A 108,963-nucleotide genomic window follows, 5' to 3' on the forward strand; every position below is an offset into this window, starting at 1 on the left:
TTATCTGGATCAGGTGTGTTCAGCCAATCAGAAACTGGAAGAGAAGAGATAGGTGGAAAACCAGCAGGACAGTGGGCCTTGAGGACCAGGGTTGGTGACACCTGGTTTAGTGCACCTGCAGCACCCCTGAATTATAGTTAAGAGTTTTCATCTACTATATGTGTCACAGCCCTGATCCTGCCACCGCAGAGCAGTCACAGAAAACTTCAGTGAAATTAAAGTTAGCTCCAAAGATAGTACTGATTAAATTGTGCAGAAGTAAAAAATAAATGCAATACATACCAGAGGATTTTCTCTGGTTGCATTTTTAGTTTGTAGAGATACATCACATTCCATGTATTTAGGCTGCACTGTATGATGTCAGTGCAGTTCACTGAGTGTGCAGCAGAAGGCACAGGACACCTTTACAGAAAACAGCTGCATCCGAAACACACACAGAGCAACTGACTGCTCTCCACTGTTTGCATAGCATTGCACGACAGCATCTGCTGTTACATCAGACTGTGAGATGAATTCTGGCAACTCATTGTCTTTTAAAACATTCTTACTTTACAGTTTTGTGTCAATGCACTACACTGATGGTGGATTTAAAAATAATAAAACACGTACCAAAATATGATAAACACTGAAGGGGAGTTGAGCACTCAGTAGGGATTACAGTTGGTATTGTAGTAAACACGTTAGAGGAAATAGAAAAGAACACACTGTGACAGCATTCATGAATGTGCCCTACCCTCCTTCTGAGAAGTGGTATTACAGTAACATACTATGCTGCAATATCTAGGAAGATTTAATTAAGATGTTGCTGTTATGATCTAGTGTCAGACCTCCTCCCCTGGACCTTTATTTTTGTTCACAGACTTCCTGTCTGGCTGGCATGCTGCTAAATGGCTTGGGGCTCATTTGTGTAACTGACCACTTCACCTGAACCGATTGGACTCTATCCCAGACTCTACTTGTACCAGCCCCTTTCCTTTGTTTGCGGCCGGAATGTATTTTGCCACTTACTTGAGTTTGTTCCATTGTTGTCAAGTCCCTGCTACTAAGCCTTGTCCTGCGCTTGAATCCTGCTCTCCCTGCTCTCTTCTTCGCCCACACATAACAGTTGTATTAAATCCTGTGACTGTGGAATGATAACAGGTATTGTAGCAGACATTTTTCAGTGTTCCACACTTAAAGCAATATAAGAAATATTGTATGGTTGCTATACATAAAAACATTAACTTATCACTAAGACTTTATGTTGTGCAAACTTGCCAGCATTACGTGGTAAAGCATACAGGTGCTCAAAAAAATAATGTTGTGTGTCAGTATCACACAGCTGTTAAATACAAACCATGTGCACCTGCCAGGGCTGTTTATTGTGATTATTGGGGCACTAGGCAAAATTATTCTTCCTAAAACACACACACACTCCAACCTGCCACCACCAACAAATGTGCACACACAAAAATACTCCATGAATGCAAACAAAAAAATCTGTTGTAAAAATAAAGTTGTACTGGGCTTATGTTTTCTTTGGTAAGAAGGAGATAGGCAGCAGTTAGTAGGGGAGTTTTCACCTTGATATTATATAATGAATAATGTTGTGAAAAATGTTTTTACACAGACATGCACACTCAAAGGTTAAATTCTCCTTTTTCAAGGTGCTTAAATTGTTTTGTGTAAGATATAATTGTCCATCCTTCTGTAGCCATACAATAATTTGCAAAGGGAAGCAAATAGTTTCACTGGTGAGACTTAGAGCAGTGTGTGTAACTTAGGGAACAACTTGTACTTGGCAGAAAATCTTCCTACTGGTTAGGTTGCAAGCAGAAGTTGTGCAATAGTATCAACTTTTGGCCATTTGCACCATCCTCCCACTTCCTCTTTCATGTGCATCACTAAAATACTGCTATCTCAAACACTGCAATTAGTTCCTCTTTGCTCTAATATCAAATATTTTTCGGAGCTGAGCTCAAGATATTCAGAGCTGAATGATTATGTCTAATGATGCCCCTGGTGTACAGTATGCCAACAGATTTATTTAGAAAGAAAATACACGCAAGGCATGTCCTGCAGATATTAAAGCTCATTAAAACATATATTGAAAAAGTTTTCTTTTGGTGCTGCTCCAGTTGGTGGCACCATTTGACTTTTTATTATGGGGTATAAAACTTTGTGTCTGTGGCCGGAATAGATAACCATTCAATAACTTAGGTTTTGGGCAACACAGACACTCTGGGATGGTAACTTGTCTAAGCACCTTGGCACACAGTCCTTATCACTGTGTATGTGTTTGCTGTGTCCCAGATGTAGGCAGAAATTGTAATCCAAAACAAATGTAACACTGTGCATACACTAGAGACAGACGTGACTATGAATGAAGGCTGGTAAACTGACTGAACACCCTGTAACAGCACAGACAAACTGGCAAATGACAAATGAATGGGTACCTCCTGATTAACTGAACTAGACTAACTAGATGCACAAGGATCATTGATTCACAAGAAGTAACTTGAGAAGATGTAAAACACACCACATGATATCAAAACAAAACAGGAAGTCAGACTGATCTACTTGGGCTTTTATAACAACTTATAAGCACAGTAGCACCAGGCTCCTAAAGATGGTTAGTGACTGTTGGATTGTTTTCTGATTATATGCAGTCAGTATCAGACTCCTAATTGTGACCATATGGATCGTACCCAGATATAAGGTGAGAGGGGGAATGAGTGCTTAAACTTTATAAGAGGACACACACAAGAAATGACAAGAAGGCGCTTTGAAATCAAACTTTACCAGAAAATACACCCGGTTATTGCCGAATACATAGAATATTATTACATATTTGTACAGTGAACAAACACAATAATTAATAATATGCAGGGGTCTTATATTTGAGTGCCACACATTTTGTCCAAAATGCCTTTTTGGCCCGTCTCTTTAGCCTCGCCCCCAGCAGGGTATAGATATGAAATACGAAATAACCGCTAATCACTCAACCGGAAGTGCTTGTTCTGTAAATTGTTGTAGCTTTGTAGCGACGACTAAAAAAAAAGGCGAGCCCTCGAGCTGCTGGCACGTTTTTTTTTTTTACCGTAGTCATTTGTACTTTTCCGTCAGTGTAGGTGCGACGGATACATACAGGTGTTAATCAATATCCCAATCAATCACTTTCTGGACGATTGGGACCTTACACGTGCTTGGTTTTACCGGGAAACAATGAATATATAACGTGAGTTAGAGACCGACGCAACAAGGTGAGTCTGTCGCATTCCTGCATGTCGTTAGCTAACTTAGCACTCATGTTGAGCGGGGCACAGCCATATGCTATTGAGGATGGTGTGTTTTGTTGATAATGTGTTATTTCCGCCCACGTTTGTTTGCTTCACTGTGGACTGGCTGATGAAACAGGACAGCTCAGGTTCTCCTCTGTCAGTCAGACTAGCATCAACGTTACTTACGTGGGGGCCTCAACATGAAGTGAGGTTTGTAAGTGTAGTGAAACTATAGTGTTTTAGTGGTTTTAGCGTCACACCACAGTTGATATTTATTCATGTTTGGTGCTTTCTCTGCTGCTTAAAGAAACAGCTGTTCTTTAGCTGTCTCTGTTATGGTCACACACGTGTATTCATCTATGCTTAGCTGTGTCCTCGGTAAACATACACTAATATATTACCCAGTTTCCATTGTGTGTACATGCACAGTATATGTTTCTGCCAGTCATGTTTTTATGTAGTTAAATTGTGAGGGTGAACCATATCTGTTGTCTGTGACCCCAGTTATACAGAGCTGAGTGAGTCCATCCATATAAGTTTGACTCCATACAGACCTACATGTGTTTGGGCATACATGTACATATGCTCATATATACTCAGATAGATTGAACTTTTTAGTTAATGTACTTTAGTCTTACACTGCCCCTGCCACACGGTGAGCACATGGTTCATTTGACTCATTTTGGATTACAGTAAGGAGCAGTCATCTCCTGTGACTCAATACTGAAACAGGCACACTTCCTTGGGTTTTACTGACACTGTTTTTAAGGGCTAATAGGAAATGCAAGAAAGAGTTTATATTTGGTAACAAAAATACTAGAATGGCCTACGGTAGTAGTTTCCCAGCTTAAGTCTGTAGGTTTTGATATGGTCTCATGGATGTGTCTCTAACTCAGGCTGTGTCTGTGTGTAGCTGTAGATAATTTATTGTATATCATTGTTCTTTTCTCTGTTTGTGTTGTTCCCCTGGAAGCTCCCAGCAAAGAAGGCTTTTAAGACAGCTTGATGTCTGTTAGTGGAAAATACCGGAGCGATGTTGTAATCTTACGTAGGTGGAGGTTTGGAGACACGTGTAGTATTTATTTCCTACATGAAGAGACAAACACAAATATCCTGTGTGGCTGAGATCAGGGCATGTCATTTTCAGCCTTGTGACATAGCAGCTGTTTGTCCTCTACATCTCCCGCCAAAATGCGTACCTAGAAAACCCTCAACTGAAACAACCACAGGCTGCTTCAAGTCTTACACTGAAGTCTTACACCTACTGATTGTGCTCACAGCGCCCACAGCAACATGTGTGTGAAGAGCTGCTGCTGCATTTAAAGCAAAGCAACGTGGCCTGAATCTGAAGAGTAATGTTTGTGCACAAATGGTGGTTTAAAAGCCCACCTTGGAGCTCATTCACAACGTCAAAGTGTTGGGAGGTGTCTTTTTCTTGAAACAGTGGCCCCACTCACTCTGTCTGCCAGGAAATAAAGATGGAGAAAGGACTAGAATGTTAATAGCCCCCCCCCCTTCACTTGAAAATGTGTTTTTCTTATTGTTTCTTGACTTGAATATTTAAGAGTCAGTAGCATGGCAGAGTTGGCAGTTTTTACATGGATCTACTAACGTGGGAAAGGGTTTAGTGACATGAGAGCTGGTTTAATATGTGTAAAATACACTTGATTGAGGTAGGAAACATCTTGCCAAGCTTGTAACAAAGCAGGCTTTGGAAACCATGGCTAATCATGTAGGATCCTGCCCCACTGAGGGGGAGACCAGCCGTGTTGCCATCCATCTCCCCAGCGAGCAAACAGGCTTTCATTTTAGCTTAGCTAGCTCATAGCTGGTAACAGCTGTTACAACTGTGGTGCATGGGAAAAGCGTGTTGACTGAAGTGACTTGCATGATTTTGCAGTATGTGTTGTGTTACAGCCTCTGACTGATGCAGCAGGTTGTGTGTCTAGTTACTTATGTGCGATGGCTGTTTGCAGAGAGAGGTGTCGATTAGCAAGTTTAAGAAAGTAGGATAACGGTGAAACACTAATAAACTAACAGCAGCTGAGTCAGCAGAGAAGAATAACTGGTCAGCATGTTATGAGCTGTATTTGAGGAACTTTTGCATAATCCTAAAGCAGGATATGTGAGTGTAACAAAACACACACACAGCAGCCTCACACTTTTTTTTTTTTTTTTTTTTTTTTTTGTCAGTGGCAATGCTGCAAGTCACTCCTGCTTCACTCCTGTTGGTGATTGTGTGGATGTGGCATTGCAGTGCCTGTGTGTACACAGTGATCTAATATGTATAATAGGCACAAATCAGATAGGGTTTTCTCTGGGTACTGGTTTCATTGCCACAGCCTTCACAGAAAATTACTTGCAACTGATTGCATCTTGTTCCTGCACAGATTACACTACAAGTTCTATGATAATGTCCTAATGCTCATAGGTTTATATAAATAGGAATGAGGGTTCATCTCCGAACAGATCAAATGTAACATTACGGAAATGACTTCAGGTCCAGTACTTCAGTTAGACCATTAGCTTCTACAGAGTGTGATGTATCCAGTTTTCCACTTCTTAATGTCTCCTGCCCCTGGATTAGGCAAAGCTCTCTCTAAACCTGTAAAGAGTTGAAGCGGATCTCACAGGTTTACTTGACATACCAAGAGTCAAAGTAAGGGGGTCATTTTATTTGGTCAGCCCCTCACAGTTTCTTGCCAGAATGTAAATGGATTCCTGCATCTCTAAGCAGCCGAACCTCAGCAGAGGAGTGTTCAGTAAGCAAACTACACTCTTTTGAAACTTTTAAAAATGTGGCTGACATTTCTTCTTTCCTGTTGCCCTGGTTTCACCAGAATCTCCTACATCAGTATGCAGGGCCGGACAGATGTTCCTCGGGACCGGTGAGTTGAAATCTTATAGCAACAAGAAACTCTCACTTCCCACTTTTAGCTTTTGACCATAGTTTCACTAAAATCATTTGCTGTGGACTACAGTTTCATTTTATATGTGAAGTGTTCCTAACAGAAGGTTTAACAGCTTTAAAGCCTTTCATTAATTTCAAACTGATGTAGGCTGTGTATATGTAACCTGTAATGCTAACATTTTGACTGCAAAGCACTTCATGTTGCATACTGTAATTGCTGTGTTTAAGTACAGTAACACTTTTCTCCATTGGCAGTGGCTGCTTGGTGGGGATATGTTTCTTCATTTTGGGACTGGGAACACTTTTACCATGGAACTTCTTCATGACAGCATTACTGGTAAAATCACACAGCGACTTGATTCCTCTAAGACAGTATATCTGACACATTACCTGTGCCATAAAACCCAATAAGTATCCCATAATTTTCCCACTCAGATCTCCCTAAAGGCTTTTCTCTAACATGATAGTGAACAAATCACTGGTCAAGTTCACTACTTAAAGAATTTCATGCTGGGTAAACAGTGATGCTATTTATATAAATAAGGAAAATGTGAAGAAAAACAGCCATATGTCATGTGAGTGTGCGTAATGGATTAAATTAGTTAAATTGGTGATTTTACTGACATCTTACATGTTATGCAGTCTGGGTGGCATGATCCACAAATCCACATCATATGACTCTGCATAACCATGTAGATGACTGCACATGTCCACGTAGGCTCATGGTGTGAGGAGAAGCCTTATTTCACACGTTACAGCGTCTTTAGTGCCTTGAACTTTTCTTTTAAGGGTTGATTTTTTTCAAGTCAGCTACTTTCAGCTGCTTACCAATGAAAACTGAATCTGTAAAAGTCAAGCAATAATCTAGATGAGAACAGCAATATTGAAATGTATAATCCTTATTAGACTTGTCTGGATCTCTGCTATAGTCAGCCAGCCGGATATTATGAAATGTGGCTTCATGTTGACAAAGGGTCCAGTAATTAACAGTTTCTATGCAGTTAATGGAGAAAGACATCCCATAGATTCCAAGGACATTATTGCCCTTTCCCCTTTGCTCTTTCCTCATCTCCTTTATCTCCTTTGTAGATACATACAACAGCATTACTGGACTATTTTAATATTGCCAAAGCTAGATGGTTAGATTGTGCTTTATTAATCTCCCAGAAGTAACAGTTTTACCAGTCACTTCACATATTCTTAGAAATAACAAGTATGTAAAGAAGTTTTAGAGTTTTTTTTTAATGTAGTAAAAATGTTAAAATAAACATTTAAATTAAAAAAAAAAAAAACTCATTGTACAGGGTGACGCCAGTTGGCAAGACAGACGTCCTGTTGTGTTGTTAATCAGAGTTGAGATGAGGAAGTTTCTGACCGAAAGTGCTCCACACTTAGGCCTGTAGGCTGTTGAGGGGATAGATGATGCTCCATGATGGTCAGTCTTACTGTATGTGAAGCTTTGTTCTCTCCAGCCAGCTCCAGAGGAGCCTTCCCAAATCCAGATCATTTTGCTGGTGTCACTGGCTCTGATGCTGCAGCCTCAGCAGATTGCAGCAGTGAATATTACACTGGCCACAACAGACTGGTTAAAGATTTGTAACATCTTGTTACACACATTAAACTTTCTTTAAGAAGTATTGCATTTCCTGTCCAGTCTGCTGTCAAGGTGGACTTCAACTTATCTTTTGTTTTCTCACTTTGCTGAGCAGGATTCAGTATGTGAAAGTTTCTCTAAAGATGTGAACTGGTTTCTAAAGTGTAAAATAACTACAGACTTTGAAAGAGAATGGAAGTTAGAGTGAGTAAATGACTTCTTAAACAGAGCTGGTCAGTGTATGGTGTGTTTGTTTATATATGCTTGGATGTAAACTCACTTTATTTGTCTTTACTGTATATGAGATTTAAAGGTGCAGGATAATTGGACAGTGATAATCTAATGTATTTTTGTTCCTCTGGGTTTGCAGTATTTTCAAAACCGCCTAAATACAACACAATGGAGCAATGGTACAATGGTTGTCCACAAAGAATACCACTTCAACAACTGGATGACTTTGCTGTCCCAGCTGCCCCTGCTGCTGTTCACCCTGCTCAACTCAGTCCTCTACCAGAGGTCAGGGACAGGGTCTGAAGTTAGTTCAGTGTCACAGGATTTTGTTATGGTTACTGGTCAATATGCAAAATAGTTTGTTCATGCACAGAAGGATATCTCATCTTTCTTAATGTCCATTAAAACCAATGAGTCTAATTGTTTTTCCCATACAGTATTAGACTGACAGTATTTGGTAATGAACAATAGCCTGGATCACCATCTTCTGTACTAAATATTCCTTTATGGTGTATTTCTTATCCAGTTTGATGTAGAACTCTGTGTTCTCACTTAAAGCACTAATGTTGGTATTCATTGGTTGTGTTGCAGGATATCTGAGGCAATGCGCATTGCTGGTAGCCTCATCTTTATCCTGCTGTTCTTCGTCCTCACAGCAGTGCTGGTCAAAGTGCCCATGGAGGAAGACCGCTTCTTCTCTATTACCATGGCTACAATTTGGTTCATCAACTGTAAGTCAGTGTGACTGAGTGAGTGTCTGAAAAAGGCAGAGTACTGAATGTGTTGAATGAAATGACTGTTCCTCTCCCCAGCATTTGGAGCTGTGCTGCAGGGCAGTCTGTTTGGCCTGGTGGGTCTACTGCCACAGAAGTACAGCACCATCTTTATGAGTGGCCAGGGTCTTGCCGGCACCTTCGCTGCCATCGCCATGCTGTTGGCCATAGCTAGTAAGCCACTCACATAAACACGCAACGCCACTGGGTGCCTAATCCCCGGTTGCCTAGGAAAAGAGCACATTCAAATTAAATGTAGAGCTAGTGAAATCAGCATCACACTTTGTGCTACAAAGGAAATCTCTCATTTTATTCCCAACAATGCTTGATTTTTCTGATCTTGCTCTCTCCCAGAATTTTTTGCTAACTTTTGTTTAATACTCAGGTGATACAGACCCTGAGTTGGCAGCACTGGGTTACTTCATCACACCATGTGTGGGGACACTAGTCGCACTCTCTTGCTACCTGCTCCTGCCCCGCCTGGTCAGTCCCAGCTCTGCATGATTACATTACCCACAATCACTGACAATTAGTTTGCACATTATTTGGACATTGATTATAGACAGCTCTCAGGAAATACAAAACCTTATCTCCCCATCAGTTTATTTTCCTTAGATATAGACTTTTGATCTGGAAAAAGCAAACAGTAAGGTCTAAAGCTATAGCCAGAGACTGTAGTAATTAATAACCTGTGAAAGTGGCACCTCTTGGTGGCATTTGTGGCTGCCTCATTTGACTGAGAGAGCAGAGAGCTGAATTAAATTTTAATGAAATGTGGATTAAATTGTCCATGGCTCTCAGAATTGGTCATAAAAATGGCATGATCAATATGTTTATGTATTTATTGTTTTTATTCTCACTGTAAGGTCTAATTTGTGTTGTCTGGTGTTACCATGCAGGATTTTGCTCAGTATTATCTAAACAAAAGCAGCAAGTATGAAGAGGGTACAACAGAAGAGCTGCTGAAAGGTGAGGCATTGGCTTCAACAAACTTTTGAGCCCCCCCCCCAGTTTGTCATTTGGCTCTGCAACAATACTGTGAACTCATGATGTGTCCTGATTTTCACATGTACACTCCTGAACGTTACTAGAATTAAGATCATAAATCATTTGTCCAACATCTGTTTGCTTTTCCAGAGTCCACAGTTCTGTCATTGTCTGTTTTGAATCAAAGCACTTCAGTGGAGTATTATCTCATTAACTCAGTTAACCCTCTATTTGTCCAACTACTCTCAAGAGTGCCCAGACAATAAGGACTCACAGTACACTCAGTGTTTCCATGAATGCTAAAAAGTGCAGAGTGGTCCACCGACTCATAAGCTAACCACATGCCATATTTGAAAATTTGTATTTGACTTTATGTTGACAATTACATTTTTTACTGCCTAATTGGAATTTTGGAAATAATGTTTATATTTGTTTGCAGAGATCAGCACAGTGGAGAACGAGAAGCTGAACGGCCATGCCAATGGCTCACTGGCCAGCAGAGCTATGGGCAGCGATCCAGCTGAGGATGAGGTAACTTCCAGTTCAGACGGGACCAAGCAGGTGGAGGAGGTCGAGAAGCGACAGGACAAGGCCTCGGTTACACAGGTCTTCAAAAAGGTAAACTCACTGCTTTATCACAACTATAAAAAGATCAAATGTTCTATGACAAGATGTTATTGAATGTCATTATGTAATTTAGGACAGTGTATAACTTTTTTTTTTTTTTCTTTTTTTTTAGATCTGGGTGATGGCGTTCTGTGTGACATTTGTATTCACAGTCACTCTGTCTGTCTTCCCTGCTGTCACTGTGGATGTCAAAACATCATTCCCAGGAAAATGGGGTATGATCAGGTCTTGACTTTCACTTACTAAATATCTGTATATAGAGTGTATATATTTCTTGTCTAATCTGTGTTCACGTGTTTATCAGAACGCTTCTTCATCTCCGTGTGCTGCTTCTTGATGTTCAACATCAATGACTGGTTTGGGCGGACCATCACCACACTGATACGCTGGGTGAGAGTCTGAGGAGAGGAATGTTTCTACTGCGCCCAATGTTCTGCCGCTAATGCCATTTTTGAGTTTGTTGACTTTTTTTTTTTTTTTTAATTCATGTAAATGACTTACCTTTCTAATATTCTAAGACTTCACTCAAAGATTCGTCTTGACCCATGTATGCATTACACTGCATTAAATTACTGCCTACACCCACATATAGCAATTGTCTGCTTTGCACTTCCTTACTATCAGCATGCCATTAAATTGCACTTCCCCTGCTTTCCCTGAGGCTGACTATATGCAAATCCATCAACCAACAGTCGATAGATAATATATCCAGACTGCGATGTCTGTCAACATTGCTAATCCTGCCTGCCTTAAGAAAAAGCATGGGGCAAAGTCTCTAATAAATGCAATATACTAATATACTGCTAGCATCATACTGACCATTGTTTATGTATACAGGACCATTCATCCTTCACTGAACAAAAGCAGTAACAGGCTGATTGGATTCTCTCCTGGACAGTTACTGTCAGGCCCTGGTTCCACATTGTTGCTGCTTTCACAGTGCCAGATGGTCCTGTCTCTCCCACACAACTCTGTTTTCTCGTCTCCCACACTCCCATGCACGAAACCCCCTGCTGTGGCTATCAACAGTATCAGGGTTGCTATTCCTGTCTGGTTTCTATCACTTCCCAACATGGTGCTAAATTCCAACATTTCCCTTGTACCTGCAGGAATGTTTGGTTTTGTGACAAATTTAAACCTAATGTGTTCCCCTGTAAAGGACCTTTTGACTCTTCCTCTTCCTCATTAGTTGTTCTGTTCTCACTATAACCCTTTACTATAGAAACATGTCTTTCCTGTTTCCTCTGCAGCCTCGTAAAGAGTCTCGTCTGTTCCCGGTGCTGGTTGTCTCCAGGGTGGTGTTCATCCCTCTGCTGATGCTCTGTAACGTCCAGAGCCGCTCATTCCTTCCCGTCTACTTCCATCATGATGGAATTTTCGCTGCCATCATGGCTTTCTTCTCTCTGTCCAGTGGCTACTTCGTCTGCCTGTCCATGTCCTATGCACCACAGTGAGTACAACAGGTTCATCACTGGTGATGTCAGCTGCTTATGTGTAATTTTCTTTTCTTTAGGATGGAAATTCATTGGTTCATTCAATTTGGCAATGACCTACATGTTACTGAAGTGAACCTCTTATATTGTACCAGACTGCATTCATAAGATACCTGGATCAACATAACATAGCACAGGGGACAGAAAACTGCAGGTGGCTAAATGTTCACTTAGATAAGTCAGTGGTGTTATGCAGGTAGAAAGTCTCAGAAAGCTGATTTCATATGACTGACAGCTATAAAGATTTATTGTATGCTTTGGGAAAAGGTCATAAGAAGTATGGGATTTGTAGTTAAGGCGTCAGTTTAAAATGGTCCTTGAATAACTGTGCTGTGGCTGATTTTATGTTCCTACCTTCTCTCTCATCAGATTAGTGGAGCCCAAAGATGCAGAGACTGCAGGGGCCCTGATGACCTTCTTCTTGGCCTTAGGTCTGTCCTTAGGAGCAGCCGTGTCCTTCGGCCTCAGAGCTCTGGTCTAGTCGCGCACACATACGCACACATACGCACACACACACGCACACACAGAGAGTACAGAATAGACACTGTAGGGTACTCTCTGCAAGACAAGCTTCTCTTTATTTTATTTTATATTTTTTTAAATTATTCATCTGTTGCACCGTGGTGACCTTTACAGCCAGGGGACTTGGGTGAAGCTGTAAAAACAGACTGTAATGAATTGTTAATAAATGCCACCCAAGGAATAAGGGAAATACTGTATGTTACTCCAAATAACTCCATGTTACTTTCTGATAACCTGAAGAAAAAGGTTAGATGATATTTGCCCTTTGCAGGGTTGTTGTAGGACAGATTTTGAGTGATTTGTTATTTTGTTTTAGGTTCACACCATTTGTTTCATTCAAGTATATTTTGAGTAGTGTTTTGGGGGGGGGGTATTATCCTCAGCTGACTGTAGATAAAGGGAAATTCATTCATTTCATATGATGCAATCAACAAAACTTAGAAATACTTACTGCCACACTTTAATTATACTCAACTTGGCTTTTCACAATGACTTTTCACGCTTTTTGGACTGGACAACTTTAGGGATTATAGTGAATCTACTTTTTGTTAGATTAACATTGGGAATTTTTGATATTAGGATTATTTAATATTTTTTTATGAAACAGCACCATGTTACAGAAGTAGAGTGAGTCATGTTTGTAATATTGTACTGTATGAAACCAGTTGAAATTTAGTGACATGTTTCATGAGCATGAAGCACAGCCTCAGTAGGGCCCGGACTAGAGCCTCTGGAGTTAGTGTTAACATTACCGATGAGGTTTGGGGTCTTGCTGCTATGTAGCAGAATTGGGGAATCCTTAACATGCCTGTGTCCAGGAATTGATTGTTTCAATATGCCACTGCTGATTGGGCATTTTGCCAGTACATGTTTTCTCCACCGACTTTCAGCACTGGTGGTCTCTGCAGCATCAGGGTTACTGCTACCATCTACTGGTCAAAAGATCGAAGTTGCAGAGATTTGTTTCCTTCACTTAAAAACCTACAAGATAAATATGACTGTCAGAAAATACTTCACAACACCTGCTGATACTTTGTTGTATTTTTGGGGACATGTCAGGGTTTTAAGTTTGAGTGGCAGCACTTCTGTTTTGATATGCCGATCTGGCACAGAGTCTAAAGCTGTAAAGAAACTCGCACTTCAATACAAGTTGTGGGATTACTTCTGTTTTTCTATTTATTTATTGTTTATTTAATTTTTTTTTAGCAGTAAGTTTGGTTGTTAGATGTACCAGTAGTGACACTGTTCCAACTGAAGTTTTAAAAAATAGATTTAGTGTTGGGGGGAAAAAAATAAATAAATGGCACTGCAAATGTAATAGCAGTAATTTTTTTTTTTTTTTTTTTTTTTGTTTCATATGGTATAGATCAGGAGTGTCAAACTTGCGGCAGATCTGGCCCGCAAACAGGTTTAATCCGGCCCGCGAGATGATTTCAAGTTTAAATTAGCTGCAATTTTTCACTGAAAGAAACTGCTGTTCTAAATGTGTCCACTGGGTGTCGCAATAGCAATTAATTAAGCAGGCAAACTGTTTATACCAGGGCTGAGCAAGTAGGCTTATACCTGTCAGCTGGCCCGGAGCTAGCTGCCTTGTCGGTCCGGTCCGGCCCACTTGGGAATAGATTTTCCTCCATATGGCCCCTGACCTAAAATGAGTTTGACACCCCTGGTATAGATAGTGAATATTTATGCAACTTTTATCAAATGGTTTTTGTTTTGTTTTTGTAGACCTTGTCACCAGTGTGCCAATCTCAAATTCAGTGGCCTCCAACCCTGGTCTTCGAGAGCTACTGTCCTGCTTGTTTTCCAGATATCCCTGCCCTACCCACCCCTAACTACCTGGATCAGAAGCTATAAGGGGAGGGATAGTTGGAAAACCTGCAGGACAGTAGCACTCCAGGACCAGGGTGGAGACCCCTGCTCTAAGTTATCTAATGAATAACTTAAATGAAATTGTTTTGTTGGAATTGTACTGGGGAAACATCTCCATGTATGGAAAAGTAACTTATTGATCCAGACTAGATTTGTCTGTTTCAGCCCTGTGGTCAGTATCACTATGTAAATTGAAAATTTTCCTCTCTTTCTTAAGTGTTCAGTAATTTTTATGCTTCTGTTTATGTTTTGTTTTACTGACTGTAGATGTACTCTACATTGAGGTGTCAGGTATATGTGAGTGACAATGAACTAATGGGAGCAATATTAATAGGATTGTTTTTTAATGTGACTTGATTGATGCTGCATTCAGTGCAATGCAGTGAACACCATCTTGGATTGGTTGTAAATACAAGTGCTGCCTACTTGTAATTAGCCTGTGCTTGTGACTAATTGCAGATGTGTCAACATGAAGCAGCAGGAAATCCTCCAACACTAGCACTCCATGTAACCCCATCAACACAACAGTTTTGTATCAGCACATTCAAAGTAGCATGTTGTGTCACCGTGATCTTTTCTCGGATACACTGCTGGCACCACATTACATCACAATACTTAATGTGATTGATTCAAACGAAACACAGGAACTTTCTGATTAAACTTCCAAACTATTCTTCATGAGTTAAAGGGAATTTATAATGTATGTATAAAGATTTGACTGAATAAATTATTAGTTTCAACCATCTGTGTCTAGTTGTAATTAATAGTCCCTTTACCAGGACCCTGTTTTCAATTGTGATCTGGGCTTTAGCTCAAAATAAGAGCAAACTGCAACAGGATAAAGTCTTAAGGTTTTAAAAAAAAAAAAAATCATCCAACTGCATTCAAAAATGTAGCTAGATGAGAATCAGCAGGATCACAGTAAGTGGCTGAGATGCTGGTCTGGATTATTTGTCTTGTCATTAATGAACATGAGCAAGTTAGATTATTGATATCATTGCTGAGGATGTGATGCCAAGTTCATTTACTGTTGTCATAGCAACCAGTCCTTATACCCAAACCTGAGACAGTGCATCTTATTGAACTGGACTAAGACATATTTTGTCTTTAATCCCACATTGTATGATGGTTAAAGCTGGATTCAAGAGTTTGGGCTTGTGTCACATTTCAGTGTTTGAGTTCTCCGCAGAAACAAAAGATCACAGAACATCCTGATGGTTTTAATCCCTGTATTATTTATTGAAAACCCAGCAGTTGTCATTAATACCTGTTGTCTGTACAGGCAGGGGAGTAAGGAGAGGTGGTAAACCAAACTAGCTGTCATATCTCATTGTCAAGAAAATAAAAGGAGAAGGACAAAAATACTAAAAAAAAAACAAAAAAAAAAACGCTCCGATATGCTACAGAATCACACCATCTGATTTTTCTCATTTTACTTTAAACACTTGTCTTCAAAATATTACACAGATGCAGAGAAAAATAAGCATTGAGGAAGAAGGACAGTATGACAGCAGTTCAGAGGGAGATAGGAAAAAAAATGTCAAATAAAAGACAGGCGTGGCTGTGTCTTTTAAAATACTTATGTTCGTCTTTTCTCCTCTGCCAAGTGTTGCTTTTACTTGTTTTCTTGTACTTGTGAAAAGCCATCACGAGACATTTCTCATTCTGTGTGTCTTCCTTTGCGCTTCTTCATCGTTTCTTTGGAGGTTGGGCTGTGCGGGGAGGAGTAACAGGCCGACCAGCGTTCATCCCTCCGTACTGATACTTTGCTTTCTTCTCAGATGGCTTCAGGATCTAGGGAGCAGTATGGAAGCATCAGCAGGACAGCCTGTTCTGTGTGCACAGCTTCTGTTTGCAATGCTCCTGTGTTCTGTGCTGTTTGTGTTCATTTTGTCTATATACCGGATTTCAGTATAAGGTCAGTAGTGTGTCATGACTTCATACCTGGAAAGAGCACATTAGGGTTTCATCCACACTCATCATGCCGCCGGCGTTGTCGAACTCGCCGCAGTAGTTGGGAGCTGAGAACAGAGTCACCAGCTGCCGCTTGGCAAAGAACTCATAACCATCCTCTACCACCTGGGGGTGTCACACACACAGAAACTGTACTTGCAGACCTGATACGCAGCATTTGCTTAGACGACATCTGATACAGAGGTCCTTCAGCAGTAAAATTATGATCAATCAAGATTTTTTTTTATCATATTTTTTTTATGAACAATCATGAAAATGTGTCATCTTTCAAGATATTCTGATGACTGGTTGTATTAGGCTGTAGCCTGAAGGATGTTTCTAGGGAGCCTGATAAATGAGTCCAGTCCTGGTTAGTGATTAGATAGCGAGTGTGAGTGTGTTACCTGGTGGGCTCTGCAAATCAGGTCCAGGTCATGGCGGTTCAGGAACTTGCTGACCACATCGGCTCCAAAAGTGAAGGAAACGCCGCGGTCGTTCTCCCCCCAGCCCTGGACGTCCTTGTCTGGGTCTGACCACAGCAGATCACACAGCAGGCCTGGAAGAAAAGGTGCACAGTTTGAGCACTACACGCTGAATCTGTCTGAGGAGGACAGCATTCCTGGGAAATAAAACATGCTTCATCTCAACGTTTGATCTGGGTCACAGGATGAAATAATGTGTGTGTGTTACAGACTTTCTCAGACTACTTGATGTCCCATTTGCTACCCTACAGGCAATACACACACACACACACAGTTCATGTTCAGAGTTTCCCTGAAAGACCATAAGAGGATCTGAGAGACAGTGGCTGCCAGGGTCTGAACACTGGCTGCCTTATATGGACATAATAACCAGCTTTAATGACGAGGGGGCAAAGACCCAGGCTGAGAGGCTTCATGTCCACTGGTTTTACAACAGACTTCAAAAGGAGGAAACAAAAAGCACCACAGCAGGATACATACAACCTAATCTAGTTTTTATGGGAAGAAGGAGACATGTTGACAGCTGACAGCCTGCACTAACTCATTTCTCATGTCCTCACCTAAGCTACTGTGACTGTTGTGAATTAATGTGTGCACGAGTAATCAAGTGTGATTCATGGCTGCAGAAAGTGTTGGCTGTTGCTGATCAAAATCACTCCCCGACTCTGTAAGACTGAGGACATGGTGGTGAGAGTAGGTGCAGCTGTCTTTCGCACCACGTGCTGTCAAACATTTCTCCTCCCACGGCATGTCTCTGCCTAAACACAATCTCCTGGCTCTCCTAAACATCAGCAGACACAGGAGTCATTTCTTCAGTAAAGAAAGTTCAAAGTTCAGGGGTGGAAAAAAAAATTCTCAGGCTCCTGGTGCTAAAAGTAGGACCACATCTGCATGAATGAGGGCAGATTTTCACTCTGCAGGCAATGTCTCACTTTCCTTCCTTTTAGCCTCCATTCTGAGTTTTAGTTCTACATCAAACAGCTGAAGTTTCCTCCAAAACCCACCGAGAACATCGATGTGTTGTCGCAGGAGTGTTTGGAGGGCTTTCTATACCTACAAGATGTTTAAGCAGCAGCACTTCAGGGATGGATTTCACCTGAAAATTGTTGTGTTTGTTAATTTTGTTCCCTGCTCTGGTCCTGATCAGTGTAATGGAACAGGTATGTCCGGTGAAAACAAATGGAACGGAAACATTGGAAACAAAAGAATGTAAGAAAGCAAATGTCTGTCTTCACATCAACCTGTGTCAGGCACATCTGTGGGTCTCATGATGCGTCTGATTTGCTCCATAGACTGCAGGTCAGGGGACAGACCTATGGGCGACACAAAGAGACACTGGGTTCAAAACACTCCAAAAACACTCAAAGTTTGGAATGAACTCAAGATCACACATCATGGAAGCACTGACAGGAGCGCTATGTTCTCCAAATATCAAAATGGGGCTGAATTTGGCTGTGAATACCTCCGTGACAGCAGAAGATCTTTTCGTCCACTATGGCAGCGATGGGCAGGCAGTTGAAGCAGTCAGTGAAAGTCTTCCAGAGCTTGATGTTGAATCTGCGTTTACCTGGGGTGGGGAAAAAAAAAAAATCATGACAACAATGTGAGTAACACAGCAACATCAACTTCTGCAAATGTTAGCTAACATTAGCCACCAGTGAAGTCTGTTGGACTCACACTCGTCATAGAAGCCGTAGATGCGGTTGATGGAGGCACACTCGTGGTTGCCCCTGAGCAGGAAGAAGTTCTCGGGGTATTTGATCTTGTACGCCAGCAGCAGGCAGATGGTCTCCAGAGACTGCTTCCCTCTGTCCACATAGTCGCCCAGGAACAGGTAGTTGGCTTCTGGAGGGAAGCCGCCATACTCAAAGAGCCTCAGCAGGTCTGTGTACTGTCCGTGGATGTCACCTGGATGGAGGGTGGAGAGAGGCAGCAGTGATGGAGCGAGGACAAAGGCAATGACAGGACAGACTTTGGGGCTGAACGGGAGCTTACTGACCACAGATTTTGAGCGGCGCCTCCAGTTCCAGAAGGATTGGCTGGCTGAGGAATATCTCCCGGGACTTGATGCAGAGACCACGCACCTCAGCCTCCGTCATCTGGACAATCTTCCCTGGACGACATCCTCGCACTGGGGGAGAGAACAGAGAGAAGCTTGAGGAGTTTTGAATGCACACAATGTTCTCAGTAGCTTTCTCAGGTGTGTCACCTCCCACATGGTGAGCTCTCAAATGAACTTGAAACTAAATACAGGAGGCAGGGTTTAGTAAACACAGAGGACAGAAATAGCCTCTGTGGGCTTTGTTGATGCAGGGACTGTTTGTGGACACACTTCCTGTTGTGGAAAAACAGAAGAGAGGAGTCACTGTGGTCACATGACAAGGTACTCTAGGAGCACTCTAACATGCACTTTGGCATGACACAGTACCAATGCTTAAAAAATATATATAATACATACTAGTTGCATGGTTTTAAAACTAATCCTTCTGTGTCTTACACTGTTAAAACTACTACATATAAAGTCAAACTAAAACCCTAATCTCTCCTCCAGTATCCCAGGGTTACATGGCTGTGGGACAGAAGCCACTGTACACTCCCTCACGTCTGGAAACATAAGGGGTGCACAGAAGGTTGCATTCTGCAATCTCACCACTAGATGCTGCTTAATTGTTCACATTTTACACACTGCACCTTTAAATACCTTACTTTACGTCAAAGTGGCAGATGACAGTTACCGTTGCAATTCCTCCTGCAGTATTTCCATTTTTTTGTCACTGACCTATATATTTACTTGTTTTTCCTCCCACTTGCTAAACCACAGAACTAGGCCAGAGCTGACTAAGACTGCTGCTGTCAGATGACACCGCTGCAACATGAAGGAAATCCTAGCAGGCGCCCAACAGAACTAAATAGGTAAATCACAGAGGCATGATTGGTCGATTGGTGAGAGGACCCTGCAGCTCAACAGGCAGAGGAGTTTGTTCTAAAAAAAAAAAGTGGCAAAACTAAGCACAGAAAAGAGTTTCCCCTCTGCATGGGCTAGTTTATGGAAGGTGGCTATGTGTGTCAGATTCCTGTAGGTAATGCCCCCCATAGCCCACCATCCTCTGAAGGGATTCTATATTCAGTTTGAAACTGTCTGCATTAGTGTGTGTGTGTGTACATGTGCAACATGACCCTGCCATTTCTGCCTGTAGGACTTAGGTGATAAGCACTGTTTCTCCTGCTACCACCAAGCACAACCAGCAATCTCTCTCACACTCACATTCACATTCACACCTCACCTGAAGGGGAAGGCTGGGGTTGTATTTAAAGTGTTGTAAAGGAAGAAATGCAGAGGTAAACACAACACACACACATATACAGCATGAGACAAATCATCTGCTGAATTTGTCAGTTCTGCAAAACTCAGGGTCATAGCACCCTTAGGATCTTGTAGTTTAGAAATACAAACCTGTGGTTTTATGGCTGTTTATGCACAACATATCCTTCACTGAGCACAATACACAAGTGGGGAGTGTCAATGTCCACTGAATGTGTGAGAGAGAGAGAGAGAGAGAGAGAGTGTGTGTGTGTGTGTGTGTTGAATGTCAAGAGAGTGATTTCACACCTCTCCCTCTGTGATGATGTGTTTGTTGGTCTGTGCTGGCTCAGCTGACAGGGAAGGGGGTTTGATATAGGACACACACACACAAATACAAACACATGCAACCAGCCGCAACCAGCACCGCTAGTGTCATTTGCCTGGGAGGATCCCCTTTCATCATATGGCTAAGTTAAGGCAGAGCTGGGAACACACAAAGACACACACAGACACACAGACACACAGACACACAGACACACAGACACACACACACACACACACACACACACACACACACACACACACACACCCTCACACACACACACACACACACACAGTGATCCAGTGACCTTGACTTCAGACTGTACCACTGCTGGCTTGTGGGGAAGTATCCCAGCATCCCTCACTCTATCATCACTGCACTGCAGCTTCCCCAACAAAGAGGAAGAAAGGAAACAAGCAATACACAGAGAGAGAGAGAGAGAGACAGACAAGAGAATGGGAGGTGGTACCCACATTTGATCACCATGGCAACCCAGCAAGACCAATTTCCAGCCTGCAAGGTGCTGCTGTATGCAGACAAAGTGGCATCTCCTACAACCCACGCCCTGCATACTAACATGTACTGCATCTGAGAGCAGTGAAGGAAACCCAACAAGAGACCAGCACATTGAGGATACAAGACCTGTTAATCAGAAGTAAAACAGCTGTAGGTCTTCTTTAGCCCTGGGGGAGTGTCATCAAGTCTGCTGATATCACTGTGACATCATCAGGTTTATCTTGGCTTGGGAGACTACAACAATAGAAAGTTACATACTGGGGGAGTGGAGTTGAGTAATGTGTGTCTAAACACACAACAATGAGGTCCCTGCTCAAACAGCTGTGCAGCTTCATTTCATGATGTCTTTGTCTGAGCTGGGTGGGTGATGTCCCACCTGTTCTTCCCAGCTGGTTCTTAAGATCAGAGCACACTCACTTTCCTCACTCTGTGTTCCAATACATCTCACCTAATTTGGTCAGATGCCTGTCTCTGTCCTCTTAAGCTTTTCAGTTTGGGTCTGGTCATGCTCTGACCCCTTTCAACTCACTGCAGTCCCCCTTTCCTCCTGCTTCACCTCCTCCTTCCCCTAATTATTTATCTATTTATCTTGAAGTTGTATTCTTAGCTGAGGCTGGACTCTTGGGTCAGCGTCCTCCTCTGCCTTGCCAGTGAACTGTGCTGACGTCAGAGGTCTTCTTTGAATTCCAGACAGCTTGTAGCTCCAGCTGTACCAGGTTTCAGTACAGCCTGTGTACTGGTCAAAACCTAAGAGTGGTTAAAATATTCCTGCAGCTGAAATCAACATTAGAAGACTTTTTTTCTTTGAAGGGGGTTCTGGAGAAAACTGGGACCATGACTAAGACGATACCTCACTAGGAAAGCATGCATAAATTGCAACTGCAATACTTTGGGCTGCATTTAATTTGACCTCTCAGGCTGAGAATGTAGGTGAGGTGCCATACTACTGCAGCCTGTACTTGAAACACTGGGGAAAGGGAATGAGGACTGTACTTTATGATTAATCAACACAACTAACACGGTCACTCAAATGTTAACTGATATAGTTTGTTTAAAAAACTCCCCTGCTGAGAGAGCCTGTTATTGTAGTCTGCAGTACCGCCCAGCACTGCACACAAGCCTTTGTTATTGTAGTTGATCTCTCAAGGTACAAATGAACCAGTGTTCCCTGAATTAGAGTCCAGCTGCCAGGCACTTGGCAACTTAATTCACTAAATATTTGGGAGAATCTTGGTTGCTGCCCAACCCACTATTGTGTTGCATGCTGAACCACACCAGAGGGATGTTTCGACATATTGCATTGCGTGGCCTGACGCACTATGTGGGAACGCTGCTAAACAATGACTGAGTTAGCTACAAGACAAACCCAGTGTACAGCAGGGCCCAACGTGTTTTGGAAACAGAGCAGGAGTTTGAGTCTCTGGAGTTCCTCCTGTGTTAGCTGGACATTAACCAAATTCAACGCATTAACAAACAAGGAAAATATTGCAAAGCTTTTAAATGTGTATCCTACAACTGAAGGCAAAAATGTGGTTTTATAACTGTAGTTTGCTTTTCAGTCATATCGTCTGCTTCACTGGTTACAAACTACTTGCTCAGCTTCAAGGAGCTCGACTTTTCCGTTCATTTAAAACAGCAGAGGCCACTTGAGCAGTGTGGGTTAGAGATAAGTGAATTACAGACAGACCCCTTCTTCAAGGCATTACCATATATGGGCGGCAGTGTATGGAGGATGTGGGCTCATCAGGGAGGCCAAAGAGGGAGGACTGGATCTAGGGCTCTGTTGTTATGTGTGGTGGCGAGAAAACGGGGCGGACCAGGCACGGGCCCGAGCTCTGGCGCTGCCCGAGGCCCCACAACAATACGACAGCTGTGAGCTACACTGGCAGAGAGCTGCATGAGCCCATTCACATCAACAGGAAAACACACACTGACGACAGCACAATATCATGAGCTTAAAAATAGGTCTGAACCATAGAAGTCAATTACTGCATTGTTAGGACACTTTTAGTCTATTCATTGCTTTAGCTGCAATAAAACAGCTCTACAGTGGGACCTTTACAATAGTTTTTTGTTAATATTGTGCCTTCCAACTATATTATCTATAGTATATTATTTTTCCTGGCTGCATCCTTTTCAGTATTTGCACCAAAATGCCAGAAAGATAACTAATAAAAATGTTTTCAATAGAAATGTGTATTTTTTTAAACTCAAACTTGAAGAAAGTTAACTTTCCGTAAAAAGAAAAACAAATCAATCTAAAAGCTTTAACACATCCGTTTGAATGTGACATTGGACCTTCTGTAAAGAACAGGTCAGACAGACCCACGAATGTGAACCAGGTATGACAGTGCATGTTTCAGTCATTGCTGCAGCTCACAGCAAAACTAAAGATGCCCTGTCAGACCTTTTATAGTTCTCCACCTCCCATCTCTTTCCAACTGGGCATGAAGCCAGCTGCTCCCCTCCACTGCTCCATCTAACCCTCTCCCACACAGGGGAGATGGAAAACAGTGACCCCTCAATGGACAAGGAACACAGAGTAATTCTGGCAGGGGGAGTGGGAGTGAATCTTAAAGCAGAAATCCTGACTGCCATGGCATTTCTGTGCGGGTTCTGCATTTTCAGAGGACATTTTGTTCGCCTTCAAGTGCCAAGGGTGAATGGCGTCTTTGTGGGGCAAAGAAAGAATGAAACTGAGGAGATACTCGGGGAGAACTGGACAGGAGGCATGTCCAGACACACAAAATGTGGGAGAGATGGGAAGGAGAAGAAAAACAGGGAGAAAGTGAAACTTGAGCAGGGGGGTACAGAGGGTGAGGGTGTGAACAGGCAGAGAAGGGAGCGGGGTTTATTGAGAAGTCTAACTGGACAGCTGAAAGGCCAGGGCGAGCTTTGCGCCATGTTTGGTGCCAGGGGGTGAATGCTCCCTGCCACACAGGCACCACCATTGTTGCTCACACAACGGAGTGCCACGCCAGCACCCTGAACGCCACGCACCGTGGCAACAGTCCCCCCCCCCCCCCCCCCCCGACATAAACAAATCAGGTTAAAAAACTCAAAAGAGCGAGACAGACATCTAAAAACTGCTGTGTTAGAAATCCTTCCAGAGTTAAACAAAAATGTTTTACTGGAGCCTTTTTTTACTTCAGTATGTCCACTTACTTCATGACCTTTCTTCATATGTTCCACTTTGTTTCAGCATCATCATCCTGTGATTACCACTTATGGCTGCAGTAGTCATTGTTTGGCAACTGTACTTGCTGAAATAAACTGATCTAAGAAAATCCGTAAAAACCATCACCACTGCTGGATGCACGCCCAGGACCACAGACAGCTCTCAACACTTTGAAAGGAGGGTGAGTATGAGCATCAATGTTGCATCGTACTGTACTGCTGGCTCTAATGGTCAATTTAATCCCATTCTAAATATAACACACTTATCTTAATGGAGATGTTTTCATTGATTGATGAGAAGATGCAGGATGTAGTCTTTTGTGTTGTGTAATGACAGAACATTACTGATAAACTTTTTTTTTTCCTTCTGCTGGGTATTACGTACGTATGGACAGCCTTCGTTGCCCATAAACAAAAATCACAAAATGGCTTTAAAATGCAACTTTGCAGGCCACCTGGGCCCTCTCACTGGCTGATGTACAGGACCATGGAGCTGACTGTGCCACATGAAGCCTACGGGCCACCTGTGCTGGCAGCCCAGACAGAGGGCCCGTTGTCGTTAAAGCCCAGGTCAGCGTGGGCTTAGCATGGGCACATTGGGAAAGCTGGGGCCTGTAATAGCTGCTTTGCTGATCACAGTACACAGACCCAGTGCTGCAGCAGTAAAAACTAATGAGGAGTGGGAGGGGCAGGCAGGGAAAGTGTCCACAAACAGGGGAGCAGGGAAACATGACTGCTGTGGTGAAGCCTGAGATGTCAGCTGAAGCAGACTGAAACACACCACAGCGATTCTACTGTGAAGCCTGAACTTGTTACTGACAGTTTTACTAAAACAACAGATGACTGACAGACAGACATATAAATACCGTTTTATTCCCACAGACTGTGTACCTACACAGCAGCACTGTGTTGTTTCCTTGTTAACTCTGACCCACAACACAGCAGAGGAGAATCACTGTACACACACTGACTAATGAAACCAGAGAAGCCAGAAACCTGCAAGCTGAGGCCAGTGACAAGGCTCCAATGATCGTCAGTCAATCAGGTTTAGCCTGTCAACCCGCCCACCAAACAAGTGCTGAAGGACACGTGCACAGTGTGTCTGATATCCTCTTCATCTAAAGTTTGTCTAGACAGAGCCTAAAAACTAGAATCCACAAATACTGCTCATTTTCAAAAAGAATCAACGGTCCTATACATACATTTGAGTACTTATAAAAGTAGTGATGCCAAAATAGGTTCACTATCAACAATTAAGTAAGATGTAATATGTTCTCACAACTTTTCTGGTGGAAATGATATGAGCTCAGAGCAAGTGTAACCTGATGAATATCTTCCCAGTGAGAACCATGTAAAATAGGTGGAAGAAAGGACTCTGCGCTGGTTGGTTCTGTGTCATCCAATACAATCAAAAAAACATGTCAGGCAATACATCCCTCATGCTGTGTGTCATCATTTTTAGTTACTTCCAATGGTAAGTTAACTTTTAACACAGCAACACAGCATGTAGCCACTGGCTTCACTTTCCTGCTTGTGCTGCTACTGATTTAAGACTAAGTTTAGATAACATTCCCCACAAACCCAGTTGTTGCTAGGACAGTTTTCAAAATGCCTACAGTAAAACCAATCAGAGAGAAATAAAGAGGAATATGAATATTCTGTTACACGAATTTTCCAGCAAGATATTACAGGAGTGGCACAATGAAGAACTCAGCTCAAAGTCTACTGTATTACAGTACTGCCCTTTTAACTCAGTGCGTATGTGTTGCCACAAGGGTAGGATAATTTCTACCAGGGACAGCTGTGCCTGCTGACATTTAATAAGAGATCACAGAGCTCTGCATATGTGCGTCTGTGTGTATGAATATCTGGCTTCCTGGCTGGCAGCAGAGCTCACTGAAAAAGAGTTAAGGAATGGACCTCCTGCTGGAGTGGGTGAGGAAATCCCTTCCTACCTTACGGAAAAAGCCTCTGTTTTTCTGCAGCAATGAAGAAAGGAGTCTCTAATATTGTCAAAGTGAAAACATACTGAGCTCCTTGTATTTAATGTCAGGATAGAGCCACTGACAGGCCACTTAGTAGACAGCTAAACAAAAGTGGGCTGTAGATGTAATCTGGTTAAGTAAACTAAGATGAAGGGTACTGAGGCTTCAGCGGTCAAGAAAAGCCTGTGAGAGGGCTTTGTGTTGCTGAAAGGACAGGTCTTAAAATAAAATGCAGCCCTTCCAAAGACAAACTGATGTAGGGACATGTGAGCGTTTGTATTTCTGCCTGTGTCTCTAGGTGTCAGACTAACATCTCTTTATTGTTCTTATATTTAAACACTGGTTGGTCAGCTCTGAAACCCTGATGAGATGGATGCAATAAGGTTTCACCACATTTTGTTGTTTGCAGGAGTGATCAGGGCTACAAAGGCAGGGCTATGTCAGCTAATGCATTAATTAAGAAAACATATTCACTGACAACTTAAAGAATCATTAAGTTTTTTGATGTCCAACTAAATGTTTCTAAAATCTGCAGTTCCAGGACAACTTAGCAAACAGCTAATGACGACTGCTTGCAATTAACACTGAGCAGTCATCACTTCATTTTTGACACTGAAACGCTTTTTACATTTTCATCCAGACCAGAAAACCACTAGTGCTTGCACCTGCCTCTCACTAAGTGTTTACACTCTGAAAATGAGCCAGTCAGATACAAACAAGCTGTAGATGGAAATAAAAATTTGCTGAAAGGGGATGGATGGTTGCATATATTCACAGATCACATCTGGAAGCCTTTAGGGCCAGATCCCTCCCATTTCCTCCACTGAGGTTTCCCAGTTGTTGCATTAAAAAAAAACAACAAAAAAACAAAGCAGTTAAATATGAAGCCAACTAGCTTGCTACAGTATAACCCTGCCCAGCTGGCACACACACACACACAATGAGCAAATAAGCACGATTACATAACCAATCCCGATCAATCCAGACTCCAGATCAGTAGTTATACTGATATACAGACTTGCAGCCTGCTCTCTGGTTAGCACACACCAACAGACATTGTTTCTGAGTGTGTTGGTGCAATTTTAAACACTTGACGTATGTATGAGTGTAGCAACTGGTATGGGTGTTTTTTCACCACTGCCTGGGCTGTCTACATGGTTACTGAAGACACAGGAAAACAGTGTCTCAGGAAGGTTAGAGAGGGGCAGACGGATCAGCTCACCTATGTCAGGATCCCCTGTTTGGAAAACTCATCCACTGCTGCCCACACATAAAGATGTTGCAGGAGTCACAACACTTTCTTCAGTAATAGGGAGACTTTGTGCAGTATTGTCAGACTCACTACACATTCTAGTATATGTTATATTATAGGCACCTTTTAAACTGGGAACGCTTGATTTCATTATGATAAAGACCAGCACAACACCATAAAAACATTTGTATAGTATAATGTAGTATAATGTACTGCTCTTTTTGAAATACTGTGTGGGGTGTGTTTACCAAACGTTTCTTCATTCAAACGCAGTTCCAGGGTGCACACTTTGCAGGTTTATTTAAAGAGTAATACCTTCTGGCCTGAGTAAATAGGCTATTACCATTCAGCAACACTGGCATATAAACACTGCGACGTGACTTCTCAGCTAAGAAATCCTTACGCCAAATCCAATTTGAAGATTTGCCATTTTACTCGAAAACTGTAGGCAAACGATGTAAAACATACTTAAAAGTTTTTCATTTTATTCTGAGCTCATGTGATTGTGTTAAAAATGATCGGCATACTTGATTCAGCAAACATCACTTTGTTTTAAAAGAAATGTCAAGTTTTGGGACTGCTATGCACCGCAAGCTACCGCCCACCTTGGAGTAGTTTGTTGTGAAAAGCTTGTGGGAATATAAAGAGGCTTTTGATAGTGGCGTTTAGGCAACAGAGGCAACTTAGCCAGTGTTTGTATGCTGTGTGCAGAACCGATAACACCAATTATTATGTACTAAAAGCACAGCAACAGTGAAGTCTACAATGAATAGCTGGAGTTTTAATGTTTCTGTGCGATCCCTCCATTACTGGACCAAACAACAGTCCCCTCACTACAACTTTTTACCACTTCTCCATCATGCCACGCTTTAAAGGCCAGGACGTAAAAGGCCAAGTGTCATTACAGATTAATTTATAGGCGCTGATCTAAAAAGGCGACCAGAAACAGGCGCGACAAACCAAAGGTGTGCCTGGGATCTGTACTGCCGTCAGACGGGACTAGTCCTGTTCAGTCCAACCCTGACTACGGCAGCAAGTAGCTAAAGCGCACCGTTTTCCCGTTAACTGGTTTACAAATAAAACAGAGGAGCCGTAAAGGACAAAAGCCGTAAATGATGGACTAATGTGACTGTAATATGGTCGCCAACTCACCCTCTAAAAGCCTGGAAATGAGCGAGTCGACGTCCAACTCGCCCTCCGCCATTTCTGTAACGAAGAGCTGTGGCCGCCGCAGTGTGGAGCAGGCAGGGCAGGCACCGCCTCACGGCACGAAGCGCCCCGCTAAACTCCGCCCTCCTGCTGCTTCTTCCCCATGGGTCATTGGCAGCTGGCAGGCCGACTTATCGGTGCATTGCCGCCACCTAATGGACTGGAGTGGGAACATGCGATCCATCCATTACCTATACTCGCTTATTCCTTAACCAGGGTCACAGGGATCTGCTGGAGCCTATCCCAGCTCTGTTTGGGTGAAAGGCAGGGGTACACCCTGGACAGGTCTCCAGTCCATCACAGGGCCACATAGAGACAAACAACCTCACACACTCACACTCACTCCTATGGGCAATTTAGAGTCACCAATCAACCTGACATACATGTTTTTGGACTGTGGGAGGAAACCAGAGTACCTGGAGTAAACCCACGCAAGCACAGGGAGAACATGCAAACTCCACACAGAAAGGCTCCTGATGGGTTTCGAACCAGGAACCTTCTTGCTGTGAGGCAACAGTGCAAGCCACCGATCCAGCTGCCCAGAACACAAGATTGAACAGAATAAACTACATTCTTCTAGCAAACCCAGTTTCTGCTAAATACTTAACATTTCCACATATTCTCCTGATGTAGACCTGCTAATGCAAAGCCACAGCTTCTAACCTTCCTTAGTGGCTGAAGGAGATGGTTCCTGTGCGTTGTAGTAATACATGTGGAACTATGACAGGTTGATGACAATATTTGCATTTTCCAGGAGGGTGTTTGCCTATTTTGTATAATGTGTGGTTAAATCCTACATGACCTATTCTCAGAGAACCTCTCCTCCTGCTCCCCATCCTCCCTGCACCAACATATATCTTTGTATGAACAGGTACCCAAAGAAAATACATAGACCAGCCCTTTACTGTCCATCTTTACTATCATAAGAAATATTTTGTTGACAATAGCCATCCTACATGATGCTGTACCACTTTTTATACCTACCTGACACTGCTAAGTAGCTATCAGATGCATGAGTGGATTATTTACCTGTTTCTCCTCTATTTACTGCAGGGTCAATAGTATTGCCTGCAGCTCTGCAATATAAACTGACAAATGGTCTATTTCTCTTTTCTTCATGTATGTATCACTGAATGGAAAATATACTGCTGCCTCTTTAAAATTCAATGTGATCAATTCAAAGATCATTGACAGTTACCAGTTTAATCCACATTAAAATAATATGTAATGCTGTTATAAGAAAAAAGTAATGGCAGTGTTTGTCATTACTGTGTTACATTACCATTGCCATTACTTATTTTCTTGCAACTGTGCATGTAAAATATGGCAGAAGAAGAAAGATTTTGTGAACATGGACCTGCTATGTTGTTCACATTATTTTGATGTGGTTCAAAATGAATGCTGCTAATTACGTGTGGTCTTAATAATCCAGGTTCCTCATATACACATGGCCATGCACAAACACAAACACAGACTTATATTCATTTTCTGGAGAATACCCTCACCCTAACCTTAACGTAACCCTAATTCTCCCCAGTGTTAACACTCCAGCATTAGCATGTTTTGGAGACATACAAATCTACTGTGCATGACTTTATGAAAGATTTGAAAGAGCAAAGTAAATGTGAATGAAATCTATTCATGAGTTAAGCGTTTACTTCTCTGCTTTAAAGGTACCTGAAGATTTCACATTAAGTGCATCCTCAGTAAATGCCCTTTACATGCAATATGACAAAAATAAATGTTTCTTCAAAACCCCTTTAGTCCTGTATGTATAGAAGGTTACTAGGAATTGATAATAGGTATGTCTTGTCTTTCCTGTTAATTAAGTAGTGGTGTTAATTAATTAATTAAGTAGTTCTGACAGCCTGGGCTGTTGAGATAGACAGGATGAGGGGATGATTTAACTCAGCTAGTGACAGTGAGGTTTAGAGCCAGCTTCTAATCTGTTGAACGTTTAGCTCACTGGCCCAGTCAGTGTCCACCCCCAGGCTGCCTAGTACTTGATGGTTTGAATCCAGAGATGTTTCTCACGTCCTTCCTGACCTCACTCTTGTTGTTCTTCTGCAGTTGATCTTCTGTCTTCATCCTGTAGTGGTCTTTACTCTTCCTGATCTTAATCTTCACCTCCTTCTGGAAACTCTTTACCTGTTTTTTTCCAGACCTGAAAGGTCTTTTTTTTCTTGTTAAGGACTTTCAGGTGTGACCCAGGGCTTGTTATCACAGAAACTGATGGAGTCAATAATGCAGGATTGGAGAGCATAAATGTCCTCTCCATGTGTCTCACAGAGCACCTCACACTCACTTGTTATAAACACTGTGTCAAGGCTTCTCACCCCTCTTCTCTCATCTGCTCTCCTCTCCCCTACTTTCCTCACCTCTTCTTTTCTATCCTCTCCTCTTCTTTCCTCCCCTCTTCTACCCTTGTCTCCCCTTTCCTCTCGATTTCTCTTTGTGTACCTTCTGCAGATATCACTGCACCAACCTGCAGTGTTTATTTGTTGTTTATTGCTGCTGTTGCAAAAAAATATATATTGGTAAAATTGTGTTGCTTATTCAGCAACATTTCAGGTTTCATTTGTTAGATTACCCAATCAGGAAGCCGATATGCAAGTCAACCAGTCAGTCGACCTGTCAATTTCGCGTAATTTTGGGCATTATGTGCAAGTCAACCTCCCTGTTAGGGTTGTCCTGGGTATGAATGGATTTTTTTCACTTCTTAAAGAAATGTTTAGATTTTTTTTCATATAAAAACATCACAGAGTGGAATTTGTTAAAGTAACATTTCATTTATTTAACAAATATTTTTCACAACTTTTAAAAAATAGTTGTTTTAATAGTTGTTACATGTAATATATTATCATATATCAACCAACAATGCTCAATGTGTGCCTGCTACTATGCCCGTAAAGTGTGCGACAGTCCATTATTCCTGAAAATAACAAGAAACCAACGTCACGGTTACTATTACATTACTACAGCAAATTCAACAATACAACAATAATACATCTCTTAACAGATACCTATCTAGTTAGCGTTGAGTAGTTTGTGTGTCGAACTGCGTATTCACATAATCACACAATATAAATACTGAAGATGTATGTTTATGTTTTGAGCTATGGCCATTTGTTCAACAATGGCCCTAATCTGCCGTCCAGATCTGCACAGGTGGCTTCACACAGCTCTATCTCTAAAAGTATAAAAGCCATAGCTTAGATATTTACACATAAGTGTAATGTGTTGACGAGTAGGCAAACATTTTGATATAATTATGTCTTTGTAATTTACAAACTGAATGACTCAATGGGTACAAAATGGGAACCACGTTTTCTGAAGAATCACATATTTACATTTTACATTCACATATTTTCTGGTTTATGCTCTTCAACTAAAATATGATTCTTAGGGTGTCTTGGAATGACATCTGAAAAGATTTTTCTTTTCACCTCAACTTTCACACGTAATCCTTGTCATTTCTGAGGTGATGCGCAGGACCGAGCCACTTCCGGTTCTTTCAACACACTTTCAGACAATAATATTTCTGTACAGCAGCGTCATCCACAGGATATAATCGGTGTTACATGCACTGGTCAATGAGGTGCATGAGGATAAAAAAAAACAAAAAGCTCAACTGTGCGGTTACAATGCAAGTCATTATAGGTGAATTAATGGCAATGCTGCAAAAATACTAAAGGAAACCAAATGATTAAGGAAAATGCTGTTGATAATGTAAAAAGGAACTGATTGGTCAGAAGTGATTTACAATCACTTCATTTGATGTAATGTTAAATATAAAATAAATGTTTATCTCTCCATATCACCAAATTTTATAGTGTGTGTCATTGGGTGGTACATTGGGTGTTGGTACAGTAATATGACTAACTATGTAAAGTCCATTTATTTATCAAATTCAAAACTTTGGACTGTGCTGTGGACTTCGTCATCTATCTGAAGACATCACCAAATATTAAGCATAATACAAATAACTGGAATAAAATGTGGTATAAGGCGTATTTATGCAGGGAAGTTTTAATTGGTGCCAAACAGCAGAGACTCCATATAACACAAAAATGCAACAACAAAAAAATCAGTGACATTCAGTCTAACATGTATCCATCATCTATACCCACTTATTTCTAACAAGGGTCACTGGGATCTACTGGATCCTATCCCAGCTCTGTTTGGGTGAAAATTAACCACAGCTGATTAGGAGCTTCTAAATATGCAACACTCATCTGGAAACCACCGCTTCACTTATTCTTATTTTTTCCTTTTTAGATTTATTAGGCCCGAGCACCGAGCAAAGGTCACGGCGCAGGGACTATTATGATTGGTCAATGGCCAATGCGTTTTTACGCAGCGTCTAGCGTTAACCCACACCATGACGTGGCAATGGGCGAGACCTTTCCGAAAATGTATATGATGTGGCTGCCGGGTGGGCGTGGGCCCGGAAATCGTTAGGATTATTATTATTATTTTATTATTATTGACATTTGATGACTAACATTTTTTTCATCGCACACCAAACTTAGCATGTTTATTCATCATGTCGGACCAAGCAAAAAAGCTTATCATGTCGAGGTCGTGCGACCAACAGGAAGTCCACCAGTGTGGAGTTTACCTTGAGGTCATTGAGTTCGCTGTTTTTGCTCACCTCAAACTTGAACGAACTCCTCTTTGGGCTTTTGACCGAAAGAGCTCATTCTTGGGCAGTCTCATCTACACAAGAGGGGCAGCTAAATGTATCCATATTTCGTAATTGATTTTCACGGTTTTCCATTGGCGGACCCGCCCAGTTGACGTACGTTTTTGGCACTTTAGAGTTGTGATAACTTGCACACGCATTGTCGGACTTGAACCTGACCAATTGATGAATTTTAGACCTCGGGGGCCTGAATCCAGGTGACTGAACAAGTCAGTAGGCGCTATAGCGTCCCCTGTATAACTATTAGAAAATTTGCAAAAATTTGAATGGAGAGCCAAAATTTAGTTTGTCAGAAATGAACCAAAATTGGCACAAAAATCCTTTAGGGCATCCTGATCAAAAAAGTTAAATCAGATCCATACTCTATTTTCCACGCTGTTCCACGCTTGGAGATGACAGAAAACCACAATTGTTTTCCTATGGAGAGCTGTACTGAGGGATGACATTACATGGACAGCCAAAATTTAGTTTGTCACAACTGCACCAAACTTGGGTTAAAAATCCATTACGGCATCCTGATCAAAAAAGCCAATTGGACCTATACTCTATTTTTCATGCTTTTGCTGTGGCGATGACTGAGATCCACCATTCTATTTCATTGACAGATGTATACTGGAAGATGCAATTAATATAAAATGGCCTGCTGCTGCCGTCCTGCATTGTGTGTCTGTATGAGTGGCTGTATGTGCCTGTAGGACTGTGGGCTCAGAAATCTGCCCTTTGCAGAAAATAACAAAATCCCACACCTCACCTTTCTGGGTGCAAATTCTCCTCTCACTTAAAGGGCTCCCAGTGAGGGGACTGGAACCACGCTTTGAACTTTGTATTGAAAAAAACTTGTGGTTAATGAGAGACAAGACTCTTTTCACTGTGATGTTGTGAAAAATGTGATTTTTTGGTCCGAGCTGTGGCCTCTGGAGTGATTTACAAAATCCCCCACCTCTTTGCTAGTCCTGTCACATGAACACTTACAATGATAAATGTGTAGATTTGCTGGTCTGTATGTGTCCACGGGTGTGTGCAATGGTTTGTGTGGCTGAATATGCTTGTTAATGTCTTAATATGTGTGTCTGTGTGTTTTTGTGTCTCAGTACATCTAGAAATGTGTACTGCTTACAGCTGCTGCTTTGGTTACCATGGAGATGTAAACTGTTTCAGTGTCTGTCTCTTAGACAAACATTGACCTGAAAAAATCCCCCACCTCAGCTTTCCGGCTCAGAGTCCTGCTCTCGTTTGAAGGGCTCCTGGTGAGTTGCTTCATGCAGGAGGAGCAATTCGACCTCTCGCCAGCCGAGGGTCGCCCGCGCCGGCGGTTCGCTGAGGGCGGCGGTGCGCTCGAGGCGAGGGCCGCTCATCAGAACATGCGGCTATATTTTATTTCTATTCTTTATATGTGACTTCTGAGAAAGCACATTGAGAGCCGCTGTACTTGGCAATAAAGATGATTTTGTTCTGATCTGATTTCTTACCCTGCACACACCCAGCATTTGAAAGTTACAAACAGAGCCACACATTTATCACATCAGACCGTAGGATGACATCAGAGTACACAGATGGCATCCATGCAAACAAGGAACAACATGGAATCTCAATTTAAATAAACAAAGGATGGTCATTTCCATTTTCCTTTTAATTGTAGTCACAATTTTGTTCTTGTGGTGCTCTTGTTGTTTCTCACAAAAAACAGGATTTGAATGCATAGTAATAGCCAAGGCATTGACAATAGGTCACTGTGATATTTTGATATTATAATATAGCATGGCTGAAAAAAGAAATATAGAAATTTCAGCTGATAACTTTTGCAATCATGATATTTTAGCTTTGGTCACCGATATGAGAACGATCAGCTGTGTAGACATGCCTATATTCATAAGGCAGATTGACGGATATAAAAGTAAACGTGAAAGGCAGACGCTGTAAAAAACCTAATACACAAAAGACAGTTAAGGCCCTGCCACTAAACATCAAGGGGCAACCGCACAGCAGTGTAGTAACAGCAGATCATATTTCATTTACCTGCAGCGCCCTCTGATGGTCGGGAATGTCACAGCTTTGCAACGTTAACTGTTTATAATTATTTAGTGTCCATTACATTTAATTGAATATAATTATATTAATTATCAAGCAATAAAAATAACACATGTCACATGTCGGTGATAAGCCTGGAACAGTGATTTTAGTGTGGCCAGGTTGGAAACCGGTAATGCAGGTTGACGTCTGTTATTGACTTCTCTAAGGTCATAACAACTTAAAAGTACAATCCCAGCTGGGTGTTCTACATTAGTGTGTTTACAGAAGATACGCGTTAGAATAAACTAACAGAGGCTGACAGGGATCCGGTCTAAAACTCACTTCCAGGTTATGACTAAAGACTGAAGTTATGTTATTGCTTCTCCCACTCACTACTTATTTTTCTTTTCAAGTGCGTCATCTGGGTATTTCCGCACTGTTTTGAGTGGGTGGTGGCAAATTGCAATGCAGGAGAAAAGACCGACGAGTGCAGCTCCATGAAGCCCGCAGGATCACAGTGCCGGAAACACACAGCATTTCTCTTCAAAATAATAGCATGCAATTTGTAATGAACAAAATGCATTAATGTATTCTCTAAAATATTTGACTATATTATTTCTGAATAATTTGTTGTTACTGGTAGTAGTAGCACTATATTTCAACAGTTCAGTTATTATTATATTAGCATTATAAGGTGTAGGTTAAATTGGCTGTATGAATTTATTCTTAATATAAGCCTACTTCAACATAGCTAAAAATAAACACCCATCCCCCAAAATGTCCAAGCACACATTTGAAGTAAAATAAAATAAAATAAAATAAAATAATAAATTTAAAAATAAATGGAAACAACAAAATGAACTTCCCTTCGGGGATGAATAAAATGTATCTCATTATCATCCATCCATCCATCTTCTATACCCGCTTTTCCTGTTCAGGGTCACGGGGATCCGCTGGAGCCTATCCCAGCTCTCTCTCGGGTGGAAGGCAGGGGTACACCCTGGACAGGTCACCAGTCTGTCGCAGGGCCACATATAGACACACAAAGACAGACAACCTCACACACTCACACTCACTCCTACGGGCAATTTTAGAGTCACCAATCAACCTGACATGCATGTTTTTGGACTGTGGGAGGAAACCGGAGTACCCGGAGTAAACCCACGCAAGCACAGGGAGAACATGCAAACTCCACACAGAAAGGCCTGGATGCGAACCCACGACCTTCTTGCTGTATGGGAAGAAGGAGACATGTTGACAGCTTCTCATTATCATCTCATCTCAAAATGGAAACAAGGGACAAAAGAAAATTTTGGAAATAAATAGTGGAAAATGTAAATATAAACCTCACCGGGAAATTCTGATTGCTATAAATAAACTCACAATTATAATAAATGAAACGATTACAATACTAAACTTTGACCACTGTGGTGTTTTTAATGTGTAGCAGGCACAATGAAGCTTTGCTTGCGTGTTTTGAGATTGACGCTAAATGACAAGCAGCACAGAGTGAAGTCACCGCGTTGACTCTGCACAGCAGCGTGTTGCGCAAAACAAGCAAACAATTGCAGCACATTGTTCAGTACCTGTTCGCCAACTATTGTGTGTCTGCGCCGCTCTTACCGGAAAGCCTGTGATGTACCTGCGCGGAGCTTGACTCGGCATCGTCTTGTTCACAGTGGGTGGAGCGAAGGAGGCGGTAGATTAGCTCCGTCAAGAAGTTTTCAAGTGTCCTCTGTTGTCGTGTGTCTACAGCGTGTTTTAATTAAACAAAAACAACGTAGGGCTGTAGACAGAGGAGCGTGAGTGTGTATCGGACGTGGCCATGGAAGGTGAGTGGAGCCGGTTGTGTTTGTGAGGCCTGTTTGTGAGGCTTTAGGGCCTGGAGCTGAAACTGCACAGGGAGTTGTTTTGCGGACAGGGGAAAGCCCCGCTGCCTTTGGGCTCTGCGCTAACAGGAGGAGCCTGCTGCTCCCGGAGAGTAAGCTCAGACAAGTTTAGCTTAAAGTTTTATCTTTATGCGCATTAAGCGATATCCATGTGGAGGTTTAAGTCACTTTTTGATTGTATTCCTCTGTGTGTAGCCAACTTACCTGACAGGAGCCAATTGAACAGTGTGGAGGTGCCAAGAGGCCTGGTGCCTTAACCCACCTCATGGAAATGCTGAACTCCGTTTAAAGAATATGAAAATACAATGTTGTTGTGACTATTTGGGGACACGTACGGGTTTCTGATCAAATTAAACCCTTTGTCAGTCATTGTCCATGTTTTCTTTTCAACTCGGCTGTAATGTAACAGACAAGGTACCCTTCGTTTCAATTAAAAATGTCTCCTATTATGATTGATCGAAGCTCCTCGCAAACGCCCACCTCAGTTTCAGTGGATGGAAATGGTGCACCGGATTTCACATAACGGGCTGTTAACTGCGAGACAGGGAACTTACGCCCATTAGATGAGCATCTTGATTGTTAAAGTCTCCCCGTCACGAAACAGAAACTTTAAATAGCGAGTTTTTATAATGGAGTTGTTAATCATTGTACTTGGCCAATTAAAGTTGATTCTCATTCTGCCCAAAATATATCCACATTGTGGATAAACATAAATTATTGAGATGCTTTTGTTCGAAATATTACCCCGAAAGTGACTCTCACAAGTGGCTTACATCTTTTAGTTTTGATCTTAGTCCATCCAGTGATTTAAAAATGGTGATTGTGTGGAAGATGTTTCCTTTCACTTTAACACCCACCCTTGGTAATTAAGCAGTGATATTTAAATAAAAAGTCATAAGTGCACTTACTAAACACGTTTTGGTAGTCATGTCTTTTTATTTATTAATTTTGAAGATCTGCAATAATGAACTAAGCTTTGATTATATGGTTTTTAATTGTGAGCATGGGCCTCTTTACACTTCTCACATTCTGGACAAAAATTAAAAGCAAAGAAACCTCTTTTCCTCCACATTGTATTGTTTGTAAGGGAAGCAGCTGAAAGCATCCTACTCATGTCTTTAAATTATAATTTAGGCAGATGGGTGGAGCCACCTGATCCCATGTCATACCTAGCTTCTCCCTCTGAACTGTAACAATTCATTAACCAAGAACCTGATACTAAAGCTCTGCCAGCTCTTTACTCACGGTGCATTCCTCCCACATCAGGGCCTGTAATAAGACACTGACATTACACACTGCTTGTCATTGTTGTCTTCTTCTACTGTCTGAGCATTGCAGACTGCAGTTTATGGCAAGTAATTATATTTAGCTGGGAATCTCTTGTATCTCAGTGTCCTTTGACCTCACTGGACACTGCACAGTCTACAGTAGATTTCCACTCAGCCTGCACCACAAATGACAAACTCCTACTAAACCACAAATATGCCAGGAAGCTGTTTTTGGTTTTTGTCATGTATGCTGCTGTTGTGCACTGTGTGTCATTACTTTAGATTGTGAACTGCTGTTTGTACTAAAACTTTAACAAGTGGCTGAATTTAGTTGTTTTTATTTCTGCCCACCACAGGAGTGTATGGATGGGGCATGACCCCACTCAACCCAGGTGAGACACTGTTTCTTGTTAACTACCCGTTACAAATGAATCACTGCTGATATCGATGTTTCATGTGTGAACATTCACATGCTCTGTGTACTGATGATTGATGACAGAGCTATTTCTGTGTCGAAACACTGATAGAAGTTGTGTAGAGAGGAAGAGTTTCACAATCTGGACACAGTGACAGTGTTGTCCCTCTTCCATCTGTCCATCAGTCCAAACAGCAAATCCCTTCATAGAGATCATCGAGCAGCCAAAGCCGAGGGGGATGAGGTTTAGGTATAAGTGTGAAGGACGTTCAGCTGGCAGCATTCCCGGAGAGAAAAGCAATGACACCACTAAGACCCACCCAGCCATCAAGGTGAGTTGAGCTTTTTGCTGCCTGGTTTCTAGCTGTGATCCATTTACCACAGCTCTGACAGACAGAGCAACATTGGCGATAGATACTGTGGATGACTTTATTACGCATGAGGAAACAGACCAACAATGTAGAAACAGACCAACAATGTAGATTGTGACAGAAATTAGGGCTAATTTGGTGGTTATAAATAAGGTCCAAACCCCAGTGTTGTATACATTATTGTAAATGTACTGAAAATTTATCAAGACATTATTGTCAATTTTCAAACAAAAACATCAAAACTGGTTTTGGCTTCACCAATGGTTTTCTTAGGCTTGTAATATTCTTTCCTTTTTAATATTTCAAAGATATATACAACAAAGTTGTGAATAATTAATTACCTGAAATTAGTCTATCTATGCATTGAAGTGCACTGTTGGTGAGATCGGGGTCTTCCCTATGTTCCCCCAGGGCATAATGCACATGGTGGTTTTCTGCTATGTCGTGTGTCGGTATTTGAACCAGCTCTTGAATCCTGGATAAAAGCTAACAACTAAACAACTTGAATCATCTATTGAATACAGGTCATATCCAGAAGCAAATAGTACACTTCGGAGGGCATAACACTAACACTCCCTTTTAACATATTATTTCACATACACCGTTCCACTGAAATCAATATTAGCACATGAAAATTACAGGCAAACATAAAAAATAAAAATAGGATATTTCTATAAATACCATGTGGCTCTAATTTTGAGTAAGATATAATCAGTTGTGATCATTTTGGTTGATTTGCAGTTATTTCCATATTATATGTCTAAAGTTACAATTAGTGACAAATTGATGAAACGAGCAACAAACAGATGCCCATAGTTGAAACTCGTTGATTTTTGTTTGACCTTCATTAGGGTTGAAAATCTTTATAAATATGGCAACACCGTTCACAAATAGGTACCGGGGAATAAAGAAATGCACCTGGTGAGATCAACCCTCTAGTCGCCCTTTAATGACTGAAACAGACATCCACTGTTTTGATGTGCCATTAAAATGATGTTTTGCTATCAATAACATAAGAATGATTCCTCTTCCAGGTACATAACTACAACGGCCCCCTGCGTGTTCGCATATCACTGGTGACAAAGAACGCACCATACAAGCCGCACCCACACGAACTGGTTGGCAAAGACTGCAAACACGGTTACTACGAGGCTGACCTTCAGGAGAGACGAATACACAGGTAGGTGTGGTTTGCATGTGAAATGAAAATTGAAGGTTTCGTGGTTGTTGCAACTTAATGCCGGCATTCAAAATCAGGCCGAGTTCCATCAGCGGAGACTACAGTTTCACATCAGAACAGGGTGGTATTTGTTAGAGGCAAACGCAACATTATAAATACGGTTGTTCAAGGCTTCTCCACTCAACAAAACACACTTAGAATAGAGCTGTGCAGTGGTTTATTTCCAGTCAGAAGTTGGGAGGTTGTAGGGACCAAATGTAGCCAAATAACATGGAATTTTGATTTTATTTTCTCAAAATATTATATCTTATATAAACTTATATAAAGCTGCTTGTGTTTATGCTCGGTGTCACGCAATAACATTGTGCAGTAAAGAAACAAAGCAAATCATAGATCATACATAAAAGAAAAGATTAAATATTTGATTTTAGAAGGAATTTTCAAGATACAGGTTTTTTCAGCCCCTTTTCAGAACTGTGATGTTCTCAGAAGCCTGAATAAAAGTTTGTATGTTAGGGATGAGTATTGTCAACAATTTCACAATACAATCATGATATAGACCCCGCTATATGATGCACATCACGATATGATACATATATACTATGTCTGTTAAGAATAGTGAAGCCATTCATCCATCCATCCTCTATACCCGCTTATTCCTGACCACGGTCACAGGGATCTGCTGGAGCAGCTCTCTTTGGGTGAGAGGCAGGGGTACACCCTGGACAGGTCACTAGTCCATCACAGGGTGAATACAGAAGCCATAATAGATTAGTAGCAACTTGGGCTGTACCTATTGATTATTAGTTTGGTTTTTATTAAATTAATTTATGAACTATTTTTCCATCAATCTATTTTTTGAATTACTTGATTTATTAATGAATTCACCCAAAATACATTTTAAAAGCTTGTCATTTATATTTAAATATTGTGTTTAATTATGTTTTCTTTAAACAAACAAATATGACCAAGTCTGCACTGCAGGCCATTATTCCCCAACAAAAAAAGAGGCCAGTGTCAACTGGTAGTGTTTTACAGTCAGATAGTATGGGTTCTTTTGTTACTTCTAAGTGAAAAGAAAATAAGAAAAAAAAATTAGGAGCAAAATTTACATTGCTTGATTTTCTATGTAGGCTACTGTTAACTTTATTGAGAAGCAAAGTGCAACAGCATTATTTTGAACAAATCCACAGACTATAACGTGATTAGCTACAGAAATATTTTTACTGTACTAAATCTGCCCTGAGTGCTCTAAAACTTGAGTTTCTGAACAGCAGTTCAGATGATGCTCCAACAGTTTCAGTTCATTAATAACGTGCTGGCAAATGGTAACTTCTAATCAATAATCTCTGTTCATATAGTTTAGTTAAAACAGTGTGTTCCACGCTGCTATCATACAAAACCTTCCTGTTAGTTAAAGAGGATATACGACTTTGGCAGACGAAAACTGTACACAGACTTTGGGTAGATTTTTCCACTGCTGCTTGTGTTTCTGCTCAGTGCAGACCATGTCGGCTTCAGTCGGTGTCCACTGCTCATGAGCTGCAAATCGATACAGCAATATCTAAATAAATATGTGTATTGACAAGGAGTTAACAATACATCATGAATTGATATTTTTAACCCAGCTTTAATCTGCACTGGTAGTCAAACAGTGTAATGGAAACATTTTTTACATAGTAATACGCAAATGTTTGCAAACAGATCCGTGTCCAAGTACAGTAGATCCAGTACTTACAATCAGAATTTAAGTGGCGTGATATAATGATATACCATACCCCCATGTCTGAAAACAGATACTGTGACTAAAGAAATTAAAACAGGAACAGAGATCATGTATCGAAAACATTTGACCTTGACCTTTAAAATATATGTACAAATTTAGAGTCATTACAATAATACATATTAAAACTAGATGGGGTTACACAGTGATTACCTTAAAAATATTTATTTTAATTTATTTTTTTAACACTGTTAACCATCTTGTATTAGTACATGCCTGAAATGCATTATGTGTGGGATGTAGTGCACTTGAAGTCAAAAATTTTTCCACTTACACATCCTTAATGTTTTCTGAATATGGGATATGGTTAGTGATCCATAGTGATAAGAGTGGGATAGAGTGGGAGTAAAAGTAAATCCAGGAATAAGATGAAAATTGGGGTTAATGGAGTTAATACTCACACCATGTGTGAACTATAAAATGAATGTATGGCCACAGTTATTTGTTGCTCTAGATTTTTGCTTTCTCCTATAAAGAGTCAGAAACACCAGAGAACTCATAAAATTAAAGCTACAGCTGCTGATAGTTAAGGAGAATCTGTATGCTTCACTGATCTGAGTCTTTTGGTTTCTGTCTTATAGTGTGTTTGCTTTCAGTTTTCAGAACTTGGGCATACAGTGTGTGAAGAAGAAGGATGTGAATGAGGCTATCACTTGCAGGCTGCAGACTAACAACAACCCCTTCAGCAGTAAGTAGTTGTGGTTACAGATGTGTATGACTCAAAGCACTTCTTGTGACGTTGCCCTTTCTCTGTTATATATATATGCGTGCGTGCATTTGTACAGCTAAAATAACCAAAGGAAATGGGATCTGTTCCTTTCACATTTGACTGATTTTAAATACTGATAATTTAGACATGACAGGATGCAGTGCTATGCTGGTAGCCTGACTATGCACCCCACCCTTTCCCTGTTGTGTCTTCGCTGCAGTTCCTGAGGCGAAGGTGTGGGAGGAGGAGTTTGACCTAAATTCAGTTCGGCTTTGCTTCCAGGCCACCATCACTCTGCCTACGGGGGAGCTGTTTCCTCTGGAGCCTGTGGTATCACAGCCCATCTATGACAACAGTGAGTGGACAACACATGTGTAGACAAATACTGACATATTTAGGCAGAGGCTGCCATTTTATTTTGCCCCTGACCAAAAAAAAATGTTGAGAGCTTTTCCCTGGATTTTTGTTCAGGGTATAGTAATAAAAAATATCTTCAGATAAGTTGTTATTTAAATATATTTACAACACAAAACATTTGTGAAATTATAAGATGATATAAAACATGGTCAGCAAGACAAAATACAATAGCTACATAACACTTTTTGTAAAAATGTACAATCATGCTACATACTAGTACAATTTGCAATCACACAGAGTTGAATTCTCCCTCTGCCTAAGGCGTGTAATATTGAGTCATCAGCCACAGCTTAAATTCCTTTGCAATTAGCAGGTGTCTGGTAATAATTTGTAGTCTTGGTGCGGTATAAATTTGCCTTCCTGTCTTGCCAGGGGCCCCGAACACGGCTGAGCTAAAGATCTGCCGGGTCAATCGTAACTCTGGAAGCTGCAAAGGAGGGGATGAAATCTTTCTGCTGTGTGACAAAGTACAAAAAGGTGTGATATACCTGTACAGTACAACAACATTTCATTTTATTCTTCCACTTCAGCATTGTAGACAGAAAACACTGAAAGTAAACTCACTGTACAACTCTGCAAACAGTACTTTCATATTTAACAGTCCATACGTGTAAACGTGTAAAGCTTGTAGAAAGAAGCAATGATGAAACCCTTCACACCCACAAGATATCAGTACTGACAAAATACTGGTTTATTTTGAGTAAGTGATCTAGAAATAGAACCCTGGCTCTCATGGTAAATCGTACTGATGATTACTTATAGGACCACAGATGATGAAATAATCATATAGATAATGAAGTAGAAATGATGAAATAGATTACCTTGTAAATTATACTCATGCTTTTATAGTCCAATTTCCTTCTTTTACAATTTTAGATGAAAAGAAAGAAATGTAACACCAAAGATGAAGTGTCAAGCAATGGATTTAATAATAGAAGGAAGGTTTTTACCAGTACAGACAAAATGGACCAGACTAGTCTTTACTTAGCAGAAGGAATGTTTGCCTACTTTTACTCAGGGTGGAGATAAATCTCATATCACATGGCAACATGTACATGCTGTTAGCAGGACAAACTGAGGCTTGAAGGTTACAAATACCCATTTCACTTAATGTCGCTGTTGATAAGATGTTTTACTGGACATACAACCTCATTTAATGTGAGACAGACTGAAAAACACTTTTTTTCTCAAAAGTATCACAACACAAACCTGACACCTTTAATAGCATGATAATATCAGTGTAATGTTTCAGCTTCATCCTCTAGCCAAAAAAATGAATGACTATAGCTTTGAGTGTGTATTTCAAAATCCTCCCTGACGGATCTGATAATACAGTGTGCAACCATTGTGAGGTGATATTTTTGGCCCCCACCATTGTTGCACATGTGAGGTTTCACTGCCTGTCACAGTATCTGTTGTGTGCAGTGCTAAGAAAACATCTATCACTGACTTTTATCACGAACCAAAAGCTTTCTTCCTCTATTCTGACGTGTACTTCTCGTTTCTCCTGTTTTCTATTAAATCACTAATATGTCACATGTGCATAGAGATAACTGTCTGCCCTGTGTTTCTGTAGCTGCTGCTGTTTATCCACATACTACATGTGAATCTAGCTTCATGTTTCTTTTAAAAAGCTAGAAGTAAATTGTAGAGTTGTTGCAGTACAAACAAGGTTCAAATCAGAAGAGTTTCCTGCGTGGGTGCATTGCTGCTGCTGAACTTTCCATCTCCCTGCTACTCATGACCTCAGTTTTATCTCTTCATTTTTGTTTTTTCAAAAATTGTTTTTGTTTCTTCATTTTTGTTTTTTACAATATCTTTTTCTAGTTAACACTCTGTTAAACAAAGTAAAAACATGGTCATTATTAGAGATCACCCTTTAATTCACCCTGAATTAAACAACTCTTCCCTCAATAATTTATTTGTAGTGGTTGACCAAGGCAGGCACATGTTGTGCTTTGTGTATTTGACATGGTTGCTGTGGAGCACTCCCCTGAGTACTCCTGACTCAGCTCAGGCTGGAGCTGTGTGAAAACAGGCTGTACACCCTGAATGTCGGATGATTTTATAAAACACCTCGAGTTGATCTCTTCAGGAGTGTGTCTCATTGCCACTTTGGCAACAAGCACAGCCATAACATGTACACTTTAAACATGCCACTTTTACTTGAAGTTTGACAGTTGAACTTAATTACAAGGCTTGTATACTGTTTACAAACCTTGTGTTTCCTAGCAGCAAAAGTGATGCAACACCCATTCTGGCCTCCCACACTGTCAATAGTAAACCTCAAAAACCTCTGTGATCGATGTCGGATGTTGATTATCCCTTGAAGAGTGGAGTCCATTGTCAGTATCTTCTGCAGCTCCTTATGTTTCCCATCTTCTCTTCCCTTACAGAGGACATTGAGGTGCGTTTCTTCCAGGACTCCTGGGAGGGGAAGGGCACTTTCTCTCAGGCTGATGTCCATAGGCAAGTGGCCATTGTGTTCCGCACCCCGCCCTACCATGACACTAACCTGACCGAGCCTGTTAGAGTAAAAATGCAACTCCGCCGGCCCTCTGACCGTGAGGTCAGTGAGCCAATGGACTTCCAGTACCTGCCAGCTGACCCAGGTGACACAGAATGTGCCCGTGGTTTTTAGTATGATATCACATAAGTTAATAAAGAAAGAATATCTTACAAATTTGTTGATCAGCTTTATAAACCCAGTTACATTAATACTTTTTTAAAAATGGTTCCTGTAGATGAATACAGACTGAGTGAGAAGAGAAAGCGTACAGGGGACATGTTCCAGACCCTGAAGCTGGGCCCCATGCTGTCTAGTGGTACGTTGACATGGGTTTTCTGTCACTCTGCGATAACATTATAATATAATAGTGATGTTTTTTGGAACTGCTATGTAATTTACTTATATATCTTTGAATTTCAGTATCTATGCCACAAGATAGACGGCACATAAGCCCGGCAAGGAGAACAGTTTCAGCCAAGCCTCCAATAATGAGCACACAAACAGGTGAGTGTGTTGGAATGGTTCATTTCACATATGGTGTCCCTTTTCCATCCCTCAGTTTAACACTGACTATGTTACACTAAAAGGATTTTCAGTAATGTCACTCAGATTACTTCTTGTTGTGTAATGTGTATCCTCAGGAGCTGTGGTGCCCCCTGGTGCCAGTGCAGCAAAATCCCAGCCCTCCTTCTCATACAGTCAGTCAAGCCAACTCTTCTCAGTCCAGCCCAAGGTGGAGGCATCATCCTCTATTTCTGCCTCAACTACAAACCAGACATGGAAGATCATGGAGACCCTGAACCTGGGCACACAGCCCAAAGCCACACCAGTGCTCAACTTCACAATAGGCCAGTCAACACCCACCTCCTCGTCTACCACAACTTCCACTGCCAACCAGGATTACTCAACTGTCAACCTGTCAGACCTTCATGAATTCTTCCCCAACATTTCCTCAGCCATTACCCAGGAGCCCACAGTCTCCCAGGCAAGCACAGTCACCTCACAGGCCAACAGCACCTTCCCGGCCGTTCAGTTCAGGGTGGACCACCCACTCGTAGATGATGATATCCCAGAATTCCCCAGCTTTTCTGAAACCCAGGCCCCAGGAACCTTGGACAGCCTAAACATGGATGACTTTGAAGACCTTTTGAACCCCCGACTCATGAGCGAGGGTGGAAACAGCACCTCGATGTTGGCTCAAGCTACATGCCAACAAGCCACCGCTCCCAGCTCCTCTGCTGCTGCCCTTAACAATGTAGTGTCCCAGAACACTTCTGACCCTGCTGGCAACCCAGGAAGCACCTGGATGAATTACCCCAACAGCATCGTCAACTTGCTCCAGAACGAGGGGATGATGGATGTTGCATCCAGCAACAACCACCGACCTGTTGTGCTGGATGACTTTGATGAGTTGATGTCGGCTGATGAGGATCGCCTCATTTCCATTTTTAACAGTGAAAGCCAAGCAGGGTTTGTGTCAGGTCACCCGACTTAAAGTTTCTCCAACTGATTTTTTTTTTTTTTTTTTTTTTAAACAGACATTGACCTAAACCACATGCACTGCTCCTTTTACCCTTCTGAACTAAAACTCCTTTGTTTTTACCAAAGACATAAAAGGAAACCAGAGGATATGAAGTGCAGGAGGAGACAGAATGTAGCATAACTGTTCACTGGGAACATACTTATTGAAATACTAGGAAAGACTATTTACGGTGGTCAATTAGTAGGTTTTTCCAGGCCTCTTATATGATTTGTCTGACCGATGATAAGACACAGGACTGAACAGCTGTTATCACTTGTTAAACCCATGTCTACCATCAATAATAAACTGTTTCAGCCAGTATGTCTATATGGTGGAAGATTTACCCAGTAAATGTTCAAGTCAGATGCATTACTGAAGGCATCACTTTAAATGTTTTTCTGTTAAGGTTACTTCCTGTTAAACATGTTAAGCATGTTTTTGTACTGTCATTGTAACAGTTTTGGTAGCTCTGGCGGTGTCAGTCTTAAAGGAAATGTTAGAGTTGTCTGTTTATTTTAAGCAAAGCAGCTAGCATTTCTCATTAATCTTGTCTATGCAAATTGTGTCTGCTGTCCTTTAATTAAATATCCCCACATATTAACTTTGGAACTTATATTTTTAATGTTTTCTGAAGGTCAACAGTAACTGTAACACCACTTTTCCTTAAAAAGGTGCCTTTGTTGAGTCTCAACAAAATGTGTGAAGAACCAAATGAAGGTCTACATGTAAATAATTATCAAACAAGCAACATTAATAAATACATGCTTATAGCAGAGAAGTGTATGGAGGTTCCTGCATCACACTGTCAGATCTTGTTTCTTTCTCCTCTGATCAGTTTTTCTGTAGTTGTGATTAATGGCTTCCTTCTGATTCTGCTGTTCCTGGTCTATAGGTACATTCACTGTACTTTGGAGTAAATGATGATTTAGTGAGATGAAATGATGCAGTTCTATAAGCAATTTTATTGCCCTCAAATGATTAATACTGTCAAAATCCAACACACTTTTCTTGGCAATAAACAACACAAATATGGCCTTCAAAATGTGATTTTTTTTAATGTGGCAACTCTGTAATCATGGTACAAAGCAAAAAAAATAAAGCCAAGCAAAGGAGACAAGTGTGTATTTAGAAAAAGAAATGCTTCATTGGACGCTCTTACAAGTTTACCCTGAACATGTGCATACAAATAAAGGACTTCCTCAAGATGCTCATCCATCAGGCAAGTGTTTCATACAAGAATACAAATATTCTTACTCGTGAATACAATATATGCAATACAAAAGAACTTAGAAACATAATGGGTCACTTAGAAAATATTTCAGCATCAGAACACTAGCCTGAAATGAGTTTTGGCTTGCTAAAAGAGCTGGAAATCAAAGTTCAATAAAAAAAGGTACAAAGATTTTTGACAGTCTTGAGTTATAATGCACAGCCCAGCTAATGAGATCACTAAGTGCCACTTAATTTACCCATCCTGCAAAACAGTCCTTGTTTTCTGACAGGCTTATGTTACTTCAAGGTTGGTGACTTTGTTGACAATGTGGGAACGTCTGGGTACACACTCCAGATCAAATTTACTCTCATATATGGTTGGACACATCTTCCATCGGTTGTTTCGGTAGATTCCCAGGTATGTGTACACATCAGGCTTATAGGACAGAGGGCACTTGACCCCTGTGGCACGGATAATGCAATCCAGTCTTATAACCTCGCTCTCGTCAGTGAAGTTTTGGTTATAGGCACAAATGACCTGCTTGCCAACTCCCTTGGGATCATAAGGACTGACTTTAACTAAAGAGATCTTGCCATCAAGGGCTGCTCTGGCCACACACTCCCATGCATGGTCCAACTTGAAACCAGAGTCCAGGTGCATCAGCCACTTGCCTGAGAGAACCCCATGGTTCAGAGCCAGCTCCTTCACGGTCTGGAAGCTGACAGGCCGGCCACTGGCTAAAAGTTTCTCCCAGCTCTCCTGAAGGCCCATAACGTCCCCACTACTGGGGCAGTGGTTCGGACCCAGCACAGCGATCCACCCCACAGGGCTGACACCAATTTCCGTATCACCGAATCTGTACACTTGTGAGGGTCGGTTGCTCTCCAGCCAGCCGTCAAACTCGGATCTGGGAGTTCTTCTGGAGTCAAACACTATCCAGGGGTCCATGTCTGCAGCCATGGCCTCGGCGGCATGGGTCTCTGCAGCAAAGTGGCTCTCCACCTCGCCATCGACAGGGGTCTCTTCCTCCTCCATGGTGCTGTGAGTGTGAGGCTGCTGTGCTGTGGGGACGAAAACAGGGACGTGCATTAAAACGTGGTGTTCAAACCACAAGTGTTAGTTTATTTACAGTACCGCTGCTTTCAGAGCCAGGCTGAAGGGAGCAGATGGCTTGCTAACGTTACTGGATGTTTACTAATGCTGCCACATAGCTAGCTACATTAGCAACATTTGCTCAGCAGCTAACTACATCGTCCACGTCCGATTCTTCTACAAAATAAGTTGCTAATAATGTGTTTGGTGTGTAGGGAACGTATATCATACACCTAGTTAAACACACATATATTGTTTGGCTCTAACAGTTACACTTAAAGCTACTGTAGCTAGCTGACTAGCTAGCCATCTTACCAATCGTTGATGTCCCTGACTAGCGTTGATCTGGGTAAACATTAAGGGGATTTAAAGGCAGTTGCTGATTACAACTAACGTTAACGCTATACCGTGCACGATTAGCCTGGACAACACGAACTGACCCAGAATGATCACAAACCGCAGACTTGAAGGCTTATCCTACCTGCAGATGGAGAAGTTTGTGCTCCAGTGTTTTTCTTCCGCACAAGCGCAGCCTGGTGGTGTTGCCAGAACAGACGCAAATGTCCGACAGGTTAGCAAAGAGCTGCCTCGCTTTATTTGGAAAAATGCTGTCCTATGAAAACACAACAACGTCACCTAATACTTGTATTTATTTTAACATATGGCGTAAAGAAGGTATAATCGTTGCTATAATGTTGGCAAACCGGTTTTATCTGTCGCAAACATGAAACACGCATTAATGTGTTACTTTTTATTTTGTGTAGCTATCATATATAGCCCTACATTATAAGCTGAAAATAAGCTACAGTTATTTTAACTTTATCTTATTAGTGCAGAAGTTACAGCAAACTGACGGCGCTCTGACCCTGCGGAACCAACGGACCTGCCGGGGAACGGGGGACCGGACACTGCGACGTGCCAAAGAGTTAGCCGGATAGCTACCGCTATCTGGTGTGTGCGCGGCGGAGGTGATTTATGTGTGTTAAAGAGTAATACTACAGAGTTTATTGCTTTTTATTTTAAGTTAGCCATCCAGGTCATTTAATTATGCCCAGCAAAAAGAAGAAATACAACGCCAGGTTCCCTCCGGTAAGTTTAAACGTTGCCGAGCCGGTGTTAAGTCTCGGCTAATGTTAGCTGTACGCTGTACGCTTGGAAGCTAACTTCTTTAGCTAGTTTGAGTGGGAGTCGGCCTGTTCTGTTGTCTGGCGAGCTAACAAGCCAGCCAGTAAACTACAATTTACCACGAAAATGTTAAGTGTACTGCTGAGAATTAACGTTAAATTATAACGAGGTTGCTTACTTTGAATTAGCCAGCTTAGCTCGCATCTCAGCATTTGCTAAGGTGCGTTTAAGTTAGCTAATTAAGTTAGCTAACGACTCTTGCTAATCAGCGTTGTTTTTAGCACGACAAGCTAATCTGATGTTATTACTGCATAATGAGCAAACTGCAGCTGCAGGGTTGGAAAACACATATGCTGTGATGAAGCCGATCATTCAGAATAGGTTTGTACCGTAGCTCTTAGTTTTTCCATACACTGAAACTACTTTAAGTCTGTTGGTAATAAACTCTGCATTGCCAATGAGTTCTCTGTTCCTCTGATACGTTTCTCATTTCAGGCAAGGATTAAGAAGATTATGCAGACAGATGAAGAAATAGGCAAAGTGGCAGCAGCAGTACCTGTTATTATCTGTATCCTTCTTGCCAAGTATCTTAACTCTGCATACACTGAGCGTTTGCTCATCTGTATGAGGTTTTACCAATCATAATCATAAACGGTGTTAGATGTATTTAACTTAAAAACAACAATCCGACCTCGACCTCGACCTAACTCAATCAGCAGAGATTTATCCCACATTTGTATGATGCAGTTTTGTGTATGACGATACCAGGCGCCCCTATAGCTTATCTGGTTACGTTACATTGGCTGTGCCAGTAGTGACAGCACATAGATTTGAGCTCTTGTCTCATTTGGCTTCCTCAAATATTTTCTTCACACCACACCACTGCATCAGTTCATTCCTAATCTGACTGTTGGGCACACGTTGTGAACCAGCATTCAGGTGATATTATCAATAACTGACCAGAAGTGAAAAGGGATTTTTTTTTTTTTTATCTTTTCTATTTACTGTATATTTATTCATTACAATAATAATTTTCACATTTGAAAGTTTTCAGGCCGTGTGCAGTTACAACATAACCTAGACCAGATGTGAAGTAAAGCTTTTTTTATTGTAACAAATGACACAAACCTCCTGCATCTTACTTTCCTAAGCCACTATATCAGCGAGAGCCCTGGAACTTTTTTTGGAGTCGCTACTTACAAAAGCCTGTCAAGTTACACAGTCTAGGAATGCAAAGACGATGACAACATCACATCTGTAAGTTTCTGTTTGTGTCTTGATTTAGGAATTAGTCTGTATTGCAGTGTTGAAGCCTGACTTTTTTGGGTGTTTGAAACATCCCTCTGCTCAATTCACACTGAGGATGAGTCTATAAATGTAAAGGATATCACATCCATCTATCCATTATGGATACAGGGTTGCGGGGCGGCTGGAGCCCAACCCAACCAACCCTGGTTGAGAGGGAGGGTACATCCTGGACAGGAAATCATATTAATGTTGTAATGTGCTTTTAGATACATGTAGAAATCATTTAGGTTAAGATAAAGACATTTAAAGCCATCCTATTAGGCTATATGATATACTGTGGGAGGGCCGTCTATGCTGGTGATTCATTAATACTAGTTGTGCATGGATTTACCAAGTTCCTTGGATCTGAAATTATTTCTGTGTAAGATGCATCTGCCAAAGGAATGCGTGTGACTCAGACTGTGCATGTCGTTGGGCTGAAAATATAATCAGCATTTATCTTTTTATGTGTTGATTGAAAATTATGTGTATGTTCACAGAAAGCAGTGCATTGAGCTGGAGCAGCAGTTTGATTTCTTAAAAGACTTGGTGGCAACAGTGCCAGACATGCAGGGTGATGGGGAAGAGAACCACGCTGAGGGTGGAGGCGAGAAAGTCCCTCGCAGGTATCTCTCTTTCTCACTCACACCACACAGCTCAGCATGTTTGTATACCACAATTAGTAAGGAACTAAATGGGCAACAACTTTGTTGTAACAAGAGCCCATTTCACACTTATGTGTGGTGTCCATCCACCTAAGTTTGGCTCATTAATCTAGTTTACCACTCAATCACTTTCTTATAGTCTTTTCTGATAAGTAAATGTATCCACACTGTTATGTGGAAGAATCACGCAGATTTTTCACCACTCCAATTAGAACTTTTCCTCTCCCTGGAGCAGCTACTGCTGTGAACTGAAACTGACTTGAGCAATGCGGTTGTCATGTCTGCAGTGTTACCTTATTACTTGTTCCATTTTGTCTAGCTGATTATAACCACAAAAAAGAAAAACAGGGAGGCAATTGTTTTCAGCTTCACAGAGCAAGAACTAATTATTGGAGATTGTAGAGAAGAGAAAGGAGTATTGGCTGTCATACAAACACTGGCACTGTGACTAAATTGAAGCAAAGAGTGTGGGAGAGAATTACAGGTACACCCAAATTAAATAAATAAGAAATCTTTTCACTGAACGGCATGGCAGATTCGATTCAGATTCAATTTAAAACAGTTGTAATCTGCTAATATTTAGAAGTTTTGCCTCTGCTGTGTGGATACAGCTGTATCAGTGATACTGTTCTCTGCTTTGGGATTATCTGTTGTTGTATTTGGGCATAACTGTCTGGAGATTTGTACTGTAGAATGACTTCTCTTTTTAAATTTGTCTCCTGAATCATTAAATCATGGGTAGCTACAGTTTGGTTTTTGTTTTAAATATTTGAAATGTGTGTTTGTTCAGAAGAGGTTCTAATTTTGAGTGTACAGTTCTAAGTGCAGCTTTAGTTCATTAAAAATTCGGATATGAAGTGTTCATAATGAACACCAGATGTTCTTAAATGACAGATTGTGCAATGACTTGTTTCCTTGTGTGAGCAGTTTTCAGACCAGACAGAAAACAGCCCAGACATTTTGTCTGGTGTACACAAATTAAGGAATTTCTGTAGAATCTTGTATGGCTCAAATGTTTGTTCCCCTTTTTGAAAACTGAAACAGCAGCTATACTCTCATATGTCGTCACATACATATTTTTTATTATTTATTTATTTTTTTTGTTGTTCCCTTCAGCAGGGGTCGAAAGCCAGGATCTGGACGCAAAAATGGCGGTGCCGCCTCCAAAGGAAAGGACAAGAAGTTGTCTGGCACAGAGTCAGAACAAGAGGTGGGAGTTGATTTGCATGCAGAGCCCAGTGGCTACCTACAGTTTCAGTGATTTCTTGTGAGATGGCTCACTGTTGTGTTCCTTCATGATGGAAACAGGATGACTCTGAAGACAGTGAGACAGACGGGGACGAGGAGGACGGCTCTCAGTCAAGTACAAATCTGCAGGCTGCATCCAGGTTCCACAGGTATGGATCTTACATTTATTCTTACGAAATGCTCGTTATTATTGTTGCGCTTTTCCCACACAGGTGTTTTATATAATTAATTGATAGATTATAATGCTGCTGCTGGTGTTTGTGTTCTTTCTTTGTTTGGGTCGATCACATTTTAGATGAAGTTCGATTATCCTCACGTCACTCGGAACATGTTTCTCTTATTTTCAAAATGAATTTATGCACAAAGGTATTTCACAGGTTCCATGGGATGACACACACATACACACACACAGTTGTGTGGTTTGGATACATAGTGCATTTCATTTGAGTGGACATGACTAATGCCTGGTTTACCCCACAGCTCAAACGCACCACCACAGTACATGCACATGGGCAACATGGTCTCTGTGGGAAGCATGGCTCCAGCACAGCCCCAGGGCGGCATGGCGTTTGCCCCTCACCCCTCCATGATAAGCATCGCACCACCTCCCCCAGCCCCTGCGCCACCCAAAGATGAGGATGATGACGACGAAGACTACGACTCTTAGCTCCCTCTTCACACCCTGCTCCTCCTCTGCTCACCCACATACATACATACACACACACACACACACACAGACACAGACACACACACACACACACACACACACACACACACACAGACACAGACACACACTCTTTCAATGTTATTTTGGAATTTTTAAGTTGCTCTTGCGGCGGCCGCTCTAAAACATAGGAGGGAAAGACTCTTTATCACAGCCCGCTGACAGGAAACTCCTCTAACAGCCGGCTGTAAGAGACTCCACTGCAGGAGGCAGAAAAGTGGTTGTATATTATGTGTTTTAATTTTCATTTTTAAAAAAAGGTTTTATTTTATTGTAGCTAAGAAACCAACAAGGATGTTTTTTAACAAGTCAGTCCTTATATTTTGACTATTGAAAACGGCAGTCGTCACTGTTATTGCCGTGAGCCCCCTGCAGACAGGATAGGTGTGGTTTTTGTTGCCTTTTAGCTTTTTCTTTTGGCACTTTTCTTTCTTCCTCAGTCCTCTGTAGGAGACAATTATGAAGTGGACATATCAGTCGTCATCACTCAAACCCTCAGGTTGACTGAAAAAAATTCCCATAACTGGTAGTTAAAGCCTTATTAACAGCGCATATGACGCTGACGCAAAGGCAACTAGTTGAGTTCAGGGCAGGCGGTTGTGAAGTATCTGGAAGGTGATCAGCACTTGTTTAAGACAAGTCATTGTCCTAGGAGGTCACTGTCTTACCCACAGAGTTATATTACTGTTATCAACTGGATTTAGAATCAGTGCTGTTCAGATGTGAGCCCTACTTCCCTGCAGCCCAGTTGTCAGGCTGTAAAACAAACAAGGAAGCAGGTGCATTTTTACTGTAGGTTAGCTAACCACAGATTTTTTTGGATTTGTTTCTAATTTTAATTCATGTTTTTTATCAGGAGAATCATAAAGCTCCATGACCACAGCCCTGAAGTCCACCTTATCAGCAGGTTAATGATTTACATTGTGTTGTTGTTTTTGACAGAGTCAGGGGTTATCTACTTTAGCATTTAGATCTCCTATATTATTTTATACCACCATTGCATACCCCTGAATTGCCCATCAGAACTATACTGTGACTCTTGGACCATGACTTTGATTTTAAAGGTGTTTGTCTCTTGTTTTCTCTCTTTTGTGTTCTGGCCATCACTTCAGTTTTGAGTAACTTTTTTCTTTATCCTCCCTCCCCCTTTTAGATTGTTCTTGCTATATCCATTGAAAGCAGAGATGGGGCTCTCATTTATGTGTAAGTCTCAGTATGAAATGTTTCCGAATAGGCAGTTGACACTGTATTGTAAAGTTTTAACATTCTTTTTATTTTGTATGGGTGAAATAAAGTTCATATTTCAAATAAAAAGCAGCCCTTGTTTGGTTTTGTTTAGTTTCAGATACAAAACAGCCTCAAATGCTTTTCACATCAAGCAAAACTGCAATGCTTGTTGACTGGCTGCAGGAGTAGAGCCTGACTGGTATCTTTGAGCAAACTCTTCTGAAGTGCTTCCTCTTTCGTTTGTGAAGTTTACAGGCATTTTACTTCCTTTGTAGTTTTGACTCTTTGCTCTGCCTTCTTTCTATCTTTATTTTCTGTATGTTACCATATAGAATGCATTTTCATTGATGCATTGGCCGATGACTAACACAACCTGAAAAACGAGAGCTGCTATTTTATCCTGAACATGGCATCCTTTGTCTGGCATTTGAATCAGATAAGTACAAGACAGTACAGGTTTGTGGAAAAGTGTCCACAGAGAGGTGATTTTTGCCGTCAGAGACACACATGACTTTCAGAGTAGCTGGCACACTTGGCTGTGAATGTATGTTCAGCCTCTTTCCTTTTCCTCTGGTCTTCTTTATTTTTTTAAACAGGTTTGTTGTGTAAATGCAGCTGCTTCTTCTACCCCACCACCCCCACCCCACCCTAACCCACCAACCAACCGCAGAAGCCGGGGGCCACAAAAACAACTGCATCCTTCCTGCACAAGCGTTGACTCAGCGGACTGTGAGGAGGGTGGAGTTTGCTCTGTATGTATGTGTGTGTGTGTGTGTGTGTGTGTGTGTGTAGGGGAAGAGGGGGTTGTAGGTGGTTGACTTTAGGAGGTCACCGTCCAAACAAACAGCAGCCATGGGGCAGGGAAGGAGAGCCATCAAAGGGCTAACAGAAGGAAGCACACTGTTTCCACACAGCAGCCAGCAGGGCCAGAGGTGGCCTGTGTGATTCCCATCTCCTCTCATGAAGCCACGGGCTTTTAAGTGCTTCATGCTTTTGGAAACATAGGAAGATGTGGCAAAAAGGAATTCCCTGACCTTTTTTTTTTTTTTAAAGAAATAAAACCTTTCATTGCATTGCTACTTGAAAAGCATGTTTAAAACGCACCTTGTGTTTTAGCTGTTCTGTGGCCCTGAGCCGAAGGCACATTGGAAATCAACTCATTACTCTCAAACATACTTTTAGGCTACTATTAAATACTTTAAGTTGGCGTGTTATCTAATGAATACAACAAAGTAAGGCAAAGCAAACAGTATGTCAGTTCATGCACACGAATGGCACATATAAACTACTGAGTGGTTAAGATGCTGTCAGAGATCCACCAGGTAAAAACAGTACTCTCAAAAATAAAAGTCAGTGTTATCCAGAATGAATGTCTAAGTTCACACTGTTAAACAGCAGTGTATTAGAGTTTGAACTGTTTGGATAATTGTTTAATTTACCAAATGTATCCAGTTGTTTGCAAAACATGTATAGACAGCTATAAACTGTGTGAAATCTATTTGGGGAGTAAAAAGTACACGACATCTTTCTGGAGAAAAATATAAGTCTAAAATACGTAAATTAAATGGAGAACAACAAAAGTGTAAAACTTCCACCTCTGGCTATAACAGGGATTTCTGAATCACTGAATAACTGTTCTCGGGAAGGCTTTTACAAGCATCTAGGAGAATAACAACCAAAGGCTGTCTCATCAGACTTTGAATTGACCCTGTGTGCACCCTGTACAAGTGGAACTTATTAAATTACTAGGAAGGTCCAGGTGGATCATACGGTGACATTTAAACAACTTGTTGGTTGTGAAGCAAATCCCCTACAGGGATTACAAACAAGCCAGAGAAACTTAAAGTCAATGCAGAAGGTTTTAATAAAAAGAATACAGGATGGAAAAGCCCACTGACAGAAATGAATTGAAGTTATTTATTTATTTATGTTTACATCTCAGTAAAAAACTTAATTTTGTTCTCTCTTTTTCACATTTTATTGGCAATTATGCAATACTGTTAACAAGAGAACAAGCAGAAATTCATTTTGTGGTTTCTTGTAATCCCAAGTGTGATGGGCCAAATGTTTCACATGACATGTAAATAAAAATCCACTCCATGATCATGTCCAATAAGGAGATATTTGGCTTTTAGCTTGTTCCCCTAATGTTAAGATCAGTGTGACATACTTACAGGGGACACTGTGGTTCTTGTTTGCAATCATTTAATCAAGAGTTTTTACTTTACTTCCTATTCTTGCCTATGTGGAAGTGGGTGAAACACATTTTTATGGTTGAAGCAGTAGTTTTTAGATATTTGTTAAGGTAATCTGATGAACCACTTTACTGAACTCTATTTTTTTTAACAATAGAAAGATGACACTTAAACGTTGCATAAAAACACGAAATGAGCTACATTGGACTTCAAGAAGTGTACAACAGTAAATCGGAGTGTATCAGAACAGTAACAGCTCTCCCATCTCAGCACATCAAACTGCATAAAGAGCATTAAACCAGCCACATACTTTCAAAACTTTCAGATGTGTCACTTAAAGAAAAGCCTGAAATTCCTTTTTTGTTCAAAGTAACACCAGACAAAAGTAAAATTTTGAACAAATCTTTTCCCGGAGAAACCTAACAGCACTTTATTTTCTTTCTTTGACTATGGGTGGTTTTTGATGTTCTAGTCTCACTAAAGTGTAATATATCAGCTGATATGAAGACACTTACAGTCTAAATGGTAACAGAGCAGATGGTATGTATTTAAAATAGCAATATAAATACATTAAAACACAAAATAGCTTCAGACATAACTGAAAAATGTATTACGTTATAAAGGCACTTATGAAAAAGAAACTGTACATAAAATGTCTGAATTTACAGCAGAATAAAAATGTTTAAGAAGAAGTTTCACGATGTGAATAATTACTTTTTGATAAATGCGTTTACTGCCTGTTGTTTTTCACGGACTGATTTACCACCTGTTAAAACGTTAAGTGAGCCATAATAACAAACACGAATAATAATGGGAATTTCAAAATAAAGGACAAATTGAAACATGCCCTCGATTAAGAGAAAGTAATAAATTAGAGTGTTCCTGTAATAATAATTTAAAAAAAAACATGTTCAAATTCTGGTAATTTCAACACTGCAAAAGCCTGCTGCCCTTAACATTATATTGTATTAAGGCCAGCATGTTTTTCTCTGCATTATTATTTTTGTGGGTGTTTTTTGTGTACTCGCCCTTACAGGGTTTTGGCCCAGTAACAGTGTGAAGTTAGCAAGAAAACAGAACAACACAGGAAAATATTAAATCAAAATACAAATATGGGCTTCACACAGGTATACTGTCTGAGTACTAGGTTCAAGTGCCTTTATGTTGTTTCATCCATGTGCAGTGCACAGTTTATACAAAACTTTAAAATACACCATTAGTACTTTTACTTCCATCCATTCATCCATCTATGCATTATCTACCACCTATCCAGGCACATCCAGGGTTGTGGGGGGCTGGAGCCAATCCCAGGTGACACTGAGTGAGAGGCGGGGGACTGTTAAACACAGAAATGATTTCTGATATAAAGAACTCATTGTAGCACTGTCATGCACTACTTTCTTTTTGATGCTTAATTCATGTCTGTAATTTTTGTTTTAATTTGATAAGATTGTTACATTGTGCTTGAACTCACACTGTAGCTTTCTATCATTGTTATTGCTAAAATGACCAAAACCTAATTAAAGTAAATCTCTAATGGCTAACATAGTGAGCTTCCTCTTATCATTTATTCTGCACATAATATTATCTTGCCACTGAGGATATGAGCAGCTTAAATTTAAACAAATCATTTTTGTATGAACACTTCTCATGCAGACATTGATATATTGCTCACCTTAAATAAAAAAATAAATCAAACTTCAGCAAACTGCGCTTTAAACATCCACTCCTGAATGTCACTTAAATAACCATGCGATTTTTTCCAGCTTTTATTTTGACAGAGCACGACCGGATAAGTGATGGATGATTGCGTCGAGCTTGACCTGTCATCTGACTCTTTTCCTGTCGGGAGAAAAAAAGTTTTGAAACCCCACCCTCTCTACGGACTGTAAGCAAAGACGTAGAAGTGGTTCGAGGTCCTGACGAGAGAGCACTGACCGAGAAAGAGGAGTATGAGAAGTTATGATGGAGGTCTGGCGCTGTTTGGACACCGACAGTAACCACAAGACCACCGGGCTGGGCCAGGACGCGCGGTTAGCGCCGCTGAGGAGCTAACGGGATTAGTTTTTTCTGCGTGTTTCTGTCTGGAAAGTAAAGCCAAACAGGTTTGGACAGCTCTTCCTGTTGTAAAGTCGGTGCTCCGCGGTTTGTGTGTTGTGATAAAGCTCAGGTCATTGTGCGCCGCGGATAAAACCGTAAGTATGGATGCAGTCGCGCAGTGGGATGCGGGATTTCCTGCGGGAGCGCCGCAACGTTGTGGTCAGACGCGGTTACTGGAGATTTGGTGTTAATAATGCGAACTGGTCAGCCCTGGAACTTGTCGTAAAACACTGGTTGGCTGGACTGAATGCTCCTTTCCTGCTATTCTTCTCCCCCTCTCAGCGCTTCCTGCTTGTGGTGGCCACTGAACTTAATGGCTAAAAATACATAAAAACTCAAAATGGACAGCTACATGTTGTGACGACTTCAATTTCGAGTTGCAGCACTTTGAAGTATTGTACAACACGCTTTGGACCATCTGATTTTTGTCCTTCAGCTTTTAGTCTTCAAAATCAGAACTCAACAGGTGTATGTGGGAAGACGAGAGCTATTTTCTAATGAGGTGACTCAAGAGCCTCTTAAATACAGCCCAGTGAAATGAAATTGTGCTCACATCATGTGTTGGGAAACCACACATCACATCCCTTGAACAGTGAGAGATTCATTGGCGGCAGTGCTGCCTTTCTGAGCGTCCATATCCTTAGACGTAATCGAACAAAAGCAGTCTTTTCAAATGGAGAGCTTGTTTAGATGAATGAAAGACACTTGTCATTTAGCTTTCTTTGAGTCCTCTCCTGTAGCCCACTTGTTGGTCAAGCTTTTGAACACATTTTACTGGTCCCTGATGAACCAACAAGAAAGACAGGAAAGGGAGCGAGGCGCAATAAAGTACTCCTTTGTACTTTATTTTCAAATCCTTAGGGTGCAGAATCAAATCCAGTCAAAACATTTGCTTGAGGCTCCATGGAGCCGCTGAAGAACATATTCAGTCGTGGCCCACTGTCGAACTGGAAAAATTTAGAACAATCACAAAAAGGGAACTTCACCAACCCTGTGTGGACAGCCTTATTCGACTATGAGGCATCCTGTAAAGATGAGCTCACCTTGCGTAAAGGTGACCTGGTGGAAGTCCTCTCTCTGGACTCTGAGATATCAGGGGATGAGGGCTGGTGGGCAGGTAAGGTCAACAACAAGGTGGGCATCTTCCCATCCAACTATGGCTCCTTCAAGCCGAGTGGCTATGGGAAGCTTCCCGGCAGTGGCGTGGTTGGTGAGCTTGGCCCTGCTGTGGTGGGGGAGTTCGAACCCGAAGAGGTGGATTTCAGGGAGCTGAGTCTGGAGGAGGTCATTGGGGTTGGAGGCTTTGGAAAGGTGTATCGTGGTACATGGAGAGGTGAGCTGGTGGCAGTGAAGGCCGCCCGACAAGATCCGGACGAAGACATCAGCGTGACAGCGCAGAATGTTAGACAGGAGGCTCGTTTGTTTGCCATGCTCACCCACCCGAACATCATTGCCCTGCAAGGTGTATGTCTGCAAGAACCCAACCTGTGCCTCATCATGGAGTATGCTTCAGGGGGGCCGCTGAGTCGGGCGCTGGCAGGCCGTCGCATCCCGCCGCATGTCCTGGTCAACTGGGCCGTGCAGATAGCCAGAGGGATGTTGTACCTTCACAGTGAGGCCATTGTCCCCGTCATCCACCGGGATCTCAAGTCCAACAACAGTAAGTCCTACAAGCCTGCAGTGCAAGTTATTCATCAGTCAAACTCCAACATCTCATTAGTCTGGGCGACTCAATTATGTGTCTACTTTTGTTTTTATACCATAATTAGAACAGTCAGAGTCACTGTGTTAGAATAATGCATCAGTTTTATCTAGTGCTATGGTTCAGAGCCATGACAAAGCATTTAGGAATAAGCTTAGCGGTACAGCAACAAATCTTTATGGATTGTTGCCCAGTCATGTGACTCCTGGGTGTTAAAAGATAGGCCAAGACTGCACAGACTGAAAGGCCTGCATATATATGTTGTTGAGAGCACAAATTACATGTTTTGCCAGCAAAGGTCAGGGAGTAAAGAGGAAGCTTTCGGTCTTGGCAGCGTCACAACCCATACTTCGGACTTTGATGCCGTGTGAGGGCAGTGGGAAAGGTCTTTCATCAGTGTTTCAGGCCCTTGTAGCAGACACGTACACATTGAACCTTGTCATTAAAGCTGCACTGGAGAGAGATGTATTGCTGATAAAGCTTTCTGTCCCCCCTTCTGAACCAGAGTGAATGCCTTTCTCAGCTCTGCTGGTGCTCTTAGTTAACATAAACACTGAGCCACCTGAATTTTGCTGCCGCTTCCCCTATTATCATTCCTGCGATGCAGCATATAATGCCTGTCAGCTCTGTAGCTGTGTCTGTCCAACTTCCAATCTCCCTCTGCTTATCCCGTGTATTACTGTAGCTCCTGGTTGCTACAGTACAGCAACTGGCAGTGACTGATGCCACAAAACATTCAGAAATAGGTTCTGAGAACATGACCTTGGTTAGGAGCAATAGGTGGTTAACTCCCTTGATTCAAGGTTTGTTTAAAGACTAGGATTCCTATTCAGTACATCCTGAAATACCTCAAACCCAGACTCCTTTCAGCATTTCCATCTTTTCCCCTTTTGTTTGTCAGCCTCACTCATTGGCTGCTGACCGTTCCTCTTCCTGTTCCCATCAGCATCTGCTCCTACTCTTTCACCCCCACCCCCAGCTTATCTTCACCCTTGTCTCAGGTTGTTTCCCAGTTAGACCTGTCTGCTGGAGAAATGTTTCCTGTGGAGCCAAAGAAAGAGGTCTTATGTTAATATAGTGTTTGTATATGAGGCAGGCCAAAGTGAACACAATCCCTCTCTGTGTGTGCAGGGAGATGGTATCGCCCTCCTGCCTCTTGTTTTTTAATTCTTCTCTGAATCTTTGTCACTGGCTTGCCCCTGCATGTCTCTGTACAGCCATAACCCTGTTGTGCCACTGAGCAATATCCTGTTGTGGTTGTATGTGCGGTGGGTGGGTGGGGGTTTAGCCAGTTTGACAATAACGTTGTACACTGTAGGTGAAGTGCAGGCTTGATGCACAGGTGTAAGAGCATCTTAGCATAAGCATTTTAAAGGAAGAATGGAGTTAAAACAGATAATAGGGCAGTTAGGTTGATAGAACAAAATGTAGAGCATCAACCTCACATTGCTGTGTCAGTTCCTCAGCGTAATGGTGCTAGTTCTTCTTTCTGAAGCTGCCATTTTGCACCGTGTGCTCTGAAATGCGTCAGTGAAACCCTGTTTCCAACTGCAACCTCAATTTGAACGTAATTCAATGAGGCAACAAGATGTGTTCTTTACAAATATGTTTGAAATAAGTGTAAAAGAAGTAGAAGATCAGAAAATATATCAGCCTAACCAAAACACTAGGTAAAGATAGCCACGTTAAAAGAAGCATCCCTTGAGCCAGCTGTTAGAGTGATGGATTAAGGTGAGTAATGATTATCCTTGAAGGGCCTGTAAACAAGAGCCAAGAGTTGTGATTAGTAGTTAATGACCAGCGGAGAGCATTTGCCTGTTTGGAAGATGCTGATGAAACAGGATCGTTGAAGAAAGTGCATGGTGGGGCCATATGTGTAATTCCACTGAGAATAAACACAGAACAGAGAGTAGAGGAGCCTCTTTCTCTCACTATTGTGTCTGCATAGCTGAAGGATAAGATTCTGTGGATTTTTCACACCTTATGCACTTAGTCATTATCTTTTTTTAGCTGACTAGTCTTTACCACACTGTCAGTCATACAGTTTTGCAGAGTGGCCCCGGGACTAGTGTACAGCTCTAAGCCAGACGAGAGATACAAAAAGAGCCAGAGACTTTGAACCATGACCCACATTAGCCTTCTAGCTGATGTCTGTTATCTAGAAACATGGACATATCTTGCTTTGGACTTTGACTTGCTTAATGACCTACTGAACAAACATCCATCTGGGAAGAGTGCACAGCTACTGTCAGTCTGTATGCTAGTTCCAATTCAATATCAGCGCTAACAAAACATTGTCTTTGTTTGGCTTGTGAGCTACAGTTACAAGTACAAGCTCAGCTGTCAATCAAACACATGCACTGGCCCACCCACCCAGAGGCTTGGAGACTAAAAGTATATCTGTGACAGTGTTTTTTTCCTTCCTGACACAGTATTGAATTTTTATCACATTATACGATTATTGTGGTTAGCATGTGAGCAAACGGTTAACTAAAGGACAATATTAGCTGTCGTTTGGGCGGGGCTCGGGCTACCCGATGACCTTAAGTCAAATATTCACTTTCCTTACTGTTCCGTCTCCACTAACTCATGGGTAAAATATGTCTTTTTAAAAAGACATAGAAACCGAGTGCTTCAAGGTGTTCATCAGGTGCATGCTAACCATTTAATGCTAGTCAGGCAAAACAGAAAACAGACAAGTTGTGGGTCTTTAAACCAAAACAATGAGCTGATAGGTCGTAAAATGCTTTGTAGCTGCATGTTGCTTAAATATTTTCCTCACTACAAGTGATCCCTTTCACATTCCAAAAACCATTGTTTATAAAAAAGTTTTGATTAGGGCTGCTTTATGTGTTTCTATAAATATTCAGCACAACATATTAACCTGCTACAGCTCTAGCAGGTGTAGTAAAAGCTTGCCATCAGTAACAGCCTAAAGCTAATGGAGTCCAGCTCTTGTTACACTGTCAGTTATCTGTATAAATCTTCCAAAGACCCAAAAAACAGCTATAGGCATTATAGGCATCACCACATACCACAAAACTCTGCAGAGGCTTTAGTTAGAAGTGGTGGGGAAAGTGCCAAGCTAAACAGTTGTTGGGCTGGAAGGTTTTTTAATTTTTTTTTTTTTTTTTTTTTATATCTTGGATCAACATGTCATTTTTTTATATTTTTCCATTGAGCGGACAAACATCTGATACATCCCTCAACCAGCATGTTTTCATTCAGGGCCCTCAGTGCCCCACACTGCAGCGCATTCAAAACATCCCGTGTGTGTCTGCGTGTATGGGCGGCTGGGTGTGTGATGTCTGCATGTGTATGGTGAACTGCACTCCGTTGCACCATGATTCCCCTGTTTAGCAGGAGGAATTAAGAGGGCAGTTTAGACATGTTAGCCATGTTGTTGAATATGCTGAGTTATTTGGAATAGGATGATTTTAATCCTGATAAAGTCTGAACATGCACCTGTATTGTCTTATAGTAGTTATGTGTTTACTGCCTGTAGTTTAGGTGATAAGTGAGCCAAAAACAGCTTTAGGCTGACTATTATGGAGGAGGGTCTTGATACGAATCTTATCTACAGATGGAAACTTAATGGGGAAGAATGTTAGTAAGGCTTAACTTTTGCTGTCGGTTTGCCAGTCAGATCACTTATTGACAGCTGCATGTTCGTCACTTCAGTGGTACAGTCACAGAATTGTGCCTATGGGAAACAATATGAAGATATTTATTTTTCTGTTGAGTTACACTGTCGAAGCAGATCTAATTTGTTATAACATTTTATAACATGATAACTTTATTTAATTGAAGAATTATGTTCCATAGGAGAAATCAGCAGGAGTCTAATCTAAATAAAGTTTTAATTTCAGCTGTCAAAAGGCATAGAAATTAAAACGATAGGCAAATCATCAAAGCTTTTTGAAACCAGATTGTAGAATTCTACGTCCAAAGACTTCAGACTTTAAGACATTATTTGTCCCCACAGGGAAATTAGCTTTGCTGTCATCACAGTGTCACAGTACAATACAGACGGCAAAAGCAATACATGTACAAACATTCACACTGGCTGAGAATCCTGTTTTTAAATATTTTTGATTCAGGAGCGTAATAGCTTGCAGAGCAAATTTTAATCTGTGTAAGTCAATATCTGAACTTATGCAGATAGTATTGTCACCCAATGGCAATAACATAAATGAACAGAAAAGGGGTGTCTTTTGTCTTTCACAGTGATGTGTGCCTTTCAAAAAAGGTTTGTTATTCTTCCACTCTCTCTCTCTCTGTAGATGATTTCCATTGTTGTTAATCAAATCCCTAACCATTTGCTTGCTATTGCTACAACGTTTCGAATGTTTTTTTCTTAAGGAAAAAGGATTGGATTCACTGTCTTATTTTTAGCGTTGACTCAAACACAGGTAGCCAATATAGATTTTCAGACTAAATGCACATGTTCTGCATGTGTCTTCTTGCACATAGAAGACACATGCAGTCCATATGCAAGGATTCGCTGCTTTTCTTTGTCATTCATGATGGTAAAGTGAATATTCTTATATTTTTATCTTGACGTTCGGGACATAACAATAGGCACATTCCCTAATTGTTGATAAACAACTAATCTATAAAATTTTCAATAAAACTAAATTAAAATTTGCTGTAGTCCTAGTTTTTATATAGGACTGTGATAATATGACGATACTGGCTGAAAACAGAGATTTCGATGAAATATCGCCAAGTTCCTTCTCTAATACTTCTGTCTTCTCCACCATTTCATCACGTGTAACTCAGCTGAGTTACACATGATGAAAGGAATATTTTTGCAACACACGTTTGTACAGTTTCAGTGTAGAAGCTGGTTTCATGATTGTTATTTCTTCTGTATCACTTAAACACTTAGATGAACAGACTATAATGTCAAACACATTTTATTTTAAAGTTTGCAAAGTGTCAATAGCAGATTTTTAAGTAAAAACTTTGCCTTGAGAACAAGCAGCCGCCATGTCTGAAGTTAAATACACAGCTAATACAAGAGCAGTACTTTCATAACGGTAAATGCAAGTGAAGAGATGATTCTGCTACGCTGTTTGATTGACACAAGTGATTACAAGGAAATGCACGGAAACAGTTATGAGCTTTTCAGCAGCAAAGAAGAAAACCTAAATGTAAAGAAAAAGGAAGAACATGTGCATTGTCACTGCAGTACAGTGTGAAAATATATCAGTTTCATGTCAGAGTCATGAGATCTTTCAGCAACATTCACACCTTTATGAAAAACAATTACTCACCTAGCTCACCACTTTCTGATACGCCATCAATTTATGGAGAGCTAATTTATGCATCTAGGCTACATATTTTTATTCAGCAGGAGGCATAACCTCAAAAGTTAAGTGTAGCAGAAAGTGCATGGTCATGAAGTAAGCCATCCATAAACATGGCTGCATCTTCAATTTCAGTTTGCTGACTGGCATATCCAGGGGGGGTAGAACTCAGCTGCGTTGCTGCTGGCTCAGTGTGTCAATCGGTGATAAGCGAGAGCGGAGTTTTCTAGCCTTAGCATGCAGCTTATCCAGCTGAATGACTGCACCATTCACTAATGTCTTTATTCTGTTTTTTTTTTTTTTTTTTTTTTTTAAAGATGGGCAGGCAGGATTTGCAGATTAGATTTAGATTAGAAGAGCAGTTTAGATCTGATTTAAGGGATTCAGACAAATAGATAGAATTCTGGTCTATTACCGATAACGGTATTTTTAGATCAAAGTGCAAAGCTGGTTGACATTACCTTAAAATTTGACCATTTTCAAATCTTTAACATGAGGATGGAGGTAGAGCTGTTTTTAAAAAAAAAAAAAAAAAAAATTGCAGTGTCTTTCTGAGAAGATTGGTATCAGTCTGTCTGTTTGTTCATCTGCTTTGAGGAATGTAGAACTGTAATCTAGAAAGTAAAAAATAGTAGTATATAGTTCTGCTAAGCTTGGTTAACCATGTCCTGACTCTTCTAGCTCACTTTATCAGTTACACTTAAACTTAAAGGTCATTTCTTTAAGCATTTACAGTTCAGCCTCTCACAGCATCTACATTTTAATTTTAAACTTAGTTTCAACTTTTAGCCCAGTCATCTTCTTTTATTGAATAGATGTATTCTGACTTGAACTTTTTTCAGTAGAAATTCTTTCTTTCCTTCAGAAAGTATAGCCTTTTCTGGCTGAGCCAGTTATTATGCTCTTATTGTTTTTAATTATGATTTTTCTTCTTTCCTGGACAGAAAAGTCAAACATACCCAGGGTGATATTAATATAAGAAATAACCAATTTGAGATCTCCAGACATGAGCCAGTCTAATAAAAGTATTTACATATGCAGGCATCACACAAAGATGACTTTGGCCTAGTGCTGTGTATCTGCACCTTATAGGCTGTGCATTCATATACAGTATTTACTGCTGTACTGTATGTACTCTAGGTGCAAAATGAGATTTGCCCACCCACACTTATTCATGAAAGCTGCAAGATGAGTGAGGGGGAAGAACAATAGACGGGAGGAAGGTTTAAAAAAAAAAAAAAAAGAACAGAAAAGCAGACACTGGAAGCAGAGAGGTTTCCATGCAGAATATAATCTGTTTTTTTCCCTTGTTCAGTCTGAAACCTCAGTCTCAGTACAGCCACTTTCTCACCGCACAGATCACAAGACAGCCCCCATGCAAATTAGCAAAAACCTACATGTCTGTTTGCGGAGGAGAAAATGATCATGAGGATCAAGACGCATTTGTTTTGTAGAGTCTAGGAAAGAAAAGTAAGGAATGTTTTTCGTCAGTGTTGTACAGATTGTTGACAACATTACAGCAGTTCTTACCATCCCTGTCATGTTGAATATATCGTCAGGAAAAAAGAGCTGTTGTAATCCTGTAACAGATTAGATGGATAGTAACGTCATCCAGCTGTTACAGGTGTGGGAGCTGTTCCACAGGACAAAAGTCTACATTCGCTTAGTACCAGAGGAGATAATACAGTAGTCCCTTTAGAAATAATTCACTATTGTTAGCATGTATGCATTCTGTTTTTTGATTTGTCCTGGTTTGCTTCATCGAAAATATTCTGAAATATTTAATTTAATATATGCACACCACAAATATCAGACTGTTTCAGTAATAGAAATTCATGCCCCTGTGGAATTATTGCCACTGTTGTCCCGGGTGTTTATGTACTCCATCAACCTTTTATTAAGACAGAGACAGGCATTCATTGTCTGACATTTACATGCGGCCTCTTTGGAAAAATTTCAGAGGCCTTCACTTTTTGCATCCTTTACTCTCAGTATCCCAGTAAAAACAGTTTTGAGCGCTGCATTCTTTCTTTTATGAAAAATATTCAGACTTTTTGCTGTGACATTCTTTCATGTGTCTAGAAGTTGATATCCAAAGCTTTAAGTGTTCCCAGGAACATGGTGGGCTTGATAGCTGTGAAATGGAGGGAGTGTAGAACCATCAGGACTCTTCCCAGGCCTCCACATATCTTCTGCATAGGTGGAGAACCAGTCTGTAAGAACTCAGCAGCTCTGCATTGATCAGGGCTTTAAGGTGGAGCAGCTGGATGGAAGGCAAACAGCAGTTAAAAGGTTCTGTGGACATGAGGGAAAAGGTTCTCTGGTCTGGTGAAACAAAACTGAACCCTTTGGGAAGCACTGGAGAACACTGCTCATCACCTGCCTTAACAACAGGCTGCATGTTGAGGCATGGGGTTATTGAGTGTAGATTGATGCACAATGTTCTTCCATTTTTAAATTTACAACAAAATAAATTATGCAAATCGGATAGGGTTTGGATACTTTCTGAGGCCACAAACAACCATTTTTTGTTTTTTTTTACAGAAGCAGACAAAGTATAAAAACAATGACTCTTGAAACAGAAATTTCCTTTTAGTCATATCAATGTTTCACTATATTCAGAAGTCATAAAATAATACATAATGGATCCCAGAAATGAGAGCCAATCTCTTTTATATATGCAGAGTAATATTTTTAATGAGTAATTTTATGTCACTTTGTGTTTGATCTGTTATATTTACTGCCTCAGAACATCAGCCTGGCCTCCCACCTCTGCCTAGACTTCATGCTTTTTTGGGGTCAACCCAGTAATGAGCCTCAGTCTGAGTTTCTAAGGAAATGGCGGTAATGACGGTTAAATTTCAACACATGAGCAATGGAGGTTTGTTAATAAGTGACCATTTACAGGGCCTCTCAGCCTTCTACCAGGCCCTGGATACTTTGCACAGGTAAACATTTATAACCTCCCTCTGACAGCGTTGTATGTGGATGTCCAGAAACAGTATATTCTTTTTAATATATATATGTGCGTGTGTGTGTTTCATACTTTTACTCTCATCTGGATTACCTTGTAGCTTGTTTGCCAGAATTTGCTTGATAGAAACCTGTTTATCCTGCTTAGATAGCCAAATATGGTTTCCTGTTTTTATAAACCTGTAATATTCTATAGCTAGTTTGTTTAATGTGGTCTAAATGGAGTGCTTCAAATTCAATTTCAAATTCTGTGACCTAAATCATGTCAGACAGTTGAATCTGATAAACAAAGCAAGGTGTTGAGCTAAAAATATTGTCCCTCCTCTCTTTACAATAAAACCTTCAGAGTTTTATGTCAAAGCCAAGCTGTGGTTGTGCTAATTCACAGTGGTTTGTCATGTCTGGGGATTGGTTTCATGTAGTGGATGTTGGCACGCCTGTTGGCCTCTTTGGGCTGTGAAATGTAGTCATGAGCATTTTATGCTAGTTTTTGACATGTTAAATTGATTTACTTAAAAATAACAGATTGATAATTAAACCATAAAAAGTGTAATAGTGCAAAGAGAAATGCAGACAGGTAATCACACATGTTGTAACCCCAGAGGATAGTCAGTCTTATTTGGAAGTGAAGATGAAGGTGATTACCCGGACCTTTCATTGAGTACAACGTAACTTCCCCTTAAGAAACAGAACAATTATTAAGGTGAAACCTGACAAACCTGATCAGTTTCCCAATAAGCAGTACATGGAGTGTCCTTTACGCCAAATAAGCTGTTTCAACACACCTGCATGAAGTGATATGATAACCATGGATTAGTATAACACATTCCCCGGTTGAGCTACTGACATCACTGTGGTACAGAGTGAATGGTGATTGTATTTGCACCTGAATCACGACTTCTATCTTTACACACATCAGAGATGAAGAAATACCACCTCAGTCTGATTGCAGAACTTCCTATACATAGTTGTGAGTAAGCTGTTTTCGAGTTTGTAAACTCACTGATGTTACCTAAACTAAACGCTGTGTGCTCTTGAGCCAAGCTGAAACTCCAGTGGCGTTAGCACTGGTTTCACCATGAGTTGACATCCTTGCACCACGATTATGTCCTATCACTCTCTCTCTGTCTTTCTCATTCTCTCTCTGGCTGCCTGGTCAGAGGTTGCCAGACTGTCAGCCTATGGCCTCGTCCCTCAGGGGACAAAGCTCTCGTTCTTCCTGGGGAAAGCCCCCACCCTGCAGGAATTCTCCTCTCGCCTACGATTGCAGGGCAGGGAGTGGGGAGAGGGAGGAAGGTAGAGAGAGCATAGAGGGGGCTTAGGTTGAACCGATCTGAATATGAGATTTTTTTTTTTTCTTGCCTTGGATTGACATTGACATTGATCTGCTTTACTTTTGAGCAGTTTTATGAACATCCTCTTGCACTCTTTAGTGTTCCCTGATATTTTAATCTGCTTTCTGGACAGGCAACACAAACTATCAGAATGTCAGTTGGGTCAGTAAATCACAGCCAGACAGACCAACAGAATTGTACATCTCACCTATTCAGAGACTGGAGGGGGCCGAGAAATGAAGCATGCATAGAAAAAAGCAGAGACCTGTAGTTCCAGTGTTGAATTATAGAGAAAATGTAATTAAGTGAGGTGCAGAGTGAACAGGCAGGGAGCGGCTTCGTGGAGCTGAGTTGACTTCTGGCATGTTATCGTGACAGCACTTGATGGTTAGACTGTCATGCAGCGGAAAGGTTACAGCCTCTAACACTACATGTTCTGTATGTTCTGCACCATCCATGTGTCCTTCAAATGTCCTTGAGCGGGACTTTGAACCTTTATAAGTGATATAAGTTAGCTGTCAAGGTTTCTGTGCCTGTATAGCACACATGCACTTTAAAATAACAACACTGGTACATTTACGGCTCAAAGCAGTAGACCTTTGATTTGAGAAACATGTAGACAGTTATTCTAGCAATCATCTCATTTGCAGCTGCTGGTCGGTGATTTAGTCAGCTCAAAGGAGAGATATTGCTGCTTATATTTTCAGCTGATTTACTGATTTTGGCTGATTCGAAAATGCGAAAATAATTTCCTGCAGGGATTTGATTTTAGAGATAGCCTAATTACTTTAGCATTAAATTGACTGCTATGACTTCCTCAAAAAACGCTGCATTGGTAATGATTTCACAGCAAATTCCATGACACTATTTCACCTCATTTGACATTTTACAGTTTTTTCCCCAAGGGGTTTTGCCCCTTTAGGTTGTATTTTTACTCAAATGGCTCTGGTTTAATGACATCTGAAGAACATGGGCAATGTAAATAGTCCATATTTGCTCAGGAGTGCAATGATTATACTTATGTTAAACTAGCTCTGCTATGTCCCATGCAAGAAACACCTGATGCTGGGATCCTCACAAAGGTAACTGTTGCGGGTTTGAGTCAGTCCCAGCACCAAGCTCATATCTAGGCCGCTGGATGTAGGAGTCATGTCTGCTACTGACACACTCTTGTTTCTGAATAACAAACAATGACAAACAGAGTTCGGTTGCCATGGAGATCTGTTGTGGTGTTTTTGTGGCAACATTGTTGATTTTGCGTCTCTATCAGGAAGACGTTCTGTCTGGACAAGACTGATCCAGTCATGATACTCTGCCATGGTGTCCTTTGAAGGCGACGTGGAATTCCCACTCTGTTTGCCACTTTTGTTAACACACCTCCTCAAACTATGATACCAGGCAGAAGATAACAAGAGGATAGTAAGAAAAACACTTAGTCACCCCATATCGTCATAAGGTCCAAAATGTAAATGTTCATTCAGTTTGTTAAACCCTGATTTCCTAAATATATTCCTCAATTGCACAAGGCCTTGAGCAAATTTCTGTAGCTCTCTGTACATGTATTTTTTTCCCCATGGTTCCTTGCAGCGAACCCAGGACTTTGGTGCACTATTTTACACTTTGAAACTTTTCTGTGTGGTTTTGAAGATGTCAGTAGCAGACTTAATGTGGGTCAGCAGCTACTTTGGACACAGCGTGTTGCCACATGTTGTCCAGTAAGCAGCTGACTAATGTGGCGTGTTGACGCCAGTGTGATGGCGGTGGTAGGAGGAGGAAGGTTGAGCAGGGGCTGAACTGTGGCTGCACTCTGCCTCAGCTCAGGAAGTGGAAGAAGAATGTGGTGTGTGTGTGCTGAGGCTGCTAAAATGCTTTCAATATTTTCGTAGACTTATGTTTGCTGCATGCAGAATAGTTTTTTCCCATGTGTGTTGAAGCAGGCTTTATCCATCCCTTAAGTGCGTAGACATTTATATGCATGTGGTAGGTGTATTAAAAATATATGAGGTGTGTTGTGAGGCTGTCAGAACACTGTTATGTATGTGCTGGTTGGCCTTTACTACAAATCTGTGTGTCTATGTCTGTGTGTGTGTGTGTTAAATCTAAAATTCTACCTCATCATGCGCCTCATAATAGAAGGTGTCAGATTTTGAATCTAAAATTAGTTTTGATACATGATCATAAATGGCCTTTGGTTTGATTCGAATGAATCATATCTTGTTTCTGTGACAAAAATGTCATTGTTACAAAATAAGCGACTACTTGAGCTGCACAAACTGGGTTTAATCCTTCCAATGATATACATCAACATTGCAAAGCAAATCTCATGTTTGTACAGATGCACATTTTTTGGTCCAGTTGTTACAGAACACCTGTAGCCCCCTGGGATTCAGTCTACACCACTTTTTTTGTGGGTGTGTGCGTGTGTGCGTGCGCTTGTGGGTGTGTGGGTGTGTGTAAAGTAGCTCAGTGATGTGTATACATGTGTGTCCTTAAGTTATGTGTGTGTGTGTGTGTGCGCAGACATTTCTCAGACCTTGCTGCCTGTCTGCAGCTGGATGTGTTGCTAAATGATGGTCCCAGAATGTGGAGTGTTTGTGTGTCTGTTTGCCCATATAGAATGAGTGCTTTGTGTACGTGGGACCTTGTGTGAGTGTTTTCACCATTATCTGTAATTCTGCTTTCTAGGCTGGGTTTGACTGTGGCTCCTCTCGTTCAATCAAAAGATAGCAATCAATATTCAGCACCTCTCTGGCTCTGTCAAATCTTCTCACCTTCACTTCCCTCCCACTGTCGTCTGCAGCCACATGACCCCTTCTGACCTCTGCTTCCAAAAATAATGCTGCAATTACTGTGCACAGTGAACAGCAAGCTGGAACGACAAAATCAGGGCCTGCATTATTTATTTTTATTTTTTAAGGAATGACCTGTTACTGGGGGCTAATTGGCTAATTCCAGCATCACTTTGTGGAAGCACAACTAGTGCCTGGGTGGGAACAGGGGTGACTGACTGGGGCTTATTTTTAGCAGAAGCTGACCACCAAGTGGACACAAAAAGAGGAGCACTCCCTCGCTCCATCCAACACCACCACCACTACCACCCTCTCCCTGAGGGCCTGGTGGATTGACAGAAAAAAGGCCTCAGCTGCAGAATGGGCTGAAATTGATTTTCTGCATAAAGGTTAACTGAGTGGCCCCATTTTTCCTCACTGTAGAAGTTGTATTTGTTTTGGCCTTTGGCTACCATTGCATTTTTATTGTTTGTGCCTTCTTCTTGAGGCAAGAAGTCAGAGTGAAAGCTTGTGATGGATGTACCCTAAGCATTTCCCCCCCATAAAAGTAGTCTTGTGAATGTGAATTACAAGCCTCCATTGTTTGTCTGTCTTTGTACCTGTCATTATCTTAAAGACTGGACCAAACGTGTTGCTGTGAAACTTGTCTGCATTATGTGGTTTTAGCAGAAATTGTTGTGCAAGTACATAATGAAAGAACTAAGTCTCCTGTCCCCTTCAGTGTTCACACACACAGAAGACAACACAACCTCTTGTGATACATTCCTTTGTGACGTCAAACTCGCTGCCTCTGGGCTACGAGGCACAGCACAGGATGTCTGAGAGAGAGACAAAGACAGAGACGACAGAGAGAGAGAGAGAGAAAGAATTGTTCATGTGCGTAGAAAACGATAAAATTCATATTTGTGCAGGGGAAGAAAAGAGAGGGTGGAGAAAATTGATTTTTCAGGGAAAGACAAGTCAAAAGAAGAAAGAAGGAAAAGCACAGCGAGCTAAGAAAGTTGGAAAGTAACTCCAAATAGCAAGAGTCTTACTTCCCTATAATAAGTCAAATTCTTTGCTGCTTCTCCTCCCTGTGTTTGACTGCCAGCCCTTTGCCCTGAGCAGTGCCCAGCCAGCCAGCAAAGAAGAAGAGTGGCATGGCTGCCGATCATACTGAGACATGTGATACAGAGTCACACCGCAGCAACCGACATTCTGAGTGTTATGCTTTCATAGAAACTCGCTTAGCGAGCCTTCCAGTGTTGTGCTGTTTCATATTGCTGGCTGGTTACCAAAACATGTTTACTTCTAGTTTGTTATATTTACAGTGTGTACTTTTCTCATTTTGGATTTCTATATTTGCATCCATGTTTACAGACCCACTCTAAGTAGACCTGTACTTGCAAATCTGTAATAATCAACTTATTGATTCTGCTTTTTACTGACTCTGGGTTCTGATTCTTGTTATATTGTTTGACAAAAAAAAAATAATAATCTCAATAATGTCATCACAAAAATCACATCATTTTCACTTGATTTCGGTCAGATTTACAGCAATGTTTGAATTCATAGTTAAGTCACCAAAATCTGTTTTAGAGTAGGCCTACCAGTAATTTAAATTCAAGAAATATTTTCCCAGTAAAGTTGAATATACATATTGAAAGTTATTTTCCAGTTCCAAGAGTTTGAAGACATATTGGCACCATCACCATGCCATAACTTTAATCAGTGAGATTGCACCATTCAAATGAGTTACAATGTAGATTTAAGATACAACTTAAACTGTTACATTTCCTAATTACCCCGTTTAATGGACACTGATAGCTGTGAAATTTGTGACTAGGTGTGTTCTTCATTTAAACTCTGTTTTTGGAGTTTTCTTTTACCAGTATAACATGGTTTGACTCTGAAGTAAAAAAAATTTAAAGTAAACCTAAACAGCTTTATCATCCTAGCACATTTAAATGTGTTTGTATTGTGCTTCATGGCTTTTGTTTTATTGAAGGCACTGTATATTTCTTTGTTGCAACTTTCGCTGCACAAGAAATATGAAAGGATAAACAGTAGTGTATTCTCATCACCAGTGTACATGCTGTGATATGCAGTGTGCTTGCTGTCAAAAGCAAGCTGTGTGACTTTTTCTCTAAATGTGATATTGTACTTTTCTTCCCAACTTGCTTTTTCCTCCAAGTTTGCTGCAAAACAGACCTAGAACTTTTGAGTGAGTGCAGCAGTATCCTGCGACACATATAAAACCTGTTACCAAAAGATGAATTGCAGCATTCTCATGTTAAAGCAGCACAGGTCTGGTTCAGGTTATTACCAATAGTGCTTATATTTTAATATTTTCTCAAAGGAGTCTAATATGTGAACATGGGTTCTGCTCAGAACATGCATATAGCATATAATGGTAGTCTGCAGGAGATGCAGGAGAGATGGGTTAAAGGAATGCACCATATTTCCAGGATATTGGCTTATTGATCACTTGAGACTTCACCAACAGATTTGGCAGGTTGATGACTCCAGTGTGTTTCAGAAAGTTGTTTAGCACAACATTCTATGGTTGTGTGATGAATTATTTATACGGTTGGGATATTGCACACAATGCCAGGGCAGTAAGATAAATGTTGCTGCCTGTCTGTATCCAGTGGCCCTGAGGTGGCCAGGCTGAAACCAGTACTCACTTTGAGGTGGTAGTATCTTATTCATTTGTGTGTGTTTGTGTGTGTGTGTGGCAACCATTGCTTGCACAATGATAATAATCAGTTCATTAAAAAACATGCCAAATTAGCCTAATTGTTGTTTGGACAAAGGGAATACTCCTGTACCAGAAGACATCATATTTAGTTTTTTTTTTTCTTACATGGTTGTTAAGTTACATTGAACTTTGACAAAGATGGAATTTAGTGGTAAAAGCTTTTCAGTGTTTGGTTGTTGAGGCCCATTTACAACTCATTCAAGCCTCTTTCTCAGAAGTCCATGAGCCATGGAGCCACAGCCACGTGAGAGCACACCCACTGAGAAATCTTAGCAACTCTCCTCGAAGGGAAACGTAGTAGAGTCCCTGGATTTGTCACTAAAAAGACATTTATCTTTATATATGCCACTTAATATGAAATAAATGCATTAAATAAATTTATGTGTTGGAAAGCTTTTATTGTGAAACAGTCATGAGGAAGTTTTTTGCTTTGTGTATCACAACACAGCAATTGCAGATCGAGCAATAGATCTACTTAACGCTAATTTCAAACAATGGTGCTTCCTCTGTATTCACCCATGTTGAGCCAGTTTGTTGAGAATGCAGCTCCGCTGAGGATTGATGCATCATAGTTTGTCCCTGCTTCCAATCACACAGATAATCACAGCATGCCAGCTAAATCATGCTATATACCCAGCTAGTAGAAATGAGACATTTGTTTTATGCATAGCAGCCAATCACCTCACAGGGACACTGATAATTTAACTTATTTAAAGGGGCTGAGATTTATGTATTTACACTGATTAGTCTAGTGTAGAAATCTGTTTGTCACTGTCAGTTAGTATTGGATTGGCCTAAAGACAAGGAGAAAAGGAAGTGAGAAACAAATGCAGTGTGTGTGTGAAGACAAACCTCAGTCTTGCATGATGTTTTTTTTTTTTTCACATTTACAAACACGAAAAGTGTAAAATTAGTTTCTGCAGCGATGCACAGTTTAAAACCTTGCTAAGTCTTACCTCTTCTTCCTCCCTCCAGTCCTTCTGGCTCAGCCCATAGAAAATGAATGTATGGAGGGTTTGACGTTGAAGATCACCGACTTCGGCCTGGCCAGAGAGTGGCACAAGACCACAAAAATGAGCACTGCTGGCACCTATGCTTGGATGGCCCCTGAGGTCATCAAGTCCTCCACCTTCTCAAAGGGCAGTGACGTCTGGAGGTGAGTGCTTGTGTGTACTGAAGCTCTGTGTAGAATTCATCTGAACCAAATCCAGGATTTTTGTTATGTGTGCAGATGTGCAGTTATGAAAAGCCTATTGTGTGCTCTTTGTAATTTCTAAGAATAGAGTGTATGGATTGAGCCACAGCCAGAATAGTTGGCTTTTTTTGTTAACTGATTTTTAATACATACTTACTCAACCACATGTATATTTAGATTTTAATTAGTATCATGTATCTAAATGGTCTTCAGTGTTTTCTCCTGTTTTGTACCATTTTATTTGCTCTAGCCTGTCAAGTTTTTGATGCTTATTATGGCGTCTTCTGTTTATGGTGTCTTCCTTTTCCAGAATATTTTCTGCTGTTTTTGGAATTCAGAATTTTATCTTGTGTGAATAAAATTATGTCAAAGGGACCGTCAGTTAATTGAAGAACATGTTAAGATCATAGGGGAGACTACATATGAAAAAGATGTGAACTGTCCCCCAACATTAAGGAAGGGCAATATTAAATCAGTGGACATGCAACATTGAGATCAGTCATTTGCAGCGGTGCTGATGTATTACTGGAAAATCTCCATATATAGGCAGTGCATTCATGATCTGCAGTTGCTCAGAGGCCTGTGGACAGGCAACATGATAGAAACAGAGGGGAAAGGGTTAAAGTTCAGAGAGGTGATAGTGGGAGACAGAGATTGAGGGACAGAGTGATGGATTGCAACAAGGCTGCCACAACCATGTGATGGCGCCTCTTCAAAGGCCTGCTCTGTGCTTTGTTGTGAGACATGTGTGCTGCACACTGTCCCATTGTCTCCAGTATAGACAGAGCAGGAGGCCACACAGCACACATAGCCACAACCACTAGCTCTGTGTATGTGTGTGTTTGTGTGCACGCACATTTGGCGGTGTTTGGCTGCATCTACACAGAAAGAGAAGAGTCTCTTGCTTATGGTTTGTGGTTTGACTTTAAACAACTGTGTGATTTGCTGAGAGGGGATTCATGATGCTGTATATATCAATTTGTATATATAAAAGCATGCAGGGGTATTTTTACTCAGGCAGTCGTAAAATATATAAATAATTTATTAAAGAAAAAACACATTTTTGGTGCATTGTGGTTGTAGCAGTTATGCTCATATGTTATAATTTCATTTCAATCCTATGGATTTGGACTACGTAATTCGTTCTTGAATAGTCCTTTGCAGACCCACACCCTATGTGAAACCAATTGAAAATGCTTTTATAGAGGACTTATCGAAAGTGTCTTTGGGAACATCAGAAATTGTGTGATGGCGCAAGCTGCTTAAGAAACCATTTTGGCACCATTTAGTAAGAGTACACAGTTTTTTACTACCCTAATGAGTCAGTGCTATCTCTCTGTCTCTCAAACACATCCTCTATGTTCTCATCTCACTCATCTATCCACAACAAATCCTAAAAACCTAATTTTGCCAGAAATCACTGCACTAACAGCAAAATAAGCAAGTATCAGTTGGGCAGGCAGCTCTGCTCCGAAAATGAAGGGTAATCTTTGTTCTACTATTCCCTCTCATCTGTCTACAGCTTCTCTGCTCCAAAGCCGCCACGCAGAGACAAGCGACTGCTTCGGGGCGAGCCGACAAGCAGCGTTTCTGCACAGTCACAGTGTGTGGAAGTTGTAATTAAAGAACTAAATAAAAAAAGTCTGTGGCCTGCACTCTCCACTTAGCGAGCCTCCACAGTGCGTTCAGTAAAGTCTGGGCGAGGGCTAATTGACAGTGTGGGAGATCCAAGTCCTGCACCACGTTTCATCTTAGGGCACAGGACTGCTCCCATTGTGTGCACTCAAAAGTCCTGTGTGTGTTTGAGTATTTGTGCTTTGTACAAGTTCTGCACGCATGAGTTCACAATGCTCTGTAAGCACGTGTTTTGTCAAGCAAAAATATTCCATTGCACAAATGTGTCTTGGTTCTGTACTGTCAGTGCTGTGGTAATGAATGTGTAAGGCCTAGAAACAAGAAATTACAATTGCCCTTACTTGATATTCATTATGAAATAGCTAAACAAATACACAACCCTGTGTGTAAAAGGGTTATCTTGTATGCCAGGCAGAACTATCCTTTAAAAAGCAGAATGACATATAGTACTTAAATAATCTATAAGTAGTTTTTTCTCACATTGGGAAGATTCCTAATGGAATATAACTCAGTGTGGCCTGGTTTGATTACATTTGATCAGACTGTCACTTTCCCTAGCTGCTTGAGCCACATAAATTGGAGTGTTCTGCAGTTAAAAAAGAAAAATTTCTTCAGTAGCTCATGGAGATCAGTGCTAAAAGCTAATGGGTAATGTGGATTTGTAAGTAATTTGTCAACACACTCACCTTCACAGCCTTTTAATGGGCTGACATGTAAATGCGGGGTTCTCAGCTTGGTCCACTTCCCTGAAGTGTCCAGTAAAAAAATCAATCAATGCAACTTTAAAACCACTATGAATTTTAACAATCCACACTTGCTAGTGGTATATTGAATAAAGACACTGTGGAAGACCCAGAGGTCTTATCTGAGAACAATGAATTGAATGGTGTGTCAGTAGGATTTATGGTAATCCTGGTCCCTGTAATTTAGGACATCAGCATTAACATCAGATATGAAAACGGTGTAGTGTGGCTAGTGTCGTCTAAAAAGTAATAAGCACAGTTCTTAAATGAATTTATACTATACCAGTATGATTTAATGATATATAAAATTCTGATAGGTAATTGCTATATGTGTTGCAAAAATACTGTATAATATGTGTGTTGTGGGATATGTGCTATATCCTGTTTAGTGGTGGTCTGAGTCTGCTGTCTTTTGCCTTGTGTGTTTTTCCCCTCCAGCTATGGTGTTCTGCTATGGGAGCTGCTAACCGGAGAGGCACCCTACAAAGGAATTGATGGACTTGCTGTTGCCTACGGAGTTGCAGTCAACAAACTCACCCTGCCCATCCCTTCCACATGCCCTGAGCCCTTCGCTCAGCTCATGGCAGGTGGGAAGCATTTTTGTATGAGTAGAAATGTAATTGAATGGCCTCGTAGCACTGGCTTTCAGTCTAGTGGTGTGAGATTACTCCTGCGTGAGATCAAGTTGGTGGACCCGTTGCACTCTCTTTCCATTTCCCCAAAGCTGGGTTGAAATTGAGAAAACAAATTCCTGTTCGTTAATAACGTGGCCAAGGAGGGGAAGTGTTTTGTGCTGGAGCCACCTTGTGCAATATGTTTGTACCCATTCATGTTCTTCCTGTGCTCAGTTTCAAGTTGTAAAGAAATGTCACCTGAGTACAAGTAAGTACTGAGATACAAGACTGTTATCTCTTTTGCTAAGAAGCGCACACACAGTTTACATTACACATAGCCCCTTCTCTTGATGTCAGCTTGTCTTTTATGGTTGTATTTAAAAAAGAGAGATCAGTGCACAAAGCCACCGATAGCCACCTCAGAGGATTAATTAATTACCAGGTTGGTTTTTGATCTGCTTGTAATGCCCAAAGTGTTGCAGCAAATTATGCAAAACCCCCACAGCAAGTTAATTAAGCATAACACATTGAATAAGCGATCAGCTTGACTCTAGATTGTGCTCACATAAGTGCCTTAAATATGTGTAAATAAAAATTAGAGGCATTACAGAATACTCATTCATTATGAGGTGTGATGAGTGCAGAATCATCCATCTTAGCCCTGATCGTATGACTTAACGTCACAAAAAATTCAAACTGGTGATTCAAATTGGCCTTTTTATAGGGCAGATAATCATGTGTGAGGATTGTTGTGACTTCCTTCTTTCAGGTCCCTTGATTCAAGAAAACTGTGAAAAGAAGTGAAACTCTACTGGAAACAAGTACATTTGCCTGACTTCTTGACACTTCTTTTACAGAAGCAAGAATTTACAGCTCAGTTCCAGTGCAAATAGCCATCTTTGTCATTTTTGCACACAGTGGGATTTTTTCCAATTTGAAACTCCTCAATTCCTATTTGCTCTGCTTTGCCAAACTTCTTTATTTCAGATATTTTTGTGTGTGTGTGTGTAATAGATTGTAGTTGTAAAAGTGATAACGTCAAGAGTACAAATGTATAACTCAAATGCTGTGGCATAGACCCTGGTGTCTGATTCCTCCTACTGTATGTGTGACAGAGTGCTGGGACCAGGACCCCCACCGCAGACCCAATTTCAGCTCCATCCTGGCCCAGCTGACGGCCCTGGAGCAGCAAGTGAAGGAAGAGATGCCGCAGGACTCCTTCCACTCCCTGCAGGAGGACTGGAAGCTGGAGATCCAGGACATGTTCAATGAACTGCGGGCTAAAGAGAAAGTAAGGCAATCAGTGGATGGCTCACTAACCATTTGCATACCTCAATTTATCCCTTCATCTTTCCGGTGTTCAGTTGAATTACTGGAATTTCATGTGTTCAGGTAAATACTGAATGCCCTCGTGTTGGTATACCGTTTGCTGTTAAATGTTCACTTAAGGCTTGTTACAAAAAGCATTTTAAGATATCTGACTCTTATTTGATTATCTGCTCAGTTGAATCACTACAATTCAAAAGCAGCTCTCATGCACAGGGTTCCTGCAGTTACTCTCCTCAGAGAGAGCATAAATATATCTTATTTTAAAAGTGATTTGTAATATATATTCAGATATAATATTTTTTTAAGTCGAAGGCAAAATGTAGTATTGGGTATTTTGCCAACCAGAGACCTTTTTGTTACTGCTGAAACAGAAAGCTATTTAGCTACAAGACAGCTCATCAAAGAGTTTTACTTTTGAGAATTTTACTTTGGACTTTTGTGCCTTTTGATCTATACAGTATTAATGTACAGGACAATGTTATATACTGCAACCTTTTCAGCTGTGTCAACACTTTCAAACCTGTGGGACATCAAATAAAATGTCCAACAGCAGTTGTGAGTCATCTTGCCATTAAAACTGATAAAAGGTTTCATTGCAAGCAACCGTTTCAGCTTCATTTCACACTGTCACCCCGGAGGAGATGAGACTGTAGAGCCACATTGCCTCAGTCACACATGACTGGAGCCTGATGATATTAAACACCTTCTCACCCCTTTCTTCCTCCTGTCTGTTGTCCTCCATCAGGAGCTGCGATGCCGTGAGGAGGAGCTGAAGCGAGCGGCTCTGGAGCAGAAGTCTCATGAAGAGTTCTTGCGGCAGCGCGAGCAACAGCTGGCCCAATGGGAGCAGGATGTGTTTGAGCGTGAACTCAGCCTCCTCATCCTCCACCTGAACCAGAACCAGAACCAGGAGAAACCAAATGTCAAGAAGAGGAAGGGCACCTTCAAGAAGCACAAGCTCAAGTGCAAGAACGGCGAGAAGATCAGCATGCCCCAAGGTGGGTGTGTGTGTTTTTTGTCACTGGGTTAACTGGGTTGTGTCAGCCAGCCGTCTTGAGGAGAAATCCCATTTCAAGGGCTGTTACTGGCTCAGTCTCAATAAGCAACAGAAACAACAACAACAACAAAGACAATACAGAATAGGAAGTGTGGGAAAGTTTTGTGGTGCAACTGTTGTCATATTGTAGCTTGGTTTTGCTATCAGGGAACTCATGTAGATTTAAAGGCTGAGGCTTCAAATAGGTGATATTTTCTGCTGTCAGAGGATGACTTTGAAAATGTTTACTTGTGTCTTCATCGCAGAAATAGTCAGAAATGACATCTCTTTAAACTCTCCCTCACGGTTTTTCCTTTCGGATCCTGAAAAAGCAGCATCACTCAGACACAGTCTAAAACACTGGTCTTGTGAAAGGCAGATCAAGTGTGTGGTTTGCTGATATCTGCACTGACCAACACACTCACTTTTTTGCCCTTGTTTTGTCTTTCATTCGCAGTTGGCTGCTGTTTCCATTGTGTCCTCTACTATCACAGCTTGTTGCAGTTTACATCCAGTGTGTTTCAATGCGTGTGCGAGTGTATTTTAGGCTGAGCAAGCATGCGTAAATGCACTGTGTGTATTTGTGTGTGCGCGTGTGCGTGTGTGTGTGTGTGTGTGTGTGTGTGTGTGTGTGTGTGTGTGTGTGTGTGTGTGTGTGTGTGTGTGTGTGTTGTGTATTGTGGTTAGGCCTTTCCCAGCAGCAGCAGGGCGGTGATGTTGGGGGGGTTGATGAGAGGGGAGAATGAGCCAACCACGCCTCGACAGTTCCTGTCTATGGATACACTGCTGGCTGGCCTCTCTCTCTTTCTTGCTCTCACTATATGCCTCTTTCTCTCCTTCATCCCCCCAGCTCCCAGTCACTGTTTCTGTTCTCCTAATCATAACTGCTGGACTCCTTTTCTTTTTGTGCATTCCCTTATTGCACTAATATTATTATTTCCCTTATTCTCTGTTGCTCTTGCTCTTGATACCCTCAGGAGGAAGTTACATATTGTGCATTATCGCACTTTGTCTAAAGCTAGACATAAACAAAAACAGGCTTAGACTGTTTTTATTTAGGATCTTAGATTTGTCCCATACATAAACACAGTACTGTATGTAGTGAGATGCACTGCCACATAATAACTATAATAACTAGGTAGCTGGTTAGTGAAAATAATTAACAAGGACATATTAGAAATTTAAAGTAAACCAATTCAAGGAAAAATACTATATAACTCAGTTAACTTGAGGAAAATGTTCCACATTTTGCTAACTGGCTAGCTAGTTTAGCAACAATATCAAGTATTAGCTGATGGTAGTATCTGCTTGCTATGGAGCCTGGATAATGCAGTTGAATTATTTCATGATATCAAGGTATGGTTTTTATTATATTCTCAGAATAGACCACTACATTTAAACCAATCTAAATGTAGGTAAATTAGTATTTTAAGAACTTGTAGTCATATAAGGATACTCCTATCAAGTAGTGAACTAAAAAAGCTTGCTGTGCAAATTACAGACTGAGGGAAGGAAGTTGATATATTAGGCATTATTTGATGTAATATTTCATAATATACTCATTTAAGGAAATACGTTATTAAAACTTTCCCTGTTAATGCCCAGTGGTGTAGCTTGATATTTTAAATTACTAATTTGAGGTAATAATTTATTAAAATTAGTCTCATGACACCTGCTGGGTGTCATGTGTGCAGTGTTGGCTGGTAGTGAAGGGTGGCAGTAGCCTGCTGCTAGCTGCAGATTGATGTTACTTGCTAGGTTGAAGATCGTCTTCACAGCATTTGCTACCAAGCTGAGAGTTTCCACAGGGAAAAGGAGTACAAGAGAAATAAGGAGGCTGAAAAAGTGTTGGAGCCTTTAAAATAACTGAAAACATAGGAAACAGACTTTAGTGTGGATTCTGCCATTCAGGTGGTCTTACTTTTGTTGTATATCTGTTTCTATGTGTTTCAGACTTCATCCATAAGATTACGGTGCAGGCTTCTCCAGGCTTGGAGAAGAGGCGGAACTCACCTGATTTGGGTTCAGGCTCCTCGCCTTCTTTTGGCCCTCGTTTCCGTGCAATCCAACGTAAGTGGATACACACACAAGTACACAGGTGTACATAGTGTATGCATGTATATTTCCAGAGACATTTGAAAACCAAAGACTCTAGGAGCTCTCATCTTCTTGCATTCATACACAGGTCCTGTTGCAACATTACATCTCTGTTTCCAAATTCTCTCCTTTCATGTGCTCTCAACCACCCACTCGTCTTTTTTGTCTTCCCGTTTCCCTGTGGGCCCCTTCTCCCACCCACCCCCCTCGCCTTACTGCTTTTTCTCTCTCACACACACACACCCTTTTCCCTTTTCAATAGTCTGTTCCAGTCCAAATATTATCTGACTTCCTCCCAGTGGCTCAGCACTTCTCTGCAGCTTTTTCCAGTGCAGCCCTGTTCTGCCCCACCTGTCTGCAGTTACCCCTCGGATGCAGCGGGGGGAGCCATTGAGCTGTATTTTCCGGGAAGAAAGATTCACAGTTTTATATGCATGTAGTGGCTACAGTGCGGTTGACTGAATTAAAAATAAGCAGGGAGGAATTCATTGCTCCAGGAGAAGGGGTTGAGAAGGGATGCGGCAGCAGCAGCAGCGATTTACATTTTTCTTCTGCTTGTCAGGCTCTTAGACAAATACCCTGAAATGGTTTTCTTTCGGAGAGAAATTGTAGCCAGTAGGTCAGAGGGCGTCTTAATAAAACCCTAAAGGAAATTTGTGGTGTAGCAACAGGCAGCAAAAAAGGGATTTTTCTGAACAATTACCACTGAAGGTTGACATAAAAGCCCAAATTGTGGCAAAACATTTATCTGTAAAAGTGGTTAGTAAATCCAAAACATCTGTCAGCTTCATTTATTCATTAAATAGAAGGCTGGTTTTCTTTACTTCCTAATGACTCTTCTTAATGGCAATCACTAAGCCATGAGTGTGGCTGTCATTAAAATGTGTTTAGTGGATATTTATGCTTGCCCTCTCTGTAGTAAGTGGTGATTTATTGCTGGCGCCTCTCAAACTTATTTGTCTAGAGAACTGCCAAATTGATTAGCGTTAGTCCACAGAGCTCTATTCAAGATTTTTGTTGGATTAATACAATTAAGAACTACTATAGGAGGACACACTGAAACAAATGGAATGAAAGTAAACAAAGTAAATTCTCTCATTATGCCAAAGTTTACTGAATTAGAGAAGGAGACAATTAAACCATCTCTTATTTGTCAGAGTATAATATATTGTAGTATTTCAAGCATCTCACTCTACTGTTTGCATTAAATGTGCTGGCAGTGTATTGATATTGTGGCATTCATTTATCAGTGGGCACAGGATTAGTGTTGGTCCTTGTACTTCTCCCTTAGTCCTGTTCCTCATTCCACTTCCAGTGGCTGAGATATAGGCGTTTAAAAATGTAGATGTACAGAACATATATGGATATGGATGGCAATACTGGTTGGTTGGTGCTCCGTTTTGGTCTAAAATGATATACTTCAACAACTGCTGGAAGGATTTATAACATAAAAAAAATTCTATTCTAACCATTAAGACACATTTTATCAAAAAAAAAAAACACTTAAAAAGAAATATTGCAAAAAGTTTACATAGGAGCTGGTGGAAGGAGACTTATTTTTTGCAGACCAGTCTGACCTTGATGATGATGGCTGCACTGACACTATCACCTGACTGCTGACTGAAAGCACTGTGCTGAAGAGTTATGGGAGGTAAAGTGCATTAACCAGGCCTCTAGGGTAGGAGGGGAGGAAAGAACATAACGCAACACGTCTATTCAGTAGGAATATTTACTTTTTCCCATTTCTCAAGCTGAAATAAAATGACATGAATGTGGGAACTGGTGGAACAAAGAAGCAGCTGAACCTAGTGAAGTAAAATAGCAGCTTGAAAGTTTTCTACTTTGTATTTACAGTATTATAATCCTGTTTGTCTTAAGTTGAGAACCTTCCATAAGGCGTTTTGAAGGGACTTTGATAAAAAGTGTCGTGACAGGGAACCTGGTGCATATATGCTGTATTTGACTATATGTACTTACATACCATTGGCACATGTTGTTTTAGCAACACAAGTCAGTTTGTGGAAAGGGTAGTAGAATGAGATGTAGTGTAAGAGCCTGGGTAAAGTGTGAATGGCAGGTGAAATCCCAACTTTTATTAGCATGCTGCACTATTTTCTCCTGGGTGACTTTGGCTCCTTCGTCTCACACTTTCTGCTTTGTGAAACATTGGAAGTTAACCTTTAGACTTAATCTACACAATGAGGTAATCCTAGCACATTTTTACAGGAAATGGAGACTTAAACTGTGCAGATATGAGTAAAAAAACACATTGAAGTTTCATGAATTCTGGCTGTAGCAGGCGTCAGTTAAAGGTCACTGTGTTGGAGATGATTGCAGTCCTGCCTTAATTTGTTGGTGAAACCTGCCTTTTAAAAATGTTCACCTCATTAGAATACAGCAAGACAGTATGCATACTGATGATAAGCAACCTGATATAAATTTCAGCATTGTCTTTTCATATTTTTTTTTTTCTTCCTTTTTCTATGCAGTTAGTCCAAGTGACAACAGTAGCACATTTTGTCGGAGCCCGGTCTGGCCCCTAGATGCCCCATCTCTTAAACAAGCCAATGGAGACCTGAGGTTGGGACCCCACTGGAGGCCCCAGAGCCCAAAAAGTCCCAAAAGCCCCAAGGTCCTGCGCCTTAGTCCCCAGGAAAGCAGGTACAACAAGGCTGCACTTTACTTTTGCATGTAAATATTCAGCATTTACACTTAATATGCCTAATTTTTTTTAAATTTTGTGTTGCTTTCAGTCTGTCAATGAGGGCTAAGCTGCTGGAAACAGACAGTAATGAAAACGGAGAGACCAAGGACGACTTTGAGGAGTACAGACCCTCAACGCCAACCCCTCCTCCTGCTCAGAACGGTATTTGTCACCATCCGTAACAGCCCAACCGCCAGTGGCATCTTCCATTAGCCGCTGTTATAATTCACACTGGCATGAGTGTGAATTATAAATAGAAGCAAAATGAATAATAGATGCACTGAGTTATCCCTTTCTGTTTCTCCTTCTGTCTTTTTAAAGCAGAAAAAAAATTCTCTCTCTCTCTCTTCAGGCTCCTCAGTGAAGGACAGCCTGCGGCTTCCTCTACCTCAGGGAGACTCAGGCAGCGAGGAAGGGGGTTCCTCCCCGGCTAGCTCCCCCAGGACTGAGAGGGGTTCCCTAAGTGGCCTGGTTAAGAGCACCCACCGTGCCCTGCTGGGTAGTGGCTCCCTCCTGGCCTCTATAGGACTGGGTCGCTGCTTGGATTTTCCCCCAAGGGTGCCTCCCCGAACTAACCCCCCTTTCCTAGAGGACCGCACCCCATCAGAAATGGAGATCTCCTTCCCTAAACCCCTTATTTCAGATCCTCCAGTAGTGGATGATCTCATCACTTTCTCCACTTCTGAGCCTCTTCCCAGACCACTATTCGATTTAGCTCTCCATTACCAGGAACTAAAGCCCTTGCCCCTGACCCCACCACCACCAAATCCCCGCGAGAGGAGTGGCCACCGGACACCGCAGACACCGCAGACACCGCACAGTCCGCAGAGCCCCAGGACCCCTCCACAGTATGGCACAGCTAGCTCCGGGGAGTGGACTCCAAGTTCCCATTCAACCAACGGGGAGTTGGGCTGTGAGGCTTTGGAGCACAGAGTGGACAGGAGGAGGCGATCCAGCCAAGGCCTCCATGGCTCTCAGCTAGGTCAGTCCGAGTCAGGTGTTTTAAAGGGGCATTGCACCAATTTTACAATTTAAAGTCAGTTAACTAGTTACTGGATACTTAAAGTCGAGATAATTTAACCTCTGCTGCTTTAATGTTGACGCTTCTTTTTTTTAAATTTGTTGTCTTTTGCAAGTCTTCCAACTTTATGAAGGTGCAATACTATTACAGTGGAGTGGCCTTTTAAATTACAGGTTCCTCTTGAGATTGGATCTGCGATTTTGTTTTTAATTTAGCTACACAATTCATCCTGATTTCCTCAAGAGCACTAAGCACATTTTACCTTGAATAATGTACCTTCTCAGCATGACAATGTTCTGTCACACTTCTTGCTGAATTATTATTGTGCTGTTTTTAGCAAGATCTTTTTGGCACAAGAGAGGCTTAATGCTGCACAAGCCTTTTCATTTACATCAAAGCTCGTCTTCAGCTATTTTCATATCTCAGGTAACAGCTGGCCCTTCATACTTCACTGCTAATACTTGCTAAGAGAAGCTAGCATCCAGTCTTCTGTTGTTTTTCCACTTTCTAGCCAGTTTTCTTTAATTGCAAAGTTGAAGATGAATGCAAAACATCAGACGCTCAGCTGAGGTCACAAAGACCTAAATTGGTACAAATCTGTTCTTGACTTCACCATCACTTCTTTCTGGCCATTTCCTCAGCTGCATTAGAGGCTTGGCTGGAGATCAGCAGTGCATCTTGGGTCTATTAACACTATTAACAGTTTGAGCCAAATTTCATATGGAGCCATGTCAAATTTATGCCTCTGTGCCCTGTGTAATGGATGCATACATCACACATGCTGAAATATTTCATGTGAAAATAGGCAGTTTTCACAAAGCATATTTACACTTTTTCTGAATTTATTTTAAGTGCTATGCTAACAGATTTTCTGCATATCAGTAACACTTTGATTTATGGTACATGATTGCTTTTTGCAAAGACTATTATGCATTTCTTAGAAGAACTGACACAGTTAAGAGCCGTAATGATGGAGGCGTGGGTATTGGTTGTTTTAAGAGCGAGTGGGCTTTACGAGGGCTTTAAGAGTGCCCTCTGGTAACATTTCACACTCTGTATCTGGTCCGTTTGACTCACAAAGCCTTGGATTCTCTACAGAGAGGTTCTTACAGCTTTGCCCCCAGGTACTGAGCATACATGCCTTGCCTGTTCTTCTGCTAACTACCACAATCTCATAGACCGCATGCGCTCATTATATCAGGTGTGCAGATGCAAAAGGCCACACATAATTAAAGAGAGAGTGTTTTAGCTTAACATCTTATTATGTTTATTGACTGTAATGACTCGGGCTCAGATACATAGACAGACTGCCACAAGGTTGCTGGCAGTGAATGTGAAGAGAGAGATGAATTCAGAGGATTCCTTCGTTTTCGGTAGCTCTCATGTGACTCTTGATTGCTCCTTCTTGTCAGCTGAATAGCCTAGTAGCCTTGGAGAGTTGCTGTTGATGTAAATAATGCCATTTGGCAGACACATCACATTTGAAAATAGCAAATGTTCATTCAAGCTGATTTATTCTGAGTTTAATGTTCTTGTCAAGGCTAATTTATACTTACTGTTTGCTGCTGCTGCAGCTCTGTCAACTACTTACACAGCACTATGTTATATTTAATTTAAACTAATTACATCACCATTCTGTGCTAGTGATTGTTCCCTTTCTTTTATACAGCAATAATGAACTACTGTCATGGTTTTTTTTTTTTTAATCATACACTATATGTGTGAGGAAAAAATGAAGAATTCAGAGTGGAGAGGAGCGCATCAATGAGTATGAGGGGAACCCTACAGCAATTTGAGAGTAAATCACAGGTTAACTACTACTCTTCAAGCAAGGAAGTAAAGGACAAAATTATGTTGTTTAATGAGTTGACTATGCAGCCTTTTTTCTTTCTCAGTGGCATCCAACTGGTTTTACAGACGAGGGTTGTTTTAATCACGTAGAATATCACCCATTTGTAGAATGGTGTCTGGATCTGGAGGAGCTTTCTGTAGGCCAAATAATTAATCCTGATGATGATGTAGTGATGTCATGAATTTTTTTCTTTAGTTTATAAACTGGAGGATTGGTGTTTGAAACAGTAGGCCATGTAAAAAACAGGAAATGTTTAATTAAAGATGCTATTGCGTTGTATTATAGGAAACATTCTAAGGCTTAACTCATACTAAGATAGGATTTTATTTGAATTCTGTTTCTCACAAGTCTGTTAGCCATTCTTAAGTAACTAAACTAACGAAATGACTGCAGGGCCCTGTTAATGGTTTGTCTTTCTGTCTTTCTACAGTTTTGGACCTGCCCTTATGCCAGGACACACAGGACTCAGATGACAAGCCTTCAGTGTCATATGCCCTCCACCCCAACCCTGCTCTCTGGAGCCCCAAAACCCGTCGCCTGGAGGTCAGCGTCATCCCTCGGCCCCGCCCATCTCCCATCCGCCCTCGCATTGACCCCTGGAGCTTTATCTCAGCTGGTGGTGGAAACTCAGCTGTGGGCCGAAGCTCAAACCGCTCAGACAGCAACCCTCTGGGCTACCAGCCCTCCCCTACCAATCCGTTCACTAACTGTGACCCGTTCCCCTCGCCGGACTGTGACCCGTTTGCTCTCAAAGCAGACCCCTCAAGCAGCTCAGACATGGCTTCACCCTTTGACCCATTCTCAGCTCCTTTTCCCACTTCCCGCTCTGCCCCATGCTCCGCCAATGGGTCACCCACGCTGCCCTCGTTCCGCATAGTGCCCCTCAACCCTGCTGACTCGCCCCTGATTGATTTGGGCTGGGCAGCCTGCAGCAAGCCCCTGGATGGCGCCAAAGAGAGAGCTAACCCCCGCAAGACACTGGGGCTGAAGCCCTTCAAGTCCCCGATGCAACTCAGAGACGACAGATTCTAAACTCAGCCTCTCCTGTGGCACATGGCCGACTCTCACTTATGGATGTTAAAGACCAATCACAGGAACACAGTCCAGGACCGTTTCCACTAATACGTCCTATATTTTAACAAGGATTTGCAATCTTTTAAAAGACGCACACCTGTCTCCCAACCCACTAAGGGAGGTTTCCCCTACGGGAGACTCAATTATTGCAGGTCTTATTTATAAGCTAGCCTGCTGCTTTGGAAACCAGAAAGCCAGTGAAAGCCAGGGAAAGGTGGTACATTGGATTGTGGGACAGCTGCCTGTGAACCAAGAGCTGGTGCCCATTTCATTCTCTCTGTCTATCTCTGTTTCTCTATCCCTTTGAAGGAGCAGAATACAGATCACTATCCCCATCTTCAGATTCTATCAGACTGCTCATATCACATGCTTTCATCTCCACCGTACCTTTGAAGCATTGTGACAATGCAGAGGTGGATAAGGCGACTTGCACAGCTTCATCTGCCTCTACCTCTCTGCAGACTGAAGGGACAAAAATTTGGAGTGCCTTATTTCGTGAAGTGTTTTTAATATATATATCTTTCCTTGAATGATTAATATGGTGCATTGGGAAGATGCTATGAATTTGACTTAAATTTTCAAATCGGCTTAGCATTGCTGTATAAGAAAATGTCGTCTGCATGTGTGTACATGTATGTCTGGACTCATTGTTCGAGGAAATCTCTCTTTTGTTTTTTTAAACAGCGTCTGCCTGTTGCATTATGGGCAAAAGTACTCAGAGTGGGTATTCTTGGTCGCTCTTGAAATCCAACGCAAAACCATGACCCAGTCATTCCACTTGGAAGCAGATAACATTCCAGTCACATTCTCCGGGAAATGCCAGGGATTGGACAGATTCATTTGGCTGGCAGGCGACACAGTACAGGAAACAAGATGGGGGAGCCCTCTGCATTCCATGCATATGCCAAAGAATGCCACTGTGACAGTGTAAGGGATGGGACAAAGAGTGTTTGCAAATAAGTTGTTTTTACCCCCGAAGAGTGCCAGACGGGTGGGGTTTGGCACACTGGACCATACAGAGAGTTGACAATCAGAGGTAGTATTTAAACATTATTTTAATAACATGTTTTGTGGTTATTTGACTTATTTTACACCAATTAGACTGAGTTATTCCCACCCGCTGATGCTTTAGGAAGGTTCAACCAAAAATCAGTATTTGCAAATACCCTTAAACTCCTGTCCCTTTTAATTTTGAAATTAAAAGTCCATCCCAAACCGGTTTAACAGTTCTAAAAAGATCTGGTGGGATTCTCTAAAAGTCTTGTTGAGATACAGATATAGTAGAAAGCTTAAAAATAACATAGAACACAGATAATGCGTCGTAGGATCCAAATTTTTTGTTCTTGTTTTTAAATAGCTGTTAACTGCAACGAGTAGGTCAAGCATGTAACCGTCTGAAAGAGACCCTCTCACACATGGCACTTAACAGCTTTACCCAAGCATTACGAGGTACAAATACTGATCGGGTTCATCACTGACTCCGTGTCATTGGAAGACAATAACAGCTTTGTTCTGATGAAGAGTGAAAACTCATCTCCAAAGGGGGGAGCTTTGTGATTAGCCTAATAATCCTACTGACGAACAGAGGAGGCTGATAGTGATAATTAGCCTCTTGATAAGAGCAGGGAGCATTAACAAAGCGTTCAGATATTTGGTTAATTAATTTGCCCCAATCCTTCAAAACGCCCTTGCAAGGTATTGAGTGGTTTCTTGCATCTGCGTACATCTCAACTTAAGCCGTGCTCTTTTTTATGCATAAAGTCTCACAGAGGCCGAGCTGACTTTCCTCCCTCCCTCCCTGCTCCTTTTCTCTGTTGCCACTGGCTGCTCGGCTGCTGACCAGATGAAACCTTCGTCATTGAGGCTCGCCTTTTTCTACATCCTTCCCCCTCAAGCAATGTGGGAGAAAGTTTTCTTTCTTTTTTTTACTCCTACTCATTTGTTCCCTTTTTCTCTGGAAAGTTTTCTCAAGGGCAGTTTTGTCCTGACACTGCAGAGCATTCAGCCAGGTTTCTATCTGCAAATAAGAAATGGCATTTGTTCTAGGACAGTCCATTTACCAGGGGAGAGCTCGTTTTACAGAGGCAATTGAATTTGTTTGGGATTGAAACAGGAGCTTTACTATGCATTTGTATTACGTGGTAATTTGTCTGTTCATCAGCTGCTAGACATTCAAATAACAATTGGCCATAACAAAGAGACCTAGTACTTATAATGATGTCAGTATGTTTCAGACACTGTTGTTCTTGGTTGCACAAATGAAAATTGACAAAATGTGTGTGAGGGCTGTATAAAGAGAGCTGAAGAGAGTTCAAACACTGCCTACTGTCCCAATTCCACACAAATGACTGCATAAGGTGGACATATTAAGGAGGTTCTAGACACTGTTAGATGAACAGACAAGGACTTGATTGGACATGCATGCATGTTGTCAAGCTGTACATTTAAATTCTGAGAAAGAAAACATCCCATGCACTCAACACCTAGGTAATAGCCAGTACATATAAGCCCCCATTCACAGTCTGACAGGATCACACAAAGAAATTCTTGTCTAAATTTGTTTTATGTTGACCTCTTGTCCAATCGAACAGCTCACCTGCCGTCTCCAGCAGTGTGGATCCTCTTCACACTGTGTAAAAGTTGGAGGTTTAATATAGAATTTGTCTCTCAGCAGCAGTGTCATACTTTCCTCCGCTCTCTTTTCCTCATCACCAAAATTTCACAGTCTTGACAAGTGATGAGTTATTGCCTCTTCTCTTTGTGTCAACACACAAAGCCACAAGAGTGATTGTGGGATTGTCATTAGGCTTGGGTGGCTGTTATTGTCAACAGAACTGTGCGAGGGGAGAAAAGATACATGAAGGAAAGTGAGATGATTGAAAAGTCTGGCAGATTATTTCTGTCATAAATTCTCTGTGTGTGTCAAGTATCCATTTTAAGTTGCCACTCATGTTTTCTCGGTGTGTTCTCTCAGTGCTAGACTTTTAATTTTTCCCTCAGAGCTGATGTTGAAAAGCGTCACCTGCCGTTCTCCATCAAGGGCGCACACATTGAGTAATTGACTACATGAAATATTATTTGCAATAACAGCAGTCACTGTGCTTTTCACAGCTGATTAAGTCAGTGCCAATAGGTGCAGTGGGAATTCTTTTTCTCCTCGTAATAACTTGTGAAAGTGCTTTAGTGGAGGTGGTGAGAAACCATTCTGCTGCAAAATGACCTGTGCATTGAAAGACACTGGGAAACTTTAGATATGTTATTTCATATTTTTAACATGAGAAAAATACTACTATTACTTGGCTCCTAAGGCATAATCAGAATTTTCAGAAAATCCTTGTAGCTGAGGGACTAAGCAGGACCGCTGTAGGAAGTCTTTTATGGACAGGGACATCCAATTCGTGGTTTTGCCTGTCAGATTCAGGAACCATAGCTGCCAGTCGTCTGCCCAAGCTGACAGCCAGCACTTCAATAAGAAACTGCTGATGAGCTGTTAGTGACTCGGCTCTTCCAGGCATCGTCTCATCCGTCATTGCAAATCAGCGTCCTGAGTACAAACTGACAGGGAGAATGGAAGTGAATTCTCTGCAGAAAAAAGTGATATCTGGCCACCAGCGATCCACCTCCAGGCCCTCATCGGTAGGGACCAGACTCAATTTGAGAATCTTAATTCAGAGTTCAAGCTCAGTGCATTGCCCCTAATCAGCAAATGGCAAATGGTCAGTACATTTCATGAATAAAAGCTAATGAGACAGCACAATGGAGGAGCCCAAGGCTCTGACCCTCATCAAGCCAAGAGGCTACTTGTAAGCAGTGGTTGTCTTTTAGAATTTCAGATGTGAAAAATCAGAGCCATTATCAGGATTGGAAAAAAACATGCTGCAAACGAGTTATTTACTGCCTTTGTGAAGGGGTAACAGTGGAAAGTGAAGCCTATTGAAACCATCCATTGGGGTTGTACTGACTTAGAGCTTAATTTGGCTTTGTGAACAGTGGATACATATAATAATTATCTGATTTACCCTGATTAAGCCATTGATTAAACCGTAGCAGTAGTCATGTGTTATGGATTTGCACAGGATTTATACTACTTGTGGAAAACAATGATGCCAGCCTCTTGTACACCTGCCACATCTGTAACCTGATGCCAAATTCCATTGAAAATAGCTAAATCCCAAGACAGACATCCTGTGATATCACATTGACAGGATAGTGACAGTTCTCCCTGATTATGCCAGGGAAGGGCATGTGCTGCTGGTGTTTGATTGCAGTGAGCAGCTAACACTGAGACTGTAAACCCATGCATCAAGATGCTGTGTAATCCCATCATCAGAGATAATTTCTGACTCGTTACTGCACAGTGTTCTGGGTAAACTGAAAAAGCTCCAGGATAGCAGTGTGTGTGTGAACCATGATTACTGAGAGAAAGGTTGAATCCATTTGAACAGTGTAAATGCCTAATTGAACTATTCTGTATTCTGATTAGGCAAAGTTAAAAGAGGAGAGTGTGTATTTGTAGTGTTTGACTTTAAGAAAATCAAGTCAAATAAAGAGGAGATTGTATTTCTTAAATGGCTGCAGCACCAGTTAAAGCACGTTTTCTCTGTCTCATAGTTACTGAGAAAACTGGTGAAGGATTCAATAAGGATGGAGGGAATAGCACGGGCACATGCATCACATATTTTATTGATGAAATCTTGGCGGGTCACTGAGGAGTAAATTGTAAAATGACAAAATAGATGACCTGGCATTTCAAGGCTTTCGACACATTTAAGTTTGCTGCCTTTGCTTGCTTGTGTTCAATTAGGTGGATGTTAGAAATATATCTGGTTATCAGCCTTGTTTAAGCTATCTCACAGAGCCAGACACACAATATTGCTCTGTCTGGTCCATATTAAACTGCAACACCTGCCCGGCTCTTTGTTTGGCATTAACAAGCCGAGACCAAATGATCAAATATGACCTTTCATTGACTGTACAGGATTTGCACATCCCAACAGGGATGTGGACAAAAGGCATGTGTGCGAGGGGCACTGCCAGGTGAATAAGCTAATGTTCAGACACTCAAAGTAGGAATATTTTTTCTAATTCTTTTCAGTCTGTGCATCCAAGGTCACCATCTGCTGTCCTCCTTTTCTGTAACGACGAAAGCTGGATGAATGGGAGCCATGAAAGGGGGACTAATTCGTTTTCAGGACCACAGTTAGGGCTCTTGAAGAAGGCTGGCGCTCAGTTTAGAAAATAAACATGGATTTTATCTGTGAGGTGATTAAGTCCGAGGCCCACACACTCATCTCCCCTTCACTCAATAGGATACAACAGCCCCATGGTCATGATTATTGTTCTGCCTAGCTATTGACACTCCATTACCTTGTGATCTTCCAAGAATAGAAGCCGGTCGTGTTGAGCCGAGTGTTGAATGAGTGTACTGGAAGCCAATTGGTTGTTTAAACAGCCCTTGCGTCTTGAATCTAGAGGCTGAAAATTGATTTATTGTTGTATGCTCAGTGTTGTTTGCAGATAGAAGGAATTTAATAGATACGCTTGACATTTGTCTAAATCATATGATGTCTCACTACAGATCAGGGTGTGTGATCAAATTCTACATAGATAGCCCTATTCTGACCAGACAGTACAATCTATTTCGAAGCTTGTTGAAGTAGTTAAAAGTTAAAATATAGAAGACTATGCATGGATTTTATTATTATTATTCAATGAGCAGATTCCAGTCTCTGATTGAGTACAAAACCATGTTAGGTGGTCTCCTTCAGGCGCTTATGTGTGGGCTTAAATAACTGAACTCTAAAGGATTCATCAGGATATTTTAAACAGTTTGGATGGTACAAATTAATGGCCAGATCTCTTCCATACACAGTGTCACAGTACTGTACAAGGCTCCTCCTTCTACAGCTTTCTACCAGCAAGCTAAGGACATTCACTAAATTTATGAACTGGGAAAGGGTGGATATTTATAAATGGCCATCTTTTTACACACTGGATTAAAACTTATTTCTCTCAAGATGGCCATTGACACAGTCTACGTTAGGATGATGAATGGATTGTTTCATATGAACAAAACATTTTCTATGTTTTCACTGGAGTATGTAAGATGTATGCATGGGTGCTACACATGAGGTGTATTCATTTTAATTTCCAGTTCTCCTGTTCGACCAAAATGATTCTCTATGAGCCCTGATATTTTTTGTAGCAGAGGATTCAAGAGAAGTGCCTGGTAGAGCTTGAAATCTGTTTCTCTGTACATTGCAGCAAAATCCTTTAATTGTAGTCCAATGCCCCCTTGGGGTACCCATACTGATTTTTTTTTTTTTTTTTATGTGCATAAAAACTGCTAGATAGAGATGAGGTGTTTGCTACTACTTTAAGATAGTGGGAAAGGTTGACCTCCTCTCTGTCTTTGTATCTATTTGCTTTTATTGTAATTGTTCCAATTCTTTTTGCATGTTTTGTTTGTGTTTTGTTACAACCTAGGCGTTGTGATGATGCAATTGTTGCATTGCTCTGGCAGCCATTTTTACATCTCTCTCAGACCTCTCTCTGCTCATGCGAGTTAGAGGTTTTGCAGTCGTCTGGCTTGGAGAATTCATTATTGTTGCGTTTTTGTGAACTTTCGCACTGGGCTGGGCCTAATCAACTGTTTTTATTGTTGTGTGTCAAGAGGATTATTTCTGTATACAGTATGTGAAAAATGTTTTTATTTCTCTTGACTATCATAATGGGTTTTAACCTGTGGAAATAAGAGAAAGGAAAAAGCTCAAAAAGAGATAAGACCAAATAAAATGTAACACTCCGGACTTGTTTGTGCCATTTTTCACATCACAGTGGAAAACGAGAATTTGATGGCAGTCAGTCGTTTCTTTAGTAATCTCAGTCGACCATAAAACATGGAATGAAATTGTTTTCTAAACTTGTTTCAAGTTGACTGATTATATCGGAGTAATTAGACACTTTTAATTTCCATGCATTTTGTGGACTCTGTCATGTTAGACAGCAATTATGTGCGAGTGTGTAAACCCTTTCAGTGTCCTACTATTAGTCACCTATGGAAGGCCAGAGAGGACATGCATGTAATTATCTCCTTTCTGCTGCTTTATTGGGATGCCAAGTCACTGTATGATTGCAACATAACAATAATTATTTTGTCATCACAAGCAAACATTCTGACTAAAAAAAGCTTTCATCAGTAGGTGGAGTTTGCCTTCAAATATGCATTTTATATGAACACATTTCTTTATTGTTGTGCTTTAAAATAGGGCAAGGAGAGTTAGCAATCAAATCCAAAAAATATTTTTATTACATGATGTAATTACTGCAGCCCTTTCTAATTAATTAGACAATGGGTTTCTAGTGATTATTTTTTTGATCTGTAGAAGAACAGACCAGAATTTCCCTGATAATGAATTTTCAAAGTCTTGATGAAACTAATTATTATTCATCCTTTTGGGAGCACAAGTCTCTGTGGCACAGTCCAACCTGTCATTGCTGACTAAAGTCACTAAAGTCATCAGGTTTCATCTTCTGTAAATAATGAATATCTGTATGGACTTCTGGCTGCCTGGTAGCTGTCAAGATATTTCACTTTGGACCAGCCAACTGAAAACCTTAGATGCTCTAAAAAGTGGTTAGAAAAATGGAGTTTATGTAGTCACCTGTAAGGGGCAGATATAGCCATTTGCCTTTAGTTGGCAGCTCCGTTTAAAGTGAAATCTAAAGCGATGGCAATCCTGCCACAGAAGCAGAAGCGAATATTCTGTTCTCACCATAACATGACATCTTTCCACATCATTTATGGCCCAGCATGGTTCAGTGGAAGTAAACCGCGTGTACTTTCTATTTGCATGACAGGTGGTGACAGAAAGGACAGCGCTGCCTTGTGTGTGTGTGTGTTTTCCTGAACAACAGAATCTGGGGCGTTCCTACAGAGCCATGAATGTGGCCCCACATGCTGTCTTCCACTGTTAGTGCCTTGTCAGACCAGATGTTTTGTCTCTTGCAGTATTTGACCGCCCAGCTCGATGAAGACAAGATGTAATGCTGTAGAACACATAATGAGGGCCACTCTGATGTTTCTGACCTCCAAATAGACCCACATTAAATCTTTCAGACCTCAGTCTAATCAGAGTATTTCCTTGAATGGGAGGATTTTAGGTTAATACCAGGGTAACTTTCCAGACAGTTAAATAACCGTACAATAAAGTCCTAACAAATTTTGTTGCTGACACTGAAACACATGACTCCTTGAGGAGTCTCTGATCTACAAAGATATTCACTCATAGCTGTAGGTATGTTTATATGTATCTATACTGCAGATATGTCTGATATGATGTTGGACACTTAGGGCTGGGATGTAAGAAACTCAAGGAGCTGCAAGGAAACTGCACCCACTCCAGCTCGGCAGCAAGTGCACACTGCCAACTTCAAATAACAGCTGTCTCCAGAGAGAGGTCATCATCTCAAATAGGAATCTGTTTGAAGAATGAGAGGAGAAGGCTGTTGAAGGGGCTTGGTGGGTGGACTAGTGAAGACATGTTGCTGCACTTTACTACGGCCCTTTCCCTTCTTATCAATGCTGTCAGTCAACTGGGCAATACAGAGAATCAGCTCTGTCAGCAAGGACATGATGGAGAAACCTGCCGCATCGCCTGACCCTCCTCTACCCTGGTGCAAGTCTCCGAGGCTCTGGTTGCCATGGACACTGTGAATGAAAGTCTGTAAAGCGCAGTGTTAAGGCTCTGCAGTGCCTTCATACTGAACACTGTGTTTTTTCTTTCTTTCCAGTCTATTTAAATATATTATCTGTATGATCTAGTTTGCAAGTGTTTCTTTTTAAATACAATAAATAGTAATGATATTAATAATAATGATAAAGTGTTTATTATTTTTTAGAGCCAGTATTAAAACTTAGACTTAAACTGCCATTATTGCCCATTAAAAACATGTTTTTTTGAAAATGTATTAAAAAAACCAAAGTTAAAACTTAGACCTACAGTGGCTGTAAATAGAAACCAGTGGCAGAAAAAAGGATTTGTTATCCCAAAGTGCGACCTGAAGCTGAATGCTTTTTTTTTTGTTGTGTTTATATTTTGACAGAAAAGTATATTTCTTTCAAAATATAATAAATGTATTATATATAATTGTATAAATTTAAATAAACTGCTTTTCAGTGAATATGTTTGCTACATAATAATTTAAGACCACTTTAATCATTTCATGTGGAACTTTGATTTATATTAATCAGATGATCACAATCGATAATGCTAATGTTTCTGGGTGTATTACTTAAGATAAGAAGTCGTTATTGTGTAGACACATTGTTTTCCTGCCCCAGAGTGGGCACAAATAGTTGTTGCAGAATTAATTAACCAAATGTTTTTTCCTCTTAAACCTTGAGCATTCATACAACTATGAAATTTCCTACCACTGTTTCTGATATTGCTGACCTTTAGTTGAAGATATTCATATTTAATCTTAATTTGTCATTTTAACACCTGACACCTTGGGCGCTTAACCAAATCCGTCTCCCCATGTCCACGTTAAACTTGTTAACTTTAAATATTGTTTTTCTCTTTACAACTCAAAAGGTCATGTTCAGCATCATTTATATGTACAGAGCTGAGCATCAGATCTTCTCATTTTCGGCTCAATTTAGTAATCGAATCAGTCTCCCACCAGTCAAGCTCCTCTATTCCCCAAAAGAGAATATCTTATCAACGTTAATGAAGAGTGGGAATGAACTTCTGTTTCTCCCTATTCCTCTCTGCTCAGAAGCCTGAAACGATTTTGTTTGACAGAACAGTTAAATAAAAGAAAAAGGAACAAATCCAGATGTTTCCTCAAAATGTGATTGAACTTTGACACATTTATCTGTGTTTTAATGATAATTTATTTATACCAGTAACAATTTATATATGTATAAACTGCGTGCATATACTGATATATGTAGAAACGTATGTAACTGAATGCATTGTCATTTCAGTGTGACAAACATTAAATGTGGACCACATTATTTAGTTTATGTTTTTATATATTTTGTACAGCTTTGTGTAAACTGCATATTTTAGGCAAGCAGGTCATTTGTATTGGGGAATTCAATTAGTGCAATAGCATTCAGATATGAGATAGAGATCCTGTTTTTCATTAGATGTCCCAGTCAGAGGGACCTGAGATGTCAGAAAACTAAAAAGACTAGACAAGCTTTTGCAAAGACATAGCTTGGGTTGTTTTGAAAAGCTCCCTGCAAGAACATAATACAGATCTTAGTGTGACAAATCTGCTGCCTTACAGTATTCTGCACTCTGCAACATCTATTTTCTTGACTTCACAAAAGGAAAATCATCAAACAAAAGTCATTCTGGATTTTTCCCAGAATGTTCTATAGAGAAATAAGCCAGAGAGATCATTTTGGAAAAAATGATATCAGTGTCAGTTTTTGAGGGAAACATAATGCATATAAACATCCCAACCTCAACTAAGCTGTGAATTATGAAGGCAGCATGAAGGGTTTTAGAGCTGCTTTGCAGCCTTAGGGTCTGGACAACTTGCAATGCTGGAAGCCTTGGAATCGATAAAATCCAAGTTGTAGCAGGAAATGCTGCAGAAGAATATCAGTGCAGCTCTGAATTGATTTGTGTGTATCTGTGCACAGGCATACCTACAATATATGACATGCCACTTTAACATGAAATAGATTTAAGTTGAATATCCATAATTGCATTTCAGATGTCTGAAATTGCATTTTGACTAGTCAAAATTACATTGAGACTACTCAAGTCAGAGATCACTTGAAATAGTTATTAAGTTTTCATTGAGGTCCCTCTGGAGCCATAAGGTTTTATATCTATAAACATTTTATGTAGCATTATTCCTCAGTCACTATAAACAAGTTTGGTATGTAAATCCACTGAAGGTTTTATTTCAAACAGAAACCTGCTTTGTAGTCCTACTCCGCCTGCTTTAACTGTCTACACCACAAGGTGGCACTGATGTATTGCACTGGGAAACTTTAGGTGGTGAACCACGCAGAGTTTATAGAAGCATGACAATATTGACATATTTATTAAACAATAAAATGACCTGAGCTACAACATTAACAATTAGATTGTTGATGAGCAAGAGGCGACAGTTTGTGTGATGCTAGCTAACCCTGCCTGCGACTGTGGCTTTTCTCTCTCCAAAGCTGGGAACTGCAAACTAAACCCCCAAACCCAGAGGAACCACATCTTTATCATTAACGATAATTGCTCATTGCCCCAGTACCTGGAATTTACTCAAGACAGCTAAACCTGTTAGCTGTGATGTTAATTGCTCTTTTATTGAGTAGGTGACAAGTTATTGTTCTCTGATCAGTTTTACTAAGAGGTGAGCAGATAGCAGGCAGCGTGTGAGGTGTGTGGATGTGTGGGAGGCACATCACGTTAATTCAGCTGTGACATTACAGCTGACTGATGGATTGGCATGTGAATGTGTTATTTATGGCAAGTTTCACTGCTGTGCTGCAGAATAAAGTGATGATGCAGCTCCTCTGATGTTTCCCTGCAGCGACTGATTAAGGCTTGTGTTGCTGTCATTATTATTATTATTATTATTATTATTATTTTCCATTTGACATGAGGTAGTCTGCAGAATGCAGCCCCTGCAGAGAGGAGGTGGACTCCTGCATACACCTGTGTCTGTGTACATCTACACTTATGTTCTTCTAATCTAAAGCTTTGTGCAGAGGTTTAGCATACTCTATATTGCAAAGATTCTCTTGCAGTTACACATTTAGGGGTGTGACTAATTGTTACATTAAATATGATTAATGTTTGGAGTAATGGTCTAAAATGTTAGAAAATGCAAAGATTTGGCCATCAGAATTTGTCAGAGCCCCAAGTGATGTCTTCAAATAGTGAGGGGTTATTTTTTCATGGGGAAGGTTTATTAGAGCCCAACGTCTTACATCAGTGTTCCTACATCAGTGTCCTGGAAGATAATAATAATTTCTTATTTGAGTGGGAGCTGAGCAGTGAAGTGTGTCTTGTTTTTTGCAGAACGTTTGACATTTTGGCAGCAAAGAAAATGTGAAACAAAAGAAAACTTAAACTTAAAAATACAGATTTATTTACTTAAAAATTCTGTTTACTATAAGTGTTATTTCTGAAATCTACTATATAAAAAAGTTGCTGTAGTATAAGCTTCTCCATGCACCTGCACCTGGAGCCTCCACTGGTGGGGCAGGACCCGCAGTGAGCCCAGCAGACAACTTGTCAGTGAGCTACAACAGTCCTTTCATACCTGCTCCTGTGTTTAAAGTCTGACTTTTATTTTATCACTCAAGGCTGTAAGTGTTTACATGCTTTCTTCAGTACTGACTCACACAAACCTTTTCTGCAGAAATGCAGGTAATTCCCAGGAGGTTACAAACTCATACTCAGAAAGTGTAGGTGGTGTTAATCATCTCAGCAAGCCCATGTTAAATATAAACTCATATGAAAGGCTTTTAATTATGCTCAAAAATAGCTACTCAGAGGCCGCTGAGACTGAGCTTGTCTTTCTGCACTAAAAATGGCAAAATTAACATTTGCGTCATAATTTTTGGTTCAACTGAGGAGCTTTCTTCGTAAACATGCTTGAAAGACTCTGCCCAGGAGGTTGCGCTGTATGAGCCATTTCAACAACAGCATTTAAAGCAATGTTTTTGAAAAGCAGCAGCAGTGAGCAGTAGTTACACTGTTTCTATAAGAACTTCATCCATAGTGTGTCTGCTGTCTCCAGCCTCTCTATTAGGAACAAGCCAAAACCTCAGGCTTTAAATCTGTTACTTGCCAGTTTGGTGTGTGATATCTGCTCCGCACAGCCAAATTACACACAGACCTATTGAGAGAAACAAGTGAGCCAGAGCAGGAAAAAAGCCAGTAGTCTGATAAGACTGGCTTACAGCAAATTGACACTGGAACAAAGATGTCCCCAGTGCTGTAATAATGGAGAACCAAGACATCTCAAGCCAGGGAAAGACCAAACGTATTCATTTAGCCCGTTGATTACAAGTCTTTTGTGTGTTACGCTGTATAAATGCTGTTTATTTTAATGTTAATATCATGGTGAAAATAGGAATATCACTGAAGCCAAACACATTCAGCCACATCCTGAATTTACATAACATAAATTTTTCCCTGCATGCATTTATTAAGCAGTGGAGCATATCCTGTCAGTTATGTTTGTGCATGTGTAGCCACCAGAGGGCAATGTATAAGTGCACAGCAGCTACTGCAGCACATAATTGCATGAGACTCTGTGCACTAATCTGTTCTATTTGTTATCATAGCAGCCTGTTTTTTGCTGCTTTAGTCTCCACGTCTAATGCCGCCTGGGAATTGTATAGGAACAGTGCGTCAGGTCAGAGGTTGAGCATATGTTTCTTTTGCCGTGCTTGTCTAGGGCCTGTTTGATGGGCTGCTGTCAGAAATAGCTTTGCAGGCGGGGCTGACTAATGATGTTGTTATACAGAGCAGGTCCTCCCACCACAGAGAGCTGCACATGTAACTGAGGGGGGATGACTGACAGATTGAGATCATGGAAATTACAGACAAAAGGTCTTTATGGAAACGTATGAAGAATTAAACTATTGCACAGGTTTTCACTCCTTATCATAACAGAGTGAGTATCAAGGTGAGAAAAAAAGGAGACATGAAAGACTGTCGTACTGAATACTAGTCATTTCTGAAATCGTTCTGGGCTTTGCAAAAAACCCACAGTTATCAGAAAGGCTTATTCCAGCCATCCTGTGGTGCTGCTGTTTGCTGCAGTAGCCTCTTGTTGATCAAAGATTCACTGAGCAGTACGTGTCGACAAGCTTCACCTCTGCTTCTGCCAATTTGACCACTGTTCTTGGTTGCTGTTAATAGGTCTATTTCGTTACATAAAAAAATAGCAAAACCCAACATCCGTCTTCTCACTTGATTTCACAACTAACCCGTTTCAACAGGAGCATGTCCGAGATCGGCCTGTGACGTGCACGGCAGCACAAACAGACATGCACAAACAATCACACAGCACAGGGCCAGCACAAACCCTGCCTGGTTTGTGGCACTCGATAAGAGAGCTCTAAATAAGTGTGCCTGCGTGCATGAAAGACTTGAGAGGGAGAAGTGTTTGCAGGGTAAATATTGCGGTTGGCCTTCGTGCATGTGTACAGAACAATTACATGCTTCATTGTTGTGACAAAAACGGGCTGAGACAGCAGCTATTTGCTGCTAATTTAGCCCGAGAAGTTCCCAACGGTGGGGGATAAATCTCATTGGATACTGTATGTCAGCAGCTCTCCTGCAGGGCGCTGGCTGTGAAAGGCATGAGAAGCACCAGTGCAATTCTATTGGATGACAGATAAAAACAACTTAGTTTGGTTTAATTAATTACTGGGTAGTGGATCTGTTGTGTATAATCAGATTTTATGGTTAATGTACTAATAAGTGTGAATTTAACTTATAGTACATTTTCCTACATTGTACAGTCCAATTCAGCAACTGTATCAGCAGCAGCAAAATGACCCAGACAGGACCCTGGAACAACTACCAAGTCAGCCCAGCTATAACTGATGATGCTATGATACTAGCACTCGCACTAATTTCATGATACACAATTAGACAGATTTTTTTCCAATCTGTGTGTGAGTCTAGAATGATCAGGTCAGTAATGCATTCAGAGAAACATTAAAACCTGCATTTTAGGCAGAACAGGGTCGAATCAGCAGTGATGAAACATGGAATTTGAACTGGAGCAGGACCGATATTTGGTTTTGAGGTGTGTAATACCCGCTATTCCTTAACCAGGGTCACAGGGATCAGCTGGAGCCTATCCCAGCTCTCTTTGGGTGAAAGGCAGGGGTCCACCCTGGACAGGTCACCAGTCCATCACAGGGCCACATAGAGACAAACAACCTCACACACTCACACTCACTCCTATGGGCAATTTAGAGTCACCAATCAACCTGACATACATGTTTTTGGACTGTGGGAGTAAACTCCACACTGAAAGACCAGGTTGCGAACCCAGGACCTTCTTGCTGTGAGGCAACAGTGCTAACCACTCAGCCACCATGCTGCCCCTGCACAATATTCATAATTTGTTTAACAACAACAATTTAAATTAGGTCTGCAACTAGCAATATTTTTCCTTTTCCTACATTTGTCTCTATTAATAATCATTTTAATTGTTGTCAGCTAATATTGTATTTCCCTGAGCCCAAGGTGACATCTCTTTTGTTCAATAGCAAAAGATTTTGAGTTCATAAGAAAAATATTCACAAATTGAAAGAAAATCAGAATTTTTTTTTTTTGCTCAACAGTGTGAAGCAAAAATATGGTGTCTGTTTTAAAAAGCCAAGCAAGTTAACAATGTTCTCTTATGAAATGAATGAGCAGAGAAGAAGCTAGGAGAAAAACATCACAGATTACTGCAGTATGAAAAGAAGCAAACAATGTAAAGAGGACGATGGTGAGGCTGTACTGCTGCAGAGGGCTGATGGCGCAGTTCATTTTTCTCCCTGAGACTCTGTCCTGGGGGATTTGAAAGTCCACATCCTGATTCATGACCAGCAGTGGCGCAATTGAACATTTTAAGACGAACCAGGGGTATACAGTGGAGCGTAAGCCTTAATAAATGGTGTTCTTAAGAGCCATTCATAGCCTGTCCTGAGCACAAGGAAATGATGATGGATCGGTTTTCTTTTCCTTGCCTCATTTCTTATCCAAATGAAATCCAGGAAGTCCATTCATCCCTCTTAGGAGATAATAAATTGGTTGAGTTGTTACCTCTATACAGACCTCATACGCTGACTGGTGTCCTTTACCTTCCTCCTCTACCTCCACCTTATCACTGTTAGCTTCCCTCTTCTCTTTTGTGTTCATTTTTTAGTATCAAAACTGATGTATTCATTTGAATAGTATGTAAGAGTATAGTGTACAGTACAGTAATGAACTGATCACGAGGTTAGATAATTGATTTTCAAGAACAATGACTGTAGATGATTTTGTAATAAAAAGGCTGTTAGTTGAACAATTTGGACTATGTATAAACACCTCACTGATTTTTTGTGTACCCTCCCCAGTGTGAGAAATAATTTTTTAGTCAGCATCTGTTTCCTTAGACCATGTGACTGTGGTTATTGCTTTGGGAGTTCTGTCCATGATGTGTGGATGTTTGCTAATACTGATGCATCTTTCACGTGATAGTGTCTCCATTCAGCTTTCTTATATGCAGTGCTGCAGAAATGCTTTGAAAAATCTGACGTTTGGAGTGCTGAACAGATATGAACAAATGTCATACTTCCATCCAGTTTTCACATCATTACTGTTTGTTTTTCGGTTTGACTGGAGCTCTGGTAATTACATCATTTTGTGGCAAATCTCTGCAGATTTGGTTAAAAAGTGCACTATATTTGGATAAGAGGTTAATAGTGGCAGTATCAGTGGACAGGTGAGTAGGCATGTCCTCACTGCAGCTGGGCAGGTCCTCATATTTGTGTAGCTTCTCCTGTGCTTGGTGATGTTTTTTCAGTGACCTCAGAGAACATATCGACTGAGCGTTGTTTGGCCAGACAGAACTGGATGAGTCCCAGCAGTATAAGCATGCTGTTAACTCTGTGCTCTTCGCTTTTTAAAAATACCATTTAATATTTGGTTGCCAAAGCTTTGCATC

The 108,963-nt window shown here is 41.0% G+C and overlaps 6 protein-coding genes across 9 annotated transcripts; 4 read left to right on the forward strand and 2 right to left on the reverse strand.

Annotated features, from left to right (window-relative positions):
* Positions 1-2,997: 2,997 nt before the first annotated feature.
* On the forward strand, positions 2,998-15,013 carry LOC113136183 (equilibrative nucleoside transporter 2-like). Its single transcript, XM_026316751.1, has 13 exons — positions 2,998-3,242; positions 6,101-6,148; positions 6,427-6,508; positions 8,136-8,281; positions 8,588-8,727; positions 8,809-8,943; positions 9,155-9,252; positions 9,669-9,738; positions 10,196-10,374; positions 10,496-10,598; positions 10,688-10,773; positions 11,634-11,833; positions 12,246-15,013. The coding sequence occupies exons 2-13, from the start codon at positions 6,117-6,119 to the stop codon at positions 12,355-12,357; spliced, it is 1,383 nt and encodes a 460-aa protein (XP_026172536.1). The 5' UTR covers positions 2,998-3,242; positions 6,101-6,116; the 3' UTR covers positions 12,358-15,013.
* A 471-nt stretch (positions 15,014-15,484) lies between these two features.
* Positions 15,485-28,559, reverse strand: LOC113136190 (serine/threonine-protein phosphatase PP1-beta catalytic subunit). The gene is made up of 8 exons (XM_026316764.1): positions 28,414-28,559; positions 18,705-18,836; positions 18,383-18,613; positions 18,168-18,272; positions 17,947-18,018; positions 16,628-16,779; positions 16,215-16,349; positions 15,485-16,064 (listed from the first exon to the last, which is right to left on the reverse strand). Exons 1-8 carry the CDS (start codon positions 28,463-28,465, stop codon positions 15,960-15,962), a joined length of 984 nt encoding a protein of 327 aa, XP_026172549.1. The 5' UTR covers positions 28,466-28,559; the 3' UTR covers positions 15,485-15,959.
* Positions 28,560-36,709: 8,150 nt separating this feature from the next.
* Positions 36,710-48,045, forward strand: rela (v-rel avian reticuloendotheliosis viral oncogene homolog A). Its single transcript, XM_026319141.2, has 11 exons — positions 36,710-37,017; positions 38,699-38,734; positions 38,944-39,089; positions 40,163-40,308; positions 42,688-42,779; positions 43,021-43,155; positions 43,590-43,694; positions 45,614-45,829; positions 45,962-46,042; positions 46,147-46,230; positions 46,368-48,045. The coding sequence occupies exons 1-11, from the start codon at positions 37,011-37,013 to the stop codon at positions 47,219-47,221; spliced, it is 1,902 nt and encodes a 633-aa protein (XP_026174926.1). The 5' UTR covers positions 36,710-37,010; the 3' UTR covers positions 47,222-48,045.
* A 233-nt stretch (positions 48,046-48,278) lies between these two features.
* On the reverse strand, positions 48,279-50,238 carry c18h11orf68 (chromosome 18 C11orf68 homolog). Of its 3 annotated transcripts, none has more exons than XM_026319161.1 (2): positions 49,994-50,238; positions 48,279-49,522 (listed from the first exon to the last, which is right to left on the reverse strand). In XM_026319161.1, the coding sequence occupies exon 2, from the start codon at positions 49,494-49,496 to the stop codon at positions 48,753-48,755; it is 744 nt and encodes a 247-aa protein (XP_026174946.1). In that variant the 5' UTR covers positions 49,497-49,522; positions 49,994-50,238; the 3' UTR covers positions 48,279-48,752. The 3 variants fall into 3 exon arrangements, with proteins under 3 accessions (XP_026174946.1, XP_026174937.1, XP_026174955.1); XM_026319152.1 differs by having other exon boundaries at positions 50,035-50,236; XM_026319170.1 differs by lacking the exon at positions 49,994-50,238 and adding an exon at positions 49,869-49,940.
* Positions 50,239-50,440: 202 nt separating this feature from the next.
* On the forward strand, positions 50,441-55,916 carry drap1 (DR1-associated protein 1 (negative cofactor 2 alpha)). 2 transcript variants are annotated; one of them, XM_026319192.2, is made up of 7 exons: positions 50,441-50,642; positions 51,174-51,246; positions 51,842-51,935; positions 52,466-52,591; positions 53,750-53,840; positions 53,939-54,027; positions 54,359-55,916. In XM_026319192.2, exons 1-7 carry the CDS (start codon positions 50,601-50,603, stop codon positions 54,543-54,545), a joined length of 702 nt encoding a protein of 233 aa, XP_026174977.1. In that variant the 5' UTR covers positions 50,441-50,600; the 3' UTR covers positions 54,546-55,916. The 2 variants fall into 2 exon arrangements, with proteins under 2 accessions (XP_026174977.1, XP_026174969.1); XM_026319184.2 differs by having other exon boundaries at positions 50,443-50,642; positions 53,747-53,840.
* A 3,996-nt stretch (positions 55,917-59,912) lies between these two features.
* LOC113124461 (mitogen-activated protein kinase kinase kinase 11) lies at positions 59,913-99,083 on the forward strand. Its single transcript, XM_026297354.1, has 10 exons — positions 59,913-61,784; positions 77,950-78,130; positions 80,986-81,134; positions 82,277-82,452; positions 83,236-83,488; positions 85,480-85,596; positions 88,113-88,284; positions 88,377-88,489; positions 88,680-89,309; positions 91,631-99,083. Exons 1-10 carry the CDS (start codon positions 61,028-61,030, stop codon positions 92,230-92,232), a joined length of 3,150 nt encoding a protein of 1,049 aa, XP_026153139.1. The 5' UTR covers positions 59,913-61,027; the 3' UTR covers positions 92,233-99,083.
* The last annotated feature ends 9,880 nt before the right edge of the window (positions 99,084-108,963 follow it).

The sequence above is a fragment of the Mastacembelus armatus genome, chromosome 18 (genome assembly GCF_900324485.2).
Source record: "Mastacembelus armatus chromosome 18, fMasArm1.2, whole genome shotgun sequence".
NCBI lineage: Eukaryota > Metazoa > Chordata > Actinopteri > Synbranchiformes > Mastacembelidae > Mastacembelus > Mastacembelus armatus.

Bases quoted from the DNA above. Each gene is read 5' to 3' on its own strand.
- c18h11orf68 (XM_026319161.1), bottom strand. From the start codon at position 49,496: ATGGAGGAGGAAGAGACCCCTGTCGATGGCGAGGTGGAGAGCCACTTT.
- drap1 (XM_026319184.2), top strand. From the start codon at position 50,601: ATGCCCAGCAAAAAGAAGAAATACAACGCCAGGTTCCCTCCG. The intron at 51,936-52,465 runs GTAAGTTTCTGT...GTATGTTCACAG, and splicing joins ACGATGACAACATCACATCT to AAAGCAGTGCATTGAGCTGG. The intron at 53,841-53,938 runs GTGGGAGTTGAT...TGATGGAAACAG, and splicing joins GCACAGAGTCAGAACAAGAG to GATGACTCTGAAGACAGTGA.
- rela (XM_026319141.2), top strand. The intron at 43,156-43,589 runs GTGAGTGGACAA...CTGTCTTGCCAG, and splicing joins ACAGCCCATCTATGACAACA to GGGCCCCGAACACGGCTGAG. The intron at 46,043-46,146 runs GTACGTTGACAT...TTTGAATTTCAG, and splicing joins GGGCCCCATGCTGTCTAGTG to TATCTATGCCACAAGATAGA.
- LOC113136190 (XM_026316764.1), bottom strand. From the start codon at position 28,465: ATGGCGGAGGGCGAGTTGGACGTCGACTCGCTCATTTCCAGGCTTTTA. The intron at 18,837-28,413 runs GTGAGTTGGCGA...TCTCTCCCCCAG, and splicing joins CATTTCCAGGCTTTTAGAGG to TGCGAGGATGTCGTCCAGGG. The intron at 18,019-18,167 runs GTATTCACAGCC...TGTCGCCCATAG, and splicing joins GATCTTCTGCTGTCACGGAG to GTCTGTCCCCTGACCTGCAG.
- LOC113124461 (XM_026297354.1), top strand. From the start codon at position 61,028: ATGGAGCCGCTGAAGAACATATTCAGTCGTGGCCCACTGTCGAACTGG. The intron at 61,785-77,949 runs GTAAGTCCTACA...TCCTCCCTCCAG, and splicing joins GGATCTCAAGTCCAACAACA to TCCTTCTGGCTCAGCCCATA. The intron at 88,490-88,679 runs GTATTTGTCACC...CTCTCTCTTCAG, and splicing joins CCCTCCTCCTGCTCAGAACG to GCTCCTCAGTGAAGGACAGC.
- LOC113136183 (XM_026316751.1), top strand. From the start codon at position 6,117: ATGCAGGGCCGGACAGATGTTCCTCGGGACCG. The intron at 8,944-9,154 runs GTAAGCCACTCA...TTTAATACTCAG, and splicing joins CATGCTGTTGGCCATAGCTA to GTGATACAGACCCTGAGTTG. The intron at 10,599-10,687 runs GTATGATCAGGT...CGTGTTTATCAG, and splicing joins ATCATTCCCAGGAAAATGGG to AACGCTTCTTCATCTCCGTG.